The 138,089-nt window shown below is 40.3% G+C and overlaps 3 protein-coding genes and 1 long non-coding RNA gene across 20 annotated transcripts in view; 2 read left to right on the forward strand and 2 right to left on the reverse strand.

Annotated features, from left to right (window-relative positions):
• Nucleotides 1-36,047: 36,047 nt before the first annotated feature.
• Nucleotides 36,048-61,708, forward strand: NT5E (5'-nucleotidase ecto). The gene is made up of 9 exons (XM_075145430.1): nucleotides 36,048-36,399; nucleotides 41,004-41,226; nucleotides 46,537-46,725; nucleotides 51,219-51,416; nucleotides 52,931-53,082; nucleotides 56,439-56,547; nucleotides 57,275-57,424; nucleotides 58,981-59,181; nucleotides 60,887-61,708. Exons 1-9 carry the CDS (start codon nucleotides 36,067-36,069, stop codon nucleotides 61,042-61,044), a joined length of 1,713 nt encoding a protein of 570 aa, XP_075001531.1. The 5' UTR covers nucleotides 36,048-36,066; the 3' UTR covers nucleotides 61,045-61,708.
• Nucleotides 61,709-63,539: 1,831 nt separating this feature from the next.
• On the reverse strand, nucleotides 63,540-119,561 carry SNX14 (sorting nexin 14). Of its 11 annotated transcripts, none has more exons than XR_012672925.1 (30): nucleotides 119,353-119,561; nucleotides 119,083-119,203; nucleotides 118,163-118,239; nucleotides 117,972-118,050; nucleotides 111,169-111,212; nucleotides 105,795-105,882; nucleotides 101,784-101,868; nucleotides 99,372-99,528; nucleotides 99,001-99,076; nucleotides 98,150-98,194; nucleotides 97,978-98,058; nucleotides 97,718-97,832; nucleotides 95,075-95,230; nucleotides 94,662-94,786; nucleotides 93,509-93,567; nucleotides 89,985-90,011; nucleotides 86,071-86,203; nucleotides 81,240-81,441; nucleotides 80,187-80,270; nucleotides 79,950-80,050; nucleotides 79,546-79,657; nucleotides 77,713-77,753; nucleotides 77,425-77,544; nucleotides 70,065-70,188; nucleotides 69,389-69,553; nucleotides 68,253-68,348; nucleotides 67,464-67,555; nucleotides 67,255-67,311; nucleotides 64,190-64,987; nucleotides 63,540-63,757 (listed from the first exon to the last, which is right to left on the reverse strand). XR_012672925.1 is itself a non-coding variant. In XM_075145420.1 (29 exons), exons 1-29 carry the CDS (start codon nucleotides 119,490-119,492, stop codon nucleotides 63,719-63,721), a joined length of 2,841 nt encoding a protein of 946 aa, XP_075001521.1. In that variant the 5' UTR covers nucleotides 119,493-119,561; the 3' UTR covers nucleotides 63,540-63,718. The 11 variants fall into 11 exon arrangements, 3 of the variants coding, with proteins under 3 accessions (XP_075001521.1, XP_075001522.1, XP_075001524.1); XR_012672923.1 differs by having other exon boundaries at nucleotides 64,190-65,042; XR_012672924.1 differs by lacking the exon at nucleotides 89,985-90,011 and having other exon boundaries at nucleotides 64,190-65,042; nucleotides 119,353-119,540.
• A 2,781-nt stretch (nucleotides 119,562-122,342) lies between these two features.
• Nucleotides 122,343-130,515, forward strand: LOC142080283 (uncharacterized). The gene is made up of 2 exons (XR_012672935.1): nucleotides 122,343-126,279; nucleotides 126,986-130,515. It is a non-coding gene; the product is annotated as an uncharacterized LOC142080283 (long non-coding RNA).
• The window catches only part of SYNCRIP (synaptotagmin binding cytoplasmic RNA interacting protein), a 35,198-nt gene continuing 24,147 nt past the window's right edge, over nucleotides 127,039-138,089 (reverse strand). For 3 of the 7 annotated variants that reach the window (XM_075145425.1, XM_075145426.1, XM_075145424.1), the window contains exon 12: nucleotides 134,080-138,089. This exon is cut by the window's right edge. The gene's annotated coding sequence lies outside the window, so the exon portion shown is untranslated. Of the gene's footprint in view, nucleotides 127,237-128,458; nucleotides 128,585-129,870; nucleotides 130,005-134,079 lie in introns of those variants that run through there. The other 4 variants (XR_012672933.1, XR_012672931.1, XR_012672934.1 and 1 more) reach the window with 3 other exon arrangements.

The raw sequence follows: 138,089 nt of genomic DNA on the forward strand, positions 1-138,089 counted from the left end.
TTTGCTACTGTCAGCTTCAAAGCCTGACTACAGTTTCAAAGATGTCATCATCTCACTGCAAAAATTAAGGCTATTTTAAGAGGTTCCCCGGCTGTTTATGGGGATTCAGATCTCAGCACAGTCAATTCAAGAGGTGGGAGCACATGTCTGAGGACATCTTTGGTCTCCTCAGACGTGGGCTGGACTATCCTACAGTGCAAGTTCAGCATCATGTAGAGCCTGAGAGTTATCATGGAAATTAGGAATGACTTGAGCACAGAAATCCACAGTCACGCTAACCTAACTCTGCCATGATAATTGAAACATGAGGTTCTTTTTGTTTTTTTCCTATTCCTTGAAAAGGTCATGGCAAAATGACTGATTTACAGATAGATAATCTTTCTCCAGCTGTTGCTGAAGCCCTGTCTCCTCCTATGCTTGATATGGCCAGTTAAGCCAGCATCGTGGCTGTGAAGCATCAGTAGAGCCGCAAAGCCAGGGATCAAGGCCTTTCATAGATTATAAGGCCAGGTAGATTATCTGATTTCCTTTATAATAGAGTCAATAAAAGTCCTTAAATTTATATATCTTGCAGCCGAAGTAGGTTTATTAGTGTTATTTAACTCTTCCAGAAAATGCATTATTTCCTCTATTATTTTACTGGCTTGCTTTGCTGATCGCTGGAGTGTATGCACGTTACGAAGCTGGCCTTCCAGGCCATGGTCTCAATTCTGCTTTTTACTTTAATTCAATGATTTGGCATTGGATAAAACAACAGAGCCCGGGGAGCATGGTCTGGAATCCCAATTCTGCCCTTGGTCCAGGCACAGCCCACAGTGCAGGACTAGACTCAGGCTCCCTCCTGCCTCCTGCTCTCCACCTCCCACTTCCCAGGTGAGTGTTTTACCACTAGCCCATCATGCAAAAGGCAGATGACAGCATGTCAGATGATGACAGTTGCTTTCCTGACCAGATCCAGTACCAGATTGCCTAGAATTTGAATATCAGGACAGTGCTAAGAGGGAGGGCTCTTTCGAGTAAGTGAGAAATAGACTCAAGACTAGACATAAGTGGCTAAATGTAAACGTTCAGGCTGTCTGGGTTGGTGTCTAACAAATCTGCGTGCCTACAGGGTTGGCAGGCAAAAAGTAGGTAGGTTGGATCACTACTTGGCCTGTTCCAGAATATTTCTGCCTTTTATCACTCCACTGCAAGGGTTAATGTGATACTGTAATGAGCTGGCCAGCTCCTGACATGAACAGAATCTGATTGATTATATGCATAGTACACTAACTCTCTGCAGATGATAATGGCCATCCATGTATCATGCATTCAGCAATCACCAACATCTTTAATACAGATGTAAACCTTTGTATTGATGCCAGTTAAGCTACAATGAAGAGAGAAAGAATGTCAGAGAACATTCATTTTATTTCAAAGAGTCACTCCCAGCAGTACAGCATGCCATTTTGTGCTGCCGTTGTTTCTCAGAAACATAATTCCTGGGAATGTACTCTTCCCAGTTTCAGAAATAGGGACACAATTAAACTGAGAATTACTGCACACAGATAAAATCCATTGCAGCACAGCTCTCATCCTTTATGCAATAGCCCTTTGAGGACACCAAGGTGGAGATGGTGACCACCGTGCCCCACTGGACCAGCTGCAATGAGTTAGCCATAAAATGAGTTTCAGTAAGTTTTTCCCACCTTCACTTTACAAAATCCATTTTCAGGTATCTACTTAAAAACACCCCAGAGTTTTCAAATGTTCTGAATAACCTCAGATGCTCTTGGAATCGATGGGAGACACAGGCGGATATCACAAAAGGAATCTACAGAAGAATAACTCAAGGAGAAATTTCTGCAGTGAACGGAAGGGAGTTTTAAGATGTATGGGTGGAAAAGAGGATAATGTGCAAAGGCAACAAGAAATGTCCTACAGCAAGAGAAAGGAAAGAATGGTGAGATACCTGCATTTCCTAGTTCTCAGTATGGTGATATCACATAAAAACATGCACGACAGACTGGAAAGGCAGGGGAAAGGACAGCAGGGATACATGGGATGGGTCATAACACAGACATCTGAAATTGTCAGGATAAGTAGGTTGAGCTGAAAAGAGAGAGGGGAGCCAGATAATAGATTCAAAGGATATGTTTCTTTGCAACATAAGCTGAGATCAGTACTCCTAAGTGCAAGCTCTACATCATATTGATAAACCCTAACTTTGTGTTGAGCGCAGCCTACTGCTAGAGACGGCCTGCCCAGACCCTGCCCTTGTTCGGTGTCAACCTATTCTGCTCTATGTTCAGTTCTTTTCTCCCTTATGCCAACACAAGCATTCAGGCAGCAACGCACCAAAGAATTGACCTGGCTGGAAAGTAAGAAGAAAAACACAGCCATTCCTCACCTGCATCAGTTTCCTGATCTAATTCAGTAGGAGCCGCTGCAAATGGTTCTGTCAGCATAACACAGGAGTCAGTACAGAGACTGGCACGAAGAATGAGTGTTCATGGAACGGGGCATGGACACATGCAATGAATTACGCCCTTAACTTGACGTTTGCCGTTTCTGCTTCATATCTGAAAGAGGGCTTGAATGCCTGAAAGCTTGTCTGTGTTATTTTATCAGTTAGTCTAACAAAAGCCTGTACCAGAGAAGGCTCAGAATTAAGATTTGGAGCAAAATCAGCTCTATTTTGTAACTAAAATAGTTGCTTCCTTAAATAATTAGTTTCACAAAGTTACCTCTGCTTCGTCTGCGTGGTTTTATAGACTATAAGCCAAGTTTTGCAGCAGTTAGAATTAAATCACAGAAATGGGATTGGTCAGAAAACAAATGACAAAGTAGAATAGCTTAAAGGTCAAAGCCCCAAAGAGTTAAGTATTCTTTGATGAACATTTCCATCCCCTGATGTAGATGGGTGTAACTCTCAGACATGAAGTCATTGGTAGGAGTGGCTGATTGCATCAGGTGCATGAATATGGTCCCCGAGAGGCCCAAGTATCCCATGACATCAAATTAAACAAATGGGAGGCCTGCTTTCTCTTTCACTCTCTGCCTGGTACTTCTTGCTTACTTCCTCTCCCTCTCTAGCCTCCACCAAATGTGTAAGTCAGTCACTCACTTTTCATGTCAAAATGTCCAACGGGGCTGCTTATCCTTCCAAGACAAGCTCACACCATCTGATGTGCCATCTCAAATAACATGAAAGATATTTAGCAGATCCGCATTTGGCTACACTGTATTTAGGGACATGGTTTAGTGGGCATGGTAGTGTTGGGTTGACAGTTGGACTCGATGATCTTAGAGGTCTTTTCCAACCTGTATGATTCTATGATTCTAGCCAATATCTTTACAGGGCTCATTTAACACTGGGACAAGTGAGATGTTCTTAGGTGTTTGTATTATACGAAGGAGAGGAAACATATTTGGCACCATTATTTTTATACATATGTCATTCTGACAGATCTATGTATTCTGATAATTAACAGTCGTGTGTCCAGAAGACAAAGTGGCTACCAATTCAGTTTGTTCAGCAGTTCTCACTGTATTAAGACACTAAGAAAAAAGAGAAGCAAAAAAAACCTTTCATGTGCTGGAAAAGAACAGCCCAGGACTCCAGAAAGACAACGGAATTCAAGTTCACTTAACGTATCAGCAATTCACCTCAGTTTATATTAGGAATTAATCTCACTTCTTCCCATAAAGTAAAAAGGATGCAAGCAGAAAAGTATAACTGATGAACCTATCAAGAAATGTCAGACCTCCCACAGGTGCAAGTCAGGAGCTCAATTTAATTGGCAAAACACAATTAAGAAAGAAAACAGATTTAAAGACTTACTGGACTTCTCTATTTGTATAGCTAATTCCTGTGTCTGTAAACACCTTGCAAAAACTATTTGGTCTCAAAACTTCACATGTACAAATCAGTCAGAATTAAGTAGCCCTTCTGTCCTGAAGATGTTGTTTCAGGAGACTAAGCTTCAGCATTTCAACTGCTCCGGTAAAGCATTTAAAGTAAATTAATTTGTCTGACTTCTTCTAGAGCAGATTACTGAAAATAAGACCAGTTGCTCCCTTTTTTTTAAAAAAATCTACTATGGGAATTTCAGACCTCTGTGTTTCCTCCCCAGGAAAGTGTCCCATTCAAACCTGGAATTCTGGTACGACTTCAGTTGCCTGTAGCTCTGTCCAGACCCTCATCCCTTCCACTCAAGTCAAGACAGATAGAGCCTTCCTACAGCCACAAAGTTACCCAGAAATGAGCTGCACACAGTCATCAGGAACACATATAGCACTCCTATATATAAGAAAACAGTGTTGGTGAACAACTCTTTTTCTCCTGCTCCAGAATTAATCACACAGAAACTGATGACAATACTGGCCCTGATGATGATGACAGTTCAATATGGTTACCCAAACCCAGATTCATCTGGTCAGACATCTATATGGGAACTTGTTGTCCAAGATAGGTTTTCTAGACAACGGAGAAAAATGAGTATTTCTTGGGCAAAATCTATCTTGTAGGATAAACATCCGGAATAGGGAATGATTCATGTGACCTTAGTTGTCTACTTCTCTTGACCTTGAGTGACTAGTTGAGATGCAGAAATCTAGAACAACATAAAAATAAGATGCAGACACCTTCAGGGCTTGGGATCCCAGCCAGCGGCAGATTTCCTTGGAGCTCACACTGTTATTTTTCAGTGGCAATCCTGCCCTCCCCAAAACAGTGGGTGTAGAACCCACACTGAGGTCTCTAACATTGCAGTGGGGTGGAAGCTTGTTCCTCTGCTCTGCCATATCTCAGAGCATCCGTAGAGAGCTCCCTTGCCTACTCTCTACTGATGCCTCTGAGCATCAGTATGATATCCTACTGTAACAGCTGTCCACACCACCACAACTTTCTTGGCTAAACAGAAGGAAGAAATGCCCACAACCAAAAGAGACCTTAGGTAGAATTTAGACACTAACATCCAAAATTGCAGCCTCTTGTCAGCCCCAAATATGCTTACTTCTCCCCTGAAGCCACATGCCTAAAATCCACAGTTCCCTCTGCCCTTCAAACTTCATTTCTGGACAACCACTGCGAAACACCCCAGGATGAACTGCCTGAGCAGTTCAACACCTACCTGAGGCCTGAACGTTGTTCAGATCCACAAACCAAGCCCTCTCTGTCAATCTCTCCCGAGACACTCAATGCAGCAAACACTCAAAATGCAGCAGCAGCTGCCATCCTTTTTCAAAACAGCTCAGTTTAACCAACATCGTTTCCGCTCCCTCTCTTGCTGCCAGCTATGGAGACCTACCCTTCCCTTTCACCAGCTCTGGCATTCATTTGACCCCTTAGAAAGTGAATTTAGCTCACTAAACTGGCAGAAATCTAACCCAACAAAACAAAACAAAACAAATCAAGAAAAAGTGAATAGTTTTCACCACTTTAGTGAGCTAATGGATCAGACACATCCCAGAGATGACAGAAGGGAGACAAATGGAGCATGTGCCCAGGAACGGGCCTGCCCCTTTCACCAGCAGCAAGTTCGTGGGCTGACTCAGCTGAGACCTCACCCGCAGGAGAGGAGAGAGCCTGCTGGAGAGGCCAGATACGCTGAAGAGGACTAGGAGAGACAGAGTGAGCTCTCTCCAGTCCCGCCGCAGTGCTGGAGGGCCCAAGCCACTAGAAAAGCGGGGCTAGGTAAGACTAAGTCTTCTCAGAGGAGTGCTGTGACACCATCTGGCTTCCAGTTTGGTCACCCATCAGCTCAGAAATGGAAGGAAAGGCAAGGGAGGTTGTCAAAACCTATCAGTTCCTGGAGAAGGGGTACTGCTGGACTAGTCGTGCCTTTGAAAGGATAATGCTATGGTTGGCTGTGGGCACAAAAAATGATGTGTCCTATAATAAGAAAATTAAGGACCAATCACATCAAAGTTTACCACAGCAACTGAGGACATTGAGGACTGAGCCAAAAGAAAAGCCGATCTAATACAGTAAAACTGGACGACTTGCAACATTTTCTGGTCAGTATATACAATTGAGAAACATCAGAGAGTGAGAAGTCTGGGTTGACAAAGCTAGTAAATAATTTGTGAAAGAGAAGAACCTGCCCCGTGTTAAATCTATGTATGGATATAATTGACCACATTTCATCTTAGGAGAAAAGAAAAGTTGTGGCCAACTTCAAAGGAAACTGAACAAAAGTATCTCTAATGATTAATGAATTAGCATCGTTGAGTAAACGAGCTATTCTGAATGCTTGCCCAGAGGCAGTCATGGGAAAGTTTCCAGAACTATTGTCATTTTTCCTGGAACTCATTGACTTTAAGGACTCCACAGCTGCAAGAATTGTGTGAGCATTTCAAGACTGTCAATTTCACCACTGATTTTCTGAAAAATTCTTCCTGAACTGATTTTTATTGGTTTCAGCTGGGGAATCCATTGCACCCAGCCAGGAAATGCCACATGCCTCCTAAGCTACTGCTCTATTCTTCTTGCACTGATGCTATCAGAGACTCAAATTCACTGCAGGGAGAACACTGGGGGCCAAATTTGCCCTCTGATGTATGCACGCAGCTCCCATAGAGCTAATGCAGAATTTTTTCGCCTTTGATGCCTCTTATAAAATGCAGTTTAAAGAAGCCTGGAAGTATTGCATTAGAACAGGGAGTTCACACTATTGGTGGTCCCCATTGTCATTAACACAGTTAGTGGCATTCCAGCGAAAAACACAGAACAACTCTTTTGTTTGTTTGTTTTATAAGCAGATCTTTCAGGGTGGGATCCGGCTTGCTCAAATCCCGCCAAAGATGGAACTTCAGCATCTAAAACCCACGTACACCAACAGTGATCCACTCTGCCTGCTTTCCAGAACTGCCTAACCTTTTAGGCGCCTGAATTCATTAGGCACTTCCCTCCTCTGCCTGAAAACTCCCCAGGCAACTAATTTACAGTTACATGTTCAGCAGTGCCAACTGAGCGCACTCCCAAAAGGAGTTAGAGAGGGTGTCTCACTCCCCTTCCTCCTCTCTCACTCCCAGCCACGCAATGCCATCCCCTCTCTTGTGCTAGCTGTCATGCTCACGGGACCCTTGCTGTGGCAATTTAACTGACTACACAGCAGAAAATCATCCCCTTCTTTGCTGGGCTTGTTTTCTGCCACTTCAGTGAGTTGAATCAACTCCCAGCGGGATCTCAGACCCACAGCCAGCCCAAGGTAAGTGGCTGGAGCATGCAGGAGTGGGAGTGGGACCACTTCTCTGGTAGTGCTTTTGTCTCATGAAACCAGTTGCTCAACTGCCAGTCCGTGGTCAGAAGCTCCATTGCTGGGGAGAGAGGAGCTCACTCCAGCTGAGACATCTGCTGCAACCTGTAAGCAGGAAACTACCCAGGATCTACCTCTAGCCCCAGAAAAATCTGAAAAAATAAATAAGACCAAGGCTACAGCTAATGTTAGTCATTGACTCTTGGAAAACCTACATCAGGCAATGTAGTTCAGTTGGCTTAGCTTGTTCTTTGTATACAGTTTAGATTTTTTTCTATGAAGTCTAATGAAGAAAGACAAATTAAAGTAAATCATTAAAGTAAATTAAATACATATAAAAATAATTTCACAGTGAAGGAAACGTAAGCAAAGCCATGTAACTTGGAGCAGAACTGAAATCCACACCCGCTCGCTGTACTCAGCTCACCTCCGCCTTCCCCCACGAGCACACACCCTGGGTGTGCTACTCTGCAGAAGGGCCTTGGTCCTGTGTCCAGACTCCCATTTTCAGTAGAGCCAGGAAGCTTTGATCACAGCTCCTTCCTGAATGCATTCTTGTGTGCTGGAGCAGCCATGTGAGGGCCCTTGATGGGATTGAGTGCTGAGAGCAGCAACAGAAACTCATTTAGTTTGATGTGACAAAACTGCTCCTCAGACAAATGCTCCGTGGTGGTCCCATGGTAGGAACATGTGCAGAAGGCCTTGCTGAAGTAATAATACTGAAGTAATTTCATGCCTCCACCCACTTCCAGGCCTCTCGTTAATACAGACCCTGGAAATCTGTCATCCTCGACTGGTATAAATGGATGCAGCTTCTCTGACTTCAGTGAAGCCATGTTAATTTACCTTTCAAATTTGCTGAGGATCTGGTCTTCATGGTCTTACAGTAAACTAGCTTAAGGAGCTTTATTCTGAGTCCTATTTATAAATAAAAGCTTGTTCTTCAGAAGTTCAACCTTCCCCAAGTCACAAAAATGCTCGCTTTTTTCTAGTCTGTGATTAGAGAACAGACCTACGGACTAGCTGTATTTATAAATATCTACATATTTAAACTTTCTTGTTTCCCAAAATTAGGGACCAAGTTCTGTAGAAGGCATCCTATAAAAGTATTCTTTCCGAGATCTACAACAAGGCTTCAGGCTCGAATACTTACAAATCTGATATCCATAAATTACCGAGAAGCAACATTAACACCTAAAGCAAGGAAATCAATGTGTGAACTTTTACATTACCTTCTGAAGCGCTATTACTTTGCACACTTGAATTCAAGTTCTTAGGAGCTCATTTGTTAAACAAACAGCTCCATCACTTGCACAGCTGCCATCAGTAACTTCTTTTTCATTGCCACATATATACACCTCACTCTTGGCAGTCTACTAAACCACTGGCAGCATTTCTCAGCAGGTCCAGCAATTTTTCAAGCGCAGACAGGACCTAGATCCCCAGGGCTGCCACGGGTACAGAAGAAGAGAGGATACGGCAGACAATTCTGCTGTCAAAAGAGACCGGCAGCAAATCCACCAGGATTCTTGAGCAGAAGGACTCACAGATGAGTTTAGACCTGATTTGGGTGGTATGATGCATCATTTCTAAAAGGGCTCAGAATGCAACAGAAAGAGTTAGAAAGAGCTTGATGTGACATGTAGGCTGAGATCGCAAACAGCTTTGCCTCTTCGCAAGAAGGGGCCAATGTAGTCCCATGTCTTACTTGCAAATCCAGTATTTGACCAATGGCCTGAAATTCTGAAATTGATGCAGAACGTTAAACTTGTTAAGCTGTTTAAGTCTGATGGGATGCATTAGGTGGGGCCAGTTCTCTAGTAACTGGATATTAACTGAAATATATTGAAACACTCTTTAACAGCTATTTTATTTAATGAAGTACAATCACAACCAGGTTTGCCATTTTCTGAGGCCAATGGAAAAAATGAGAGCTTTAGGGAATTTCATTGCCTGCCTAGAACGCGACATTTCACACTGGAGCAGGATGGAAATCATGCAGATCACTGCCAAGCATGCGAGTTTGTTCTTATAAGATCTCTCAGACTCAAACTAATTTTAGAATGAAAAAAACCCCTGCTTCAAACTACTCTGCAGTACAAAATTTCCAGTGAGAAACTTCTACTCTCTTCTCTTATATTTCACACACACTTTCAAGTTCCTCACTACTACACTGTCAAGTTCTCTAACCATCAGCACACTGTGAAAGAGACTGGGAACAAACCACAAAAAAAAAAAAAAAAAAACAAACACCACCAACGCCCCCCCCAACCAAAAAAACAGTTTTACTAAAATAAAGCTCTTTTTTTTTTTCCTGTGAGCTGACTAACATTTTTAAAAACTAGCATTTTATTTTACGTTAGTGAAGAGGTTTGCCAGAACTGCAAAATTTTGGACAGAAACCTGATTTTTAATTTTTTCCTTCAAATTTCTGGTGAAAAATACTTTCAAAGTACAACAGTTTTAGGCTTGTGTTTTGACCTCTTCTGCACACTTTCTCCCCAGTGGCTTACCATCCCAATATCCTGCCTCACATCCTAAGCTTCCTAAGTAACAAAGAAGAATATCTTTGCACACTGGCTTGCTAACATAATGAGCGGAGTTTTAAACCAGAGCTGGTGAAGGCTGGAATTTGAAATTCTCAGGGAAGGGTTAAACAAAGGCAGCCTGCAGGAGGGGCTTAAAATCATAAAAGTTACACTAAGGTTATAGAAGGCCAAAGGAGGATGGTGGTCAATGAACCGTATCTTTTCCATGAACAAAGTAAGGGGAAAAAGAGTATTGAGCTCAAAGACTTATCCTAAGATCAGAATCATGACTTCATTGACATGGCAGAATTAGTTGGACAATATGTAAAATTGGCATATTTATAGGAGGTTACAGTGCATTCAAGCAGGAGGGACAGGGAAAGTCTTACATATACACTTTTTCCAAGGACCAAACAGAGAAAGACCTGCTGCTTTAAGGTCTTTGGACAATGTTAGAAGGAGTAGAGGACTATTGGGGCTGTCTTGGATTACAGCACAGCATAATATCACATTTGGAAATCCACATGGCAAAGCTTGTGATGAACATAATCAAAATGACCTCAACTGCATAATTTGGTGTTTGGTAAAATCTGTTAAGATTTTAATTTCCCAACCTTTAGTTGAAAAAGGAATATTGCAAGGTCTGCCTCATCCAAGCTGGTCAAATACTCAAATATTTTTATAGTCAATGAAGAGAGATAAATACTTGACATGAGTTATTAATCCTAGGCTGATACCGTAGAATGGAGTCAATCACTCCTGGATGTGCTCCTATGTATCCACTGACTGGAGAAACAGTCTGGACATCTGGCCTGGCTACTAGATGTCTACAATATGTGAGCCGACTCCTCCCCAGCAAGTTCTTGGAATGCGTCCATCCTGGGGCAAAAAGGAGAGAACTTGTCTGGACTCCACTCCAAGGAGCAGGGAGGATCGGGGTAAGGAAGGCGGGAGTGTAATTGTGACTGTGGATTCTTTAGAAGAGAAAGAGGCAAAGAGCAAAAAGGATGACGGACTGCAGGAAAACAGACATCAAGAAATGCTATTTTAACAGGTTAGAAGGAAAAAAAGAGTCCAGGAGAACTGGCAGTTCTTTAAAGAAGCAATGATGAGGGCACTGTCAAAAAGCAGTAATTCTTCCAGCCCATGTCTCATTGTCAGATGGTGGCACAGCACTTCACAAAAGACGTGAGCCTCCTGTGGGGAGTCTGGAGAAGATGTCTAGAAATATGAGGAAAATTAGGAATCACTGAAGGACCTTAAGCTATTTAAGTCTAGAAAAAAACAGACTGATTTGCAAAATGATGATAGTACTTTAAATATAAGGTACTGCAAAGTGAATGGGATTAACCAGTTAGCGTGAACATGGCTCATTTCAAATTGGCCAAGAATGCTCCGAACTTACAGCAAAAGAGGTTTAGTTTAGACATTAGAGACGACTTTCTCTGGCAAGACTAGTGAGGTGGTGCAGTGGAAATTCAACAGTCCCAATCTATTAACAAAGAGTTTTAAGAACAGCTTTCATCAATGCCTGCAATAAATGTTGTAGGTAATTGCCTTGGAGTAAGTGGTGGAGTAGATGAGCTCTCACAGTCATTTCCTATAGCATACTATTACTCCAGGACTCAGGAAGGCTAATTTTAGCCTAGAGATGCTAATTCCTCTTGCCTCTCTCCATAATCGGTAGAGGACAGCTCCTTTAGATGCAGATTCAGAACAGGACTATCCTCACTGGTCTAACTAACATGAACAGCCCCAATAGTTCCCCAAAGCTGAGTACACCCATCCTGGTCCCCTCCCTCCACTACTGCCACAAATAGCTTCGTGCTCCTTCCAATCCACTTATGATCTCCCCTTCCTGATCTCTTCAAATGCTAGACCTCAGCCTGTGAATCCCATACAGAGTCACATTCCTTCTCACTCTTACCCCTGCCCCTTATTTCCTACTTTTGAACAGCACAACTTACCAAGAATTTTTACAAAACATCTCAGACTGCCAGGGGTGTGTATGAGGAATGCCATGGTCTTAATTACAGCCAGGTCCATTATTCAGGAAGTGCAATTAACAGCATCACAAGTGTCCTTCATCTCCAATCTTTTTAATCAATGCTAACTGATTGGCAGATACTGGTGCTCTCCGTAATATTCCTTCAGGTTTGAAAAGTAGCCACAAGTCAGCAGTCATTCTTAAGTACTCACGCAAGAAAACATGCGGTCTCTTTGTCTTGCAAAAAAACCTCAGAGCCTCTTCTAAATTAACTATAGATTAGCAGGGCACCTTGCCCAATAGTAAAAACAAAACAAATCCCTGACAGACAGAGGTCAACAATAACAACAGGCCCACAGCCACTCTCAGGTTTCTGGCAGTGATAGGGTTCAGCTTTTCCCGTACGGGTTTCTTGCAGGTTCAGTGACCACAGAACATGCCCTTGAGCCACCCGCTTTCCTAAGAGTAGGCTGGCTGCAAAGTGTTTTGCCTCGTCCTATCGTGTGCAGATGCTTCAGTCTCTATTACATGCGCAGGACTAACTGACAAGTGACAGGGATCATTCAGGGTGAGACCACCGGCAGCGCATGAATCTCAGATGCATGCATGCAACCCCCATCACTTCTCCTAGAAACAAGGAAAAAATGCACTGTGGCCACCTCTCATTTCATAAATTGCTTTTACTTGTTAAGAAGCTCTTGGGACAGAGCTTGCTCAAACAACCCTCAGTTTAGAAATCAAGATTATACCTAAAGCCTCATGAGATAAAGCTAGTACAAGGTGATCCAAAGAAACATGCAGGTTTCAAAATTATTAGAAGAGTTAACATTTAAATGAAAAGTACTGCTCAGCCTTTTGTATCATAGTCTGCTAACTCCAATGTTATTCAGCTTAAGATCCTCTCTATCATTTGCTTCTGTCTTATAAACTACCATGCTGGGAGTGGCTACCCTGAGTGAGTGGCAGCAGATGAAGTGGTAAGACAAGGCCACAGACTCGTACCGACACAGACAGAATAGCCCCAGTACTGAATCCAGCTAATTTGCCATTACCTTCCCACTAGTCTGCTGGAGGAGAAGGGCTCTGAATATACTAGTGAGGCTGTAATGATTTGGAAGGAAGGAAAAAAGACGTTTGAATGATCAAAGAGGTCCACAGGTTGTGAGTTCTTTCCTGGGAGATACGAAGCAGTATCAAGTCAAGGGAGACCACTGGACTGAAGTGATGTTGGCAGGAGAGAATTGAGGCTTGGCAGACAGACTCAGTGATTCAAAAACTGTGGAGGGAGCACAGTAACTGAGCGGCTACAAACTCACCCACTTAAGAACATTAATTCTGAGTAAGATACCATGCAAAGTTAAAACAGCATACCTGCTCACTATCAGACAACCCTACTACGCCATGAGGAAAGGAAAAAAGAGCCTGAAAATGACAGAGAGAACACATGCATTGCTCTGTGTAAAGAGCAGAGTGAAAGACAGGAGTGATGGTTTGCTGAAAATAGTAAGACAGTGGCCAGAGAGAAGGAACTTGCTAAGACAGAAAAGTGGAGCAGCAGTTGGTGAGGAGAAGGTACAGCCAATGGCCATTTTTATAAATGCCAGAACTAAGGGTCAAATAAGGAAGAGAAGTCAAGATGCAAGAGATTAATGACATGGTCATTTTAATCTCCTAGCTGGAAATGGGAGACTGTTCAGAAACAAAGTAAGAGCAGCAAATAGGTACAAAACATACTAAGAAAAGTAAACAGACCAGCATATGTCATTCAACAGACACACCTAGTTTATTTTTCTGCTCATTGAATTGAACTCATTTAAACAAATTAAAATTATGATAAATACTAAGACCCATTCTGCCTAAGAAAACCAACAATGCATTAACATAAGCCATGCCAAAAGAATACTGAATGCTCCATAGGAATGCTATTGAATAAGAATGAATAAGAAATATTGAACGCTCAGAGATTATTATCTTGATGATGCCTCTATCATTCATGTCATGACCAGAGCTGAATATTTCTATAGAGTAGCCCTGCGTACCTCCCAGCAAACTTCTGTTTCTTTCCTATTGCAAATTGTGAAGTTTTGTCTCAGTGTTTTAAAAATGTTTATCCGTGAAGGACAGATGATATGTCTTGCTGAGGTATATGATCAGTCATTCACTCTTCTGTAAAATATTCATCATATTTATGTTTTTATAACAAAATTGTTTTGGAGCATTTTCAGGTGCTGGTCTACAGTTTTCCACACATAAATTTTGGACACAAATAGCAGCAGGATCAAACACTGTACTGGCGTGTCCAGTAGTCCATAGTCATCAAGCTGCCAACGCTACTGCACCAGCAACGCCACCTGTAATTTAAGATGTGGACATAAATAACCAAGGGTGTAAAAGTAGTCTGCCAGTTTGTTTCTGAATGTGAATGATACAGAGCAAACCACCGCAGTCCCTTTTCGGAGGTGATTTGGACTTGTAATGAACAAATTTCTCATGAGTTCTCAGAAAGTATGCAGACAATTGAATGTTAGCCAAAGCTCCAGCACAAAGGTAGGGTGAAGCACAGGAAGAGAAGTGTAATAGTAGCAATATATAATTTATTCCAATATCCCAGTTACACTTGTATCTGCTTTCATCTCTACCCAGATATTTTCCTGCACCTTATAAAGAAATGTCAAGCACATTCCTAATCTGGTGTTGAGTGTAATCCGACATTTGGAAAAGTTTGGTAACTAGAAGGTGAGGTCACATACACCCCTGAGAGAATCTGGATACTTCAAAGGATGGAGTTACCAAGCAAGCAGAAATTATTTTTGCAACTTGCACCACAATACCAGTATCACATCTTTCTCCATTGTTACTGGATGGAAGATAATCCTTATTCAAATACTGATCTTCAAAGACAGGCAGCCAGAGGTCCACAGCAGATAGCAGGGCCTTTTCATTTAGCACCCAAAAACATGAAAAAAAAATTAAAAAATACTATGTACATTTCTAAAAGAGGAGGAAGAGACGTTCTCCATACAATGCCCCAAATAATACGCTACACAGGAGGGGGAGAATGGTTGTTTATGATGGCAGAATAGCCCAACTCCTTCCAGTGGGACCACAAAAATTCCAGTAGATCCAAAATCTTCCCCTGGTTCTCCCTTCCCACAGCCAAGCCTGACAGCAATAGGGCTGTGGTCCTCACCTTTAACCCATCACCAGGTTCCTGCTTTCCCTTCCCTGAATACAGGCTCCTGCCTCCCTCCCTCAGCCCCCTGGCACGGGGGCTTCTCATACGTTCGTTTTCAGTCCGGCCAGCACCTTTCACACGCACCCCGTGCTCTTCCCTGGTAGCACCTCACAGCACCGTGGGCCTTCCTTAGCCCCTTTCCCACCAGAGGCCAGCTCTACACGGACTCCCTCAGCCTTTCTTACCCTTCCCTGTCTTCTGGCCCTTTGTGAAACATCCCTGTGCCACTTGATGAGAGTAAATCATTCAGTTCATCACCATTTCTAGCCTGTCCTTCAGCAGAGATCAGATCACCTCCCCCTACTCTTCCACAGCTTCATTTCCATTCCCATCTTCCCTGCTCACAATTTCTTTTGTACAGCAGGCAGCTTTGAAACCTCATTTTTACCCCCTGACAGACAAAACAGCATGCTTTAAAGCGTTTCCCTCCACCATATTTAATCCAAATCCTTTAGCCTTCTGGGGATGAGTTGGTTTTGTGGGTAATTTGAGTAACGAGAGCACAAACATAATTGTCAACTGAGCCAAGCTGTTCCTGAGCTTTCCTCAGTAAAATTCCTGTCCTAAATCACAGCTCCCTGTGTTTTAGGAGGTAATTGCCCCCTCAGCTCCCCCCACCTTACAGCCAGGATGGAGTCAGTGTCTTACACCTGCCAAATAGACAAGAGACCGCAAGAACCAGAGGGTTCAAAATTTGCTAACAAGAGGGGTTGCGAAGATGAGCAGTGCCAGCCTGCTATAGGAATTTTAGTAAATGAGATCAATCCAATTAATAATGGCCTTTATAATTTTTCTTTCAGATCTATCCCTTTAGTAGATGAAAAATTCTCTTCAGGAAAGATATTCCCAGCTTCTGGTTTGGAGTTGGACCCTTTAGTTAATATTTTTCTTTAAATTCCATGGCCTGTTTGCCTTCATTCCTGAGGACTTTTTTTTTTCAAAGCCCACGAAAGCTATTATTAAGCATTCATCCGAACACACACATTAGATCTTGTGCGCTGCCTTCTAGCAGAATGCTTTTAATTGAAAGGAAAACCCTGCCTCCTGCTAGGTTTGGGTGGGCTGCAATTAGTTCCATACTAGTTAGTTTTGCCAGAAAGTCATATAACTCTTCTACACAGGCATTCCCACTCTGGTCCAGCTGCAAACAATACGCTGAGTCAGCAAAAAAGGAGGCAAAAGGAATTTTTCATTGAATTAAGAATCTGGTCTGTCCTCAAATCTTATAAAATATGTGTTGGATTCCATCTGTCCTGGAGGATCCCCACTCCGATCGTGCCAGCTACCGGCACTTGCATGGGACCCGTGTGCCTGCGGCAGTACTGCAAACTGCCCCACCGCGAGGAGGCTTTGGACTCCATGGACCAGGGGCGACATCTTGCAAGCTAACGATGTGGGCCTGTGTGGGCAATAAAATACAAACGCCCCCTTATGCCTGAACCGCAATGCTCCTGTGAAGGAATGCTTCTTCTGTTCCTTACCTGCAAGGAGAACAAAATCCACTGCCCTACTAGTGAGACGCAGTGACTGAAGCCAAGAGCAAAGCGTGCAGAACATCTGAATTTTGGCAAATTCAGATGCAGACAAATGAAAGTTGGAGGAAACCTTTTTCTGGGTACTTCTGGTTTATTTGAAGCCAACAAAGCATGAAATGGTCTTAACAGTTTGTTATGTTTTTGTGTAACATGAGGATCTAGACTCTTTTGACAAGTAGAGTACGAGCTTGAGTTTCAGTTCACTGATTGGTGGTTTTCTGGATTCGTCCAAGAAATGTATTTAAACAGTATGTGCAGCGGAAACCATTTTTAGTCATGAATGTTCAATGGTAAGCATCTGAAAGTGGACATCAGATAATAAAAACAACAGTTAAGTAATTCTTTATAATTTCCAAAGACAATTGCTGGAGCTGGGAGATGTTTATCCTTGTACATGTGCCTAGGTATCTGCTAAGATTTTCCTATGTTCTAACAGAAATCCGTGAGCCGCAGGCACATTCAGGAGCTCTCATTTGCCTTTACTAAACCTAAGAAACACTTATCTTGAAACCCATGAATTTTGGGGGGTTTCACATCCACTACCTGGATCGGCGCAGTCGGTCTTCTAACATGATGACTACTGCATAAAAATTCAAAATAGTGAGCCTATATTGAGGGCATTCTTTCACAGGCTTCTCTTGGCAGTAATAAAAGACACCAGGTAAATTCTACATTGTTAACTAGGAGTAAATGGAAAACCTCTTTTTCATGTGGGAAATGTTTTACGGAAAAACATCTTTATTTGAACTTTTTCCTTTGAAATTGTCGGTTTTCATCATGGGAAATTTTTTACAATTTTAAACGAGTGTTTTAATTTCACTTTGACTTAAAATACCGTTATTTTTTCACAAAAAAACCCAACATGCTAAATTAAAATAATTTTAAAATTTTTCATTCTGATACATTGATTCAATATAAAAAATACTTTTGGATGTATTTGCTGCAGGGAAATTGAAAATTTCCAGTGGAAATAAAGTAACACTATAAAAATTCAGCTTAAAAAAAATAGTATTTTTGGTAAGAAAATTTTCTGCACTAAATACTGTGGCCAACAGTAATTACAACTTGTCCAAAAGTCTGGGAAAGCAATAATGGATTTTTGGAACCTTTTAAATATCTCACCTAACACAGTAATAATGTCACACAGTGGAACAGAGTGAAAGGATTACAGTGAAAGGTTTGTATCCCAACAGCACCTGAATATAAACAATATGTTTGTTTAACTGACAACAGCTTCTTCCATACACAATTTTAAATTTGCAGAAAACTATAAATAGATAGCACTTTCACTGAAAGCATTCAATTAGCCAACTGGGTACTCGACTTTGTAATGTGGAGCAATGTGGAGTGATAATGAACACCATGTGTGTGTGATAATGGGGGTTGTAGAAAATAGATCTGGCCAGCTGAGTGAAAAGGAAATGCTAAAGAAGAAAAAATCTGAAGTCCAAGCCAAAACAAGTGACCTAGAGAAGCAAGTAAAGGTTTGTATTTGGGGCAGGCTAGAGGCCTGAGAGAGATCAGCAATTCAGCAGGGTATTTTTAAGCATATGCTCAAGGCCCTCCTTATTCAGCAGGAAACTTAAGCATATGCTCAGAGGTTAAGCATCAGCTAAAGTCTCATTGATGTCAATGGGTCTTAAACACATGCCTAGAGATACATATGTGCTGAAGTGCTTTTACAAATAAGAATGGACTGAGGATCAGGGCCTCAGTCCCCAGGTATTTCATAGCAGGCTAACCCTACAACCTCCTGGCTTTCCAAATTCTTCGGAGTAGATCTCATTTATTATACACACAGGACCCGACTTAAGCATGTAAGAACTTGCATGACTGTACATAACTGCCATTGGCCCTTTGGTACTGAAATAAATAGGAAAGTACAGATACATTTATAAAACACCAGTAACTTCTACTGTAACTTGCCCAGAGAATTCTCTTAATGATAACAATGAAAGCATAAAATAAGGAGAAATGCAACTTTTGAGCAGGTCATTTAGCATTTCCATTACTGATGTAAGAAAACTTCCACAAGAATGAATTTAAAGATAAAACTGGAACCTGACTTAAAAGAACTTACTTTGAAAGAGCGCACGGTGCTCTTAATTTTTGTGCAACCAATGGATCTGTATTTCCTTGTGACCTTCTGTGCCTGAGTAGTCCATGTATCAACCGCATAGCTGACTGGGCATCACTGTAACAACAGAAAAGCCACTTTCTTTGCCAATCCAAAGAAAGGCATGTAGGCAAACTGCAAAGCGTTAATCTGCATTGATATAAATTTAGAAATCCACAACAATTATTCTCTGAATCTGAGATGGTAGGTTAACATTATGAAAAAATCTTCAAAATTTTTAGGTAAGTCAGATTCCAAGTATGACTTCTCCTTCCTTCTCCTTCTTTAAAACTCATGAAAATATACCATAAAGCAGCAAAGGGAATTATACGTCAGGTTACTGATGATATTAAATATTTTTTCCATGCAGTTAATACAGGATTCAAAATTATCAGTAAAAATCCTTCCTGTGCATTTCAGTGAACCTGAACAACCACTTGGTCTTTGCATTTCGTAATTCTCCGAGGATAAATACGCTGCGGAGGAAATGGTCATAAAGACGCGCTGCAGGGCCAGCTGAAAACTCCTTTAGGTGGAATCCGTAAATGATGGCTCATTTTAAAACACCCTTAATGTGACAGGAGCAAACTGGGGTGCATCTGAGCAGCAGGACATTGCCAGAGTACTGCCGTGTGCAACCACCACACTGCTCTTCTCCAGTGATGCCACAGTAGCAGTTACCACCCCACATAAATTATAGCAAAAAGCTGACTTCAACAAACAAAAAAAAGCTAATTTCTTCATTAAAATTTATCAAAGCAGGCAGAAAATAGATTGTAAAAGCCCAGTAATCAGCTTTACACGTGCGTTTATGTTTTAAACTGGAGAGCATTACTGTTTGGCATTTCCTGCAAATGCACTGAGGAAAAGCCACAGCAATATAGTATTTCTTCCATAGATGTTAACATTTAAAGACTCACAGAAGTGGCTAACGTTCAATTTCTGGTTAAAATTTGTTCACTTTCTTGCTTTGTTTTTTCAGATGAAGACAACCTGGTGAAAGCGTTCCCACATTCCTCTTTGCACTTTTGCCATGACAAAACTCAGCTGACGTAGGCAAATTCAAGTTCTAAAAACATATATCTTGGTCCAATTTTGTTTCAAGTTTCTGCCTCTTTATTAACTATGGAAGAGCACCTCTTCCTTCTTGCCCAAGCAAGCTGCTGGTTATCATTCCCATCCCTCCGGTCGGTCGAGTAACACATGACGCTGGCCTAGCATAAATACAAAACAGGTTCCTATGGAATCTGAAATACTGTTTGTACATCCTACCACTGACCACAGCGGAACAATGGCGTGCCAATGATACGGAAAAAAATAACTCTATTTGCTCGCTCTTTCTGTGCCTCTGTCTGAAATATACCTAGCTCCAAAGCTATTATTTATAGTTATGAGGTGACAACTGAGAGCTAGCAGTCTGCTGAGTGAAAAAATGTTTGCGTTTATCCTTTTTAGAGATATCCTATATATATATACACATACATGTGCAGCAGCTATTCATACTGGATAAGGAGATGTACCTAATCAACTACAGTGCTTACTCACTGGTAAGAAAAGAAAAGGAGTTCTTTATTTTGTGCAAATTAAGTGACAAAACTTCATTTTTAAAGATTGTTTGAAAAGAAAATAATTTTTAAGCAAAGCCTACAGCGGCACTAGCATTGTTTAAAACACTGAGAAGCGGTACTGTAAGTTTTCTGTGAACACTTTTGCCTATCGTTTTCAATAAAGAAATCACCTCTTCCAAGTTGCTTGCTAACAGTATGTTATTTTAAAGTCAAACTTGAGCAAAATCTTTACATTTTTCACAGAATCACAGAAATGTTGACGCTGAGGGGTCTTCTGGAGGTCACATAGTCCAACTGCCTGCCTGCAGGACTATCACCAGCACCAGACCAAGTCAGCCATGGTTTTGTTTAGTCAAGTCCTGAAAACTTTCAGGGATAGATATTCCACCTCCTCTCTGGGTACGCTGCTCCAATCCTGCACTACCCTCCAAAGAGGAAAGATTATTCCTAACTTCCATTCTAACCTCCAAAGGCACAATTTGATGCTGTGGCCCCTTTTTTTGCCACTTGAAACTATAAGGAAGGGTTTGGCTTCATGATCTCCATAGATTGCCTTCAGGCAGTTGCAGGCTATTGAACTGCCCCATAGCTGCCTCCTCACCAGGCTCTCCAAGCACAGCTCCCCTCACCTTTCCCTAAAAGGCATGTCCTCCAGGACTCTGACTGCCTTGGTAGCCCTTGACTGGGCCCTCTCCAGCATCTCTACACTCCCAATGTTTCAACCAACCTCAGGCATCACTTCTGTAGTACTGATGAACAGGATGATCTCAGCTTTACCAGGGTTGCTCAAGAGATTGTCACTGAACAACCCCTTTACTCTCCTTGGGCTCTATGGCTCAGCTCCACCAGGCCCAGCTGAGGCAGTCGAAGACACCAGCGCCCCATCGTGTGCCCTTCCCCAATCCCAGAGGTGACCACCCCTAGCGCTGAGACGGCAGAAACCGGTGTGCCCCAACACCTCTCTTGAGTTACCTCTGCTCTGGGGACAGCAGAGGGTAGCAGACCACAGGAGCTATAATGGCTGCCGTCACCACACCTAAATCCTTTGAAGTCCATTTTCAGATGGACTTTATCTCTGAATTTCAAAGAGTCTCGTTATTCCTGGACCATTTTTCCCCATGAATGGATCATTTCAAGGAAACATAAAAAACAGTCCTATGATCAGATGCAGTGTAAGTCCTATGACTGCTGCCCTTGATTTAAAAGGAGCAAAAATCCCTGCAGAACTCTTTCCAGCAGGCGGGCATTTAATAAATCTTGTGAAAGTGTGAGGAAAATATGAAAAAAAAAGGAGACACTGATAAGAGAAATACTTTCGAAACGGACAGTCAACACCAGACAGTTTAAAGTCATTTTCTAGCCAAGTAATCACAATTGCTCTCTGTCATACTTTCCCATGGGTAAAAAAAAAGTCAAAACCAAATACGTAGTAATCTGCAAGTCTGAACCACAGAAAACCTGTTGCACTGTCCTTCTAAGGGAAGGTTAGAATTGATGTCAAAACAGGAGGGCTGCGCTTTTCTAACCACACAAAGCTTAATGGTCCACATCAGTTCTTGGCCCCTGACCGCATGGATCTTGACACATGTTGGGTATTAACCCTCTCATGAGTAGCATGACTGGTTTAGCCTCTTCATCAACCGTTGAGCTGTGTACTTCCCTCCTTAAGGTGGGAGAGACAACCACTGAACAGAAGAACCACATTCTAATAGCCTTGATTCCACCCAAATCTCAGTTCTGCACATATAGGGACATTCAGTCCATGCTTCCTATTGACCAAAACCAACTCTCCTCCCCTGTTCCTTTAGGTATCTCCCTGCTCAGTGTCTTGTTTAGACTCTCTGGGTTGCTCTCCAGAAGCTGACAGAGCTGCCCATAGGCTAGGCAGAGGGGCTGAGATGGGATTTAGATATCTGACTGTGGCCTGAAGCAGAGAGTCCACGGATCTTGCCAACAGGTGACAATTGCTTGGCTCTGCTCACCCTAGCCATCATGCATCCTTGATCCAGACAAAAACTCACTCAGTCTAGGGGCTATCTGTGCCTACGAGCTTCCAGTAAACCTTTGGGAGCACAGCATACACACACACACACACTCCTCAGGCAGCTCTCCGTGAGTGTGCCAGGCCATGAAAAATGTTTCTTGTTCCCAGCTTGGAAACATTTGACCTGCTGAAGAGAAATCAATCTTTGGCATGTCCTCCCTTCAGTCCTCCCAACCCACACTTTGTTTTCATATTCTTTGCTATCAGTGAAGACATTTTAACAAGCCATGGAAAAGTTCTGGATGAATTTGCTTAGTTAAAAGCATTTCTGAATCTATACTGTAAACAGAGAGCTGACTAAACAGCAGTACTTCCTAAAACCCTGAGTACTCAACAGTAAGTTACATCCAGAAAACAAGACAGTTTTAGTTATAAAAAACAACTCTACTTGCATATTGGGTATTTCTGTCATCTATATGAGACAGGGTAATAAGTAATCAGACCTCTTTTATGCTATTTGCCCATTGCCTTAGCATGCAGACAAATTCTAGAGAAGTAAAATCTAATTTAAAAAGCCTATTATGACAACATGAAGGAGACAACTTTCCCTCCTGCACTCTAGGCAACTTAAAAAAATACCTCTGGAACTGCCTGCCTATGTTAGCTTTCCAACCATCAGCTGACACAGGATGGCAGTGGCAAAAGCCAGCAAATTCTCTCCAAAAGTCTTCTGGAGAACCATTGATTTGGGCTGGGATTTAGGATTTTGGGTCAAGTTAGATGTCAACACAGTTTGTACCGTTATGGCAGCATGGAGCAATTTCAACATTGTTGAAACCACATGGACATTGAAGCTCAAACAGCAGAGTACTGGAGCTAAACTGAATGGCACAACAGATCTCTGAATACACAGTCCAGAACTGTCTCCCCCAAAAAGATGCAACAGGATCTACCCATTAAAATGAAAATCTTTTGCTGGGTTCAAGCACCAGCATCAGTGTCAGATAAAGCACAGATGGGAACACTGGGACAAACACAGAGCCCAGACCAGAGACCAAACAAGAACCCTACCCCTGAGGTCTTGGATCTTACGTGTGAGCAGTGCCTGCTGTTCCCTCCGCTTGGATACGTTCCTATTTCCTACATGTCCCTCTATGCAGTCTTGACACCGTTACAAGGAGAGTGTGTATAACCAATTGCATGAAGTTGCCTATTCTCAAGGAATAAACATGCTCATATGCTGTGGGGCTGAGGCTGGGGGAAAAAAAAAGGTGTGACAGGTTCCCCCCACTTTCCATGCCTGTCTTAGAGTCAGGGGTGGCCATCAGGGCTTGTAAACAATATGCAAAGCTTCTTAAGGGGGAAAAAAAAAAAAAAAAGAAAAACGTTTTGGTAGTTGATTTGTTGGTTTTGTAAGCATTCTGTTGTAAACTCAGAAATTGAGCCGTTTTCAAGTTCTTGCTTTTGCAAGGAGAAAAAGTTGCTCCCTTTCAAACAGAAGATAGAAGTGCATTGAAAAAAAAAGAAATGCATACTTTACAAATGTTTCTCACAGGAAAAAAAAAGACACTCCTACAAAAGGACATATAAGGCAAAATTTGCAGGGGTGTAAGACCACATGAAATGAAATATTAAAGCTTACCACACTTCTCTGCTAAGCACACACCTAACCTATCTGACTGCCTCTCCTCTCACATACAGCCAAATAAGCTGCTCCTAGGTGAATGTTAGTAAGAACATACTATACTATACCAGACACAGCATCTTGACCCGGACTAACACTCTTATATGGATGCTAAGGACATTGCTAAAGAAACACAGACCCTATTGTTAATCATTTCTTTTAGCAAACTTCCTTCACAGCCTGAGCTAAGCACTATATTAAATTGTGAAGAAATCACTAGAACTACTATGCTGCAAGTGACTTTTAAATCAAGTGCATCAGTTATACGGTATTTAGCACTGTGCTGTAAAGGGTGGTAAATGGAGGTGTCATAAATATCTGACTTTATCATCTGTTGACTCATAATCCAGATGCCAATGGGATATAAATCATGTAAAGCATGTTTCCAGATTAGGAAAGTCTGACTGTTCACCATTGTTCTAGCAAACCATTTTATTTCTTTGTAGGATCAGGAGTGCCCTCTGATGGTTTGTATCTATTACTGGGAAGTAAAAGTTGACTGGAAAGTGGCACATCCTAAGTTGTCTATGCAATACAAAATGTTCTCACTTCCTGCACTATATGTTTACGGTCTTCTGTATGCTTCAATATTTCGATAACCAACCTTGTTTTGTTAGAAATAATTTTTTGCATATTTCTCTTTCCATTTCAGTTATTTATATTGATATTTAAGGGTGCATACATACACATATTAGGGATGCAGTCAGAGAACTGCTTATGCATACACCTAGTTTTAAAAGAAATAAGTTGAAAGAAATTTCAGACATAAATTAGAGGATTTCTATAGTAGGCTCTGAGAAAGGCCTTGAAAGATTCTGACAAATTCAGACACCTGGAAATTCAGATATTCAGCTGAATGTCAGAAAACAGGATATAACTGGAAAAAACAGGCAAGCTCTCTGAAGAAGTGCTTATGTGCCCAAGAGCTTGTATGTATTTTTCCAACTATATAAGCTAACCAAATAAAATATGTTAACTCTCTCTACAAACCTTGCCTCACATCCTAAGAATATCACATCTGCAACAGAACTGTGAGAAAACAGGAAATTCATTTTCTGCCCCTCACCTGTAACTCTATCTGTCCTTCAGGTATTCAGCATCCCAGGGTTACTTATAATTTTATCACATATAATATCAACTGTCCTTTCAAAACAGAGTTGGTAGCTGGAAGAGAGCCACAGACTTGGAGTTTTCTGTGAAGACAACCACTACGCCCACTACATAATAGATTCACGTCTCTCCCTTCAACTGAAGGAGTAGCAGGACTGGAGCTAACACCTTTGGTGAGACAAAATCCCCCCAAACTGGTATCAACTGCACACTTTCCCTATTATACACTGGAAAAGGAAATGCAAATTTGCAATATCCAAACCCTTGTAACATTCATAAACTGCATCTTAGGGTTAATACTAGTCTGACTACCTGAAGACCCTTAAAAACAGTCAGGCAAAATACTATTGCACATTGTTTAATAACTTACAAATGCAAATACCCACAAGTTTCAGTGCAAAAACCAATTCCTAAGACTCGCAAAGGAGGATGGATGCCATCAAGCTGGGGCGCAGAGGGCTGTGTGCATTTTCTTCACTTTTCTGTCGCCGCTGCTGATGTGCAAAGGCAGCAGCCATTTTGTTCCTAGGTCTGTTGCACTGTTAGCAAAGAAAGACACACAAGCTCTGCTCTCACGGCTACTTTATCTTGTTGTTATTTTTGTAATCTAAACCAAATGTCATTTTCAGATTTTCTCTCTGACGATGAAAGCAGAAAAGAAGATAACAGCTTCGGATGAAAGAGACCAGCAGCAAGCCTTTTCCGTGCCAGCTTTTACTCCAGTTTCACATCTACTGCAGAACCCTAAATATTCTGAAGTACGGCAATACTCGGGAATTATGACTGCAGTGTCCCTTTTCCACCTGGGCTGAGGTGGAGAGAGAGCTGAGACTCAGGCTGGGATTAGCCCGACCCTGACTCGGAGTATGAGGCATCTCCTCAGCAACATCCATTTCGAGAGATCTCTGGTCCTCCTGTGCGAAGCCCAGCAGCCTGGCTAGCCCCCACATGAGGGGGCATGCTGCCGGCAGCTGCCCCGGACCCGCGAGGGCTCTCCCTGCCCAGCCCCGCGCCCGAGGCAGGCTCAGCCGCCCCTCGGTCCTGCCGCGGCCCCAGAAGGGAAGCCTCCGCCGCCTCTCTCGCTCCTCACAGCGGCTCCCGTGCAGACATGGTTCCTATCGCTAGTTTTGCCTCCTTCTGAAGGAAAAACTACTCAAGCCTCTTGTCCCTGAGGGTTTCTCCACCCCGGGGTGCCGACGGAGGGCTCCGGGGTGAGGGCGGGAGGAGGCAGGGGCCCTGCTCGGGCCCTGCGGGAGCCGAGGCGGGCGAGGGGCTCTCTGACCTGCCTCGGGTCCGGCTCTGCACAGCGGCCGCTCCTGCCCCGGCACCAGCCCGGCAAGGGGGGAGCAGCAGTTCCCCCCGCTAGCGACGGGGAAGGGGAAACCTACTGCTGTTTCCTCTCCGCTGCCCACGTCCCCCAATTAGCCAAAGGCCGCTTAATGAAATTTCACGCTAACGCTCCCGCCTGTCATCCCGTCCCAAGGCTTCAGCCTCCGCCGCAGACGCTCTGTCACCCCGGGCTGCAGGAAGGAGGCAGCGGTGGGAAGACCGAGCCACGAGAAGAGCCGGAGCCCCCTCTCATGGAGGTCGGGGGAAAGGCGCCCCGAGGGGTAGGCTCTCCCTCCGCCACCGCTCGCCCGGGCGCCTTGCCGCGGCTCGAGGGCCGCGGTGCGCCGCGTTCCCCAGAGCGATCGCCTTTCCCAGTTACACGGCGCTCCGCCTCGCCGTTGCCAGCTGGGGCTCGGGGGGCTCAGCGCCGGGGGGGGGGGGGGTTAGCCGGCTGCTGCCCGCAGCGATCCACCCCGCGGGGGGCCCCACGCCCGTGACCGCTGTGGGACGCGGAGTGGCGGGGAGGCAGCGGGCGGGACGCAGGTGCGCAGGGGGTGGCGGGCCGGGTCGCGAAGTCAGGGTGGGCGCTTGCAGCGAGCCTTAGCAGCACCTTACAGACACTTAAGCGTGCCTCGAGGCGCGCAGGGCAATGCGTGCTGGAGCCGGGGCGCCCGCCATTGCCTGGCACTTTCTGTGCCCGCAGAACCGTTAGAAAAGGCGGGAAAACGGCCAGGGAGGGAACTGCCTCCGGTGCCGCCATTTTGAAGAAGCTGAGGTGCCGTGCCAAGCCTCGGGGCTTTTCTGTGTCCTTGACACCTCCTGGGACTTGATCCAAGCCGGTTTGAGTCCAGATCCTGCCTCGTGGCCTAAATGCTTCTCCACATTTATTTTGTGCTCTCTTGCGTTCGTCCCAAGCGGCGTTGTTGTCACCCACAGGCCTGCTGTCATCTGTGGGCCTCGTCGGTAATTTGCACGCACCCGCCCCTGGCGAGTGGCGTTGTAGCTGTGCACGAAGGGTTTATAGCACAAAACTGGAAGTCCTGTTCTAAAACCAGTCAAAAAGGCAACACTTTAAACATTTTTGTGAACCAATAATCTGAACAGAAAATAAACCAGGTCCACTGAAAAATCTAATGGATGATTTTATTTTGACCTTAACACTTTTACACCCATTTCAGCATAAATTAGGTAAAATTTCAAATGAATGTGCACTTTCAAATTAAAAAAGTTTCCATTTAAAATGTGAAACAGATTATGCTGGTAACTCTTACCATCTTTTTGACACACATTTCAGTCAGGAGATTAATGGGAACTGATCCTTTTAGCGTGGCATTTTATTCCAAAAGTCAGTGTTGTTGTCTAGTAGAATAATAATATGTCACCAACACTATTTGGCATTGCAAGTAGCAAGAGATCAGAGTTCTCTTCTGAAATCCCCGTGCCTCTAGTATCTACAGTTGATCAGTGGGCAATGCTTACTGTTTAGCTATGGTGGCAGCATCTCAACAGGCAGAATAAGCACATAGCTGCTTAATAAAAACAGTTTCTGAAATGTGAGATGGATGGTGAAAGGGATGAGCTAAGGGGAAATACTTGTAATTTTCTAAGAGGAGCCTCCTGGCAATCATGCTAAGCTCGAATAGCTTGAAATAGCAGCTGGTTTATGAGTATGCAAAATAATATGGCAAAGAGGTCTACTGGGTCCTTCCTGTGTGCATGGCCTTTGGGGATCCGGAAGTGCTTATCTTATGGACAACATCAGAAAGAAAGTACCAGAGCTGGAGCCAGGGAAAGAGAGTTACAGATTTTTCAGGTTGACCTATAGTGAAATCTTTATAGCTTGAAATTGTCCTGACCTTGTATAGAATAAAATACTGCCTTTTGTTGCTGCATAGCACTGGAGGAGCAAAATCAATGCCGTTTACACTTCTAGGGGACCTGGGTATTGCCAGCCAAGTAGTATGACACAATTCCCGTGTGAACGCATGGTTTAATTTTTTAATCCAAAGTTTGATTGGACTTGCTCTTCATAGGTGAGGCCTTGCAGATCCTGCATGCCTGCCTCTGCCATAAATAAGGAGTCAGAAGTGCAGCATTGTGCTTTTGTTTTGCTTGCCATTCCACTGATGGAATCCTCTCTTGCTTTGCTGACAATTCAGGTCAAACGGGAGGCAAACGCATTAGATGATATAAAAAATACAGAATTAAACACAACCCAGAAACAGAACTCCATGGACCAAAAGCTAGTAAAGTCCTTAGCCACTGGGATGGATGGACTTTAATTTGTCAATAATTCATCGGTGCTATGGAGGAGAAGTATCAATAATAAAACGGTACGAAAATACCAGTCTTGTTGCTTTATGGACAAATCGACCTAGCCAGTCCAACACCTTGAATCAGGGGAGACTGACATGCAAACCATGGTCTACACATCTTTACCCTTCAGGCATGCCGAGGTGATGGTAAGATCAAAGAGGCTTTTGAAATGCCAAGTTCTGAGAAAGGAAATTGGGAAATATAACTCCAGAGTTAGCTGGAGGGGGCAGGGATGAGGGTCATGTTAGAAGGTGTTAACCACTGTAGAGAGAAGAGAGACTCTTATCCCAGATGGTGCAGACATTTCATTGTTGAAATATAACTGCGACCAGCCCATGTTATAAGGTAATGAAATCTGTCACAACTTGAACATCAAAAGTGGTCACAGGCTATAAAGGAACGGTGTTTGTGGGAGCAGTGGGGACGAGAAATGTCGGACACTAGAGGCTGTGTCTCTGAGACGCTGTAGTCAAGAGGATCAGAAAGGAGAGGAAGGAAGAGATTGTCTTGCTGACAGCTGCCCGAGGATAGGAGCGGAGGACAAGTAAGATATTGCTTCCTTTGTAATGAATCCAAGATGTACCTCCCTGGCCTGACATTTGCTGAGTAAACTGAGTTAGTTACTCAGACAAGTCCTTTCGGTCCACTCCGGTTTTCCTGTACATTCTTAGTACATTCTGTTTTAATTAGACCAGTTGAGTCCTTGATTGTTTGCAAATTTCATACAGACTTTTCCTTAGCGGTGCTTCTAAGGAAGAGGAGCTACAGAAAGATGCCTGGAGCCTATCATAGTTGGGATGTTTGGTCAAAGGGGCATGGACTATGGAGACCTCTCTCACAAGAGATGGTACTTGCAGAACTGAGGTCTGGCAAACACAAAGGAAACACCTGGATGGTCGGATGTATTTCCACTCCTTCATCTTTTTTTCTTCCTCTAATTTTCTTATATCTTGGGATTTGAGTATAATGGAAGCCAAATCAGAAAGAGGGATGTCAGTCAGCTTTCAAGAAAACCAATGCTGCAAAGTAGAAATGATTTGTGCTAAAACTGTACTTGTACTGAAAAGCACTGAATACAAACTAATTGCAGGAAAATAGGGGAGGGGAGACTAAAAAATGCAAGCGACGGAACTAGCCTCATCCAGCAGAGTGCAGCATGAGCACGACGGCTGTGAACCATTTGCCTTCTGATTAAATAATAGGTGTCAGTTGCAAATAAGCAAATCTCCCAGAAAAAGAATGATACCTTTCCATTTATGCATTTTGAATAATACTTAGATGCTCTTAAGCGATTGACTGTATTTTTCAACATAAATGTTTTGGGGATGGAAAGTAGGAGAAAGAATCTGGGACTGGAATTGAAAGTGGAAGCCAGGAAGATCCAGGCCAGACACGTGGGGAGGAGTGGAAGGTTAGCTGAAGAAATAATGAGTTGACTGGTAGCTTGGTGGTAGGGCAGGACATTGAAATCAAATGAACTCACAGGACTAACAAAGCAGAGAATGAAATGAGAGGTAGTACAGGGAAAGAGAATGGGATTAGTACCTGGAGCCAGAGACAGGGAAAAAAAAAACCATGCTGGAAGAGATGAGGCAGGAGGGATCAAAGAGGGAAGGAACAAGCAGAAAGGGTATTCTGTTAACCAGTAAAACCCATCTCTACAGAGGCCTTGGGATGCATATGACACTATTCTGCTTCCTGCAAGTCTCTGTGAAACCCCATGTCTGACGTAGTACAATATTGCACCATCAAGGATGAAAACACACTATTGCTGTCTGTCATTTTGGCAGAAGTCAGCAGGAAGAGGTCTATACTGTGGATTTAGAGGTTCCAAACCAACTGTGGTACCATGGATATAATATGCTGTCACATGATAGAACTTCTGGGTTTGGTTTTGTTCTCATTTGCTTTTTTAAAAACCCTAGGACATTGCAGACAAAATTATTTTTAAAACCTTGCTAAGGTTGCAGAGTCAAATCTAGAAAAATCAGGCAATGCCAGCATTAAAATTGTTTTTACCCAGTCCCCTGTGAAAAGGCATTATGATGGGGTGTTGAAGTACACGGCCACCTGCTGTTTCTCCACTGGAATTCTGTTTTATTCTCTGTATGGAAAAAGCTTGTTTTGGGGGTGATCAGGTTGTACAGTGAAGGAACGTGCTTTCCCTCTGATCATACCTCATTTGTTGCAGAAGTACAAAGGACATAAGACATGAGACGGGGGTTTATAGAAGAAGGATGGTGTCATGGTTAGAGTCACTGGACAAACCCTGAAGAACAGCACTTTACTTCAGCACCTTTGCACCTTCGTAGGCTCGCCATGATATTTGGGAATTCACTTAGTGAAACTTTTTCTAGTCACTGCTCACTTTTGTTTTTTAAGTGGTGATCATGTCATCTGGTGCTTGACTTGAGGATCAGTGGTCTGCAGCGTGTAGGACTACCAAAGGCTACAACTGAAATTGTACCGTGCTTGAGAAAAGGACTACACCCACCTGAGCACTCTGAAAAGCCATGTCTTAGAAGACTGAGGCTGGGGAAAGTGACACTTCTAATCTTAATTTCTGTGCATCATAAATCCATGATTTGTAAAACGGTGATGAGATCACTACGTTACCCCAGAGGGGTGGTCTAGAAATTAAGTAACATTCTGGTAACAGTGAGGGGTTCCATAGTCCGTCCTGCGCAGTACATGAATCAGAAGTCCAATTGAAAAGCGTATTTTATGATCTTATAATTAAAACCTGATCATGAGACATATGCACCGTATAGTCAAATTAAGATTGTATGGCCAACAGTGGTTGTGAGATTTCCTGTCCTTTAAGATTGTCTTACATCTTCATCTTAATTTTATATACCACTATGATGCATGTTATGTGTGTATAAGATTGCATATGTATGTTGAAAGGTATGCTTACATCCTGTATGCACATGGGATTAGTCTGACCTAATTTCAGTGATCTAGACTTGCTCCAGTCAGTGGAGCCCATGAGAGTTAGGATGCCTGTCTCTCCACGTTGACTACTTGTTAGCTGTTTCTGCATAGGAAATGTATTTAAGAACTAGATATTTTGCATCATGGCTTAAAAAACACTATGATATTTCACATTGTTAATGACAACCAACATACTTTATTAACGGCAGGTGCAAAATCCAACTACCCAATGTAACAGGTCAGGCAAGAAAAGACCCAACTAGTCTGTGCATTTGATTTCCAAACTGTATTTTCTGACCAAACAATAAATGCATAAGTAAAATCCAACTTTGATCTCAAAACTTGTTTTATTTTAGATTTCTACATTATCTTTCCCAGATCCTTTTTTCCATCTGATACTTTTCCCTACCCAATTATTTGTTTAACAGCTTGCTCCATGTACTCTTAATCTGGACTGTAAACTCTGGCCTGAGGGCTCTTTTTTATATCCTGTCTCAGTAACACCTAAAATCTGAGACACTTCTTGGGTTGGAATCTAAGCACTTCTGTAGAACAGGCAATAAATACTCATAATACCAGTACCATAATGGTTTCCAGTCAACTAGAAATGAAGCGCTACATGCCAAAGATACATGGCTGAATCTAGGCACTGCATCCAGGAGGTCTAAACAATACTGGTGAAATGCACTTTGTCTACAGTGAACCATGGCGTGCAGGCGCCATGGGAATGGGAACAGAGACTGAGGAAGTTAAATCTGCTTTCAGCAGCAGCACGGGGTTCAAACAACCACATGTGGTTGCTGTTCCATTCTAAGGGAAGAAGTAATGACCATTCCTTACCAGCTGGAAGGGATGGTATTAGTCACTGGCCCCTTCCCGCTCCAGCTGTACTCTACTGTGGGAAGGAAGGAGCCTTTATTCTAGAGAGGGTTTTTGCACATTTCTGACTAGCCATACTTCTTAAGAAACCTGTGTACAGCCCCCCCCCAAATGTATAGGTGGTAGATAGCCACTCTCTCCTTTACCCTATCCCCTCAATCACATGCACAGAGTAGTTAGTGAATTATTCTCAGTAAAAGCAAAGTACTTCACCTTTTTATGTTATTAAAGTAAAATCACTATATCGGAGATAAAGCAGTAGATACTACTTCAGTTAATGCCACAAGTCTAACAACAATTAGTGATATCAAGAAAAGAAAGAAATATAGCTGCACCAAAAGGGACTGAGTCTGTTTGGACTAAGGATTACAATGAAAATTCATACTTGTAAGACACAGGAGGGAGAGATAAGGAGTGAGGATCTCCACTCCACCAGGACGGAAATGAGAATGATGTCCAAAGGATTTACTGAGGGAAGGAACAGCGTGGGGGATCGTTCTGGCTTCTAAGGCATACCTAGGAGCCCACTGCCACAATGGAGGGAGTGTACCCAAGGAGGAAGCGCATCTTGTTCGGCCCTGGAAAAGCAATGACAGCATGTCTCAGAGATTATGTGAGCTGGAGCAAAATGAAGCCATGCATGGAGGTGATGAGCTGTATGAGAAGCCAATGATTTTTTTAATGACACTGACAGTCTTCTGAAGTCCGCCGAGATAGTTCATTGTTTCTGGGTTCTCACTCTTGGGTAAGAAGTGGCTGACTTCAGTTTAGACTCTCTCAATCATACAGCTAGAAGAATAGCAGAGAAAGCCCCTTTCTATGTAAAGGCCGAAGAGGGAAGTCTGATTATTCCTGTAACACCACCAAGCAGAGAAATGCTGGGAACCACCGTTCCTAGCAGCTCAGTTGATTGCTGAGACAGACCATCCTGGAATGCTTGTGGTAGAGCATGAGAAATTCCACCCACGTGGCACGTTTACCCAGGTGGCTGCCGGAGTCTGTGACAGCTCTTAGTCATCTCAGAGCCAGCCCCTGAAGAGAGGGCTCCCTTGGCCTCAGTGTCCTGAGTTCCTCTGGAAGCCATCCAGTGCAGCTAAGTGGCCCATTCCAGAATATTTTGAAACCAAGTATGTTGCAACGCTTGATGTGAGCTGCTGGGCCCCGCGACAGAGATGCCAAGAAGAAATCCAGTGACAAAAGAAGCCTTTTACTAGAAGCTCTCTGCAGAAGCTCCAGAAATTACTTCTAGTAACATTTAACTCAAAAAGTCAAGACATATTCATTATCCTCTGTTCCATGCTGGCTTCCAGAGTAAGACCAAGAGCTCGTTGCCCATACAGCTCTGCTGAGTGACCTAGAGGAACAGTACAGAGCAACCCACTTCCTAGAGGGAAACCACAAGGAGGAGAGGTAGTACCCATGCTCTCTCAAGGTACTACTGGCTGTGGAATTCACCCTTGCCCAACCAAGGTTTGCAACATTTTAGCCCATGTCAGAACCAGTCCTGTGTGAGAGCTTTGGAAAGTATTAAAGAAACTCTGGAAGAGCTTTCCTGAGACATACGGCAGTGCTGAATACAAAGACTGATCTCCACTGTCACAGGCTGTGCCACAGACATCCTGGAGCATGACTTAATCGCTTCTTTCAGAGGAGCAGAAGGGAAGAAAGGAAGGAGTCAACTAACCGTTACACATGAAGCACTTTTTTCCTCTCTTTAGCCCTCTCTCTTTCTCATAGACTTGTTAGACATGCATCTTCTGGTGCTCTCTTGTCTTCTCTAGCTTCAGTTCCAGCAACCTCAGGTGTGTTTCTGTGCATTTTCACATGGCTGATATGACACAAGACCTACACAAGATCCTCCTTTCTGGAGGGAGACCTGGAGACCACCAAACAGCACCAGCACCTTTGTTTAAGTGATGAATCCCAGCCAGTCTGTTTACTTTAGGGTGACCGGATCACTTTCTAAGTGCCAGTGACTGTCCCGACAAGGTTTCCATTGGCCACAGTGAAAACCTAAACAAACTAGAGCACATGTAAGCATCTACTTGTAGACATCTAAGAGTGTCTTGGCTTTGAACTGAATCCCAGCCAGGCTGTCAGCACAGGCCAGCGTAACCAAAAGAGATGTGAAAAGGAGGAGAGGAAGCACAACTCCAGTTTTTGCTGGCCATTAGGGATTCCCCTGGGATGGGGTAGGCAGTGCACAGCGCAGTCATCCAAGGGAATGAGAAGATACCACACAGCTGTTTTAATTCAAGTCACGTATGGGAGCACGGGGACAGTGGAGCATAGCCGTCACGGAAGAAAATACAGGTTCATTCACTTTCCAGCCATCTGAAGAAACAAACAGACCAAATGAGTTCAAATTCCATCCTGCAGACTTCGGGTACCCAGGAAACCAGGGCATGACATCATCCAGCAGAAAGGAGACAGCAACTCTTACAGCTGTAAGAAACCATCACTTCTCTACGCAGTGGGGAAGCTTCTGTTTTCAAGAAAAAAAATTGACCAGTCAGTCACTGCTTACAATGTGCAATTGTCCAAAAGTTGCAAGAAAGTATACGGAAGTTACAGCACTTCAAAAGCTAACTTTGAAAAATTTTCTTTCTCCAGATAATTTCATCATTTAATAGTGGTAGAAGATGTGGACCCACACTGTGGATGCACAACTTAAGGAGCAGGCAGAGCCACCAGTCAGTTTGATTTACCAAAGTGGCAATCACCCCACGCCGTACCCCTAAAGAGCTGTTTATTTAAGGCATTGGCGGGTTTTCCCCTCAGCGTGCATATCCCAAACCGCAACTAAAAGCTTAGCATTTAACCACGGAAGGGAAGTCTTGAAAGCAATTCATGAATCTACACTAAAAACACTAGAGCTATAATTAAATCAACTCTTAAAGTAGTGTAACTCTTTTTAGGGCTGAAATAGCACTCTTTATTTTAAGCACCGTTGGAGAAAGAGGAGAGAGGTTGAGTGGAACCCTTAAAACAAACATTTTCATGTGAAGGTTTGGAAACTCCTTTCAGCGTACTAAACATTCACCAAGGCTTCCTGTATACACTGGGGTTTGTCCTTTCGCTGCTGGCTGAATTTTCATTGACCCCCAGCAGCCGGCTGAAAGCCCGTCTCCAGCCCGGCAGCAGCTGTGCCGTGGTGAAGGACATCGGTGGGGAGGACGGGACAGCGGGGGCTGGGATGTTCGCGGGCGCAGGACGGTGCCTGGTGCTCAGAGAGCCCGGAGGACCGGCGGGCAGCGGTGCCAGCCGCCCGGCGCCCTGAGGCGCGGCCAGGGAAGGGCCCGGCAGCCCCGAGCGGCCGCCCCAAGCCCTCGCACACGCCCAGCAGACGCGCAGCACCTGCGGCTTCCGCGCCCGACGGGCAGCGAGTGCCTTCGCTGCCGGCGGGTCACGGCCGCTCGCCCCGCGCAGCGGCAGCGCGGGCGCGCAGCCCACTCCAGAGGCTCCCCGGGGCGGCGCGCAGGCTGCGCGCGTTGCCCGGCGGCTCGCCCGCTCCCCGCCCCGCCGCGGCGCTCCCCGTCCCTCCTCCCTCCCGCAGCCACCCCCTCTCCCAGCCGCCGCTCCCCAGCGGTCCGGCGGAGCGGCGCGGAGCCCCCCGCGGCATGGCGGGGCGGGCGGGCGCGCTGTGGCTGTGCGCGGCGGCGGTGCTGGGCGCAGCGGCGGAGCTGCGGCTGACCCTGCTGCACACCAACGACGTGCACGGGCGGGTGGAGGCGCAGGGCGCAGGGACACGGAGCTGCGCGGGAGCGGAGGGGGCGGCGGGCTGCTTCGGCGGCGTGGCGCGGCGGGCGGCGCGGGTGGCGGCAGAGCGGGCCGCGCACCGCAACGTGCTGCTGCTGGACGCCGGGGACCAGTACCAGGGCACGGTGTGGTTCTCCCGCTTCAAGGGCCGGGAGGCGGTCCACTTCATGAACCTCCTGCGCTACGATGCCATGGTAAAGCGGGCCGGGGGGGCGGCGAGCGGCGCGGTGGGGAGCTTCCCCCCGCTTGGGTGCTGGGTCTATTCCTCCATTTCCTCCCCTGCTGCCGTTTTTTTTTGCATTGCCACCTCCTTGAGTGCGTAGCGTTGCATCAGAGAAGGATGTAGGTCACGCTAAAATCGTGGTCAAAGGCGGCCGGGAGGTAAGCAAGGAGAAGAGAAGCAATGTGCTGGGTGACGGGCACCCGGCCAAATGAAGTCGTGAGCTGGCAGCCCTACGGGCAGCCAGAAACCGGGATCCGATGCCAAGGCTACACAGAGGAAAAGACAGTGATGCAGTGGAAGAGCTCCCCTTGGGAGAGGCAGGGGCTTGGGGTGGGCGGGCGGCTGGACAGGCTCTGTTGCAGAGGGGTCAGCAGAGGCATGGAAGTGAGCCCAGCAAAAGCCGGGTGAGGAGCCTGGCCTGCGACGGAGGGGTTAACCCTGGCCGAGGCTCACAGCCTGCACTGATGGCTTCGGACCTGCGGAAAGGGACAGAGGGCACATGTTGGCAGTGCTGTTTCAAAGGGTGAGGATTTTTAGTTTTCATCAGTCCCACCCTGGTTGTCTGCAGTCCCACCAGAGCTGTGGTCGTGACGGGGTGTAAGGGGCTGTGTGCGAGTGGCCCAGGGATTGTAACAGCGCATCTATGAGGGAGCTCTCTGAGACGGTGCCAGTCCCACACCTTTACTCTGTTTCTTTTGGTCATCCGAGTGCTGAGAGGAAGGTAGAAGAATTTGAGACTGAGATTGGGGATGTTACTCCATGTCCTTAAATCTTTTGTCTCAGGGCAATAGCCTATTAACATATAGAGAATTATCGTGGCTTATTTTGCTTGTGTACAAGCCCAGAAAGGAGGAGAGAGTTTAAAGTTATGTTTGAGAGTGACTGCTGTTTGAGAGTGACTGTATTTATTTCATCCCAATTGTCAGCTTGAGGGGAAAATCTTCCGTGCATATTACATCCTCTGTCTTCATCTTTTTTGCTTTCTCTGGAAAGGACTGCACTTTCCTTTCCCAGGTAAAAATGGTGCACCTGTTTCTTCCCTCTGCCTTAGAACAGCTACGGAAAGGAAAGGGGTGCCCCAGTGCCCTCTCCTAGGCTAAACAGACTTCATACCAGACAGACAGGTCTGTGAAGGACGCTGCTCCCTGTTCGCATGGCCTAATGAACGGTTTCCTAATGGTAAAACTAACATTAGCAGGGTTTTTCCTCCTGATGGAGGAATGTGTGCATTCAGGACTCATCCTCACTAAGAGCTGGGGAGCACTTCGAGGTTCTGCAGTACAGAAATAGCCCACGCTGGTTTTTCCTACCTTTTCCTACCTTTTCCTGCTGCTGGCTGTCATTTCTCAGCCTTGTGTTTGCTGGTTTGACTGGTTCATGGGCAAGCTGGGAGTTTGTACAGTTCCTGATCATGTCACAAGAAGAAATTCTTTCAGGCGAAATCAGCAGTGTTGAACTCAGTTTTAGCAACACGTTATGTAGGAAGCATCTGCTGACTGTTTAGGAGATCCCATGAGCTTTTTCATCAGAATAAAATTAAAAAATAATTCCACACCATACTGGATAGCCAGAGGCTTGTACTGGATGCTAACGCCATAGGTGAAGTAGTCAACCACTTGCTCTCTGTAGAGGTGCTGCATGTTATAATTTGAATATTGTCAGTGGATAGAAGGGGACCGGATAGACTGAGAAGCTACAGAGACTTCAGCACCTTTCTCTGCTACCAAGGAGCCTGAGGACAGATGCCGAGTGTTGGGCAGCATCCTTTTCAATACTTCTGTCCGTGGACCATGGGGACCATGCAGTGGGGATGGTGGCCAGGGGGGCACAGGGAGCAAGGTAAGAGCCACACTGCAGAAGGGTGAGCTAGTGTTTCTTTAAGCAAAATTTGGGAAGTCACATCCCTAACAGACGGGGTGGGGATTACTGAAATAGTCAGAAGTGAGGTACAGGAGTAGGATTACAAACAGGATGAAGGAGGAAACATGAGTCATAGAAGTTGTTACAAGATGGGGCAGGAGCCATAGGAGGATTTAGGGCAGCCTGGCAGCGTTAGAAGTTCCACGATGGGACAAATTTCCTTTTTTAGGTTTGCCCTTTTCTCATTTGTGCCCATTATCACCTCAAGCCTATTTTCTCCTGTTTACCTAGGTATTGCCTTCCAAATTTTCTTGGCACTAGTCTTGCTTTTTGGTGTAACTAACACCAAAATCCAAATTAAGTACTGCAAAGGCAGTAATTGGAGGGGTCATAGAAGTCTTCTAGTTTTACTTTTAAGTTGCATCCTTCTGTTAATTTATATCCTGATTTTGAAATATTTTTATCCTGGTTTCTTGTGAAAAGGAAGATTATATGATCACATGCTGCATGCCTGAATATTTCTGTTTATTCCCCTTGTGACTTACACTTGTGTTGGCCAATGGATTCAGATTTGGTGAAGGGATATCGCACAGGTACCGAGTCCTAGAAGCTCTGGGCATAAGAGTAGTTAGGTAGAGTACAGGAACCCGAAACGGTCCACATCCTCCTCCCCAGAGGAGGAACTGTATTATTAGCCACCAGTGATTTCTCATGAACAAGAGACTTTATAACCACCCACACCATGGGAAAAGTTTTGATCAAAGCTTGTATCCTAATGGACATGAAATAATCTAAATGCAAGATACAAAGCCAAGAGAAACAAGGTTTCATAAGTGGTTGGTTGTCTTTTTTGGTTTTGGGTTTTTTTTTCACAACAAGCTAATGGCAGTTACATCCAATTCAAATTCTTATTTCATTCGCAACCTTCTTCTGGGGGTTTTCATAGCATATTTAGGAGGAGCAGAAGGCATAGGCATCAGCCAAAAGGAAATAGCTTGTTATCGTTCTGAGATGCTGTACCAGTCCGTGGATGTCTTTTCAGAACATCAGTCAGCATCAAAACGAGTTTCCTTAGAGTGTTATTCTTTTCTTTAATTATTTTTTATTTTTTACAGCAAATTAGATTGCAGTTAGAATATGGTTAGAAATGGAATGTAGTTGGAGTGCATTGTGTCTTCCTAAGTCAGGATTTTGTTAAAGATAGTTCTCAGTTCTTTTGGAAAAGTGCTGCAGCAGCGTGCAGACAATTTGTCTCCTTCCCTGGGGTGTGAGTAATGTTCTCACTAGCATCAGCGGGAGCAGTTGGTTGCCAATGCAAGTTACTGCCGGTATCCTGATTTTTCCACAGGGCCATTTTCTACCTGCCTGTGGGGATCAGAGGAGTCAGGAGTCTTAGTCTCCCCCAAAAGAAAGACACTGCCAATAATTGATTGAAATACTGAGCTTCCATGCCTATAGTGGCTTCAGGGTCCTGCTTGGGGTTAATATAATCTGTTTGGGCAATAAAAGTTGGAACAAACACATAGGGGTTGTTTATCTAAGTAGAGCAGAGAGGTATATAAGTCTTTTTAGATGATGAATGTGACTCTCCCCACTTAATCTTCAGAATGAAATTATGAGCACACTTTTGTCTGGAAGAGTTGGCCCGTTGGCTTTAGCACCTTTCATGCTCTGCTCCAGTTGCCACCTGAAAACTTACACCAAGTTACCATGTACCAAGTTACGCTATTACCACATTTCTATAGATACATCTTTTCTTTCACTAACACCTAAATACGTTGCAAGGTTCTTGCATATATTGTGCTTCTGCAAAGTTGCCCTCTGTGGAGGTTTTGCTGGCTATTGCGAAACTTGCAGGCACAGGCATGTGGCAACTTAGGCTGAGCATGAAAAAGGGGCGGGTAGGAGAAAGTTCCGTGATCTTTTAAGGTAAGTCCATTCTTTTCTGCTTAACCAACCTAGAACAACTAAACATTCTCATCTTGTCAATATTACCTTGCTAATAGATAAACTGGACTGCTCCTTTTGTGTGATAGTCTTAGGACTTCACAGTGTTACGCCCACACCTGCGTGTGTGCACGCACACCTACTACGGATTGTCTATGGAGATTCTCCCTAGCTGACAAACATTAGAGCTTCCACTAGGTAATGATATTGATGATGGCTAGAAAATGATATTTTCTTGTTACATGTTACAGCACACAAGAACTCTTACTAAATGTGAATTAAATATGTTTAAAAAACTGTAGTCCAAGCACAAGCTCTTAAAATGCATGTTTTATTTAAAGATAACAAATATTGTCACTGGCATTTAACATTTTCTTCAGTATTTTTTTAAACAATATATTTTCCGTACACAAAATACATGTTTTCCTTTGTGGTTATTGTTAACCCTCTTTCTTGCAGTTACAGGATGAAAAACCAGTGGATTTTAGTCTGGTATATGATTACAAACACTTATTTAGACAGGTTTTAGATTTCTACCTTCACATCTGTATTGATGTAAGAGAGTCTGAAAAGCAAAAACCTAAACCTAAGAAAAAATAACATTTCTGTGTTTGTGAGAAACAGGAATGTGCTGTTTTAGACAAGATAGGGTTTTCTTCCCTAGAACATAGACTTTGTTTTCTCAAACATACCTTGTATATCATTTATGAGAGTATTTAGACTGACTATTGGAGGTAGGGTCTTATATTTTCTTCTTGCTTTTCACAGGCTTTGGGGAACCATGAGTTTGATGATGGTGTGAGCGGATTATTGGATCCTCTCCTTAAAAATGCTAATTTTACAATCCTGAGTGCAAACATTAAGGGGAAAACCCCACTAGCGAACGAAATGATGAAATATGTTAATCCTTTTAAAATAGTACATTTTGACTCAGAATCGGTAGGAATTGTCGGCTACACCACAAAGGAAACGTCTTTTCTTTCACAGCCAGGTATGTTTTCTTTAGTCTATAAGTTTATATCTTTTCTTACTATTTTATTACTTTCCCACTTGTTTGAATCCAAAGATGAATGCTTTCAGCTGAAAAGTGAGAAGTTTGTTATTTTATCAGTATTAACTTGTATTATTCAACTTTGTAACTGCCTGATTTTTAAACTAGAGAAGGCTTGGTAACATTAAAAGCCATTTGCATACAGACCTGAATTATTTAGCATCACTAAATTATCTAGGAATATAAGAAGGTCAGTGAAATTGCAGGAGAGCTGGGGGGGCCTTTGGGGTTTTTCTTGTTGTTTGGTTTTTTAAATTTATATTCTTTTATATTTTATTGTTGTTTATCCATTTAAACAAATGTTAAAACATGAATACAGCTTGTCTCTAGAATGAAATGTGTTCAAACCAAGACATTTCTCTGTGTGTTGAAATTTTGCTCTTGGATGCCTCCATGCTCAAGCCCTAGTAAAAGCAAGGAGAGCTTCATATGTGTTTTTGAAACAGAAGTTGCCCAAGATGTTTTTTTAGCCTCTCAGATATTTCCAGAAATTAGACTACAGAAGGAACACCCATTCAGCTTTTACCACAATTGCTTCATTCATGAGTAAAATTAGAATTGATGAGGAAAAAGACTTCTCAATTTCTGACTATTTTTTCCAACAGTTAAGGGGTGTTGGTTTGTTGAGGTTTTTTTTTTTAGCAAAATAAAATGGTCAACTGGAATGAGAAACACATTTAAATCAGCTGTAGGAGATCTGAGTCACTGCCTGCTCAAAGCTCAGCCCCCCTCTGACAAAATCAGACTTTCCTCCCTAGTTTTTGCAGTAGGGATGCCCTAAGCCCTCTTGTAAAACATTTTCTACGTTAAAAAAGGACTTCATATTATTACTTCTCTTTCCATTGCTTAGTAATAAAGAAGTAATGCATAGCTTTCTTCAGAAAAGGAATATTCAATACTTTGAGGAAGTATTAGAATGTAAAACTGTTCCTTATATGCTGTATGTTTAAACTACCAGGAAGTGGACGTCTTAGGTCAGAATAGACTTCTGTATCTCACTTCTATTTTACAGTGATGTATTTTTGGAGTCCTTTCTTTTTTTCCCCCAATGAAAAACAAAATTGATCTGTATTTTGTGTAGGCAACAGAATTTCACCTGTGTTTGAGGGCATGAGGGTAGATATCATCTGACATCACGCTAAGTTTGAAAAATGGACAGACAGCCAATATTGTTCTTCATTAAGGATTAATAAAATAGATCTCAGCTGTTCTTCCAAACAACTGTATTGGTGCAGTGAGGTCATCAAATTAACTTTCTTGCAAATAAATATACTAGAGGAAAATCCAGATAGTGTTGGAATGATTCTCTGAAGCATTTAAATACATTTCCAATAACGTCTAGACATCATATTGAATGCCTCAGTACGCTGAGACATTATAATAGAGACCACAACTAGAAAAAACAATGTTAAAAGGAAGGCTTGTTAGGTCCATACATGGAGCTGAAACAGCCCTAAGCTAAGTATATCCCACAGTGTAATTGAGCAACCAGCAGGGCAAATTCTAACAGCAACATTTATAGCGATCAGAGTTTTTATCATTTTCCGCTTTGCCTTCTCATTGTGTGGAGGAACACTTGGAAGCTTTGAAAATGTGAATTCAGGATATGTTAATATAACTCAGTGACTATATATCACCCGTGACCTAGCAATCCTTCAGACTGATAAAATCATGGCAGAGGTGGGTCAGTGGCAAAATAATTATCAACCTAATTCCTTAATTCAATGAATAAGATACGTTGTGAATTTTAAATTCAGCACCTTGCTTATCTCTACACACTTCTTCCAGATAGTTCCATTTTCTCAGACTCTGCAGCAATTGCTTTGGCATGCTGTACACTCAGGGCATTCTCAAGGCAAGTAGGAAGCTTGAAAATGCTGAAACATGTGAATTGCTACATGACTACTTTCCGTGGAAATCTTTTGTGAGTGTGATTTCTTCTATTGTTAAATCTCAGTAACTTCCACACAGTTATGAAATTACAACTTGTACTTTTCATAGTCTGCTTCAAACAGCTATCAACATACTTGAACAGAGTATAAAGTCCTTAAATCTCAGTATTTCCATTGTGAAGGAACAATTAATCTCTGCTGAAGGTACTGTTAATGTTACTGTTTGGAAACCATAGGGATGGGGAACTCTTAGCACAATTTATACATTACAGCCAATTGGCAGTTTTTCTGAAGTTCTCCTCCGTTTCGCTGTATACAGCTAGCTCAGCTGAATGCCCAGCCAGCTTTTCCACGTCCTGCAAGAGTTGTTCATAACTTGGCACGTAGACAGAGTTGTCTGTGTATTTGCTTTGCACTGATAATCCCAAGACCATCTTTCTAGTGTTTGATGGTACCAGCTCACTTGCTTTAGTTCTGCAATGGTGTTGTACTGCCCACAAAATAGTTAATGTCTTTATCTGTCCTGACAGATGCTATATACGCATTCAGTGCTGTGAAATAATTTATCTCATTTTGTCCACTGTCTTTTTATATAAGGTGGAAACTCAAAGCTGCTTACTCTGTAACCCTACAGGCAGCAAAATATTTACTAAAACCATCAACTTGTCAGAGTTTTCTAAAATGGAATTTTAAATTCCTTTTATTCCACTTTATTCTGGCTAGCTTGCGTAATATTTTTAACATACAGCCAGTTCTTTTTCCTTTTTCGTTTATAGCACAGTGTGGATGTTTTATCTGAAACTCTACCCCATCTAAAAAGAGAAGAGGATGTCACATCAGTTTAATTCCTTGAAAGAGAAGTAAAATACTGACACGAGCAATAATTAACTCTCAAATAAGCACTTTATTTCAATTCAGATTGTTTTGAAAAATGCGCAGCTGAGTGCTAAGCAGTATATTACTTTTTGCCTGGGGTCGTAGAGAAACGAGTGCTGTGTAATTGCTCTTACAGTCCCCTGCTGTATAACTTTTGAAGCTGCTGGCCCATTTCAGCTCAATTAGATCAAGTGCTGAGATGACTAGGGTACGAAGCTGTGGGGGATGCCATGGCTAGGTCACAGAGAGGGGGTGCAAGAAGCCCTTGCAGCCCCCAAGCAGGGATCCCTTTCTGAGGGCGAGGTGGGCAGCAGGCAGTTGCTGGGCGGGTGGGTTGGCAGTGCCACTGCCCACCCCAGCGCTGGTGGGTGCCTGTGCCGTAACAGTCCCAGGAGAGAGATGGACTTAACGGCATGGGACAGGCCTTGTTTTTCCCCTCATTATGAACATAGGTTGGTTTGTTTTGTTATGGGTTGAAGATTAATAACAATACGTCTTCAGTGTATGGTGTGCGTTGTAGATTGCAGTGGCGTAGAGGGGTAACAGAGCTGGTGGGGAGAGCTTGGTTATCATGGGCCGCCTGCCTGCATGCCATGGGAGAAGTTAGCCTGTGGGCAACTGCGTCTTAGCACAGCTAGTCAGCAGCTCGCTCTTGCTTTTTGTTTAGAGAGCTCAGCTCTCATAACAGAACTGGTCCCTGCACCGTGGTGTGCCTGGCCGTTGTAGCTGGTCCATGGGTGGCAAAATGAGCACGTGAATGGCCTATGCTCAAGGAGCATTTCTCGGACTTCCCCTTTTGCCAGCAGATCTGCATCAGGCCCAGCTTCTGTCAAGCACAAGGATGTACAAAGAGGGGCTGAAGTTGGTGGCTTCCTTCAGCCTGGAAAAGGAAGGCTAAGGGGGAGCTAAGTGCAGTCTTCCACTGTCTTAAGGGGGTTTATAGAGAAGACAGGGACAGACTCTTCCCAGAGGGGCACAGAGAAAGGACAAGAAACAATGGGCTCAAGTAGTACCACAGGAAATTATGGTGGGACGTAAGGAAAAAATTTGTCACGGTAAGAGCGGTTAAGCCATGAAACAGGTTGCCCAGAGAGGTTGTGGAATTTCAGCTTGCTCGGACAAGACCCTGAGCATCCTCATCTGGCTTTGAGTTCCTCCTTTGAGCGGGTTTTGGACTAGATGGCCCCCGGAGGTCCCTTCCAACCTCAATTAACTTGTGACTCTTTGATTCTAAGAAGAGGTCCACAGGAAGAAAATGTGGGGATGCACTGCACAATTCACTCCGCAATGTGCAGTGCAGAGATTCCCTCTGGCAGTAACAGAACTATTCAATGGGTGTGGTGGTGAACCAATTTATGTAACCCTCTTTTATCTCTTCCATTGTAGCAGCTTCCTCTTCATTTCCTGAGACATTTTGCACTGGATTGTGAATTCGTCTCACTCCTCCCTTTGTTATGAAATAATGTAAATCTTTTTACTTTAAAGGCATATTTCAAAATGGTTTGATCAAAAAACTCTGCAGGAAGGAGAGGAATTAGGTAGAGGGGGAATGGGTAGAAATGTTATTCGGTTGTCTTCACCGGAAAGTTTAGGATTACAGCTTGTTGACTCTGTTCTTAAACTCTATTCTTAAAACTTTGTCAAACAAATTAGCCTCTTACATAGGAAGTCCTTTTGCACAACCGAAAACACTGTGCCTAAGATAAAAGCGCATGTTTGTCTAGTGCTTTTGTAACTGTTTGTCATGTCAGAATAAATTCAGCAGCCACAGAAACCTTGCAGAAACATTGTGAGTTTGCCAACGTGGTGGTCCGGAAAAGGTTTCTCCTTTCCAGACTTTCCGTTCTTTATGTTCTCGTTTCAGGATGGTAGCTCAGTTGTGTGCTGTGCTCTACTGGTACTGCGAGTGGTTCACGTTAGGTGAGATAATTTGTGTAAAAAGGCAATTCAGAGTTTAGGATTTTGAAGAAGCTGCTGCTTAAAGCCTTGGAGGAGTGGGGAAGAATGAGATGAGTGTGGAGTAAAAAGAGATTTAACTTGGGAGAAGATAGAAGATCTCAAAGAAATGTAATTTGGGAAGGAAAAAAGCTTTACAGTACAATACAAGGACAATACTCAAACACTTACTGACATATTTAGTTTCCTTTCTCTAGTTAAATAATAAAAGCCATTCAATTTTTGATCCCCCAATTGGTGTCACTGGAATTTTTTTATGGAGTTACAACTTGCTTAGTATAGGCAAGTACATACAGCTCAGTGCAGGAATGTCGTATTAGTCTAAGCACACAGGTGCTTCTGAGAGACTGCAGAACATCAGATCAGATCAGGACCTTGATCCAACTAAGGGCATTTGAAAGCCACTGACATTCAAAGTTCCATTAATTATACAAAATACTATCCGATATCAACTACTTTTTTTTTTTTTAAACTAGTAATTAAGGTACTTTGTAAATACATTCATGTTTGTTCTTTTTTTTTTAAGGGGATGATATAATCTTTGAAGATGAAATTGAAGCATTGCAAGTACAAGTGAATAAACTTACTGCTATGGGAGTGAACAAAATAATTGCACTAGGACATTCTGGTTTTACTGTGGACAAAAATATTGCCCAAAAAGTGAAAGGAGTGGATGTTGTAATTGGAGGACATACAAACACATTTCTCTATACAGGTATTTTACTTCTTACTAAAATGTTGCTTCTAAAGCAAAGCTGTTTCTCTTTAAACTCGGAGAACTTTCACAAATATAGTTTACTGCTGGGTGTACTGGGACAGATTCATAGCTGGTACATATCCATAACTTACGTGGAAGAAACTAATTTAAAACAGTCTGTGAGCAAGAAGTGCCCTAACTCACTGAAAGGTTCCCTAATGCTGTGGATGTTCAAGGTGACCTGTACAAGGCGGGACAGAGGAACAAAGGTAGTAATATTGGTAAATTACTGCCAAACATATTGTACCTGTTTCAAGCTCACAGATGTAAAGGAGTAAATATGTTTACATTTAAACTTGTATGTGACTTAACTAAAAAAATCAATCATCAAGGCTTCAAAAGTGATACCGATGTAGATTTTCCGTAGAATCTGATTCTGTATTCATAGGTCTCCATTAGCCCTGCCATTAAAAAACTTCTCCCAGGTTTCCTTTGTCTTTTTCAGTCCCTCTTTTAATCTCTGACTTTATTCTTTCTTTCCCTAGAGGTAGACATCGTTCCAGGGATAAACACTGTTGATCTGATTTCTTCCGCAGCAATGGTACTTTAGGCAAAACCGGCCATCAGCAGCTTCTCCAGCGCTGCTGCCTTCCCTGTGCCAGTGTGTAAGGACACAAGTAAAAGAGAGGCTGGGTTTTTTTAAACCATCAAAGATAGCTCATTAAATTTAGCAGAAACTTCATTAACTGGTTGAGACTATAACAGGAACTTTCTGTAATTTTCAGCGAAATTTCCCTTGTGCCCTAGTCACAGGGATGGCACCATGTACCCTAGGAGCTTAACCACTTAAAGGTTTTGCACTGTCCATTTCATCTTCTCCTCTCCCTACTCATCTCCTCTCACTTTCTCATGCCTTTTTTGTCTCATCTGGGCTCTCACCTTTTATTATCCCACTTGTTAAAGAGAAACAGTTGCATCCTACAGTTGTACATTAAACAGTTTGGAATATCTCTTGAATTTGGCCTCAGGGAATAACTTTGATCACTAAACTGGAGCCACAAAGCATTTACACACCTACCTACAAGTCAGAGGCTGCAAACACGTAGCGTAGGGGTGCAGCAGCGAAGTGGCCAAACTGGAACAGAGGACAGACCATCCACCCCAATCTTGTCTCCAAGAGTGACCGAGGGAGGATGGTGAGGGAGGAGTGGACAAGCCTGTCCCCTCTCCCACCAGCTTGCAGCTCAGGGATTTCCCAAGCCAGAAACGGCGTCTTGGTATTTGCTAGCTCCCACTGGAACTTCTCTTCCCTGAACTTGCCCCATCTCCTCTTGAGCCCCTTCAGCCTTCACAACAGCCGGCGGCAGGGCGTTCCACCGCTGACCTGCACCTCCTGCAGAGACCTTGGTCTTTTGTCTGTGTGCAGCCTGCTGCCCGCTACTGGCATTTTTCAGCAGTTTTATTGCATTATTTTTGAGATGGGAAAACCAAGAATGCACGCAGTGTTCAAAGTGTGCATTCATCGTGGGTTTACGCAGTGGAATCCAGATTCTTTTGCACAGGCTTGTTGGTCAATGCCTGTAGAGAGTTTGTGCCTCGAAATGGTAGCCATAGTAGTCAAACTTATTGGGTGTGGTCCAAAGAGGTGCCACTGTTCACAATTTGGAATTGTGATCTGAAGTGCTCCAGGAGTTGAAATATTTGAGTTCACATGCACATCTCTTGTCATCCCAGAGAGTACCCCACTGTCAGACTAGACTAGGTCAAACTGTTCCATCTCTCCCCATTTGAAGCTGTTCACGATTCACAAGCCCAGAGAGAGCACACGGGATGGAACTCTGCAGCCGTCGGGTTTAAGACCTCAGCTGGAAGTGGGTCTGGTCCCTTTTCCAAGGGCTGTACTGTTTTGATAAAACAAGTCTGCCTTACGTTTTTATTAACACTGGAGAGGTGAGAAAAATAAAGAATAAGAAGAAATATCTGGGGGATACCAAAAAATATATATCCACTTATTTAGTCAAAATACGTTTTTTGACAGAATGTGGCCTGAGTCCATAATTTTTATTCCAAGTGCTGAGGAGCACGTGCTAATCCGTCCAGGAGCACTATGAGTGCATTTGTGAACCATTCCCTTCTGAGTCAAAGCCGTCAGCCAACGTTCACAATGAAGTAGCCCCATCTGTGGAGGTGATTTGACTGCAGAGTAAAACATCTAATTATAAGAGTCTCTGTGTGTGTGTCTGTGTGTACATTAAGCCTGTAAGCTCTCGTTTAAACCAAGAGATGTAATCAATAACTGGCAGCAGAATTTGGGAGAATGTTTCAGCTCAGTCTAAGCAGAGATGTACCAGCTGGTCAGCTGCATCTCTGGCTGTCACGGAAGTTGAGAGACATACTGCCCATGCAGACACCTCCGTAGAGATATCTTAATATAAGGGCCTAATCTTGGACTAGTCCAACCTATCTGTCTCTTAGACGTTTGCAAATCTCCCGTTTATCCACAGATTATGTGGCAAATGCTGTCTTGGCTTGTTCAGGTGTGCTTTGGGTTTGTAGAACCGATTCAAACAGTAGTTTTAGGTTAGAGCATTTTAATTTCTGGTTTTCATCAGAAAGGATGTTCTGAGAACGTAGTGTGTTGGCTAAAACAAGGTAAGAAAATAGGAAAGTGTTACAGGTTCTTCAGTTGCCCAGTATGAATTTATGCCGTTGTAATGAAACAGCATCTCACACTTTGACTGAGATGTGTGCGTGAATTTTAGTGCTGTTTTCTTTGGGGATAAGATGCACTGAAAAGTCCTTTCATTCCAGAAGGAACACATCTAGCTTACAACGGGACAATGTAGTGATAATTAATCCTGCAAGAAAGTATCAGTATCAGAAAATATTTCTTCAGAAGGAAAGAGATGAATAAGGTTCTGGACAAGCACAGCTGATGTAAACTAAAATGATGACCAGAAAGCATAACTTTCTTTTGCTAATGCTCTGCTCATTTGAGGACTACACACGGGCAAGAGATCAAAACGGATTCCTTTTTCAGTTCCAAAAAACCTAAAACCACTTTTGCGTGCATAAATCCCGCAGGGTTCTCATTAGCTACAGGACTTTTTAAATTCTTCCCAAAATACATATTGAATAGTGAAGAGGCACCACCAAGAAACCAACTCTGTCGGCCAGGCTGAAAGTAGAAAAACTAGTTCTCTGGTAAATTCAGTTCAGCTTGTAGTTTGTTACAGCCATTCTCCCTGGAGAAGAGGAGGGATTAGAGATAGATATGAATCATACTGGAGTTCTAGGAGGAACATTTGTTGTGCTGCTTATCCCAGGATTTCGTATGACGTAAACAACTATAAATGGAAGGAAACCAGTTGTTTGTGAGCAGTGGCAGTGGAGAGCCTGCTTTCCTCCGGATCCACGTCCCTGGCCCGCTCCCCCATGCCCCCGCCCCGCCGGCACCCCAGCTCTCGCCGACACGTGGATGGGAAGTGCTGCCGGCTTCGGGAGGGGAGCGAGCAGGGGGCTTTGAGGGGGCTCTGCAGCGGTGCCTGCCAGCCGGCACGTGCTGCCTCTCAGAGCTGCCCGACCTTGGCCTTTGCTGACAGTGGGGTAGAAATACTGAGGGGAATAACAGGGAGGAGTGATAATACTCAGGTAATATTGTCAAGGGGACAGGGAGAAGGCTGGTACCCTTGAGGCAAGAGCTGCGCTGTGTAGTTTTCTTTGCCACTTTCCTCCCCTGCGTGGTTTCTAAATCCTGTGGTAGCCCATGCCGACTGGGCTGAGAGCTCTTTTCTCTGTGAAGGCCTTGCTTTGATCTATGTGTCCCAAGTCCTACATCTAATCACCCTTCAAGCTTTGAAGGTTGATAAGAGTTTTTAATCCATGACCACATAACTCTAATGCTAATTAAGTTTGCTTTTGCAGAGGGTTTGCAGCCTGTCTGAAGTTTTGGAGGCTAAATTTGGTATAGTAAAAAAAAAATGCAGCTGGGTGTATGCACAAATTCACGGAACTGCTTGTAGGTATTCTGACTACGTATTACCAATAAAATAGTTTAGACTTTTTCATATCAAGAAGTCCTATGTATGTTTTACTAACATTCTCGTTTTCTGTCTGATGCAGAATAATGTAGTGTGAAGGCTTAACAATAAACTTTTCAGCCAGAGGCTGGTATGTGTGCATTACTGAGAAGTTTAGATTGAAATGATTGCAATTAAAAGTTCCTTTCTTGCTATTGTGACATGATGTCATGGAGGAGTGTGCTGTCACAACTTAAAAACCACTGTGGCAGTTATTAGAGCTCATGTCCTGAAAACAACATTCTTTGTCTCTTGTGAAATAACATAACTGAACAATCAAATGTGGGCTTGTTGTCCAATACATTCATTGTTGCTTCTGCTTAATATCCTATTTGGGTTTTTTAAGGCCGAGAAACGTGCGAAACGACATTCTAGTAATTCCTGGAAGGTCACATGAGCTGAAGACTTGCTTTACGTGCTTGTTTTGTGCAGGCGCCCCACCCTCCACTGAACAGCCAGATGGCCCCTACCCGTTCATGGTTGACTCGGATGATGGGAGGAAGGTGCCCGTTGTACAAGCTTACGCTTATGGAAAATACCTCGGTTACTTAAATGTTACATTTGACAAGAAAGGAAATGTAGTTGAAGCCGTTGGAAACCCCATTCTGCTGGACAGCAGTGTTCCTGAAGGTGTGTGGACTAGACATTTGAATTTGCCTGCAGCACTCTACTACGATTCAAGTGTTACCTTATGCTAAATACACAGTACAATGTCGCAGAAGCGTTCAGCTTTCTTCCTGAGCTTGCAGTTCTCTTTGGTGTAGGGTTCAGGCTGTGTTACAGTTGTACCCATTTGCCTCTCTTTCTCTTTCTGAACGGTGGCCTTTGAATGTGCACATATTCAGTGTGTGTTTGTCTGTTTAAAATCACTGAAAGTCCTTTTGTAGGAACGCAGGTGATACATTACCTTACCATTTAGCAGAGCGCATTTTAGCTAGCCCTGCAATTATGATTTAAAAGATTATGAGGACTAATTTACACTGTTTGCCAGGGGCTGGGTTCTTCAGAACAGAGTTTAGGGCGATATAGGAAAGTGGAAATGTTCCAGAAAAAAATTGGAATACTCTGGCAATGTGCAAATATAATATACAAACCGTGCGGCTTCTTGTTTTCAATGCTGTGTTCAGTGTTTCAGCTCTGAAACACGTAAAGAACCAGGAGGAGGAGAGTCTCTCTGTTGCTTTCTGTTTATAGCTCTGTCCGAGCTCTGTTACCTGCTTTTTGTCAGCTCTGTCATTGCCCGGGGCTGGTTCTTGAGGCTTTGTTTCTTGTCCAGTGTTTGCTGTATGAAGCTCTGAGCTTTTATCAGACTTTCCAGGTTCTGCCAGAGTATTTACGAAATAAATCCTTTAAAAATGATGTGTTCATAGATATTCTTATTTACTATGTTATTCTCAGTGATCTATTAATGTAATGAGATGTAATGAGACTTTACATTCTCTCTCTGATGTCAGTAAAAGTAAAAATTCAGATACATAGGTGTTCTCATTTTATAAATGTTGCTGTTGCTGACAGTTACGTGGCAAATTGCTTAAAACTAATAGCTGATATAAAACAGTTGTGACATTATCTGTCTGTATATACAAGTATCTTTGTATCTGTTTTTTTTCTGAAAGAATTAGATTTGCACCTGGCAGACAGATGTTCATAGAGAATTAATTTCTATAAAGGGTTTATTCTTTGACATTGATATTTGAGCTAGTATTCCTTTTAGCATTACATTAAAGGGGAAGAAGCTATAATTAGAAAAAAAAAAGATATGATGTCAAATAAAGACCAAGCTCAGTTGTATATTAAAAATTCTTGTATAGAAGCTTTCATCTGTCAAGGTAGGTGCTAGAAATCCCATTGGTCAGAGGTTAGAACAGGACTGGGCAAAAATATTTTGAAGTGTTACAGAGGAGATAACCTTGCTGTGGCACAGGAATAGCTTGTTCACTTGATTGTCCTGTCCTGCCTGCTCCCTTTACAGGCTTTGTTTGAGGTGAGCGTAGATGTCGTGTTGCTTGAAGAGCCTTTAGGGAAAGTGTAACATTTTAGAATCATGAAGAGCAGGTTTTTTCCCCCAAGCTTTGTATTTACTGAAGTGTCATTAATACGAGATACATGCAATGCTTGTTTTACACTTTTATACTATTTTATAGATGAGCACATTAAAGAAGAAGTGGAAAAATGGAGGAAAAACCTGGGGAATTATTCTAAAGAGATTGGAAAAACTAGTGTTTACCTGAACGGTACAAGCCAAGCGTGCCGTTTCCAAGAATGTAACATGGGAAATTTGCTTTGTGATGCTGTGGTAAGACGTTGCCACCGCAGGTGGCAATCACATCTAAGTGTTACTCCAGATGAAATGCTCCCAGGCTCCGAACTATCAGCGCACGGACCCTGTGCTGCTTTCCAACACCGTAACATCTAGTGCGTCCCTAGAAAGATCTGGCAGAAGCAAGGCTATAATGAATCTTGCTGTATAGAGTAAGGAGTGGTTTATTCTTTGCATGTATAGACTTGTTCACAGCTGTTTCTGAAGCTGCAGTTTTAAAGGACACAGCCGTCTGATCTAAGAGCCCATTCCTCAAGCAAGGAGGAGAACTTGGCTCCCCTACCCCTCTCCCACCCTGCTACAGGTCCCCTGCTCATGGCACTTACCTTCTGCCCCGTCATTACTCACTGGGCTCTGCTGTCACCCTTTTTGAATGCACTAGCCCAGAAAAAAAAATTCTGGGTAGTTTTCTGCCGAATTACTGATATGAATTGTCCCCCCGAAGAGGCCAAAAGGTGCCAGCTGAAGCAAAGGAGGGGTAAAGGCCATACACACAGCCAGGCGCAGAAGAGGTAAAAGCCGCCAGCACCCCAGCCCAGAGGGAGCCACCAGCCCCTGCTGCATCCTGACAGGTATTGCTGGGCTTTAACAGTCACGTAACACCAGAAGGTCTCCTTACGAGAAGTCACTTCCAGTTTTTAAACTAGCTGGTCTTGATTGTTTTATTTTCCCACAGCAGCACCGTTTCCTTTGGGTGCTCCAGGGAAAAACGTTCACTAACGTGACTGTTACCAGAAACATAAATGTCCTACAGCATTGCCACAAAGTCAGGAGCCAATTAAGAATCATGAGTTTTCATTTAGGTATGTCCCCAAAGCTAGTTATCCAGCCCATGTGATTGCCTTTCTTGTAATCCTGAAAATAATTCTTAGTTCGTGGGCTAATTTCCAAATTAGATTAAGATTTGGGAATTCTGCGTGCAGTTCTACTAAAATTGCAGTGCCTTGCTTTTTCTTCCTACTGGACTTTTTTATATTTTTATTTGAAAAATGTGATCAAATGCTTTGGCACTCAAAGAAAGTAACTCTGTAATCTTTCAGAATTCTGTAGATTTTCTTGCTATACATTTTGTCTTGGGAGGTCAAATTCTACTTTAGTTATATCGATGAATCTAGGCAACCATCTGCAGTCATCAGTAGAATCATGGATTACACTTCATGTTCTTTGCCTTACCAGTTCTACACTTGCTTTCCTGTCTGCTGCCGTGCATTCAGGGGTATGAAGGTAAAAAACAGACCTACCTGTTCCATGGGCTTTAATATTTAGAGTTGTCCTGGGAAATGTAGAGATTGAGAAATGTGGAAGATTGATTGATTTGTACTGGGGCAAAACAGAGGTCCATTTAGTTCAGTGATGCTTCTCCAACAGTAGCCCAAAATCTCAGAATAAAAGGCTGACAGACCCAGATGGCATTTTACGAATGTGTTGAAGAAACAGAAATGTGAAATGGCTGTGAAATTGCTTACATCAGCGTGTGAGCTCTTGTTTTAAACTGCCTCTATGCTCAGGACTGGAGAGCAGCAAGTGTAGTACCACAATTTAAAAAAACTTCTGTGGGGAACCGAGGAATTACATATTTGTAATCCTGGTATCTGTTCCAGGCAAAGCACTAAATTAGGGGGTATAGTTCAGACTGAAATCAGCAAACAGAAAAAAATTCGTTCATCGATTGAGTATGAGTTACGAACTTAAGAGTATCTCATGGATCTGGCTATAGGGACTAACTTTGATCACTAAGCTGGAGCCACAAAGCATTTACACACCTACCTACAAGTCAGAGGCCGCAAACACGTAGCATAGGGGTGCAGCAGAGAAGTGGCCAAACTGGAACAGAGGACAGGACCGTCCATCCCAGCGTCTTGTCTCCAAGAGTGACCGAGGGAGAATGGTGAGGGAAGAGGGTACAAGCCTGTGGAGACTCTGTACCCAAATCTGTCCCCGTCTCCCACCAGCTTGCAGCTCAGAGACTTCCCAAGCCAGAAGTGGCATGTTGTATTTACTAGCCCCCACTGGAACTTCTCTTCCCTGAACTTGCCCCATCTCCTCTTGAGCCCCTTCAGCCTTCACAACAGCCGGCGGCAGGGCGTTCCACCGCTGACCTGCACCTCCTGCAGAGACCTTGGTCTTTTGTCTGTGTGCAGCCTGCTGCCCACTGGCTAGATGCCTGCTGGACGCCAAGGAGTAGTCCTTGCACCAGAACACTTGGTCCCTGTCCACCCTCTTCACACCACTCATGATTTTATAGGCTTCTCAAATATTTTCTTTCTGTTGTCTCTTTGCCAGGTCAGACAGTCCGAGCCTACATCATCTTTCTACGTTCAGAAGTTTTTCAGTGTCTTTGACCATCCTTGTCACCCCTCTCTGAATCTTTTAGGTTTTTATCATTCTTGAAATGAGAAAACACACGGATTCCTACCCAGCCTCCACATGCCCCTCGTGGTTTTATAGACTTCTGTTGTGTCCTTCCTGTATTTCTCTCTTTGTGAGACTGGAGAGTCATAACCATAGTCATTCCTGTATGGAAATCAGTCCATCCCTTCCATTACCCTTGTTTCTTTTCTCAGCCTTTTCCTGTTCTACTCAGTTATTTCTGAAGATTTGACACCGTAGGCTTATCATCCTTACGCAACTGAGTAAATCCCTGGTCTCCGTTTTCTTTACCACTCAGGATGTCTCAAGCAAATATCTTGTCCTTGCAACTTGCTATTGTCAGAGATTTGCTACTGTTGGAGACACGATGTTGTACAGAGTAGACTTTTGGGTCTCATCTGATATGCCTGTTTCCTGTTCCTCCACTCTTCTACACCTTTCTAGTTTGCCAAGACTATTCCAAATATTAAAAATCAATCTCAGAGAAGCTGAAAAATATGAATTCCCTAAAACGTACAGCAAGAGCTAGATTAATTTATACATTCCCCTACATGTTTTTAATGTACGGCTATATTTAAGGTCCTCTTCACTTCCCTGTTCTCCAAATATGCTCAAATCATTTGTCTTTATCACAGTGGTTGGAATAAAAAAATCATCCGTCCTTTGTTCAGCTGGCCTGGGCTGTCATGTCATATACACACAGACTATGGGAGAGTCCAAGAGTTCATTACAGAAAAAGGCAAATACTCTTGTTAAAAGTTTAAAAAAAGCAAAATACTTACTGTCATGTTTTTTGCCTTGTTCTGTAATAATTTAGTATTTTGCAGTGGGGCTGAAGGTAATGTCAAAGAAGACACAAAACCTTTCTGTCTCTTTTCAGTCTCAGATTGTATTGGGTGTAAATTTCCCGAGCCGAGACTAAATGAAGATTAAAAATCAGTTTAAACATTTTCCTTTGGTAGCTTTATGAGAATGTCGGACATCCGGATAGAAAGTCATGGAACCACGTCTCAATGTGCATCCTGAATGGAGGTGGGATACGGTCACCCATTGATGAACAGAGCACTAATGGTATGTAAAATTACAAGCTGAATGACAACTTTATCAAGAAGGAAGAATCAAGTTATTATCCAGGCCTGAACCCAGTGTTTGAAGTTGTTTTGATGGGATCTGCACAGTGTTTGGAAGCAATTTCAAACTTTCTCATGTGATTATTCATCATGAGAGCACAAGTGCACTCAGGCTGACATTAGTAGAAGTTACTAGCATTGTTTGTACACAGTGCTTTTTATCATTTCCCTCTCTCCTTGCTGCCTTGGAACAAAGAAAGACAGTGGATATTCTTCACCTCCTACTGTAGAGGGTCATATGGTATGGTTGCTGGGAGCCTTCTGTAGTCTGCTGTCGAGTAAGTGAATTCTAGGGTTTTCTGAATAGTAAGGTTTTACAGTTTTTATTTTCCTGATATCACATAAATGAAAACGGAAAACAAACACCTTTTTCAGTAAGAATATCTGTTTTTCTTCATCTTAGGTTGGTGGTTTGTAATCTCTTTCAGTAGAGCTATTTGAACAGCAATACACGCAGTTACATCAAACTCAGATTTATCGGTCTTGATACATGCTGGATGATAAAGATGCAGGTTCTTTGGTTTGGATGTGATCCTCACCTCTACTGGCCCTCATTTTCTCAAATTGTATTTGCCACGTTCCTTGTCAAAAATGTACTGTTAAACAGTCCTAAAATAATATTGTGGACTTAAAAAAAAATCAAGGTAAGCAAAGTCTCATTCCCCCAGGTAGCATTACTGTGGAAGATTTGCTGTCCGTTTTGCCATTTGGAGGTCGTTTCGATTTGGTAAGGGTGAAAGGCTCCACGCTGAAAGAAGCTTTTGAGCACAGTGTGCGCAGATACGGAAGAGGAAGCGGAGAGCTGCTGCAGGTGGGAGGTATGTTGTCTTCCTTCCTCTTCTCAGTTTTCCAAGCCAGCCGTCCCTTCTGTTGGCTTTGTTTGTATTACACCTGGAAGCCGCTTTAGGAATGGAAATCAAGTTGGCCATACATCCTAGCTCTCTGCCTCACACCTGCCAGCTGACTGACACTGTTTATCCTGCATGTGTTTAACTGAGCTGCTACAGCACACAGGCCATCGCTGTTCCCTTCAGCAGACACAGGATTCCCAGCTGGTTCAACGGCAGCAGTTTAACACTTCCATTAACTACAGGAAGGTATAATTGAGTGTAGCTGTAACACAGTAATCGCTACAACAAAATCCTGTTTTCAGTTCTTCACTAGCAGTCTACCTGAAACCCCGGAGTGGATGTCTCTGCCAGTTATTGCCAAAGTTCTGTTTATCAAAAACATTTTGTGCCATTGTCTAATGATTGCTGACAGTTTTAGAGTTAGTCCAAGCGGGCTATGGAATTGCTCCAGTGAATTTCTAAATATTTTAGGGATAAATAGTTAATATTAAAAACATATGCATTTCTTGAATTGCAGCTCCCCTTATGTTTATCCAGATGTGTACTAGGCTACAGTCGTGTTTATTCCTGGTCTCTGTTATGCAGTGCAGATTTTATTTATTTAGCAGAAAAGCTAAACTTCAAGGGCAGGGGCTGAGGGATTTTCCCCACGCCGTGCCTCTCCCCCCACGTAGCCTGGTGGTGGGGGCACTTCCCCACCATGCAGTCTGGAACCCCCACATGCCAAGGACACAACCCACGTCTCGCACACGAGGCAAGTGCTTTCACAAGTTACCACTAAGGTGAAGCAGCAGCAGCCCCTCTGCTTGCTGCCTTCTCACAGAAAAGGAAGATAACTAGTAGCTCTGGAAAGGGTTCAGAGAGAAGATCCAGAGCAGGACGACTGCCAGGGTTGGAAGACCCCCTGTGCTTTGGACTCGCTTTAAGTGGTTTCCTGATCAGCAAATTCTTGGCAATGCTGTTCTTGGCCTAACTCTCCCCAGGCTTTGGCTGAGGAAGGCTCGCAACTAGAAGCATTGCTTCTCCTACAGCGAGTAGAAACCGCAACGTCCAGCCCTGGCCTGGCTTTCTTTTTTCAGGACAGTACTTATCATCTAAAATAGCTGCTAAGTTAGGGTGGCTGGCTGGCTTTAAAAGAAGTCACGTCAGCCAACAAGACAGTGGAGTGAGAAAGCATATGACTGCAGAAATAAGGGAAGGTACTTTTATCTTGCAGTATCCTAATTCCAAGACTAGTAATTTCCTTCTGTGGAATAGTGACAAGAAGAGAACAGATGATCAGATAAGTAACTGAGGTGGGACAGTACTTCAGCAGCTCTCTGATCTCATGAATTTTCTTGGATAAAAGTTGATTATTGTGCAAAGAAAATAGGACATTAACTGGTATCACTCAGAACAATATAACCTCTCAGTCACAGAAGCTAACATAAAGAATCTGTTGAAAATGGTGGATGCTGCTGCTTCTAGCCCTATATGTTCAGTAGGAACTGCCTAAAGTGGCATTCAAACATGTATTGTCGTAGGCATCCACGTGGTCTATGATCTCTCCAGAGCCCCGGGAAGCAGAGTTGTTAGCTTAGAAGTGCTTTGCACAGCCTGCCGAGTCCCAGCCTACGTCCCACTCCAGATGGATGAAATATACAATGTGACTCTTCCAACCTATATGTTATTTGGAGGAGACGGATATCACATGCTGAGAGACAAAAATCTGGGATACAGTAAAGGTAAGTATGGGCACCAAGAGGGTAGCAAACAATTCCTAAAAGTTAAAAGATCTTTTTATAGTACAAGTCTCAGATTTTCTGCTTTTATTGGACAGGTTAAATTTGCTTCCAATCTGACCGCTCTGGATTGCTAGTTTTGGTTGTAGCCACCAACTGTATTCTTTTTCAGTTAAATCACAAAAGTTTCAAAGAGAAACTGAGCCTTATCAATTCAGCACTGCTTAGAGAGCAGTTCTGAGATCATGATAAACCAGAAAAAAAGCCAAAAACACGCTATAGAGTACACATTACACGTACTGCCTTGCACTCGTACTCATTACTAAACAATGCATGAAAAAGAAAGGTGCTATTTTATTTAGGCTTTAAATTTCCACTGTACAGAAGCATTTGCAAAGACGGAATCGTCACCTCTACTACTAAAGGACATGCAGCTCAGGCGAGCAACGCAGAGGGCGAGGGAAAAGATGCCAACTTGCTCTGCGGGAATTCACCTGCCTCTCCAAAAGCAGCGGGACTCTCACGAGTCCTGCAGGCAGCAGCACGCAGGGTGCCGACAGACCCCACGCTACAGAGGTGGAAAGGAAGTGTTTTACAATGCTGCCTTAAGATCCTTTAAAGTTGCGTGCAAACTGTTAGGAAGTCAGCATTCATACAATTGACATGTACATCTTTTAGGACAGAGGACAAACTTGAAAAAAATTCTGAGATTAAAATTCATTATTTCTGAAAACAGAAAAAGGATGTAGTGCTGTATTTTTTTAAAAAAAAAAAAGTATCTTCTAGGAGCATGTCTACATCTTGCAGAACTTTAATTTCATATGTTCTTCTGGATGGTAAAAGCATGCTTCTACCAAAAAAATTTCCCTTTTGGACCTTCATTACAGACCATTTTGTTTTTGTTCTACAGGGTGTTTCAATTTCAAATCGATTCTCACAGGTAGGATTGGTGTTTTGAATCAAATTCAGCCTCCAGGTTGTAAATTTAGTGGGGCTGTAGTTTTCCGTAAATATCTGTGTATGCAGAAATAAATTCAGAGAGAGAGAAATCATTAGGAATAATGAAAGGGAACAACTTGAAAGGTTCTGGTAAAGTCTCCCAGTATAGCAGAGGGGCAAAACTATAATTACTTTTAAGATGCACTTTAGGATTGCAAGAGTTTGGATCAGAAGGGGCTTGTGACATGGCTGGCAGCAGTGACTGAAGAGGGTCTTCCACTGAAGAAAATCCACATCATACTTTGTGTGCACGCAGCAGCACACAGACTAGAAATTCTTCATTAAAAAAAGTAAAGTTAAATTTGAAGAGGTGTAGGCGATAGCTTTGCCAGATCTAAAGCACTCTACCCCAAACAGGTGGGAGACTATCTCAATCTACCTAAATCTGACTGGAAGTTACCATTGTAACAGATGCAAAACAAACAAAAAAAAGCCAGATGATGCAAAAAGAATTCTTTTTTTAGTAAAATATGAGTTGCTACCAACAATTCTGGCTACAAACCACCACAGATGTTTTATCTGTGCACAAGAAGCAACTCTCTACACCCCTACGCTGTCCTGATGTGTACCGATTCAGAATGGCAAACTGTAGAAAACAGTTTGCTTTAAGACTTGAGCTAAAACTGCAATTTTAGACAGGTTCTTAAATTATAGTTCAGAGCTCGGCTGCTGCAGAGAACACCGTACCTTTGTTTGTTTGTTCGTTTAGGTGAACCTGATATTGAGGTTGTTTCCCGTTACCTCCAGAGAATGAAGAGAGTTTACCCAGCAGTTGAAGGTCGAATCAAGTTTTCTTCTGGAAGCCTTATTGAAGGAAGTCTTACCCTGATTTCTGTATTGTTCACTGTAACATTCTTGCATACTTGATTTTTGCTCACAATGTTTTTGTTTGGAGAGGAGAAGAGGCAAGAGGAGAGATGATGCTGACAAAGGGAAGAGAGAACTGTTCTCTCTTCTTACACCTGAAAATAAATGTTTAGGTTTCTGCATGTCATCGGTAAACAGCACAAGCAATTTTCTTTAATCTGGCAGAGTCATTGAAGCACACTGTGCAGAATGAGTGGGCAGAATTCATGACTTCTCTTAGTTTGAATCAGCAGGTACCCGCAATTCAGTTTGAGGTTTCAAGAAGCAAAGTTCCAATGAATACTAATGCTCCATCATGAAAAAACCACTCACCGAAATGGGGTATTTTTATTTTTTCAAATTCTTTTACCTGCTTTGGATAGTGAGTTGATTAAGAATCTGATTCCAGTAATGTAAACAAGCTTCTAGAAATAGATTTATTAAAGGTATATATACATTCCTTTGATGTACACTCAGGGTTAAAGCTTTCAATCTAGTAATTCTACTTTGCTTCCAGTCATATTTATCATACCTACACCAATGCCTGAAAGAGCTGGATTAAACTCAGTGTCATTGACAGCATGAGGGCCATTTACATGCAATGAAAAGAAGTTTTTCCACTTTACTTTTGAAGATGCAGCATCTCACTTATGTTTTCCATTAATAAAGGATGCAATGAAAGCTTGATTTGATTTTGATCAATTTTAACAAATTGAGTATATATACACTTCACTATTTAATATGACCAGTTTGGGGACTGTATCTAGCGTGAGAACACAATCTATGTTTCATACCAACATGCTCAATTTTGCACCTTTTTCCAAAGCCCAAAGCACAGGACTCCTGACCGTTGCTCTGTATCAGCAACGTTCAGAGACAATGTTGGATACGTGCACTGACTCCTGCAGCACTGTGGCAACCTTTGGAAGTTGCCCAGTAATGGAGCTTTTTACAGCATAACCTGGCTTTATCATAGTTGTGATCATAACTCAAAAGCTCATCTCCTCTAGCGGAAGTCTGTGTTTAAAAAAATATACAGTTGTAAGAGTATAAAATCAGGAATCAGCTTGAAGTCTACATTTCTGACACTTTATCAAGAAGTGATTGCTTATAAATGAGTGCAAATGATGATTATTTTTCTAAGATTGTTCACGTTTGGAATTTTGACATCAACATGTTTCCATGTTGTTTATTGCTGTATTAAATGGATTCGCAGTGTTTTGAATAAACCTGCTGTTTTTCTAGAAACCACACTATAATTTTTCAGACCCAAGCTACTCGCCTCAAATTCACTGCACCTGCAGATTGCAAGGAGAAGGTACGTTAAGATAAACATCGGTATGTTTAAATTTCAAGACCTCATTAGCTTCCACATAAATTCAAGGGTTGCGCATGAAAAGATCTGCACTACAGCTGCATTGGGTAAGCTGTGTTAGAACAGGGAGACAAACAGCAACTGACCTTGACACGCTACTAGTTATAACATGGCATTGATGACTTGTCAGTACCAGCCCCTGAAGTTATTAGTTTACAGAATGGTCTTCCCCAAATCAACACAAAACCAGTAACAGAGAGTGCACTTATGGACCGAGCTGTACGTGCACACCAGTTTTTAAAGAGTTACGATGACTCCTTCAGCGTACCCAGAGAGAAATAACACTTTTACCTTCTTTTGACAAACAGAAGGAAAAAGTATGCAAAAGTAATACAGATATAATGCAGATTGTATTGATAGAGAACACGAATACTGCATTAGATTGGTTTGCTCGTAAAAGGAGAAAGTGGGTGTTGTCTGAAAAGAAAACTTGAGGAATGCCTATTAAAATATCTCTGTATTGTTCTGTGAGTAAAACTTGTTAAAAACCCACACATGAAAGTCCTTTTCAAAGTCTCTTTTATAAAGGCTGGGCCAACAAATTAAGATTTACAGGAAAAATCTTCCACACATTTTTATACTAATAAATTTTTAGAAAATGCTATGAACAGACTCACATCCTCTTTTCTAAGCCTGCAAAGAGGGTGCCAGAAAAAAACCGACAAACCCAGATAAGAAATTGCATAAAAATAAAGGCTAAGGTAAAAGTCAAAACCACTTTTCACACCCATTATTAATTTAAGAGTGCTTTAGATTTGAAGGTCAGATATTAAATAAACTAAATTACACACATGATTTTCCATGGTCACAGAAAACATGAACGCCAAAGGTAGTTCTGAGATTATTTGTATGCAATAGATTCAATCATGTAATTTTGTTTTTGAAAAATTAGTAAGATTTGTTAAGACAGTTAAAAATAACTTCATGGGAGCATTCTACAACTTCTTCCAAACAATTTTTCTACATATCCTTTAAGGAAGACAACAGTAATTGCTCTTTTAGCAAAGCATACCTGGTTGGCTGGTCTCCCAGCTGTCTTATTTTATGTCATCCTGTAATTTCACACGCAGAGATTTTTGGGAAATTAATTTGACTTTTACTGCTAACAGCTAAAACAAATTTAAAATAAAAAGTACAGATATATTATTTACTTATAATTGGTATTAAATTTTAATGTCTTTATTGCATAAGGAGATTTTTTAGAACTTAAATTTTATGTTATTTACAAGAATATATACAATGCAAGGTTAAAATGTCACAGGTCCGTTACAACAGTGCACAGCGGGTGTTTCTGCTGGGTGTCCAGCAAGGTCCCTGCATTCACATCCAACATGACACAGAGCTAGCTTCCTTCGGACCCTGTCAAACAGTAACGGAGAAAAAAAATTACTTATTAAGTATGAAAATGCATATTTACATATAAATGACTGAACTGAGCTGCAATGATTAATGGTATTTGAAAACATCCACTTGAAACCAGAGTTAAGAGAAAGGAAGGCTACTGCTTTCAGGTATTTCTCAAAATAGGTATTTTCTTCTTTCTCTGGAAGTTCTCACCTCCCCCATTCGTAACCGCTAAATACAATTTCCTTAACACAGCAATTTTCTGCTCTGGCATGGTATTTTTTCAATTAGATTTCTTTCCTTCCTCTGCTGGGAATGCTGCTCCTCTCTCAGCTGTCCCTTCTCCTTGTATCCTGTCTGACAGATTCCAAGGGACTGGCTGTACGTTGTATCAAAGGCAAAACTCGGGTGTTTTTCAGCTCTTATTGTTAGAACTTGTTCACTTACGCATGCTGCCATTAAACACAGCGTATCTGAAGTGATCCAGTATATATCCGCATTGGTACATGTAGCAGGATACACCTTCAAGATATCAGATCTCAAGAGTGGGAAGCAGATTGACATCCCTGCTAACGAAAATCTTCCCATTTCTCCCACCGCTGATCCCCTTGCCGAAGGAGCAGTGCTCAAAGCAAAACTTCCAGGATGCTCAGTTTTCCCTTTAAATGCTGACCGACCCGAAATACTTTTCTGTTCTTCACTGTAACTACAAACACATTTTGGTATCAAGCACCTCAAAAAGGACCAGTCTCTGTTGAACAGAGAGAACAGTCCCGGAGTGATTCCCGCCCCCGCAATGTAACAGATAACTAAGTAAGAACCAGTCATTATTTTTATACTTGCCCATTACAATTGTTTGGAGGAAACAATTCTTTTCCCAAATGGCTTCACAGTCAGTTTGCAGTGATTTGGGGGAATTGGGTTTTTATTTTAGGGCTCCAAATGAAAACCACTGCCCTCCGCCCATACCCTCTCCACCTTGCATTTCCCTTCTCATAGTGATCCCTCCTCAGCTGCCTCACTCAGTCCATCACAGTCCTAATACACTCCCGACCAGGTCCCGCTGTCAAACATCACAGCAGCAGTACTTTGTTCTGTATTTCTCTTGGTACATCCAAAATAGGAAAATGGCTGAAGTTCCTGGTTGGAGTATTTTCTCTCCTTTCCTCTACCGAAATTGCTCTGCTCCCATCAGTTTCAGTCACAGGGGACAGGGGGAGCCCAGGCCTCAACTCTGCTGTTTCACTAGGACCAAAGGTAGCATTAGAAGTCCCTCCTCAGCAGGTGGTTTTCTGAAACACTGCAGAACATTCAGGCAGTGTCACAGTTACACAGAACAAAAGGACGGATTAAGAAGTTATACCAACCATAATCTTGATTTAGATTAAATAATCTTTTCTGGATTTGTTTTTGAAGAAAAAAATATTTCACCTCATTAAATATACACACTGTTATGGAATCATAGCATGGAAGGTACCTCTGGAGGTCATCTGGACCAAACCTCAAGCAGGGCCACCTAGAGCTGGTTGCCCAGGACCATGCCCAGATGGCTTCTCAGTATCTCCAAGGATGGAGACTCCACAGCCTCTCTGGGCAACCTGTGAGAGTGCTCGGTCACCCTCACAGTGAAAAAGTGTTTCCTGACGTTCAGAGGGAACCTCCCATGTTTCAGTTTGTGCCCATTGCCTCTGGTCCTGTCACTGGGCACCACTGAAAAGAGCCTGGCTCCGTCCTCTTTGCACGCTCTCTTCAGGTGTTTATATATGTTAATAAGATCCTCTGAGCTGTCTCTTCTAGGCTGAACACTCACAGGAGAGATGCTTCAGTCCCTTCATCATCTTCATGGCCTTTCACTGGACTCTCTCCAGTATGCCCACGTCTCTCTTGTACTGGGGAGCCCAGAACTGGACACAGCACTCCAGCTGTGGCCTCACCCGTGCTGAGTAGAGGGGCAGCATCACCTCCCTCCACCTGCTGGCAACACTCCTCCTGATGCAGCCCAGGGTACCGTTTGCCTTCTTTGCAGCAAGGGCACACCGCTGGCTCATGGTCAACTTGGTGTCCACCTGGATGCCCAGGTCCTTTTCTGCCAAGCTGCTTTCCAGCTGGGTGGGCCCCAGCATGTGCTGGTGTCTGGGGTTGTTTCTTGCCAGGTGCAGGACGCTGCGCTTCTCTTTATTGAACTTCATAAGGTTCCTGTCAGCCCATTTCTCCAGCCTGTCCGTGTCCCTCTGGATGGCAGCACAACTCTCTGCTGTATCAGCCACTTCTTCCAGTTCTGTGTCAGCAGCAGCCTTGCACTCTGCCCCATCATACAGATCATTAAACAGGACTGGATCCAGAACTGACCCCTGGGATACCTCCCTAGTTACTGGCCTCCAACTAGACTTCATGCCACTGATCACCACCCTCTGGGCCTGACCAGTGCTTTAAAGACTATTTAAATGCTTAACACACAAAGCCTTTAGTTTTTTTCAGCATCAACTGAAGAAAGACCGATGTTCCTATATATGGATTATTAGCTGCTGAGATACAAACAGTTCAGCCTAATAAAACAGCAGGGCTAAGTCAGGTCTTTTTTGCAGTACACAAGTCTCCAGGCTACTTCTTTATTCCCTTGGTTGGTTGGGTCTTCTTTTGTTTGTTTTTAACTATTTGAACACTGATGTGAGGAGGCCAGCTGCAGAGCTGATGCACAGAGTAGGTTAGACTTACTAAGCCGGTCTTATTTCAGTGGAAACAATGGAAGGTGGCTAGCTTGTTCTGACATCTATCATTTGTTTCTGTTTATCATGCAAAACAAATCACTGCTGGCACTCCACAGTTCTCAGACACAGGGCTCATGCAACAGAACATCTATTACAACTGAGGGGATTTTTTGTTGTTTTTCTTTTGTTAACTGGCTAATACCTTCTGCTTACCATGAAGACCAAACTGTAAAATTACTATGTAAAACTCTCTGAAGGTTTTATATACATAAGTACAAATATCAGATGGATCACAAGCCTAATGATATGCATTTATATAGCATTTTGTGTTGTGCGAATTCTTTCTCCTTCATCTGGATGGTTGGAGTTAACATTGCAGTGACCAAACTAGAGGTAAGAAACCCTCCTGCCAAGTATTCTCAAGAAAAATGCTGAAGCTCAACCTGAGCTCTGCAGGCAGAACTCACTTCCTAAATCAGGAAATGCATAAAATAAGAGTGGAGACAATCAATCAAAAAGAAAGGCACAGCGATCCTGACCATTGATTGCTCTGTCCAATTCTACTGAAAGGCAGCTCAGACTTGCTGTATGCTAGACAAATGGGCCTAAACTGATTTGGAAAGAGCTAATTAACAAAAAAGTAAATAATCCAGAGTTTGGTGATTTCAACACATTAGTAAAATACAGATTTTCCCCAAAATTTAAAATTAGTAATACAAGGGAACAACAGCAAAAATGCACCAACAACCAGACTCACTAGCAACTTGAAGAATTCTGCAGCTCTTGAACAGAGTTAGCACATACCTTACTCAGCTCTGGAAAGAGTTCTTGAATCCCAATGTCCAGCAGAACATAAGTTAACTAAAAGAAAAAGAAAATTAAGAACACTCCAAGGCAACACTACTGCTTTTTATTTTTAACTCTGAATTAGAGCGCACTCCTCTGCTATAGCCATACATTCTCTTCCAGAAATCCTGTGCCAAAAGGCAAGTTTCTCACGTGTTGCAAGTCACCTGTTTGTTGAGCACTGGCTGCTGCAGTCCATCAAACAGAAGCCTGATGCCTTCGTATTTAGCCTCTTCCCCAATGCACTTGCCTATTAAATCTAGACCAGATACCAACAACAAATACACAAGTCATTAGGAAGCACTGCAAACAGCTATATGATACAGTTATAGAACTCCAGTAATTAAAGAAAAAAAATTAAATTAAAGGAGTTCACATTTTATCTGTCTGAAGTGATAAATGGAAAAACAAACACTCCTTTGGTTCCTCCTTTTTTCCTCCCTTTCCTTCAAGGCTGCACACCTAAGTAATTATTACACTTTTTATAACATCAATGTATTGTCCTAATGCATTGTTTTAATAAGCCACGAGCTGAAAATTTTTAATTACTTTCTGAATAACCTAGCAAATGGGCCCCTCTTCCCTAGTTTATACAGTGTAAGCAGAGGTCAAATTTATCTTCTGGCTTCACGGTGTGCCTCTTTTAACCCAGTTTTCATCTGGATAAAATACAAACTATAGGAGCATTCTAAAGATAAAGAAATTATGGTATTAAGTACAGTCGTAAAGCTCTTTATTTCCATCATGTCTTTATTAACCACTATGCTACAACCTTAGTCAGCAACACTTAAGTGACGAAACTGAACTCCTGGGTTTTTACACCTAGTATTCTAGTCAACTCAAATCTCAGCAGCATAAGTTTTATTTGATTTGGAAAGCTAATGTGGCTGTATTTGGGTTGTATATCTGCTTGAACAATTAACCATACTCATATAGAGAGCCATGAAATACAGAACCTGGAATGTATCTCATCATTTCTTCAAAAGTCTGCTTTGCTCGCTTCTGTTTATCCTGGAGAGAGCGAGGTTCGGTATTCTCACAGAACACAGCATCTGCAGCAAAGACACATTGAAAAAAAAATCTTTAGGCAGCTATGCATCATTGACATATAAAACATGTTTTGGATAATGGCTTCAAAGTTCAGCTTCTTTTCTGTATGGTTGAAGGGAATTCTAGCCTTGCCAGATAATAGTCTTCTGCTTACATTAGCCTGATCGAATTCAGAATATCCCACCTGTGTGGAGGACAATCTTTGGCCAATTTGTTTCCATTCTTTTCAAATTTTTAAAGCATTATCTTCTAGGTTTGGATCAATTCTACTTTAGGTTAGTTATGATCTCCTTACTTACAATTTCCCTTATACTTTCAAAACTATAAGCAGTATTTATACCTTGTACTAAAACACTGTCTGGAACTGTCAAAAATTTCAGATTTACTGGTGCATGAAAAAACAAGAATTGCTGTTCATCAGAAATATTAGGCACTCAGTTTTGGTTTTAGGCTCTGAAAGATTTACTCCTTTCCTTTTTTGTCTTTCACAAGCTTTTTTTTTGGCTTGATAAGGGTAGAGCTGTCTTGATTCCAGAGTTTTGGCCAGATGCGTTGTTTAAATCAGAATGTAGTCAGGTACAGTTATGAGGTCATTTTTACACTTTTTTTTAACCTCTCTCCCCTTCCTTATTTGAATGTCAAGAACACTCAAGCCCTCTCAAAAGCCCACCACAACAAAGGGAACAAAAAAATTAACAATAAAGGACTGTGATGTAGCACACAAGTGAAAAGTAATTTAAAGATTGAATGAAATATTCGCGCTCTGATATACTAAACCGCCTTTATTCTGTTTTTCTTCTTCTTTGCACACATTAGCAAATTACTGTTCATCATACTTTTTTCTGTAATCATCATTGACAGACAACATGATTGACTCAGCACCTTTCTGCAATGAAATCTTTTTATAGGCCAACTTCATTTTTAAAACTCCATTAGCTTTAGTCAAGCATTGCAAAGTTTAGTACTTGGAAATTTAAAAGAAGGGATTTCAACTATCAAACTAAAGCAGTATTTTCACATCAGAGATGTAACTTTTACTAACCTCTCAGCAGTGTTATCAGAGAAACCAACCGGTGCTCCTGAAATAGCTGTTCTAACTTATAATGCAAGTAATAGTCAGTGTAGAGTTCCAATGTATTTTTGAAGAGAATTCTTCCTCCCATCAAGAGGTGATGCAGCCAGTCAGGAATGTGGAAAACTACCCTACCTGCAAAGTTACAGTAACACACATTTATAATGTTCTAATAATGATGATAAAGGAGTCACTTATTCAAAAGAAAAAAAAAGAAAGAAAAGATTGCAAACAAGCAAGTATTATTTTAGTTTTCTTAGTGCAATGCTGAAAAAATCACTGTTCTCCGGAATGCTTATCAAATACTTCCTTTAACTATTTTTATTAATTAGTTCCTAGACTGTATCAGCAGCCTAGGCACATCTGAGAAAAGGGAAGGGACCCAATCCCATAAGCTCATACTCTGAAACGCAGAAAGGAAGAGATATAACAAAACAACTGAGCAACAATGAATGATAAATTATGATATTTTAGCACAGCAATAAAGTCTTTTAAAGAATTACTGTGTTCCTAAGTTGTACACTGTTAAGCTTGCTAGTGCTGAATTATGTATGATTACTACAATAGAATTTTATTTCTTACCAAAGAACCAAAACTTCATATTTGGCATGAAGTATAAGAATAATTAAGAGAAATCACTTCTTACCAATATACATTAAGTAGTCATAGACTCCTTCTACAGTCATCATTTCCATGAAGTAGTTCTGATTTTGTCGTCTTTCTGTATTCTCAGACCGGTTTGCATTATTCTTGAATAAATCATTGAAAAGCTAAAAATAGAAACATAAGACTGAAAACACTGCATTCAAAGGCAAAAGGATAGCCATCAGTTCTTCGTTTGTTTTTTTTAATTAGAAGTAGCTTTTTTCCAGAGCTTTCAAAGATTTTTTTTTTTTTTTTTTTTAAAAAAACCTCTTCACTTTCCAAAGCAGGGAAACAAAATACAGAGCATGTCACATGTTGCCAAGATACCCGACAACCAAAATACCTGGATTCAGAACAAATCAGCAAGGTGACCAAGACATTAATTCGTGAGCCCTTTTGCTCCTTATATCTTCATGTATCTAGACTTTTATCACAGACTTTGATTCCTTTGATGAACGCTGTTCTGTCCATGAGGGGCATAAAGAATACGGAGCTTGTCAGCCTTCAATCACAGGGGAACCCTACGACATCCAAGTGTTCCTAAAATTTCCTGTTGGCTTCCATTTTGAAATAAATACAATGGTTTCTGGACAATATCCAACTTTTTACACAGAGAAATCCCTTTTTCCCCTGCCAGCTTGATTATTTATAGCAAAAACTTCATGAATCTTTGTAAGTTACTGAAGTTTGGGTTTCTTTCCATTTATCCCATTTCTCATTTTATTCCTTTATCCTTCTATTTTCCCATGTTCCCCACCCCCCCTCCCCGATCCCTGCATTTCCTTGCCTTTGGTTCTTCCCCAAAAGATATCATTATAATACTTGTAAAATCCCAAGAGGCTCTTCCCTGCATCCCATAAGGAGTCCCATACCACCTAGGCAGCACTCCTTCCCCCACCCCAAGTCTGTGGGCTCCAGCAGCTGGAAAGGAGGAGTTCTCCGAATCCTGAGGCTCTCCACATTTGACAATACCTAGCAATCACCATTGACAGTTTATTTTAAACTATCCCCAAAACTGTTGATCTAAAGATAAAAAAGAATTTATACAAAATACTCTGTATTATGAAAAGAAAGTTCAAAAGTTTATGCCAAGCTTCTAAAAAAAAAAAAAAATCCCAGAACTAGAAGCAAATGCAACGTAATTATAGTGCTGCCTAGATTGAGATGATTGCTACTGACACAGATTTTTCTGTATCACTCCCAAGTTAAAAATAGTTCCAAGGAATGGGAAGTAATTTGCTTATATGTGGTCCACGTTCTGTAGAGCAATTCTCCCTGAAATAAATAAGGCCATAAAACATCCAAATCACAACAGGCTCTGAATCATGCAAGTCTCTAAACGGAATGCTCTGCACTCTTAGGAAAAATTACATTGGGAAATCTGGCAAGACTCAGGTCTTGACTTGTACTTCTTTAGGCCCTCTCTTTTGTTAAGTGCTGAACTGCTGGCATTATCTTCACAAAATTCACTCAAATTAAACAACACCAAGTTATTACATAAATTACATCAAAGAGCAAATATGGTTAATGCACTGGTGGATGACTGGTGTCCAGGAAGGTAACAAAACTAAAAAACCCACATTATTACTCATGCCTACTGTACGAAAGCGTCCCTGGTATGTTGTTTAAAAAACCCTGTATAAACTGAAGTCTATATCCTCCTCAATACTGAAACTAGGACACTGGGAAAATCTTAGTTGTAGCTTAAACAAGAGCCTCATTTATTTTTTAGATACAGCCCACAACCTGACAAAGGCAATACACACTGAGCCAACTCAAAGCAGCCCATTGTGCAACGTAGACAGAGGTTCAGAGGAGTGTCTACAGGCCAAACTAAATCATTAACAGCAGTCCGGTAGGTGATCTATAAAAAAATCAAACGTGAAGGCCATCTTAGGGCAAAGCTTTTTGACCTCCAAAAGTTATTTCAACTTTCACCCCAAACCAGAAGCAGTATCTTTTGAATGTTGTACGTACCTCTGCACATGGATAATCTGTCTTGCACCTTAAATATAATGGTTCCTTGCTCACTCTCAAGCATTGAAAGCTTAGACTCTTGCACATGGCATTTCAGAAAGCAACAGCAGATCAATGCATGCCAACATTACTGAGCCAACGAGCAGTTTTTATAAAGTATATACTTCGCACTATTCCAGTGCAAGTGTGTATTCTACAGTCATTAGCAATGCACGTCTGAAGGATGCAGCAGCCATAATACAAAGTGGCATTACATCTCTACTTAGGTGGTCTTCTGCACTTCTTCTGCATGATTTTGGCTCAGTGGAAAGCCAAGTGAAAAACATACAATTGGATATCTAATACAAAAGTTGAGATTATATTCACAATTCAGATAAGCATGGGATTTTGCTTTTAAATGTTTCTGTGCATGTTAATATTTGAGACATGATATAATGCTCACTGTTGTAATTAGACTAAAAAAAGACCAGCAAGACAAACTCCAATGCTATCGTTATTCTTTAAGATTAAACAGTAACTGTGACTATAACCATGAAATATTTTTAAAAGGCTTTCAATGAGGAAATTCCACAGATTGGTACTGGATAATAATGGAAGCCAAGCTCTTGAAGCAAGTAAAAGATAAGAGGCCTGTATTAAGAAAAAGACCAAAGTAATCCCTTGTACAATAGGCTATCTATTGCACCTCGATGGGAAAACCAGCAAAATTAAGTATGACTGCTTACATAAAGTGCCTAACAGAAAAAAGAAAGTTACTCAACAGTTAGTGAGTGCATATGCAAATATACGCCCATACATTCCAGCATAGGTGTGAAGTTTATAGAACAATACCACGATTATGAATAATATCCACAGCCAGAGGCATTAACCTCTCCACTGTTTTCCCTGCTCATTTGCAAAGTACAGACGACTATACCAAAATGGTAAGAAGAAAGAATGTATGTAGTGTCTGAACCACATCAGTTAGTGTATTGAAAAGCAACTGTGTCTTCCTCCAAGTACCTGTGCCTAAACATTCACTATACTGTTGGTGTTGCAAAAGCAGTTTTTACTGCTGTTGGCAGGTTATCACAAGCCAGCAGAACAATGCCTTTGTAGGCATATTTTGCAAAGTCTGCATCAGCTGAGAAGTCCTGACCTATTCTAGCAAGTCTGACAAAAGTATGTTCAAAAGATGATTGAGCTGCTAACAGACCTTCAGAATAGAAACATAGCTGGGAAAGCCAGAAATCCTGTTGGTGCCCTTAGGAAGGGGGAGTAGGGGTTTTTGTTCGCTTGTGTGTTTTAACCAGGGAGGTTGGTAACTCTTTCGATCTAGTGGATCTGATACAGGATAAAATCCAGTTGCTACTGGCTGTACTAAGGTTGATTACCCACGTTCATTATGCATTTTTAACTAGAAGTCCTTTCACTGATATTTAAAACATACAAACATACACACGCACCAGGAATATTCAAAAGGAAGCAGAATGCAGAAAATCTTTCAGAAAGTAGGCACATTTCTGATTGAACTCAAGCGTTCACCTGCCCTGACAGACTTTCAGGCATTTCTTATTCAGCCTGTTGATGAAGAATTAGCCTGGGTGTACCCTATTCATGGCAATAGAGTTGGCAGCACAAGCACCGGGGAATGCGTATTGTACTCTCAGCCAATTCCAGCATGTTGATACTAGAACACACACCTCTGTGCCAGACGTATGGGAACACTGTGGCCATACAAGCAGCTGGAAATTGACTCTAGCATTTACCAAAAAATTCTGTGTTGCAGCACTTTCTTGCTATGAGATAACATGCTCTTCTCACAGATGGGCACTCAGAAAGTGCAACCTTCCATCTCTTCGGCTGCCTGCCAGATCTCCTCATTGACTCGATAGAGGTAGCTCACACAATCCTGGTACAGGCATTTAGCATTCATCTCCATCACCATCCTCTACTGGGTAAGGGTGCTGCACAGTGCTTATATCTTCATGAAGACGTCACGTGGCACAACAGAAGTGAAACTGCAGAACTGAACAATTGAAGTCTATGCCAGATGTATTTGGGGGGGTAGGAAGGGGTGTTACCTCAGTCTACCTTTGGTCTGGCCTTTGGACTGAACACCCCTTGGTACCTGCATTCCTAGACAGCGTTTCCCAGCTTAATTTCATCTGAAATAAATTCAGCTAATGAGTTCTACAACAGCTCCCTAGTACGAGAGATGATCAGGAGATTTGCTTCCAAAAAGCATCACTGATCTGAGCTAAAACGGTTTGGCAGATGAAACCAGTGTGGCTTACAAATCAAATCCAAGAAGTGACAAGATGTAAGTGGTACAGTGTCTTGGCACCTGGCACAAAGCTTTTCCCAAGCGTGGGCCGACTTGAGAAAGAGAAAACTGTCTTCCAAAGAAGGCACAAGCACCCCAACAAATCAGCAAGAGGGATGAATTTCACAGTGTGCATGGCAAGACTCAGCAGAGACCACAACCTGGGATATCAGATCTCTAATAATTACAGTTATTGTGTGAGTAAGCGTGTATGCTCTGGCTAAACTGATAGATAGGAAATTAGTGAGAAAGCAGTCAGTACATGAATTCGTTATGCATACATGCCTCTGCTGGTCAAAACTGGTTGTATAATTTGAGCACAAACAGATACTGAGTATCTGATCATAGAACTTGCAACATCCCCAAGGCAAAGTGTCTCAAGCACCCATCATTAAATAATAATCATAGCTCTGCAGGAGTTATACTGAAGTCTGAAACTTTCCATCCATTTACAGCAAATGGCTCCCCAAAACAAAACAGATTTCTTTTGGGAAAGAAAAAAGAAAATCTAAAAATATGTAGAACCAATTGCTTATTCATAAAACAGCTAACTAGAATAAAGTTGCTTAGAAAAACAGTGAACTCACTCTCACAATAGATAGTGAGAAGGAGTGAAGAGCTGGAGCTAGCCTCGTCTTTTTTGCTGTCTGCAAAGAAATTCGTATCTCATGACAAAAGCACCTCCTACAGGGTAATCAGCAGTACTAGCAACAACTTTGACTCGGACTCTACAAACTTGTGTCTCCAACGGAGCGCATACGTGGACACTTAGTCAACGACGATAAGATTTCCCCCACAATACCATTTCTGAAAATGACATTAGAAAACAGACGGCAGTAAAGATCTATGTTTGGTTTGAGAAAACTTCAGTATTCCAGAATGAAAGCCAAAATGCAGCCAGCTCTTTGCTTTCCTGGGATCACCACGGTTGGAAAGAATTGGGAAAACCTCTTTTCAGAGCCTGAATTTCTGTACACATGTTCTTTTACGAGAATAACATACTGACACTTCAGAGTTTGTATTTTAACTGAGCAATGCTATATAAATTTTTTTTTAACCTTTTACAATCCAAAATGGTTTTGAACACCACTTTAAAGAATTAATTTTGATCTTTTAATAACGTTTTTCAAGCAAACTACAGGAAGAACCTGTAGCATTCATAGGAATGCTTCAGAGTGCAAAGCTTGTTACTCAAATATTTTATTTAAGCACGTTAAATGTATTAAAACTACTAACTTCAGTAAAAAATTAACTGATTGTTCATACTATATAGTATGCTGTCAGCTGTTTTATAAAAAAAAACATTTGAATAGTTATGCATGTACAAGTCAAAAACTCTACATCTGGTTTTTAAAACTGCTGATACATTTATGCCCCTCTGAATAGAGAGCAACAGCAAAATACCTTATCCTTGGAAATAGTGTCCAAGGTAAGAAAGGACTTGAAATGAAGGCTACCAATTTTGTGTGTGTGCTCATGGAAGCGAACACTACAATATTGGCTGTAGTAGTTCAGACTTCAGGTTTAGAAGATGAAATCTAAACAAATTAATAGATTTAACTGCCATTGTACTTAATCAGTATAAAAGTTTTGTAGCTGCAAATTCTGTGAGTGTCATAACAGCACAAAAAAGTCCATAGCGAGGGAAATAAAAAGGTCCACTTCTTTAACAGCCCATCACCAACAAGAACCATAAATGGATCCCAGGCTTTTAGTTCTTGCAAGAAGAGAATGGGCATAGACAGTACTTTCCACCAACACTCTTCCAGCCTCCAATTGTTTTCAACTAAAAAAAAGTTCAAGAGCTGGGTGCAGTTTCTCTACAGGTTTCACTTGGAATATATTTCCTTTTTTGTGAATTTGTCCAGTCTCACCTTACAGTTGTTTAGGCTTCTGGTATTCACAACATCTTTTGGCAAGGAGTTCCACAAATCCACCAACCATTGCAAGAGCTACCACTTTTTGTTTTTAATCTGGCTCCTGCCACCTTTATTTAATACCTCTTAGTTTTTGCCCTAGAAGAGAGGGAAAAAACCCGAACCTTTATCCCCTGCCCTCTCACGCTATGCATTATTCTTTAGACTATCATAAATCTCCAATTTATCACTTTGCAAAATGAAATGTCCCAGCTTACATAGTCCAGTTTCAACTCCTCTTCCCACAGCTAACGAGATAGCAGAAAAGCATATAGTATTGTTTTCTTTTAGAACCTCTCGCATGGCAAAGTGAATGAATATTAAATATTTTGTCCCAAATCACATCAACTCTGTAACACTGAGCTTGGGTCTCTGAAATCCAGAAACAATATTCCTCTGTAAATTCCACAAATACATTAACACTTTAAAGCAATCTAACACAGAAATATAGAGACCAGCGTAGTTTTAAAGCCCCTGAAGCTAACGGAAGTCTTTCAAGTAAGTTTTACCAGTCTCTAGCCACAAATACAGGAAGATTAAGAAAGGAACTACCTTTTCCTATAGTCAAATAAAAGGTTAAAATTGCAAGTGTTGGGCTTTAGCTGTGGCAATGCTGAAGACAGAAACTGCAGTTAAGTTCTACAGTTAATATTACGTACATCAGATATCAATGAACTGTATATAACGCTTTAAAGGCAGATAAACAGGTATCAGCACCTTGAAAATTTTGGCTTGTAGCACTTTGACAAGCCACATGTTTGTCAAAACACTCAAGCTTGTCTCACTTCAAAAAGGAAACTGCCTTACGATATTTAAACATTCCCCATTTTACACCTTTGCTTTCCCTCCTCTTCTCTCTGTACTTTCCAGGCTCTCTACTCTGTATCCTCATCTTCAAATCCAGTAAGAATTTAAAAAAAAAAAACAACAAAAAAACTCAACCAACAACCAACCCTCAAAAGTCATTCAGACTAAGATATTTACAAGACAGAAGATGACAAATCTCTCCGCACTACTATTCTCCTTCTTGTGTGAAAAGACAACACAAAATAGGTAAAGCTGTTATATTTATGGTTTTTTTTTCTGCTTATTCTTTGCATTTTCAGAGTATGGTCAATTTTTCCCACTCCTGTAAAGTGGGGAAGGAAGATGACTTACTGTACCTTCTTGTTGTTTTCAGAAGTGGGACTCAAAATGGTAAGTTCAGGCCTACTTGGTTTAGGCTTGGGAGATTCACAGGAGTTGATAAAATTCATGATGAATGGCTCCAAATGCTGACCTTTCTGAAATAAGATATGAGTGACCTGTCATTTGCATAATTATAGAAAAACAAACAAACAAACAAACAAAAACCTGAGTTTCCAAACAAATTTTTGACTAGCCTGTAAGTTAGTAGCACATAAAATTAGTCATTGAAGTTAAAATGTTGGCAACCTGGAAGACTTACTCACCTCTTTCATCAGCTTTCCTGGAACAGATTTTATAATTTTACCTATAATTAGAAACAAACAAACAAAAACTTTGTTATCACTGCCTGATCTTAAAGACATTTTGCTCTGCTACATTTTATGTACTCATTGTCTAGTACTTAATTTAAAAATACAATAGTTTTTAAAATCTGTATTTTTTTTTTAATTTGGCACAAAAAGCTATGAAAATAAAGTCTCCCACATATCTAGCTTATAACTTAATGCTTAGTACTTTTCAAGAAAAGATACTTAAAATATGAAAAATATACAGATGATTATCTGAATATTTTTGGGGGGGGGGAAAAAGCAAAGTACTCTAGATCTGCCTTCGTAATTTTTCTAGAAATTCAAACATAAACAGCTATAGCACCATAACAGCAGTACTATATGACACCAGCATCGGCACAATTTTCTGTATCTAAGTTGTTCATTCTTCATAATTATTTATCACAACAGAAATCACAAAAACTGAGATTCTCCTCTTTCCCTGAAAAGATCAGCTAATCTGGGGAGGTTCTGGAAGAATCCAGTCTTGAAAATACTCATGAGTAAAGTTTTACAAATTGGACAGGTTACAGCTGTGGTCTTAAAAAACAGCTCTTCTGTCCTGTTAAGGCTATCAAGATACAGCATGGTAACTGAATGCTGAAAGTGTTTAGTTTTATTTTAAGCACTACATTTACAGTATTATTTTTCTTATCTACATGTCATTAAATTTGGAACTTACATTGGAAAGTATGTACAATGATCAAATGATAATAATAAAAATAGCCCATTCTCACAAAAAGCCCTACTGAAATGCCAAGACTTGTTAAAATTATGTTTAGGGAAGTGAAGCATAGTCTCAGACATGAGATGCATTACAGTAAACACCATAATTATAAGCTTTTTTTAACACCGTACAGTTGGATCTAGAGGGGAGGTCTGAAAGAAAACAAAACCCTTTGACTGGAGGATGACCACTGAAATCTCATTCAACAACTCAGTAAGCACCCTAAGAGAACAGCCACCCCAGCAGGTTCACACCATGACCGGGAGAAGCAGAAATGCAGTGGCACAGTTCAGACACAGCTTTTCTGGACCACGCTGGTGCCAGAACCACAAGTGCTACAATACACAAAGACAGAATGGCCATGATGTTGACCTTACCAGCTCAGGTCCACTATCCTGAGACAGCTATATTGCAGCCAAGCTGGAAAGTCACACTGCAGTCTACTTTTTGGATTTATTACCAACTGTTACATTAGACATCAAGAATTTCTCAACTTCTCAATTACCATTTGGTCTACCTATACTACACACACCACTGCCTCAAATTCTATTAAGTTGCTCATGTTAAGAGATCGTAATGCTAGCTAATACTAGAAATATTAAATATTGCAGTTTTCAGATTAAATAAACAGGTTTTAATCAACTAACACCCAAAGGTAGTTTATATTAAGAAATCGTTTATACCATCACACCTGTAAACAATGACTGACTTGAGCAGATTTGACTCATGACAATACTGTAAGTCTTCTTGAACTATGAAATTTGTTACAGCAATCTTATCACCTTGCTTGCTGACACAGAGATTCAAAAGCAACCACTTCAACACTTTTCTCCATAATCTCAAAATGTTCTTTTTCTTCAAGGAAAAAGTATCAGCATATCTTGCCTGCTGAGCTATAATTTTAAGGGCTGAGAAGAAGCAGAGCTCTTATTTCCCACCTGCATATCCTCACACAAGAGTTATCTATTCATTACTACTATCATTCAGTCACAGTGTCTACAGTATTACTATTTGTCAGCATAAACAGCTAGCATATTACGTACCAAGATTCACATCAGGCAACATTTTATCAAGAAACTGAGTCTCTCCTCCATTAGGGGACAGGAAGTCAGCTAAAAGCTGGCTGTTACTTAGTTCTGGATGCTGCAAAAGTTTCTTTGAGAGAGGAGGAAAGAAAGAAGTATAAGTACTTTAAAACTTATCTTTAAAAATCAGTTTCTCTATAGCAAAAAGAAATAGTCAAAGAGCATTATATTACCACAGATATTGTCATTTGCAAAAGATTTCTGTTTTCAGTCACGTGAAACTTTAACAAGCTTTATTTACCACTTCAATCCTTTCTATAACTCATTACTTGGAAACAAACAAAAAAAACCCCAGATATTCTTTTCTTAATTTTATATTATTAATTTTAGAATATTCTTTGCTCCAAAAGCTTGTTTGATACCTGCAGATATTCCTGAAACTCCTCTCTCTTGGATTTTAAGAACTCGTAGTTCTTGGGGCCAATGATTCTCTTTGAGGGAAGCTGAGCATCAGGAAATGTACCTAATAAAGATAACAAGGAGATTAAATTATTCTTGTAATGCAGCAAACATTGGTTTCATTATTTTAAATTTCAGCTCAGTACTGAATGATAATCATAGCAGTGGGAAAGTGGCTTTCCAGATGATGAAGAACATACCGTGAAATTCCGTTAGCTTTGACTCAAGCACATAAAATTCAAGATACCTCCTGTAGACAGACCAGTGTTCAGGTTCATGCCCAACTACAGGGAAAAAAAGCCAAACCAACATTAAAAATAAACCAGGTTTTATGCCACTTGAGAGATTAATTAAGCAACAGCAAATGTATGTTGGATTATTATAGGAAAACCTCAATGATATTATTACATATTGCCATAATATAAAAAAATCCCAGCCAGGTAATTTAAGTGTTAAATTAAAATGCACACCTGGTAGACAGACATAGTACTAGCACGGAAATTATCATCTCATTTAGGGGATCCCTAAAATCTAAACAATGGAGCACTGCATAACTTCAAAATTATCAGGGCTGACTATGCTAGATCTATTTTCAAACTTTTACCCAAATGATTTACAGAAATACTACTTGTCGAATACAGTCCTCTGCACCATCAGCTTGAATCCTGATCATTCTCCCTCCCGGAAGGTATCACTAAATAACTCTTAAAAACTTCCTGCTTATTGTGGAAGCACTAGTTTCACTAACAGACATCTATGCAGCCCCAGGATGATGCTATTTTCCCCACTCAATATGGAGGTATTCCCACCTAGATACTGATAAACTATCTGCAAGCCAGGATGATTCCTAATACGCAAAACATTTTCATTTCCTACGAACTATTTTTTAAGGCTTATATAAAAGTTATTTATTGTTCATTATTCCAAAGTTCAGAGCGGGTGAAAGAAAAATATGCCAAGTGTTTATTAATATGAATCGTAGGATCAATACCTTTGGGAAGAGAAAATCTCAAAAACTTTGGCATGAAGTCTAAATGGAACTGATCCATGCTAAGGAGTCAGTTCTCAACTTGCAAATGCTAAATGTGATCATTTAGCTCTCAAACACATTTCCTCAGAATTTTCAAGTCATTATTTCAAAATCAGAAGAACATGTATGCAAAATACACTGCAACAGCCATCAGAGTACAGCACACTAGAATATTTTGAGATCATTTTTAAACGACATCTTATTTATACACAACACTGCATACCTGCCCTTCTATCATTTCTCTCTACATCAATGCAGAACACAGGAATTCTCTCCTTTCTGTCTTTTCTTTCCAAGGAGGGATCGTCAAAAAAATCTACATATGGGATGCTAATTTTCCACGCGGCAAGGTTGCGGGGTGTATTTGGGGTACTAACAGCCTCCTCAGGAGAATCATCTTCCATCACCATAACGCCTTCTTCAATCTGTAAAGATTCAAACATCAAGATCTACAGTTCTATTTTAATTGGTTCAGTCTACCTTTGCAAAACTTATATATGGTAATGCAACATAAATAGAGTCTTTAAGTATGTGTTACTAAGTAATAAAAGAACAAAAAATCCATTTTATTAACAGAGTTTTCATGTAGATGAATTTTTATTTTTAGATCCAAATTAATTTGAAGTTAGCAACTTTTAGTAAGAACTGAAAGTTTTTATAGCACTATCAAATTCCATATCTGACAGTTCAGGGGTAGGGAAGGTGGTGGGGTGGAGAGAGAGAGATAATAGAAGTACTACAGGAGACAGCTGGAAGAATGCCTTACACACAGACTGAATGCTATAGGAACCTGCTTGGGTCTAGCAGATTGAGCTGCACTGCATTTTCCAGCGTACTAGGACCCAAATTGAAGACTTGAGCTTACTAGGTCAGGCCACGAAGCTATCTAAACACAACAAGAGACAGAAGCCAACAGCGCAGGTCTCCCACAGCCAAGTGCAACGGAGTACGTTGTGGACACATGAACCTGACTTGCTCTGCAAGGTGCAACACAGCCACAATTGGGACTGAATTATTCCTGCAGCCCAGAGCAATTTGTATTTTCACACACGTAGGCAAGCAGGTGAAAAAGAGAGTAGTCCCATTTCCTTACGAAACTTGAAATTGTTTGAACCTCATTTAGCCTGCTGCCAGGCTGCAAGGGCTTCTAAAACGTTGCAACCCTGTGAGGAGGCAGGCGTTGCCTGATGAGGAGCAACACCCAAGCCCATCATCCTGCCTCCAGCCTGCGGCAGTCAGCACCTTGCTCTTCCCACCACAATTTACAGAGCTATTAACTATGTCAAGATAGGTTAGAGTTAAGCGACAATGCAAAAGTATGTTATTTTAGTAAGTCTCACGGAGACTGGAGAGCACTGTCACTTGTTAAAGCTAAAATAGGAGATTTTAACATACGAATTTACAACATGTGAAACTACGGCCAAGTGGAAAGCATGAATCCCACTTTCAAGTCCTTTTCCCTTAGCTTCATAATTTAAAGCCAAATTTCCCTCAGAGGCCAAGCCTAGGTGGCTTAACAAGTTTTGCCTGTATCGGGACAATCTAATTAAAGCTTTAAGGCGATACAGCATCCCTGAAATAACTTTGGCTGTATCTGCACTACAATATTCACGTGATCATGACTCAACTGCAGCTGAAGCATAAATGGTTCAACACACGAGCAATCTTTGTTCAGTTTTGTTTTGCCTTTGCATAGTATCAAAACAATCCTTAAACTGGTTACAGTGTGGACCGTTGTCTTCCAAAACAGATCTCTGTAGATCCACTAACTGAACCTCTTCTTCTCAAAACACATTTTTGCTTCCACTTACCTGATTTATTTGATAAAAAGAGAAACTGTGACAGGTGAAGAGCAGTCTCAGTTGCCGCTGCACAGAGACCACTCTCGGCTAAGGTGGTTCACAATTTGAGAGCTGAATCACAGGCTGTGCTCTTTCACAAAGCAAACAAAAATAACCCCAGCCTGGAATGAACACTTAGGGCTCACAAACTGCAGGACGAACTCACACCAAAGAATGGAATAAATAGGACAGATGCTCTCTGAACTACAGCAAAGGGGTTGTCAGGTAACTTTACAGCTACAAAGTCTTCTGTATGAGGTCTTACCCTCATTTTCCCCCTTCCCCAGGCTTTATGTGGTTGTCACCACTGGACAGAAAGAGCAGAACAACATTTCAGGATAGCAACTCCAAGTCAACAACAGTGGAGTTTCTGCAGCTGGGGCAGCATGAACTGGGTGCAATTTGTACTCCCCCCTCACGCTGTGAGGGCTGAGCTATCAGCTGCCAAAATTAACACTTTATAATCTATCCTGACTAAATGTGTATATTTGCATTAGCACTAAAACAATCTCCACAGGGACCTCCTTGCAAAAATGCAAGGCCATTCTAGAAACACTCAGGCTTACCTCATTCTGTAGTTTTTGACTAAACTAAATGCTTAGGCAACGGACTTGATCAAAACTCAACTCTTGCCTACATCTCCTGATTCCTTCTCTTTAATTTACCACTACTTGCAACTCTCATCTCCTACCATTTATCCTCTCGGTTGATACAGTAATTACACTCCCAGCACTGCGCAAAATTAGCATAAGGGCTTAGACCAGGTAGGGGTCAGTCATTTTTTAACTGATCGTGAAGGGGCCATAAACTCCCTATCTGCCTTCTTCACTCAGCCCTTCCAAGGTTGTATTGAATCATCAGCAAAGTTTCACACGCTCATAACCTCTTTTCACCAGACCCCTCACCTGACTTCTACCCTGGCTTTGGTAATAATCCTATATAAATTTGCAGACTTTTCCACTATGACAACCACAGCACCTACATTAACTGTAAGCCAGGAAGCATGAATTTCTGGGATTTTTAAGCCTCTTTCTAAACAGATTACCAACCTGTAATAGTTACAGGTTGCCTCAGCCTCTTTCCATTTGTTTTATCCAACAAAGCCACAAACTCAAGTCTAGAGGTCTTCTGGCTGCCTTGGGAACAATACCTGTGCTTTAATATGCAGAATATCTTTTGCTATATTTAAAATTTAGCTGACAAAGATTGAGTGTGGTCTCATGGAATTACTATTATCATGTTAGCAGCTTACAAAGCTGCTGCCCAGAGCCTCAAAAAGCTGCTATCACATATTTCTATTCCTATGTGATTTCCTTAGACTAAATGGATGTTTCCTATAGGCCTTAACCGCAACCAACATGACTTTGTCAAAAAAAAAAAAAAAAGCAAAAAGCAAAGACATTGTTCGGTTTCTGTCACAATGCACAGAACTCCATTTCACTGCCATTCTTTACCTTGTATTTACCTTGAATCCACCAACGATTACATTAACACCAATTACATACCTAATCAGGATCTGTGTAGGAGGAAATAACACCCATATCCTCTGTATATAATCTAATCAAAAAGTTGCTAAGTCTGTATACTGCACTGCCACCATCTTATGATTATACTGTCATTTCCCAGATCACATTTTTCTTGTCCCAAAGAGCTCTTTCTCTGACCCTGTGATGCCTGCTAGGAAACTACACCTCAGCATTTACTGTGGCATTATTAGTGTTGAACTCTATGTTCAGTATTCACTCATGAATTGAAGTCACGGCTCTGTCCAGCTGTTCAGACGCACAGTAACCTTACAAGTTTAGTGTTTTCTTTTCCCATTTCTTCTTCCCATCCACACTTACCAAGCGAAGGGACTTAGGTATTTCTCAAACTTTGTCTAAGGTGGTTTTAGCAAAAATGTAGTATCCTCCCTTTATTTAGTGAAGGGATTTGAGACAATGCTGCACTTAAAACTTTCTGTTCTTGAAAAACATTCTGTCCATTTGAAAACCTTCCTCAGTAAGGATTAGACTCTATGTCTGTCTCTCTCGCTGAATTCAGCAACTTCTCACAAGTAACTTCTTGTGCTCTGGCACAAAAACATGTTCCTTCTCTGAGCTCCACTGCTTCCATTATACTTCTACTAGTTCCTCTACTATAGGGGAATTATACTTCCATGCCCTTTGGCTAGCAGAATCTATGACAGCAATGCTGCAAAATCAACCCATTTTCATTAGAATCTCACCTCAAAAAGAGAGAAATTACAACAACAAGAATTTAACTGTCCAAGAAATTAATTGCAACAGTTCTGCCCCCTTAAAGACGTGACTTACATGAAGTTTTAGCCTCTACAGAAAATTGCCTTTTTTTCCTCCTCTTAAAGAAAAAAAATAACAAATCACAACCAACAACCTATCTAGACTTCTAAGTTGCTTCCCACCCTCTTCTGAAAGCAATTCTGAACAAGGTGAATAACAAACTCATATTTACACTTTTATCTTCAGGCTGTGGAAAATGAGCTAGCAGTTTATCAAGGTGATAATGCTTAAATGTTTTGTTTGTTAGGAACAGGTACAAAAGGTTGAATTGGCAATCACACTGTAAAAAATCCATGACTACCAATAGCTTCTGACCCTTTTTAAAATTTTCCATTTGTCCCCCAACTGTGCTTCAGATACCAATGTCCCATGCAATTAATTCTACCATTGGCTCTATTAACAGCATGAAAGAAAAACATTAGTTGAGGGAGACACCCAAGACAAATGAGAAAGGTCTATTGCCTCATGATCTTTAGAGAAAATGCTGCATCACAGACCAATTGCTTGACAGCAATTTCTCCACTACTTTTTTCTATGGTTTTAAGGTCTTATGGCAAGCTTCAGATGAAAAGCCATGCATGCAGTCCTATGCATACCTTATTATCCAGAATTATAAAATGGCATGGTAAGTTTTTAGAGAAAAATTCATTGCTGACACAAATACCTGACACCGCTACTTTTAGTACTTCTCTGTACTAAAGCAATAAGCTCAGAGGCACACTAGCTGGGGATGTAGCCTTGGCTTGTGAATGAATACAGGGAAAACAAAGCAAGTTAAATCAGAAGGCAGCACATGGAAACCCTGCATTGAAGTAAGACAGCAGAAAAGGCAGAAACTTACCATTTTCATATAAGGAAAGAAAAAACCCAACAACAACAAAGACTTAAAGACAAATTTAAAGCTTTTACTCACAAAGTCATCTTCTCCTTCATTTAAGTTATAGTTAGGCAACATAGCTCCTTCCATTGCAGAACTCTTGAATACACCTTTTATTTTGTTGCCTATTCTGCTGATTCCAAATGATTCTCCTCTCTTCTGTGTGGTCCTAGGATTACAGAAACCAGAGTTCACAACACAAGGCATATTATTACACAGCAGCTCAGCAGGCCATTGCACATCATTTGCAGATAAGAGAAACAACTCTATAAACAAGTAGCCAATATATTTACAATTCCACTTAAACTGAAATTCATTTATGGCAAATTTGTTCTCTGATTGACCAGCAAAATTTCTTGATTACACTTTTAAAAGATAGGAGATTCCCATATGCTTAACCATGAGCAAACATTAACACTCTCATAACAGTATCCCAGTAATGCAGGACATAGAATAAACAATTAACTATGCAAAACAATTTTGGTTTGACAGCAGAAACAGTTGTATTGCTACAGGCATGCACACCAAGAAGGTCACTAACTCTGTCCTTTTCCATGTACTCATACTCAAATATTTATCCACTCTTGCCAAGTACTGTAAATGGTGTAGTTAGATGCATTTTTTTTACATAAACATCCCAGAATTTTACAACCATGTATGATTCAAGATAGATCTCTACTTTTAAGCATTAGGGACAGACAAAAGGAATGTGCAAGGAGCAAGACTGAGCATGAGAGAAAACAGATGCAACTGAAGAATCTTGGCTTGAAGAGCCAGTCTGACTGAAAGATGAAGACTTTTTAAAGTCTTGCCACTTACGACAAAGCATCCAAAAAGCAACAAGGTATGGAAAAAGAAAGATAATTGGGCAGAAAGCGCACTCCTTACTGAGAGAACAGATTTTATAGCATTCTAATGCTCTTACACAAGACCTGACACCAAAGATTATATCTTACATAGAAATGTTAGTAATTCTGTAAAGAAAAATGTTTCTGTTGAATATGGAATCAGTCTAAGGCTACTTATGGTGATTCAATAAATACAGTTTATTAAAAATCAATACAGTGAACTGCAGAATCAAAGACTCAAAAGAACTTTATAGATTACTGAGATTGAAAGCACAATCAGTACTTTAGAGGACCAAAAAATATCCAAACACCAAAAAAGTGTTTCTTTTTCCTTTAAAACAAAAAGTTATTAACTACTCAACAGTAGTACCAATAGAACAGCAGGTAAAGCATCTTCATTGCCTGTAAAACCATGTTGACAACATCAACTGCTGACTCAAAATGTGCATGTGTTACTAACAATCTTCCTGTTTATAATTTTACCCAGACTGTGTACGTGACTAAAATTGTGTAAATAATCCACTGTTTTTCAAATCTTTTGCTTTTTCTATCTCATATTATTATCAGCTCCAAAGCAGACAGGCACCATCTATCTTACTTATCTCTGCTAAGCAAAGATAAGGTCACTTGGCTGTTTGTAGTATAAATCCATGTTTGAACAATTTTACTCGATTTTTAAACAACTTATTCTACATGTTATTCTACATGCTGAACTTTTTCACATTGGGGACCTAACTGAATCTTCTTCAAGAGCTTAATCACTGGGCTAGCAAAATACAAACCTTATTCAGACAAAACTAGACAGCTTTTCTAGAAGGGTAATATTTCAGACTTCTGGCTTGACTCTTGAAGAAGTTTTCATCATTCCTGTGATAACTTGTACAGTTCTCAAGATTTCAACCAAAAACATTAATCCACACAGAGATCTGATAAGAGGACTCCAGGCTCAGATCAGTTCTTTCGCACACTGATCATGCTCCAGCTGAGGGCAGGATACAGCTTTGCCTGTAACTGCAGTACAGAGCTGTATGGAGCCAGGACTCAACCTGATAGCTAGGAACCACCCCTTCCTGCCCCAATGCTGAGCCCAAAGATCATGCCTAACCAATACAGAGCAATCACTAAACTGGAACAGGTATAAAGTGATAAACTAGGATGGGATCTCTTTGCAGGAAGAGACACAAATTCAGAACAATCACCGGTGAATAAGAGGGTACACAGAGACATGGCAGACAACGCATGGAGAGAACATAGGACTGGTTTGGCAAAAATCCTTGAGCAACCATGCAGAGCACAAACCAGATTAGATGAGCATGGAGAAAATCTGGGGATGTTAGCAGAGGCAGACAGACAACAGGACGATCAATCTTTTGAGGACACTGAGCAAGGGGGGAAAAAAAAAAACCAAACCAAAACCAGGTATCAGGATCAAAATCTAATAGATTCACTGGTTAAGTAGAAATAGGAGAAAGAACTTGAGGCTAAGTGGAAGGGAAGAGATGGGACTAGGATATGATCAGGTTCAAAGCATGAGGGAAGAAAGAGGAGAGGAGGTGGCCAGTTTAGAATAGAGACCAAGTTTTTCAAGATCTGTCAACTCTGCTACTGTCAACAAATATATATACAGAACTCACTGGGAAAAGTATCCCACTCCTTCTAGTGCTGATCCACGTAACAGCGCTATTAGACTGTCATTCTATAGTTGCTTTCTTGGCAGGGCCCTGAGCGGATAGTGTACAGGTTCCAACATTTCTGATGAATGATGTGACAACAAGAGGGTTTTTTTAAAGCTCCGTAAGTCACACATAATATTAAAAAATTGCAATTGTTGTTCACTCTATAGCTGGGAATTGCATACCAAAGATTGCATTAGTGCCACTGTACACTGTGGCATTCTTTATTCGTCGATGGTTGCAAAATAATTTTCCCATAGGATCCCTGCCTCGTTCAGCACACTGAACAGATCTTCGCAAGTGATCAGCCAGGGGTATGCAGCTGAAGAATGCTAGTGTGAACTCTGCCGGTCAAGAAGTACCAGACAGGTCGTATGTATCAGACAAGCTAGATATTTACATGCACGTGAAGTCAGAGTACCATTTTCTTTTGGCTGACTAAAACCCCTACACCCAATGAGGAGAAATCCTGAGCTCATAGAGCTGCACTTAAAAAAAAAAAAAAAAAAAAAAAAAAATCAATGAACTGCACTTATAGCTCAAGTACCTCTTATTGCTCAACACTCTAGCACTTATAACTCAATACACTGACCTGGCACATAAAAGATAAAAAGTGTCTACATACCTTCATTCCTAACCTGTAAAATAACGTTGATAATGTTCCCTCAAGACTCAAGAATAGTATGAATAATATATGAAATACTGATGCTCTGACAAATTCTAAGGAAAAGCCCATAACAAAAAAATTGTTTTCTGAGTTTGGATAGCATGTATTTAGAGAGGCACGAATAATGAGAAAACAAACCACTGAACAGCTATTAAGGCATTAATGAGTGACCACAGACTAGCTAGAGCAAATTATAAAAAATAGCATATGTTGTAATCAAACCTGTAACAGTCACAAGAAAAGCTGCAGAGAGAACTAATTTGGGGAACTGCTGGTTTTGAATGTTTGATAATATTCATAAAATGGTTATATTTGCATGCAATGTTAGGCAATGATCATCCTGGACAAAACTGTGCAAGATAAAACAAGCAGTTAAGTGGATAAAACCTCAAACAGGATCTGGAAATGTGACATGGAGTAAAGGAGATTTTGGAGCAGTAAGCAGTCACAGGCCAAAAAAAAAAAGCTTCAAGCTATGCAAATACATTTCAAAACTAATAACAACAGACAAATCGTTAACAACAAACAATATTGAAAACTTGTGAAATTAGTAATTAAGCAATTTCTAAACACTTGTGAACACGACACAGAGTAAAGCTTATTGTGGAGAGAAATGCAGTTTAGTCCAGAGAAGACATTCACATTTTTACAAATAAAATGGGCAGTTAATTGCTGTTATAATATACAATTGCTGTGTGATGCAGTCATGATAGATGCAGCGTAACTAACACACAATATTTATCGAGTGTTAGATAGACTTACCGGAAGTCATCCAAACTCAGGCTACTTCTGCAACAACAGGCACATAAATTACCTCAGAGCCCAGGAGAAAATAATGTTAAAAGAAAAATAAAACCTCAAATTTGAAAGACCTATCCCAAAAAAACTGAATAGGCTGTGACCATCACGACAGATTAATAAAAAACATAGTACAATTAGGAGTTCCTGACCTAAAATCCTAAGAAAGTGAAATGTGACCCGTACCTGCACATTTCATCATCACAATCTTGGCCTTTGAATTTAAAACCTCAGTTACTGAAACTTTCAAGTCTTCACTGACATTCAGCACAAGTGGCTACCAATTTCTAGAGAACGACTTTCATTCTTAAAGTTACCTGTAGTGCCAAACAGGCAGCTAACTTTTTCTGTAACCTATGTTCAGAAGTCATGTAGGAATCTAGCTCATTTGGCCAATACAAAGAACTTATTTTATGTAATAACACCACCCCCTGACCCCGGTATTAGATATACTAAAAACCACTATTAAAATATCTTTTTTATTATTATTATTTCACAGATTTTAAGAATTGTCATGTATTTTTGACATGCTATATAACATGGTACATGGAACCAATCCCTCAGCCATGAACTCAGTAATTCCAACAGAGATGTTTAAATGGATCAACCATAAACACAGTTATTGCACACATGATTTTAATTCACTGGAGCTACTGAATTCTGGACAAACTGATATGGCATTAAAATATTTAAATTTTAGATTTTGTTTTACTGATTCTAAGGCATCTTACACTGTCTTTAGTCATGTTAACTGTGAAACTGGAAACATAACCTACCAAGTTGGAACTGATGGTGACAAACAATTACATTGCACACAACTGTTTACAGACCGTTATTTTTCTGTGGGTTTTACTCCTAACCACTCCCCAAAATTGTTAATATCTTTTCTACTTGGTCCTTTACTTGAGAAATGTTTTAATTTTATTGCTATCCCAATGATGAGAAATCAGGATTTCTACACGTGGTCATGGTGTGTAGAAAATCAAGGCAGATAACAGCTATTCAGAAATCTGGGAGTTTATATCACATAATGGCTTTTCTTTTTTTGTTAGACTTCCAATACAGAATACCTTTAAGTAACATAGTAATGTATTATAAACACACAAATATGAGAGAGAGAGAGGGAATTCTTGTCCTCTCTTCCACCCGAAATTAAATCACCAGAATTGGAACTTAAAACATCGGTTTTCTTTGGCCACACACATTAAACATTAGGTGGAAAATACCAGTTATGGAGTTAAGCTGTTGACAACCACAGCTAGTTATCAAGTTGTAAGAATATCCTCAGTAGGACTTCTTTACACTCCAGAAATACTTGGGACTTCTCATCTACTACCTTAGCAGTTTTCATAGCACATTATTTGTCCTATCTGTACCCAAAAAGCTATGATTATTTTGTACAGTTCAAAGAAGTGATTCAAACCAGAACTTACACACTGATAGTCATTTCTTCCTGCTTTCCCACTTGTATTTTCTAGAAACTGCTCTATAATTTTCTTGTCTTACAATAACTGAAATCTTTCAACACATTACCCACACGTATATTCCACTGGGATTTCACTTCTACTACTTGATCTGACTTTTTAACCAGCAGTATCTACGCAATACACACACGGTACCCCTAGAAAAGCATCAAAGATATGGAAAACAACTCATCTCTCTGCATGTAATTTCTCTCAACTGGAATTTATGCTAGAATAGGGAAGAGAAGACAGGATGAGGTATGTGCATATGGATAACATCTGGAATAATTCCATAAGTAAACTTTTTAAATTTTTTTTTCCTTGGCAGTAATTGTCTGTACCAGATTCTGCAGAGGGAAACTCCAAAGCAACAGGCAAACTACTTGCAGACAGGACCTCAGACAGGACCTCTGTTTCATGGAAATAACCACTGAGGCACCACTTCAGGAAGCTACAGTATATCGTATCATAAACCAACATATATACTCAGGGCATTCAAATTGGTCTAAAATGTAAACCAGATACATTTTCAGTAACGCTATGGATCCCAGAGCAATACGTTCTAACAGTCCCCAAACAAAATTTGCTTATTTTGTAGCCAGAGATGTATTTCAAAAACTCCAGGTAATTTCACCCTTTCTGTTTTGGAAAGCAAAGCACCAAGGAGGCGACCTAAATGTTTTCATACTTTAACTAAATTTAAGAAGTGTATGACAGGATACTTTCAACCCTCGACATGAATAATTTTGGGAAAGAAAGAAGGCAGATTTAAAGGTCTGGATGAAACCCTGTAGCCACCTTTGACAGAAGCTGGAGTGTGTTTTAAGGCCACTATTCCTAGTGGAGTATCACACAGGGGAGAAATGCAGTTTGGTCTAGCTGCCTTCCAGGCCTCTTTGCTAAGAAACAGAAGCTTGTCAGCACTGATCTGAGAAAGCACTACACCAAAGCTTGAGCCCTGGATTTACAAGAACTATAAAGACTACATAATAGATGTCACCAATGGAGATATATTAAAGAGAACTATCATGTAGTTTTTGAAGAACGTTAGCAGGGGCAAAAGGGATCTCACAATAGTACACCTCGCAGCAGGCTGCAAATCAAGAGGTGCTGCTAGGTGTATCTCTAATGAAAGCAGAAAAAGTTAATAAGTTGTTGCTACTCCTCTAGAAGAGTAATCTAAGATGATAAACACCAGCATTTTCTACAGTACCATGGATCTTATTTCATACCAAGAAAGAAAGCCTATCCAAATTAAAGACTGTCTCACTGAGGTTTTACTTCTTTTAGCTAGACTGTAAGAGCAATTCAGTTGGGCTAGTCTATAACTGAGCCAGCCAGCATAAAATGAAAGACAAGAAATGATGAGGTCTCAAGCTTACTCAACCCATCCCCACAGTGGAAGATCACCCATCCATACCACAGAAGATGCTCCTCTTCTCCTCAGGCCCTAAGGAACCTGAAGGTGGTCTGTAAGTATACAGCTCAAACCCAGAAACAAGGCTTCTGACACTACATTTCTGCAATGAATGGGGAGAGCCGGGGGAAACACATTTGATCTAGGAGAAATGGCAAATCCTCCTTCTCACAACAAGAGGAGATTCCTATTGCATGACCAGGTTGGTTAGATGCAGGTCACACTGTACCTATCCCTGTAAGACCTGGAATCCAAGACGACGCAGCTCTGCACCAACAAACTGGTATTCATATATACAGTCAATTAAATCAGCACTTTATTTCCATGTTATCTTATTCTCTCTGTACATTTATTTTTCCCTTCCCCCTTCTCAAATGTTGAGGTCTAAATCACATTTTAAATTCTTTAATGTAAAACACTTCAAAGTGAAGAGACATCTTGAATAATATCGCTTGCTCCTTCAGTATGTAATTTGTCTATTAAAAAAAAGTAGAGCTAAAAATTTAGTCAAATCAGTATCAGGCAGTAGCAAAATTCCTGTGGTTTAGTATTTTGACACTTTTAACTAAAAACCAAAGAAAAACACTTAAAGATTCTACCATACCTACCTGTTAAACTTTGAATTGCGTGTTGGTGACTCTGCTCCTCTTAAAAGGTGCCTGAAGTACTACAACAGACAAATAAGGTATCAAAGAAAACACTGGGTTAACTGAGGTAAGGGATACTATGCAACGACATTGCAGAATTCAGGAAACAAGAACAGAAGTAAAAGGCAAGCTGCCCATAATCTAGTAGTTAGCATATTCATCTGGCAAAGGACAGACCAAATTTCAATACATGCTCCCAGGACTACTCATTTTACTTTACATAGTCTTCAGATTAAAAAACAAAAACCAAAACAGAAATAAAAGTAAAATCAAGCACCAAAATCCATGTCTCCTCGTTAAAAATCAAGCATCTGAAGCATTATGCTATTATGAGAAAGATGACCATCAATACCATTTTTGAGAAACACACTTTATTAAGAATAACACCAAGTAAGGTAAGCACCCTTTCCCAGGACAAGTCAATATATTCTGCCTCAAATAAATGCAAGAAGCTTAACATGCAACTTGATCTACACACACAAATTCTAAAACGGACAAGAATTCAGACTCACCCCTGTGTTTAAAGTGTTTCCTATTAGAAGGCTTTAGGCAACTGTTGGCCTTTTTTTTTTTTTTAAAAAAAAAAAAACCTTGCATTCAGAACCCAATCATAGAAGAATCTCAAATGCCTAGTAAATTGCTTTGAATGACCCTCCTGAAAACAGACACCTGACTTCTAGCTGCTAGAATGCATAACGCTGAAGGTACCCAAATACAACCTTTGTTTCTTTCTTTAAGTACCATTATATTTTTAAAAGTAAATAAAGAGATTCTTAAAAGTGTTCTATGTCTATCACGCAGATTACTTTTGCACCAAATTTGCAATCATAAAAGACAGAGTAGAGAGGATTTTGTAATAGCAGTGATATACACAAATTGTTACATCAAAAAATGAAGAGGTTTTTTTTTTATTCTGTTGATGATGTGTTGAACTAGAATAAACTCAATTCTCTTTCTGATATTGGTCCCAGCTCTGGCATGCCAACTAAAGTGGAAAATAGAGACATATTTTTCAGTTCCACATGCACATGACTGTTGTAAATAGGGTATCCTAAAAAAAAAAAAAAACCCACTATCTTGCTTTAAGACTACTCTTCAAATCTTTCACACTTACCTCATCACTGTGACAGAACATAGGAGTAAACACATTCTCAAGTAGAGAAAGTACATGCTCATAAGCTTCAAAAAGACACCTCATAGTTTGAAGTTTTACAACATCCGTATAGGGACCTTCAGCAACTATAAAAAAAAATTGTAAATATAAGTAGATATATATATGTGGCATATAAAGTTTGTTTTTTTTCTGGTCTGAGTTTATGACGGCTTTGCAAGCTGCTGTAAGTCTGACATAAAAAATAGAAATAAACTGACAAAAAAAGGTTTAAGCACAATATAGCAAGGGGGTAACAATTTTTAAAAGTATGACAAAAGTAAAGATTGATCATATTTAGATGAATTAGTCTTCATTGTATTACAGTATGCTGTTTAAATTCCAGTGTCAATTATTCCTTCTAAATTCAAACTTACTTCTTTGAATCTCTTCCACAATAAAAGGGTCAAATCTAATTTTGTCAATACTTTCATCCAAACAATAAGTTTTGTAAATTTTCTGTACTTCCTCATGAAGAGACATCTTTTCAGTATCTGATAGTTCTGGTCGCAAAATTCGGTCATTGAACTCCTCTGAGAAGTAAAGGAAAGAAAATGCATTTGTTGATCCACTTGGCTAACAAACAGCATCTTGAAGCAGCATATAACATCAACTCATTTTCCAGCAGATATAGTAATTTGTAAAATTTTAAAATTAATAGAAACGGAAGACATCTCAAAATCTCAGGTAATAAGGTAGCTGACTTTTTATTAACTATAATTCAGATTTGTTCATAAAATTATTACTAAAAATATATTGCAATTAAAACTAATTATTCCTTATCACAGTAAGGATAAATCCATGAAGTTGTTCCTGGCAGAAGAATGAATCAGGAGAATGAATTTTTTCTTCCTGAATTACCAAATTGTAAATTGTAGTCATCTTGTAGCATGATTTCCACACAGAGCCCCAACAGCCCGTTAGTACCAGTCATCTGCCTATTCTGCTGCTATTTCATTCCTAAGAACCAACCCATAATATTATCAATAATATCTTTAATATCAGACTAACCTGAGAATGAACTTCCCTTGACAAAATAAAAATTCTATTCAGCACATGTGCAATTCTACTTGATTTATTGGCCCATCTCGTAAATAGCATGACTACTGGCCAGAAGGAAAGGAAAATATGGTAGGTTTTTTTTGATTGATTAATTTTGCAATTATTAGACAAAAACAAACTTCTTCAGAGAAAGTCTACCAAGACCCTTCTGGGTTTTTTGGGGGTTTATTTTCCTCATTAAGTGCTTCTTATCCAAAATATTTCTATCAAGTGAAGAACCGCCTACAGTAGACAGTTTGGGATAGCATAACTTGAGAGACTTAAATCTCATTCTTTGTTTTATAGCTGGTTTTAGCTGGGATAGAGTTAATTTGCTTCCTAGTAGTTGGTATAGTGCTGTGTTTTGGATTTAATATGAGAATAATGTTGATAACACACTGATGTTTTAGTTCTTGCTAAGTAGTGTTTACATAGTCAAGGACTTTTCAGCTTCCCATGCTCTGCCAGGTGCACAAGAAGCTGGGAGGGAGCATAGTCAGGACAGCTGACCCAACGGGGTATTCCATACTGTATGATGTCATGCTCAGTATATAAAGCTGGGGGAAGAAGAAGGAAGGGGGGGATGTTCGGAGTTATGGCATTCGTCTTCCCAAGTAACCGTTACGCATGATGGAGCCGTGCTTCCTTGGAGAAGGCTGAACACCTGCCTGCCGATGGGAAGTAGTGAATGAATTCCTTGTTTTGCTTTGCTTGTGTGCGCGGCTTTTGCTTTACTTATTAAGCTGTCTTTATCTCAACGCACAAGTTTTCTCGCTTTTACTCTTCCCATTCTCTCCCCCATCCCACCAGGGGGGAGTGAGTGAGCGGCTCTGTGGGGCTTAGTTGCCGGCTTGGGTTAAACCACGACAAGCTAATATACAGACTTGCCACCTATGACAATGCAAGAGAAGTTTAGAAGGAAGAAAATACTGAGGTTTACCCAGAAAAAAGATTGATCATGGGCAATAGCCACAGTTTGAGTAATCTTCCTGCTCTGGAAGCAGCTCTAGAGAGCTCTAGAAAGGTCAGTTTAGAACCCCCTGCAGGTACCACCAGCACTGAAAAGGTAATTGCTTTGTTGTTTTTTGGTGAGGAGAGGAGATTTTCCTGACAAAAAGCCAACACATTTGGAAGGATTACGAGCACATAAGAAGCTGCACGCACAGAGATTCTTTATATTTCTCTTACATAATGATTAATGATTTCTGCAGTATTTTATGAGATAAAGTCTGTCTAATTTAATTTCACATCTTCCTGATGTTATGTATGGGCTTGGAATATGAAGACACACCCGTTACTTCCTACGCAACATGGAAATACTTGTTTACTAAAAACAAAACCCAAAAAACCCCATTATTTTGGTAAGCCAGTAATTAACTACTACTTGACCAAAAAACTTGAAATAAACCACTCTAATTTACAGAAACTTCACAGAAAACCTTATCATTGGAAAACAGAAGGCTTTTCAAACAACACTTGTGTAATGGCAAAACCAAAGGCATGCCTCATAAGCAAGGTACAGGTTACTGAATAGAAGGTTTCAACACCTTTAATGTTCCTGTTATGTTTCTGTTCTTTACAGAAATCAGAATTTTAAAGCTAAAAGAACATGAGAAGCTTTTCACGATGAACAGCTCATTTTAGTAATACTTTAGTAACCGCATATTAAAAAAAAGCAGCTGTACTTTGTATCAGTGGACAGAACTTTTTTCTTACAAGAATATTCTATTTTAAAATGTCCAACCTTTATCAATAAGCTGAAATACAACTAAGACCTACAGTCCACACCAACATCAACATTGCCAAAATTAGCATTCAAGAATGAGGACATATTAAAGTAAGTGAACACAGATCCTGAAAGGTAACCTCTTGCTTAACAATGCTGCCTAGTTCTGAGACTGAATATTCACTTCAACATGCAAATGTTTAAAGGTTTTAAAGATCATCAAATATACCTCAGCACACGTATGCAATCTTACCCACAGTCAGGCAGAACTGCAGCACATGGACTGCTCCTTCCTGTTTCAGGAAGTTCATAAACCGAAATAAAAGGTCTTGCTGATCTCTAATCTCCTTTAGCTCCAGTTTCAGGACCTTAAGTAGGTTAAAAATGCAGTCAGCCAATTTTCAAACTTTCAGTGAGTACATAAATAATGCAAGGAGTTGTAGAACAAAAACAACAGCTAAAGTAAAACACTTATTCAAAACAGGAAAGGAAATAAATGTTGCTTTTGCTTACAGATGGTTTTTTATTTCTTGGCTCTGCAAATTTATGAAGGAATGGAACCAATGAAGAAGTAGGTTCAGTTGCTTTCTCAGGCTGTAGAAAAAAATGACAAGAGACAATTGGGTAAGAAAGCTTCCTTAATGGGTGAATAAATTACTACTGTTTTAACTTTGTCAGTACTCACTGGACTATCATCAATGAAGATCAGCAGCAAATGGTTGACAGTGTCCTGCAGGAAAACACAATACAAAATTACTGTTAAAGAAACTCAACAAATTAGATGAAAATCATTTCACTACTATGTTATGCCCAAGTTTAAACCTGTGAATATATTAATACTTAAAAAGCCTGGAAACACATGTTTGAGAATTAACCTTCAACAGTGTCTTCAAGTATTTACAAGCCAGGGAATTTCTGAAGAGACCTGCACAGAAACATTCTTTACCCAGTAGAGGAAAGCTCTACAAAGTATTTTTACTGTTAGTGCAGATCTAACGAACTACTAATACTTCCACAGCTACAGTGCAATTTTGCCTATTAAAATATATGCATAAATTAAATCAAAGATGGCAGTATTCCATCTTTAGAAATAAATGCCCTCTTATTTGCAGAATTAAGGACAAAAGAATTTATTTCAATACAGCTGCAAAAAGGCTGGTTTACTTACACTGCTATAAAGATACATACAGCTAGAGTTCAAGTAATTGAGCCCTTGTTTAAATGTAGTTATAGCAATTTGAAAGTGCTTATACTAGCACAGCATTCTCCCATTTGACAGGAATTGTAGTCCTTCATTAAAAATACATTCTTAAGAGATCATGCCAATACTGTATTTTAGTCAGTTCAGTCAGTTAAGCACTCAAACCATTTATAACGAACAAACAAAAACATTGGCCACAAGATTTCTTTTTCTTTTACCCAGTCAAAATGCACAGCAAGTCAGTCATTGTGCATCATTTGCTTTACCACAACATACTTTGTAGGAGAACAGTAATATGAATAAATTAAGACTATTCCTGTACTCCAAAGTCTTACAGGATCAGCTAAGAAATCCATTGAGGGAAGGAAAACAGAACCAGGCAGAATCTCTCGTATCAGGAGAGCCAGGGATCTAAAAAGGGGAAAAAAAAAAAGAAAGAAAAAAAATCAGAACCAATACTAGATTACACAATTTTCTAAGTGAAGTTTCCAATGCCATTATATTTTACTGGGAAATATTTTAATATTTAATAATTCCTTAAGCGTGCTAGAATATTTTTAAGACCAATCAAAAAATTCATACGCAAAGGGATAAGAAGGAGGGATGAGGAGGATGACTTTGGAGTTCATTCTTTCACTCCCCAAAATTATTGTACTACACAGTATGCAGATACTTTGAAGAATACAATGCTAAAAAATTTCTATACCTGCACTCTGTTGACTTGGGGGGCAAAATATAAGGAAAAAGAAGTTCAGTAAGTTTTCTTAAATAGTGAAGTTCATCTCTTCGGCTTCTCAAAGCCACATGGAGTTCTGGCCCATATTCTTCTAAAGCAGCTTGCTGCAAAAATTCTGAGTTTTTTACTGCAAGTAAAAAACAATATTACGAGTTGTTTCAGCTTTTTCTTATTGTGAAATAAGAGACGATTGCTTTTCATTTGAGCTAAAAAGTTAATACTTTTAGTACATGTACAACTGCCAAAGAGATACAATGTTGAAACTTTACAAAAGAACCTTGGCTTAGACTTTGAAGCCTGGCTATGTAAAAATAAAAGCTCACATTGAAATAAGAATTCCTTCACCAAACGATTGCAGTTTGCATGGTTTCCAGAATGTTTTCTCATTTATAATTATTAAGAACTCAACATCTTGATTCTTCTAAAAAACTGCATTGCCTGAAGCCTGCCTCTACTTGCTTTTTTCCTGATCTCCTTCACGGTCTCCCACTTATTGGGCTTCTACCTACTGACTTGCCTACGACACAATTTGAAATCAACATAAACTTTTATTCAATCCTGTTATATCTGTTTCCTGCTTAGAACATTTAGAAACAAATGTGAAGGAACATACATTTTAAACACAACGTAAATCAAACCAAAACCAGCATGGGGATCTGCACGATTGCTGCCTCTTATAAGTAGCTGCATGGAGTTGAAAGAATACCTGCGCTATCAGTTAAAAACTATGCATATTAATTAGAAGCAACAATGTTATATTCCTTCAAATCACTTCAAAGGCAAGAACTGAGCTGCAGTAAATCACACCTAGCTGCACTAGCAATCCGGGACAGCTTCATGCCAAGAACCACACCAGGCACAGGTCAGGTACTAACACATACCTGTTATCTAGAAGGTTAAGGTTTGTTTCCAGCATATTGAATTTAGTACAGAAGTCTGCTAGCTTGTCCTTCACAACCAAGAACTATGAGTGGTATCAGCTGATATGGGGGGTGCAGGAATATATACTGCCTGATAAATCTGCCTGGTTGGTGTCAGTAAAAGCAGAGGGGAGGCATGCACTTCCTGGCAAGGAGTGAATGAATCATGGAGGTGTCTGTGCAAATAGTGAGGAATTACTAAGAGACGTAAGGGTGCGAAGAGTAGGAAAAAAGGAAATGCCCCCTAAAGCAACAATTTGAAAAAGGATTTAGAAAATAAACAAACAGAAAAGGCTAGGCTCAACGAGCAACCAAAGCAAGGCCTGGAAGCTGCCTCTGAATCATGTATTACAGTGGCTGGTTTAGCAACGTTTACTAGAGGGCACTTCTAAAAGTAATTTTCAGCTGCTACTTCACATATCTGCCATCAGGGAACGAGTCTTTTCCTTTAAAACACTGAAGAAAATGGCTATCTTTTCAATGCCGTACATTTAAAATACCGTTCTTGGCTGCTAGAGAAAAGTGTTTTCAACTCCTTAGTAGAAATCAAAGGAAATATGAAATTTGGCAAGATAACCGCAAGATAATCTAGTATCTTGAAATTGTTGTTGTGCCATGAAAAACATCTAACGTGATCACGCTATGCCTCGTTATTCATGTTATTCATTATGCACTACTCACAGGACCAATGGCATATATTTATGGATATTAAGCAGACGTTTTGAGGGAAGGGAGGAAAGTTCATGACTCCAGAGAAAGTAAACATCTATGCTTAAAAGTTGAATGAAACCACATTTAGTAGATACAGCATTGTGGAACACAGCCAGTGAAAAAAACAGAGATAACTATTTTCCAACAGCAAGTGTTCTATTTTCCAAATATTCCTTTAATGTGCAGTTTTAATGTATTTTTTACATTAGGCTTGTGAAGACATTTTTATTTGGATAATAATTAAATATGTTACTGCTCAAAGTCTCTCCATGGCTTATAAACGTAAACCTAACTTTTCGACATATTGAACAACTCCACTAACTACTCATGTTAGTGTGCAGATGTGAAATCATTCTACCTGTAAGAGTTACAGTTACAGTACACGGACATGCAAATCCTTTCATTTATAATTGCTCATCTGGAATATAGACAAAAAACTTGAAGAAGCATTGCTAAATTATACTGATTGCTCTGAATAGACAAAAAACACATTCCTGTTTACCATACAGAGAAAGAAATCTAGTATTTTCAACATGGGGAAATGAAAATCAAAACTGAGAGATTATTTGTACTGTAACTTTTTCCCTATTTGTCTTTGCAATCTCCAGAAGAAAAATGCAAAAGGATCACTTTTTTTTTTTTTTAAAGAGAAGGCAGTGAGGATGAAAAGATTTAGCAATTATAATAACAAACATGGAAGAAGAAACATTTATACTTGCCCTTTGAAACTGACAACGTATTAAGTCTTTACCTTTCTGCCTGGCCTTGGCTATCACTTCGATGTGTTTCATTGCTGCCTTGAGCATTTTCTTTGTTACAACAGTTGGAATATCCACCTAAAGAATAGTTTTAAAATAAAAACAGAATTGTTCTAGTTTTTTTCCCCGAAATTTATTACAGACAACAACTACCAAACATATTAATTTGCTTATATGTCCCCATTCTAACCATAAAATGAACCCTTAAGAAACAACCCATGAATTCCCTGGGTGAACTGACAGTATGCTCATTCTTCTGGGCAAAGCATACAACATCATGTAGAACTAAATGCCATACCATTTATCGTCAACTTGTCCCCATTATGATTCTTCCATTGCAATAATTATAGTAATACAGCTTGATTTCCAAGTCACAGTATATGACACCTAGTTCTACATGAAGATTTGACCACCAACAAAAGTTAACTACACTCTTCTTTTAGTAATTGTGTACCTTAACCCTTAACAATCACGTCCACAAGGACTAAAAGCAAAGCGAAACCGTACTCTCTATGTATATGCAGAAAAAACGTCCCAGCTCAGGTGATGGCAGAATTTGAGTTACTGAGTCAAGACGTCCGTTAGTGCTAACAATAATATCACATGATCCTGCTCACAGGTCAAATGCTCCAGCCCCAACGATCTTGGTTGGCCCCTTCGTCGAACTTGCTCCATTCTATCAATGTCTCTTTTGTAACTGTGAGCCCAAAACTGGATGCAGTATCCTAGATGCCATCTAAAGAGCACCAAGTAAAGCCAGACAATCACTTTCCTTGATTGATTGGCTCTGCTCCTGTTAATATAGCCCAGGATACTGTTGGCCGCCTTTGCTGCCAGTACACATTGCTGGCTCATACTCAGCTTACTGTCTACCAAGGGGCCAGGTCCTTTGCAGCAGAGCTTCTCTCCTCAGCCAGTCAGTCCCCAGCCTGTACAGTTTCAATGGATTCTTCTTTATCAGCTGCAGTAGTTTCCACAGAAAATTATCTAGAAACTGATTTACATTTTGCATGCCCTTTATTTTAAGTAAGAGCAAAAGACGTCTTAGAGAAGCAGAAACATGCAGTTGCAAATGTTCAAAATTTAAGACTTCTGAACATGTTTTTGTTCCTAATGGAGTTTGCCCCTCCTCAATACTAAGTCAAATAAAGACCTTAAGTAATGAAACAGAAGCATGAAAGTTTGTCTTGCCAGACAAGGAAAGAGACAGTGTAATTGCAATGGCCAGAGCTAAGAGAAAAGGTTTTTTTTATTCATTCGTACAAGCAGAATAGCATGTATCCCTGCACACCCTGTAATACCTGAGGTGCACAGCTATGACCTGACCTGGCCAGCCCAGACAAGCTAGTACAATTGACTAGAACTGCCTAAAAGTAACTAACTAAATTAAGGTCAACTCCTACTTACAAGCAAGAAAGTAGGAGCTTCTGCTCACCAATGGAAAACCCTGTCCTTTGGGACTCACATTTCAACAGTAATTTCAATAAATCAAGAGTTTCCTATGGAACATAGGGATAAGGGAGTGTATTCCTGCAGAGGTAAGTCAAAGAGCACAGCAAGCAAATTATTATTGACACTATAGTAGACACTATCAACTTTTGACAAAAATTTCAACCAGATGCAGGGCTATCTACACCACACTGTACAATGGGAAACTCTTCACTTTCCCTCCAAAGCCCATAACGAACCCAGAAATGGCCACAACAAGGAAAATCCAGATTTAAAAAAAAAAGAGAGAGAGAGAGAGAAAAATATTTCAGCATATACTTAAGAGCTGATTGGCCTGAAGTGCTTGTTACTTTGTTCAACAACCACGCCTCAAAAAATCCATACAGGCAGCCTTAAACAGAAAACAAAGGATTTCTTTTCACTGAAGCAATTCGTAATTTTAAGTCTTAATTCAAAAGTAGAAGATTCTTTGGCAAAAAAGTATACAGATATAACCTAAAAAAGGGAAAAAAAACAGTCTGTTTTTTCTTACCCATAGTAGTTCCTGAATTTAAAAATTTTATCTCTATTAGCTAGAACTATTGCTTTCAAGCCTTTAATAATAAATTCAAATCAAAGTACAGCTGTTTGGCAAAGGTATAAGACTATTTTATTTTGCAATCAGTGATGAATTTCTCCTCAAATGAGGTTATAAAGGACACTGTATCAGAGCTGAAAGGCTATAAAACATTCTGTCAAAACCCTTTTCAGCTAACTACTGAAGCTTTAAACTAGGATTCCTAAAATGACAAAAAGTTGGTATTTTATTTGCAACTTGCATATCAACTCTGATTTCTACGCACATTTTCAGTAGTATATGCATCACAGCTATTAGTTCAGCTGTCTGAATCTGTAGGTTTGTGTGCACACAGAAACACTTGTTCAGCAGAAAAAAAAGTATGAGTTGAAAAAAATAGCGTAGCATAAGACACCATGCTCTCCTGCATGACTGAGCATGCCAAGTTTCAATTTTGTTCCAAAACACAAAGTTATTATGAATATCTTTTTGCTTGAGATATCAGTGCCACTTCACATAAAGAGACAAAATAAATTCTATTATTCTGTAGGATGGATACAAATAAACCTAAACATTTGTGAAGAGAAATGCATTTCTGTGATGGCCTTTATTTTGTAGTTCCCCTGACAGTGCTTAATACTTGTATACATCTTGAGTTTTTGTTGCACATATTGTCTACCCAGATACATAGAACTGAATATATTACATTTACTTCATTACTGTCAAAGGCAGATATGGTAAATTAATACTCTACTTGAAGATGCTAGAGCTGATCTGAGACAACACAATTAATACCTTACTACATGACCAATAGAGGAGACATCATCATTTTCTGAATCAACAATGGATCTACAAACAGTGCAACTAACACCTGCATGTACTACAACTCCAAATTAAATTTTAAGACCTTGCTCTAGATTTTCACTTTGAAAGATTTACTCCACTTTCACACCTCCATATAATGTCTGCACTACACAGACATTTCCTAATCTTTCCCCATGTTCACTTTAAAAAGCAACATGTTTGAGTTAGAGTAAATAAGAAAGTCATCTGGATTCGATATATAACAAGGACAGAATCAGGCTGTTAATCAGTCACGACAGAGTACACATACAACTTGTAGCTCAGGAAATATTGCTGTTACTAAGGAGGGGAAAAAAGACACACATTTATGGTAGTCGCTCCAACAGAGGGGCCAGCACTGAGTAAGCCTGGAAACTGAGTTAGCAACTCTTCCCGCTTAGAATACCCAGAAATTTAGAAGCAGTTCTTGTAAAACAGTCTTGAAGCACTCTACCAGAAAACAGAGTATAAACGCAGCAAAAAAAAAACTGAATCTTTAGTCTTCAGAATGTTTCTTAAGAACTACATTAATATAAGAACCATACCTGGTTTAATTCTTACAGTAAGCTATTCACTTAACGACAGTCTATTCTTTATAGACAATGTAAGGACCTTGTCTGCATTTGAAGTCAAGCAAGCAGAAGCTGAGAGACAGGCACACTGCTAACCATTTTCCAATAGTTCTTTTTCAATAATTCTCAAAATTGTTTCCACTTGGATTGAGTCACTAAAAGACAGCTAAAAGATCATCCTAAGGTTTTAATAATACCTTGCACTGGTATAAAAAAAAAATCCATTTGCAAGAATTGTAGAATCATAGAATGGTTTGCAAGGGACCTTCAAAGATCATCTAGTCCAACTCCCTGCCATGGGCAAGGGACATCTTTCACTAGATCAGGTTGCTCAAAGCCATGTCCAGCCTGACATTGAACACTTCCAATGATGAATCTTCAAAGATGGTTTATAACCAGGAATGGGGTAAGCTCCAGAAGGAGGGAGCAGATAATGCAAAGAAGAAACTTAGATGGAAACTGCCTATACTCTCTGTAAGACTGACTTTGGAATTGCCATTTTAAAAAAATTAAAGAACTCACTACAGATGGATATCAGTTATTTCTGATAGAAAAACAATGTTAATACCTTTATATCACCTTACCTTGTGAATTCTCCGAACTAATACAGATGCAAAAAAACGCAGCGTGCCTCTCAGTTCATCCACTGAGGATTCATCATCAGTAATATTTCTGCAGTGTTGTAAAGCATGTCATGTAAGAAAACAGAATAAAATACATTTATATTAATCCAACCACAATACATATGGCACTACTAAAAGCTGGAATAAGAACATTCAACGATGACACTTCAACTGGTATTAATTGAAATGAAAGCTACCAAGTGTGGGCAGATTAAGCAGTCTCCTATTCGAGTAAAATACAGAGCATTCCCAGTATGTTCGTGCACACAACAATGGCTTAAGAAATATGTCAGTAAATTGGAATTATATACCAATTCCTGCTCTAACATACTGTCTGTATGATTTTGACCAAGTGAAATCTTAGTTTCCACATATGTGAATGCTTCCTAGTTCAGTGGCATGAAGTGAAAACGAATTAATATCGGCAAAGACTTTGGAATAAGAGTATTGCAAGCACACACCCCAGTTAAGATAGTCAAAATCCGATTTTCCATATTGCATACTATAAGACCTTCTATACTCCAAGATTTCAAATAATTTTCTTCTGGTTTAGTACAAATCTGGCTCTGTTAACCTCTTTTGTTTAAGTTTTATTATAAAATTGGTAATTCTCATGTAGCTTGTAATGAAATGGGTACATCCCTTGTATTTCAGCTCAGCCTCTTCCAATAGAAAACTTTCATTGGTACTTTTTCAACAAGTTCTAAAACTTAGATGCCATTTAATACAATAATATTCTCTTTTTTAAACATCAAACTGGGCCTACTTCTGGTCTAAACAGAGACTTCCATTTCCTAGAAAGAAAAAGAAAGCATAGCACAGGAAACCAACAATGACAGAACTTATTTTTTGAAAAGTTGATCTACTTTTGATGTAGCATGAAACATGAAACTATCAATTACAAAGAAAACAAAACAAGAACCTCAACCTATAGCCACTTGGAACAGAATTTAAATTATTTAGCGTGGGTTCTGCTTGGAAACAAAGAAATAAAGAAGAATTTAGAGATTCTCAAATCACTATGTCAAAATATCATCTAAACTTATTATCTGGCTTGCCAGTTTCCATCTGCTGCAATAAAGGATGTTCAGTGAAAAATCATGGTAAAAATAGTTAAAGTTGATTCAGGAAGAAAAATACCTAATTCCATGTCTTTTTTGTGAAACTGAATGAAAATGGGAAATACACTAAGTCTTAGACGCAGAAACTGCAACTAAACTAAGTGGAAAAAGAGACCATAATAACAGCATTCCACCAAATGCAACAGAAAGAATAAAAATCTACCAGCATTTAAGCATATATGGACATTAGAGTATGACTAAAGATAATGGTAAAACTGCATTATAACAGCTGAGTAATGAAACAACAGAGAAAATTACACCCTGCTTTAGTTAATGACCATATGTAAAAGCCATCATAGTTTTTGGTAATAAATGAGTTTGCATATGTAGTAAATGCAAACATTATTTGCATTAAAAAAAAAATCACTATAAACAACAACATTACATTTGAAAAATAAAAATTTTATGCCTATAACATCATCTTACATTACTCAGCATCCGATTTTTTAAGCAATGTTAGCCTGGGTTATCTAGCATTCAGAGGCATGTTGAAGATGAATTGCTAGGTACAGATGCTGGTGACCTGACAGTCAAAGTATGCAATTAATTGCATGAAAAAGCGCCTCAAAGAAAGCAGCCTGGCATAAGGAATACAACCATCCTACAACAGCTAATCATACGCAGATAAGAATACTTAAGGGGAAGGTTTGGTTTGTTTTAAGATCAGCAGCTGACATTTTGGAAGCAATATGTTTAGCAAATACCCACACTGTCAAAGGAAGCCAAGGGATTAGCAAACAAATTGTATGACTGTATTACTAGTATTTGACAACAAGACATGAAGACAACAAGATACATGAAGTAATTTGGACCAAGAAGTTGTTATTTTATTGACACTTGGATAACCAGTGTCTTGGCTAATTCTACTTGAACATGACTTTATGCCACGTACTTTCACAACGCGCCATAGGTTTGCAGAGACATTCTTTTAATCACCAGCAGACTGAAGACTGGTGAAAAAAACATCAAGAACCTGTAAAATCTCAACTCCCTAGTGACACGGTGGAAGGTCCAAATAACTCGCTTGGAAACATTTAAAAAATTGGCTGCATTTTCCCAGAATTTGAGGAAAAACTTAAAAACACAACTGTCAGTATAACAGAGAGATTTGCTAAAAGCAAAAGGCTCAGTCTGTTAATTGTAAACAGTTACTGAGTCCAATGTCTCAGAAATCTCAAAGAGATACACCCAGCTGCTATTGCATGCAAAGTCTTATGGGATCTACTGATAAATGAAAACCATACAAATACCAAAGTGATTTTTTTTCCCTGTGTGTCAATTATTCTTACGAAATTTGGCCAACTCCTATCAAAAAGATGAAGAAAATAAGTTGCAAGCTGGTAAAACGGTAAAGCTATGGTTTGTAACTCAACAAAAATCCTGAATTTTTCTTGCATTACTTGCATTTAAAATAGAAGCAACTCCATATGTGAAAACACTGCTTTTAGACACTATCGAAGAAAAATGTTTTCATAGTAACGTATTACAAAAACGTGGTAATTACTGGATTCTAATCTAATCTGAGAGAACTGGAGTTGCAGCAGCATCAATGACCAAAAAATTTCAGTAAGCATAGTGACTCATTCAAACTTTAAACTCTCCTATTTATGAGGTTGGTATAAACAAGAGATATAGTTTTATTGTACAGCATACAGCATAAGCAATAGACTCAGACCAGTGTTTTGTAGCTCTGCAAACTTGGATTACTTACAACTATGCTCTATTCTTCTCATATAATTGGAAAAATTCTTAAAACACAAATATTTAAATATAACCAGCATAAATACTTCGAAAAATATCAAACAAAAATTGCACATAGGTGTAACTACCTACTTCAGTAGAGTTCACTGGATTTTAAGTACTGATCTTCATCCCCTTAAATTAATCCAAGTTTAGGGGTGTTTGTCTCTAAATTTTAACCTGCTAATAAAATATTACAAATTCTTACACAGTTTATTAATGAAACAAACATAAAATACAGCTTTTCCCTGCTTATAGGACTTTATTTCCTGAGCAATAAATCTATGATTTTATCTTGCAACATACATTTCTGGTAAGTGTTACGCTGCTTAGGCTTCTGAGTCAGATACATCATGTTATCTCTCTAATGTCCAGAGTATGCAAGGTGCTGCAAGGCAGCATCAGCTGGCAGGGCACAAAAAGATAAAATAAAATAAAGAAAAAGAAAAAAAAAAAAAAAACAAGAGGTAGCTTCTGCACAAATTCCATTCACTTGAAAGGGGGGCAGCTAGGATAAGGAATTATGCCCAGACTTTTCTGCAAGGGAAAGCAGCAAACTGTTTCACCAACCTAGTCTGGCAAGTCTGAATTGCCTGCTGGTGGTTACCCACGCTGCTAAATAAGGATAGTCTGGATGCAAAGGCTTCTGATTTGGCTCTGTGAAGAATTATCCAGAGTCAGTGAGGTTTGTCAGCTCAGAAAAAACGTTTCATGAATGCAAGAGTCCTTTCTCCAGGGTGAGCTGAGCTATGCAAACAGTGTAGGTACACCTAAGTAGGAAAGTCAGAACTAACATGCTCTACAAGACAGACCTCAAACAGCTGCACACAGACACAGCTCAGGCCTCCCTGCACGACTGTTGCTGGAAATACAGGAAACCTGAATGTTTAGAGGGAATGAGACCAGATCTGACAGTACTACTGTTAAGCTGAAACCAGTAAGCCTTTCAGGAACAAGTTGTTTACTGCAGAATTACTCAGATACCGCTGCACTATAGCTCGCTGAACTCCCAGTACTTCAGGTTCATGGAAAGCTTTTTAAGTCTGATCAGCATGGTATGAATTTATGGAGCTAATTCAAAATCCGGAGATGCAGCCATGTAAAACTAAAGACAGTGCAGGAACATCTATACAGCTCACCAGAGGACAAGATGTTGCAGAATCTAGGTTGGCTGGCTCCATACCAAGTATATTTTGCACTGCACTTCTAACTATGCATAATACTATCCCTACCATACAATGTATTCCAGACTTCTGCCGTCTTGGGTTCAGAGATGTAACTAATATGTGGAATCCAACTTTACTTGTCAGTCCAAAACAAAGACACTGAAGACACCTTCCACCAGCCAAAAAATCCTATCTAATTTCAAATTATGAAATACAGAAGACAGTTCCCTTACATTTGTTACTTTATCAAACAGCTCAATGGAACGTGCTCTAGTTTTCTGTATTTGAAAGTCAAAAACCTTGAGTTTTCCAACTTGATCATTCACAACACACGGTGCTAAAGCTCCCTCTGCTGTTTGCATAAGCAGTGAAGTTTTATACTTCAATGTATTCATCACACAAAGATAGATGCGAGATTGCAGATACTGGCCACAATTAAAAACCAATCGGGCAAAGAAGTCTAGCCAGAAAATTTTAGATCCCAGAGAGACAGAAAAAAAACAGTGTAGAGTAAAAGAAAAAAAGTATAAATTTCTTTTAGCACAAAACTGAACCTTTCCATCCAATAAAAAAGTCAAATTCAGTATTAAGGCAAAACGTTGTTTTAACACATTGATGCCAGCATGATCAATTAAATGTATGTTTAGCATCTTCTTACAAAGTACTCTGAAGCACTAATTAATATATAAAGGTACAAGGCAAAAAAAAAAAAAGAATTAGCCATAGTCTTTTCTTTATACACTATTTTCAGGTTATTTACACAGGACTAGTCTATTCAGCTCAGCATAACCACTCACAGTCTCAAAACTCAGCAAATCACCAGATGTTCTGCAAGAAGGTGGCCACAACATGTATTCAAAATACCTTTTCTATATTAATTAAAACTGGAATTTGTGTTTTTAAAAAACTGTAAAGTGATTTTTTTTTTTAAAGCAATATGAAAGATCAGTATGCTTCTAATCTGGAAATAAATTTCTGGGGGTTTTTGAGTTTTTACACAGGTTTTAATCAAGCCATATGTACTTCCAAGTAAGAGTTATTAGAAAATTAACATATAGAAGTGAATAATCTAAAAGTGGTTTTAGGATGAAATACAAATTTCACAACCACCTCTATCATGCCTAAATTATTAAAAGATCTATTCTACTCTGCTAAAAGACAATAAAATGATGCAACTGTAGCACTTAAAAGTATGCTTTATATTTTACTAAAGAAACAGAAATGTTTATTTTCAGGTGACTATTTCTTAAACAGTTTGACAGATATTTATGATATTCAAAAATAGTAACTTCTAGGTAAAGCTCATACCTGTACCACGGATAAATAAAGTTTTCCAGCACCAACTCAAGCACCTGTGCAGAACAAAGACAACCACGTTACAAAATAAACAGTTTACCATAAATCCTTGTTAGAAGAGTTAAAAACACAAACACCTTCCAAAACTCATAGAACGTAATTCATACATCATAAAACTTTAATGTACAAATGTGTACATTGCGATCCTATTGCGAGATCAATCATTTCACATAATAATCAATACTTTGGGCCAATAGCAACAAAGTGATGGTTTCATCAGATATCAACGTGAAATGGCTGCCACTAGTACTATCGACGTGAAGCAAGGTGCTGTGGCCACTCTGTTAGGCAAATGCTGTGAAAAATGTAATCTTACCTCAGACAGCCCTTCCCCGATTTTTCAGATCAGTCCCTGTTCTTTTCTGATGTAGTGTGGAGTCTCCCACAGGCACAGCTACCCTTCTGACACTTACACACACTTCCATACCTTTTCATCCAAACCTCCACCCTTTCCAACTGTCCCTCACTCTCCAAGTGGTACAGTTGATCCTGTACGCTCACCACTCACAAAGAAAGCAAAAGAATCCTAAAAAGCAATTTCTAGGAAAGCCATTCTGCTTTCTCCACATCCTGCACCACAGCTTTCAAGAAAGCCTGCCTTAAGTCCAGCCATCTCCTGAAGCCCCAACCAGAGCACTTCCCAAAGTCCTTGTCCTACATGTATCCTCATGGCCTTCTCTCTCCTGTTCCTAGCCCCTTATATCCCACCTACATGGATCTCTGTAGGAGAATCTTTTCCACCCTTTCCATCAGATCTGTTCCTCACAGGCCAAGCCCATGGTTGCCTTTTCCATCCCAGAAAACCTGGGTTAATCAGGAAGAACCAGTTGCAGCCATGTCACAGGCACGCCCTGGTTCAGCTTGGCTTTCCATGTCACAGCAGGAAGGGAGGCAGGGGAGGTGACAGTCCCTGTTCAATCAATGGGCTGCCACCACCATACACACAAGGTGTACTGCTAGCCGGACTGCAGCCCTGGCACCTCTTCTTACAGCTACACAAAAGTTTCAAGTAACTGTTACGGTCCTTGCAACATGATTAGCAAAAAGAAAACTTCTGAAGGGAAGGGGAAAAGTCAGACAGTGCCAAGAAAAAGAAACAAGAAGGAGAAGGAAGGATGACATTTTCTTGAGACTTTTCCTCCTTCACTATAACCCCAAGATACATTCCACACTACCTTCTCCTGTTGCAGCCTTTCCCTCAGTTGGAATCACTGCTTTAGAGATCAGTTTGTGCTCAGCAGCATCAATGCTGATCAGGGTAGTAAGAGAGAATACATGCGTTGCTACGTGAGGCTGCTGTGCCACAGCCTTTTTAATTCCTCTCAATTCTTCAGACTTGAGTAGTTGATGAATACTATTTTTCTGTCTTCACTACTAAGAATATCGCCTACTCAAATTTTATAAGATACTCTCCCTTTTGCAATTTTTCCATTTCAGTAATTTTCCTCCCTTTGTTTTTAAGGGTGAAGGAGAAATTCTGTTCCTTCACCCTCTCTCTGAAGGGATGTTTTCCAGTTTGGGACAACTTTAGATGTCTGTGTTGTGGACCATACAAAGTCATCAATGTCTTTTCTCCTACCCTATGTGCTATAGCAGTAATAGATCTTGAAACTGTAATATGATCATGTGTTGATGATGGATGGGTAAGCTAAATGTCACCTCCCCCTCCTCCACCCCCAAACCTCATATTTCCATTAAAAGCGGGGTGGAAGGGTGAGGGGAGATGACAACAGATGCTTTATTTTCCAGGTCAGAAGAAATCAAGAAATCCCAGAGAATCTTCTTTGGAAGTTAACCTTCAGACAACAGGAGGGAGATCACGTCCAGCTCCAGTCAGCAAACACAGTCCATTGGCCATAAGAACAATAGATCAGACTACTCAAAATGATTTCCCTGATGCCTTCCATAGCACTGCCAGTATATAAACCACCAATTTGCTCCACAGAAATCTCAGTCTCGTAGGTATTGCAACATTATTTTTGTTCATGCAGAGTTTCTAACAAAATAAACCTCTTTCAGAGCTCAAACCACAGACTCTTTCAAAAAAGTGCCTTTCAAAAGCAAACGCCTGCAGAAAAATCCATACTGTGCATCCATCTGTTAAAGGATCCCTTTTCTTTCGTCCTCCAACTTTTGCTATGCGCCTCCCCATCACGAGCAACAACAGCAGACCATCTTCCGCTTGGAGTGGAAAGTGCACTTGGGTAGCCTTCAAACACAAGCCAGTGTACTCAAAGGGAGTACAATGCACTCCTCTTGAAAGAGCTTTCTTCATCCATGACTACTACTTCGGAACTGAAAGTGTGTCCATCAGGCATGTGTCACTGCAATTTCAGTTCATCAGATGCTAACATAATTCGGTGGCACTTTCTTCGCCTACAGTCCCAAGGCTTCTAAAGCTCCTAGAAGAATTGTTTCCAACAGTGACAGGTCTCATTCTTACTGCTAGCTAAGCCAAACATGCATGGTTCTGAGAATCACCTTCCAGTGGTTATTAAAACAGCAAGGAAAGAAGGAAAGATGCAAGACCTGATGACCCATCCCACTCTGGATAACGTCTCCTTGAGATTCATCCCATGTTTGTAGTAAATGACTTCCACTTGAACAATTTCACAGACTGGCCAGTGTTTCTCTTGTTATGTCTTGCTTCCACAGCCACACTGTAAGGGTGGGCTTCATGGTAATGCTTCCACAAGACAATGCCATGCAGATAATCCCGCTAGCCAAAGATCTAGAGGCAGTGTGCACAGAGACAGACAACTAACTCAAAATACACTTGAAGTCATCATATCCCTGGTCCTGATATTGGAGGTCAAGACACATTCTACTAGAACGCAAGTTCTCTATATGGCCTTAATAAAAAATGCCTTGATCCTGGACACACAGAAAGCAGTCCCTATTTGCACATTTACTAAATGCATGGCATGGCAGAGGCAGTTATGTATGATGCTCCACTGCACCAAGGCACTGTACTGAAGCTAAGAGAGAGCTACAGTGTGAAATCATGCATACTGCAAAATACAAGCACTCAAGGAGTTGACTGCCAGTAACTGGAGTTCAAGGCATACAGTCCATACAGTTTTCCCATGAACCCTATGAGCCCTCCAGACTATACCAGTGTGATTCTGTAAGTCAGAAAAAAGCCTGTCATATCATCCACTGCACTTTTGTAAAGCACCAGGAAAGCAGGGCACGTGTACCCACTTCCATTCTAGCAATACCAACAATATTATTCAAGCTCAATTGCTCACACTACGCACACATGCCAACAGAGTAGACAGGACATCTCAAAGAATGGCAGCTAATGATAAGCAATTTCCTTTTCTGTAAAGTATTATTCTCTGGTTTTAAATACAAATGACGAGTCATTTCATTTAAAGCCTACCTACTTTTCAAGCATTTTACAAAATGACTGGTTCTACTATGTGTGAGTAGTTTTGAATTGGAAAGAGATTACACGTGTAAAACCAAATGCAGCAGGTAGCAATATGAGCAGCAGCTGGAGAAAAAACAACGAGAAATTATTTTCTAGCATGCACTGCAACCCTGCAAGCTAGTCAGTCTATTGCTGCCAAGACAAGCTTTCTGTGGACTGCCATAGAACAGATCCCAATTGTCAGGGGGAGGAACTGTAAAGCTGAGTGATGAAGGATTAAGTAGCAGGGCAGAACTACCAGGCTGAATTAGATTAGAAAGGAGCAAGAATTTGATAAGTAAACCACAAGGACAATTTGAAAAGCCTTAAAAGACTGTACAACTAGATAGCTGAGACCACTTCCTGAGAGTAGAATAAGCGATTCCCAGTAAAAAAGCATAGAGGCCACTGTGTTGCTACAAGAGTTCAGGACTGCCAAGGAGCACGTTCAGACAATAACTGATTTCTTGTCATGCATTTGTCCATTTCTTACTTTTAGAAAACGAAAAAAAAAAAAGAACATACAGGATTCCGGTCCCATAATCAAGTCAGGAACCTAAGAACTTAAGAATTAGAGAAAAATTTGTGAGATCAACTGACAGCACCTTGATCCACTAAGGCATTTCTTTCATGATGCTGATCAAGAGTAGCTGAGCAGCCTTCCGCACATTTGACTTGCAACCCTCAAATAGCAAAAATGAGATTGTAGGGAAAGAGCCGAGTTCATTAACTGAATAAAGAATTAAATTCTCCTTTACACAATCTGTAACACCTGAAATTACATACAACATAAAATTGACCAACAGATATCACAACCTAATTGAAAAAGAAAGAAAACATTGGGGAAACTAACATAAAGCACAATGGATTAGAAACTGGAAACAAAATTATACTTACGTCTGCACTATTTTTGCACAGGATACTATCAAATATTGATAGATGCATGGTTGAGGCAGTTTAGAGTTCAACTATAATAATAAACATAAATGAAGGAGGGAGGAAAGTCCAAGCACAGGTTTTTCTTATTGTTCTAAACCATGTACAGCAGCTAGATAACCAAAAAAAGGCTGCAAAAGATTAAGAGTTTGCGAAGTGAGACAAACTGTCATCGCAATCCAAGCAAGAAAAATCCATACTTGTGAGAAAAACTTGGATTTCTACTGATTCAAGTGTATATTAAACTATTCTGTAAGCACTTGAAAACACAAGCTTAAAGACTATACAACTGATTAAAATTACAAACATTTGGAAATGAGAACGTTGCCAAAATTCTTCAACCTGCAAAGGAAGAACTAGAAAAAGTAACACAGAATATAAAAATCCCCAAAAATCCCAAAATTATTCCAAGTATTTGAAGAATCTGCTTTTCAGAAGCAGGCTGCACTCCGCACTCCTTTGGAATCTCATTAATCTTAACTCAGTTCTCACTGTATCAGCTTCCCTCTAATGTATCACCAACCCACAAAAGAAAATAAGAGCAGTCTCTCCTTCCAACCCTATGCAGGCTATCCAATTCCAGCCATGCATTACATGCTGCATCCCCAGAGCAGATGATCAAGAGGAATACGGTGTGGGCAGAACTCCTGCTATCCTTTTAACCAGTATAGAAGAGTTGCAATGGGGAACAATGCAATGAGACTTCTCATTCCAAATAGTATCCTACACAAGTGAAAATGGTGGCTCAAATAAGACTGCCTGTTTGGGTCCATCAAAGATGACCCTGGCTCACTGCCCCAGGAAGGTACAGAACTTGGGTCTGGCACTTCCCTCTAGTTCAGCACCAAAAGAAAACAAAGGAATGAGAAACACGGCATAGATACACAAAAGCCATGTCTACGCTGCTAAATAAAGCAGGGTCAGGGACATGCCACTGAAGTAAAAAGAAACAGCAAAGAAAAGCCCACACCACTTTGGTAAAAGCAGAACAACAGCAATCAAACACAAAATGCTACTGTGTATCAACACATTTTAAAGATCAGTCTTAGAAGATAACTATGGTATCTACTTGTATCTCTTATGAATAACATACTACAAAGAACTTTTTTAGCATTAAATTCCCATTTAAGCTAAACAGGAAAATTTCCAGTCCTTCAGCATTTACCACATCCTTTGGTAAACTGTCACAGCTACTTGCTAACCAAAAGTCTAAAAATATTACATGCATAGAAGCATTTATTTTACATTCTATTATTAAAACAAGAGCTTTAAAAAAATAAGCCTATTGAAATGATATTCAGCCATATTGTTATTTTAATACACTTGAGCCCAAACTTATTAAAAAAAAATTTAATAGATTAAGTAATTTTAAAACAATTAATGTTTGCTTCTGAAATTGAACAGGAAAGTCACTACATTAAACCAAGGGAAGTCAACAAGTTGTTATCTGTGTTTTTTTAAAAGCATTCCGCAACTGTCTATCCCTCCCTTCCCTTAAGGTTTTCATTCTTTTGCTATTCTTGCTGTGGGCCATGCCCAGGACACCATCACGCACAGCTGAACTAAAGTGTTAGCTTATACCACAAACGCACGTAGCTTTGACTTCATACACCATGTCGTTAATTGCGAGAGCTGACATGCAAGAATCTTCTCACTTCTGACATGCCAACTGTCCATCCTCCTACCATAGGACTCCAAAGTTGGAATACCAAATAAATGGAGACTAAGCTACATATGTGCTTGTATATATATAAGGACACAAGATTATCTACGTAGCTGCCAATATATTTCATCAATTACCAATCAAGGAAAAAAAAAACAAACCCAAAGAAAAATTGCTCTTCAGATAGCTCTTTTTAAAGAGGAAAAAAACCAAAAAACCAAAACAAAATTCCTGATTTACAGTCTTATTAAAAAACAGGTATTTATGCTATTCTTCTTTGAGTAAATCCGCTAATTTCTTTTTCAGACAGATTTTGTTACAGCTTTGTCTGATGATTTTAAATAGCTACCATCACATTACCATCTTCATTACAGAAATTTTGTAGCTGGAGCAAATCATCTCTTAACCTCCACTTCAACAAACTAAGCAGGCTGAAATCCTTAACTTTTTGAGAATCGGACGTGTTTAATTATACCTGTTCTTTCCTATACACTTCTCAATTTACATAGATGTTTCTTCTATGTCCTAGGCGCAGGAACAGTCACATCTGTGTTAACAAGTAGGCCATCTCGCCTCTCTGCTCCCAGCATGTATTCTTTAGATTTGACTCTTAGAGGAACAAGTTAACATACATGGGAAGTACATCTGAACTATCCACTGAACCAGAAATAATAGATCTAAGAGATATGTAATAAAAACTCACTGAATTTCAAGGTACTAAAGAAATGAAGCAGCAATTACCTCCGAGAGTGATGCATCAACCTTGGAAGGCACTTTCAGATCCAGCCACGGCTGATAGTTTTCCAGAAGCAAAGTAGGTCTGCAGGAGAGCATGGAAAAGTTGGTGTAACAGTATTTAATTGAAAGTTTCCTACTGCTATGTGCAAAATGTAAGAAATACTAAGCTTACCCGTGCCACGTATTTAATTTACCTGTGCCTCTTGCATTTGACCTTGCCACATACAGCACAACTGTGACCGTGGGGAAATAGCTCCGGCAATTCTAATTGCTAAGAGAAGATATTTGGACAAGTTTACATTCTTCAAAATGATGCCCCTCTTAATATACTGATACATTCATGAATTTCCTTTTAGAGTAAACAATTACAGAGAACTAAACAGCTTAAACAGAACAAAGTTCTCCCAGCAGGAAAACAAGATAACAAGGCAGGGTATGAGAAACAGCTGAACCAAACAGAAAAATCGCTTCCGCTAAAACCAAATAACCAAATTTGAGGAAGCAGACACCCTTTCACATCTCCAGTCATCTCCCTGTACATCAGTTGGTCTAATAACAGACCAGCTGGTTTCTCTACAAAACTTGCCTTATTCGGAGCCTTGAACTATTTTAACTACAACATTTTTAGTCCTATGAAATACTACATTAAACCATTTTAACAGCAATTTCCTTTGGGAATGTTCTTTTTTTTTCTTTGAAATGCTGTACCACTTAAAAAGTTTGACTACAATCAGCAAAGATGACTTAGCACTGGCTTGACAAAGGAAGAGCATCTTTAGAAAAGAACAAGCCTCATTAAGAGAATACAACTACATAATTTCCCAACTAAATGCCAAAAGTGAAAAATGAGTAAAGCAGAAAATAACATCCATGAACACGCCAACAACTGGCTTTACAGCCATACGTAGATTTGATGGGACTACGCAGAAATGTATGAAGAATCCAAAGTCTTAATCATTGTGTATTTGCTACAAAACATCTATCAGTTGGTGGATATGAGCTGTACTGATGTGTAGTATTTCTGAAAGCAGCTAGAATAACACAAGAATTGCTACCCAATATAAATTCTTACCAATTTTAAAGAAAGCACAAGAATGTTAACAGACGTATTTACCTTGGGTTTATATTTTACTGTAAAAAGAATATTGGGCAAGAGGGAATCCGGTCCCAATGAACAGTAGAAGGTGACGACACCAGCCACAAATGACCAGAAGATCATTAAAACGTGAAGATACCTTATAAATAAACAGGAAGGACGTATTACTGCATGACAAGGTATCAGTGCTACACGGGGCCGGGGCCGGGGCCGGGGCCGGGCCCGGCCCGGCCCGGCCCGGCCCGGCTCCCCCGCCCCGTCCCAGCCCTCCCGGCCGGGCCGGGTTACCGGTTGAGGAGGAGGGTGGCGGCACCCAGCCCCAGGAGGAGGCAGCAGAAGAGCGGGTACTGCCGGCAGGTCTCCCGCAGCACCTCGGCGCCCCGCGCCCGCTGCCGCAGCCGCTGTCCGGCCGCCCGCACCCAGCCCATGGCGGCCGCTGCCCCCCGCGGGGCCGGCACAGCAGCCGGGGCAGAGGGAGGCCGAGCCGCGCCGCTTCCGGTCCCGGCGGCACGTGACGGCGGGCACGTGACGGCGGCGCCGGCGTCACGCCGGCCGGCGGCTGCGGCGGCGCGGGCGCCATGTTGTTGGAGGGGGGCAGCCCGACGTGGCGGCGGCGGTGGGAGGTGGGTGAGGCGCCCCGGCCCCGCGGGCCAAGAGCGCGGTGCGGCTGCCGAGCCGGGCGCTCCCGCCCCTCCTTCCTCGCCCCCGGCGCCGCAACTCGGGGGAGGCGGGCATCGCGCTCCGCCCGCGCGCGGCGGCGCTGAGGCGGCCGGGCCGGAGCGGGGCGGGGGTGGGCGGCCTTGGGCTGAAGCTGGAGCGTCCCGCGGCCTGCGGGAGCCTCAGCCTTGCTGCGGGGGCGGGGGGCGGGCCGGGCGGCTGCTGGCCGCACCGCAGCGTCCCGGGGCATGGCGATCGCTGGCAGGGAGAGCGGCGGCAAGGCCGGCCGCGGTTCGCGCTTCTCCGAGGGGAGAGGGGGAGCGGAAGAGGACCGCCGTCCCAAGCCAGGTGGAGCTTGTTCGGATCTGGGGCATCCGCCGTCTCCCGGAGAGATCCTCCCAGCAGCCCTCCGGTGAGGCGCTCTGGTGGCATTTCGAGCTCTGCTGTGTAACATACTGTACTAAGCCCTGTAAATAGATGATCTCTGGTGACAGACAGCTTACCTAGTTATAAATACTTCGGTTCTGGACAACCGGGGCTCCCAGTGCCGAGCAGCCAGAAACTGCTACATCTGATTAAATGCTCTATATTTAGATGATGACTGAACTAAATCATTTAGTGACTGGGACACTAAAACCGTATAAATGCCTCTCAAAACTTCGTAATTGCTTGTAAAGAAAAGTAACAGGGTAGGAAATGTAACATACCCCACCTTAACATCAGTAAGTATACAAGGTTAAGACATTGAAAATATACTAATTCTGAAATGTAGTTTATTGCTTGTAAGAACAATTTAAAACCAACTTCACAAAAGTAACTGCCTTCTGGTACAACGTAAGTCACAGGCTTTCAAACTGCTTGAATGCTTTCAGCAACTCTATTCCGTCTTACGAAGTTCAGTTATGTTAGTATATCACTGTTGGTTATGGGAAGATTAGTTAAATGGACAAAATAAAAGTGCTTAAACAACAACTGGGAAATCTTACTGATAGGGGGGGCTTCCGAATTGCAAACATGAAAAAGACCTGCTCAAGGAGAAGTGCCTGCTTTTATTTTTGAGTTGTTTTAAGAAGTTGCTGTTGCTGTTTATATTCATTTGCACTAGCCCCACACAGGCATATTTGGGCAAAGGATGAAATACTTCTGTTCAGAAGAGTCATGTTTACAAAAGTGAAAACTCTGCAACTACGCAGTATTTGGAAGGTGAGTCAATATCTAGAAATCAAAAGCTGAAGAGAGTTTTCAGACTCTTCTCTCAGATGTTTGTCATTTTATGCAACACTTCCCTTGACCTCTAGAGCAGATGAAATGCTGCAGTTTGACTTCAGTATGTTGACCTTTCTCAGAGAGCTTGGCAAAAGCCCAGGGTCAGATAGAATTTCTTTAAGTGTCTGCACAGTATTATTTGATGTCAGTCCACGTGTTTTCTATTAGGAAAAAACCCCTGACAAATAAGGTGCATACACATAGCAAATCTCCATACAGTCTATTAAGAGGAAATTAATTTTCCTCAGATGCATTTTCTTACTACCTGCTTACTTTATCCTCAGCTTTACTACTTGTGATTTTTAGTCATTTATTTTGCAACGTTTTTAATGAGGAGTAACTTTAAAAATCTGTAATTCTTAAAATACTTCATAAAGATATCACAGCATCGCATATCTGTAACATAGGAAGTGACTTGCACAGCAGGAACAGAAGTCAAACTTCTGCTTCCGTTTCTGTTCTCTACTCCGTGTAAAGTTTCTTTAATTAGTAGCTTCGTTGTTCAGGGTTTCGTTTATGTAGTGTAAAATTGCCACATTCACATTTGGCACTAATTGTACCTTATCATCCGAGAAGCTGTGCGATTTGTGCGATTTCCTTCAAGTTACAGACTTAGGTCTGCTGGGCAGACACTACAGCCATCTGCTTTATCCCATTCTGCTTGCTCTGCCAGAGACAGCAGTGTTAGCCTTGCACATCACCCTCTGTAACCCTTGCCCCTATTTCTACTCAGATTGTTCTGCTACACTGAAAGACATAGCTGAGGTTTGTTTTCCAGTAAAATAAAGTATGGAAGAACAAAAGTGAAATACTGACAAATTTTTCAAAATTCTGTTGATTTTATGTGAGAAATAAGAACTTGATCCATTCCCCAGCAATAGCAAGTCTTTCTCTCTTCACATAAGTTCTTAGGAAGATTCTCTGGTTAACTAGAGAACTGAAGGGGAAAACGTGCATCTGGAGATGGGCTCTGAAGCAACGTGGCCAGGACTGGGTTATTCTGGAAAGCTAGATTTTATTTTAATATTTAAAATGTATAAAGATCTTTCACTGATCAACTCTACTTATGGAGTCCGTTCTCCTTTTTTTTTTTTTTTTAACAGCAACAGAAGATTGCATATTCTAGCATTCAAAAACATTAGTGTAGATTTTTCAACATAACTTAAAATATAAAACTACATTTGTTGGCTGAATAATATCAGTTATAAGACTGAGATTCTATTTACCAAAGTGCCTTTTTTTTAGCTTAAAAAAAAAACTTGCTTGTTTTAATAAACCAGGCAGTGAACCATAATACACCGCTTCTCACCAGCTGATTGCATCTAATTTACTCTGCAAGTCTTTTGCTCTCCAGTATCTAAAAAAAAAAAGTCCGTCTATAATAACTCATTTTCAAAACATTACATATTTCTCAAGGATGCAGTTGTCCAGGCTACCTTACATAATGTAATCCTTCATATTTACCCAACGAGGAATTAATTTTCCTTTATAAATTATTCCCCACAAGTCCCTGATCATTTTTGTGGGCCCTTTCCTGAAATTGAAGGCTTCACATTAACCTTTAAATTCAGCCATTTAGCAGAAAACTTTAAAGTTCATTTTAAATATTTAGCAAATAGCTAAGCTTAAATAAAAAAGTGAAGCTGAAACTGGTCACTCAGATCCCAAGAAAATTAAGCATTAGTAGGCACTTTAGACTTGACTTTTAGGTTCAAAACTTAAAGGGCATCCATCGAGATACTGGTTTCAGTCTGTGAGTTCAGATAATTCAGCTGTATGCAAAAAACATAAAATGAAAATTGACATTTAGTAGTGTTTCTTGGCCTTTCTCTATTAAAGGAACACTCAAACGTTAGGGGAGAGTAGAGGGTGACCATTTGATATACGTTTGGTTTGGGTATTATAATTATTAGCACTTAGGTAAAATTACTGTTACAAATACAGTCACATTCATTTGTCTGTTAATGAGTTAATAACTGCTCATAGTCAGATTTATGGCATTTGGGAGTCTGCTCACTGCCCATCGACACAGACCTGTGCTTGCCGGCTGTATGGGAATGTGTGCTGCCAGTGGTTGGTGTAGGTTCTTAAATTTGTTTTCCAGACCACCGCACCACGGACCATACGCTGACCCTCAGTATTTTAAGATTAAAGCAAACTGGATGAGGAAATGATAACCTGCTGGATACAGCGACAGGGGCTTTGGAGTCCCAGATAACATCTCACACAAGTTGTCTTCTAGAAGAATGAGGGAGCTCCAGATAAGTAAGGAACAAAATGGCAGGTGGGAGAAATTGTTTAAAAAAAAAAGATGGGTGACGTAGTTCTCAAAAGGTGGATTAGATTGGATATTAGGAAAAATTTATTCACTGAAAAGGTTATCAAGCACTGGAACAGGCTGCCCAGGGAAGTGGTTGAGTCACCACCCCTGGAGGTATTTAAAAGACGTGTAGCTGTGGTGCTTAGGGACATTGGTGTAGAGGTGGATTTGGCAGTGCTAGGTTTACAGTTGGACTCTGTGATCTTAAAGGTCTTTTCCAACCTAAATGATTCTATGATTCGAAGATTCTAAAAGATCACTGGTCTCCACAATTGCGGGATATTACACAGATTGAAAAACTTTTTTGTTTGTTTAGAAACAGATTCAGCAAGCAATTAAAGTTGAAGGGCTAATGGGTTTCAATTGTAACAGGCCACTCAAAATTCATCTTTTTTTTTTTTAAGAAAAAGAAACTGTAAAATACAATTCAATTAGAAGACCTGAAAATACCTACCAGGCCATGAAGTCACTGACTGGCACCAGGCAGAATAAAGACTTGCAGGGAAAAAAAGGAAGGGAGACTGTTCTGGTAAGGAAATTCAAGTAAAAGAACCCACTTCAAGTGAGACAGTTTCCAGAGAGTCAGTTTAATGTGCCTGACAGGAATGATGCTGGACAAACGAAAGAGGTGCTGAGGAGCGCTGAACGTGTTAGAATTTCACTGGAACAAGGAAGGTCCAGTTGGGAAAATGTACCATTGGGAAGAAGGAAAAAAAAAAAAACACACTTGGCAATGTGCTAGAGGCAGTTTCTTCTTGAGGAACTTGTAACTCTCAAGGAGAAAGTAAAAAGGGTCAGAGCAACACTAGTATATATACAGAGCTTTTCTTCAGATGGTTTACATGAAAAGGATTTTTCTGAATACATTCTTTCACAGACTAGATACTGGAGAGTATTTAGATATTAGAGATGAAAATAATTCGGTTTGTCCTGTCATAAACTATAGTTTATGGGACATTATAAGAGAAGCATATAGAGCAAAAAGTTGCAAGGTGGGTGTAGATGACTACAGACAATAAGACAGAGGCCTGCAAAATTAAAAAAAAAAAAACAAAACAAAACAAAAACAAAACCCACACAAAAACCAACAGCAAAAAACACCATTAAAGAATATGCATAGAGGCACTAGACCTATACAGGAGACATTGGAAAAATGCTTAAAGAAATGAATATTAGGTTTGTGGCAACATTTGGCAAAGGTATAGTCTATGGAAATTTTATATTAGTTCACCTGAGCAAAAGATAAGCTCTCTGGATATGCACCTTAATCTAGTATTAAGTGAGGTAGCTGAATTGGTTGGTATGTGCAGGGGGAAGATCTGGAAAACATAATTCCTTCCAAAAACCTAGGCTGATCAGAGAGGAACAGCGGGGGGGATGGTAGCTGGATGCTAAGAATTTGTAAGAAAAAGTTTGTGAAATAAGGACCTGTACCAATGCAAATAGTTAAAACAATGTCATAGCACATACTTAAGAGCTCAATCTAAATAAAAATTAAGCTGTTTACTTACTATGGGGATAAAGAAAACCCTGCCCTGGATACACACTTTGTGAAAATAGCTATGTCAGGTCTTGAAGGGAATTTCCACTGACCAACTCTGAGGTCAATTGGGGAAAATTTTCAAGTACGGAGTTTCAGGAGGAACTTGAGCCATGTTCCCTTGTTTCAGCTGAATTAAAAAGTGTCAGGAAAATCCTTGTAAGATGACATGTATTTCTGTTAAGTCATTGCGAAGTGTTGCAGCACCTATGCCTCATAACTATAATGAGACCTGGAGAATTTAAAGCTATTTTAAGTTTTTCATCACAAATACTTGATGGATTCGTAGAACAGCTGTATTGGATCAGCAAAGGTTCAGCTAGGTGAGCATCCTGTTTTTGGTGATGGCCATCAGGGGATACATACCTGGGAAAAAGTTATAAAAGCATAGCAAGAATATAATAATACTTTCCCAGAACATTCTTTTACTCTGATTCGCAGTCTTGGGGATATCCTGAGAATTTTTTTTCATAAGTTTCAAGTTGCTTTTTGAACAGCCATGAACTTTAACATCCACAAAAATCATGCAGCAAGGAGTTCCACCACTTATTTATGCTTGTGTGAGTGAAGATACAGCTCTCCAAACAGTCATGTGTTTCATTTAGTATTTTTTAACAGATGGTGAAAAATTGTTCCCTACTCAGCACAATTGCTGCTTATCATTTTATCAAAATACTTGGCCACCTGAGCAAACTGTCGTTTCCAAAATGAAGATTCCTGCTCCAGTGAGTTTTTCTTCACATGAGAGCACTTTTGTACCTTTTATCGTCTTTGTTGTTCTCCCTATCCTTTTCCAATTTTATTATCTCCTGTTTTGTAGTGCTGGAGTAGGGACAGGCTGCAACAGGCGGAACAAAAACTGTTCAACAAAATAGCATTCAAAATAATTTTTATTAGTAGAATTAGTGCCTTCGTAAATTGTTCCTTAACTATTTTTTGCCCCACCTCAGTGTATTTTAGCATTTTAGCTGATGAAGGTTTATGATCCTTTTTTCCTCATTTGGACAGAACTCTAGTTTTTGACGGATTCATTTTTTCCACCTTAGAAGAAAAATAGTGAAAAAAAACCCAACCTAAAGTCTTCACAAAGGAAGTTCTAATCAACAGACTCATCAACACGCACAACTTGTCAAAAGTGGGAAAAAGACTAACTGTAACTAGAGGCTGCTGTTGTAAGCCAGCTTCTATCAGAGATACTGATACCAAAATGTCCATTGTACGTGCTGATAAAGACCATGTAATGCCAGCCGTAGTGATGAGATCCTGTGAGGTTTTTTCTGGTGACTGGTGAGCTGGTACCCTGAAGCCCACTGCTTTAGCTGCTGTGGATACAGCAGTAAATGCCTTGAGTGTTTTTGTCAAGTGAGAGATATTTTTAGTTCGAGCAACCAGTTTCTCCGACAACACATCAAGCATGTAAAAGCAGTATAAGGTAAGAGTTAACAACATTAACTATCACCCTCAAAAAGTTATTTGTGCTTCAGCTAAGTCCTTCATCAAACACTTTACAGGAATTGTTACAGAACCAGTTGTATAACCAGGATATTGTTTTGTTTACTATTTGTTGGCTGAGGATGTATGGAATCAATTTGACATTTTCCTCTGTTTAAATGATGTACAGCAGAAACTGAAGCATTTTCAGAATGGTTAAAGAGAAAATAAAAAGCATTAGGACATAAATGTTATTTCCCTGGCAAGAATATAGAATATATGACAAAAGCAAAAAAATTCTGATTTAAGCTAACGTGCAGAATGCACAAGATGATACTATGAGAGGGCCTGAACAGAAGGCTATTCCTCCTCGTATGTAAAGATGAGTTTTGAGGCTTTTTGAAAACAACTTTTTGAAGCACATGGGCAGCTTGCACTTATTTTGTGATATAACTTGAGCATATATGTTCATGGTAAAGCTCCACTGCAAGAGGAATATGGTAGTTTTAATGAGAGAATTTAAGAAGTGGGACTCAGTACCAAGCTCTGCAAGGCCAGGCTTCCTTACAGCTCATAGCTATCAATGCTATCTTTATCAGACAGCTGCCCAAGTTCCTGAAGGTATGCCAAACCTTTTTTTCCCCCGCAAAAAATGCTGGCATATTTAACAGAAAAGTGATGTATACTATATACCACTTCACTTCTAGCGCTGGCATCAATGGTGCGTCTGTAGAAGCAGACGATCCTCTGTGGCCCTATCAGCAGACATACCTTGGCAGGACAGAAAGCCTCAATCTCTCTTCCGGAGCAGTGAAGAACAGTTACTTGCGATTCCTCCAGATGTTCTGCAAATGCAGTTCCTGGTTATGGTGCACACTTGCCACTTGCACGGTGGTTTTCCCTAAAGTATCCTTTGGGGAGGGAGAGTGCATGCTTAGGCAGGTAAGAGGACTTTGAGCTGTTTGGAAAAGGGACAAATTGTGAAATCAAGAAACAAGGACTATTTGGAAGACTTAGCTAATTTCTGCAAAACTCCATTAAAGTTTTGCTTTGCTTTTTATTTTCTGTTTAAGTAGCTAGTATTCTAGCCAGGAAAGGCATTGGAGCTAGTAAGGTCTGATATTGTACGGGGGACTATTATTAACACTCAATATTTTACTAAAACTTCCTATATCAATTTCTGATTTGTGACTGAATGACTTGCTACTATATAAGCTACCTGGCTTATCTTTGTCATTCTACAGAAGTACAAAAGAAACAGTTTAAAATGCTAGGCATGAAGTTTTTCCTCTTTCACAGATACACACATTAAGTATATATTAATAAAATTTTAATATGAAAATCAGCTTACCATCTTTCATATCAAACTGTAAGGAATAAAATTTTCTTCCCCTTAAGAAGCTGTGAGTCCTCCAGTCTAATCTTGAGTTTGGGGTATTCTCTGCAGGTCCAGTTTGTAGTATTCCCTCACCCTCCCCCAGTTACAAGTGAAGATTGAGGTCTTTGGGATTTCAACAGATGCACGTAATATAGCTCTAACACCACACACAGAACTGGGAGGCCTTAGATAGACCTCAAGTTGGGGTCTGCAGTTCAGATGCAAGAGGGAAGAAATTTTTTTTCCTTGAGAGAGTATATTTCGCTTCAGAAGATATCAAAACGGAGAAAGGATTCTCTAATATCGTCCGCATTCCTAGCAGCCCATGTACGAATCTCATAACCATTCTTTATCTAGGACAAGTATTAAGTTCTCTACTGATCACCATTCAGCTTGGATATGGTAAACTGTAGATCAAGTACTAACCTATCGGTGTACTGTCTACATCCAGTGTGTTTCTCGTCATTATGGTCAGGCAACTTGGAATACCAGTCAGTCTCAATTCTGAAAAGCCCATGTATCTGGTGTTCTCCTGGACCACAGTGGGAGGTGGGCCAATGCCTAGCTGTGCTCCCCTCTCCATTTTCCCCTTCAGTTATTTGTTAGGTCTGGAGGAGAAGCCAAGCTACCTATACAGTAATGACTCTTTCTTCTTCCCTGAAGCCCAAGGGCAATAGTTAAAAGCCAGCAAAAGAAAGGAACAAAATTGAAATTACAGATTATCTGGAGGAGCAGTTTTGGCAGTGCGGAGACATGGTGTTAGCGTGTTTAGTCCAAGGTGTCTTACTTCAAAGCTGCTCACCTGAGTTTCACCAAGAACTTAGAACATGCACCGATCTCCATTGGATGCTCACTTCGCATTACTTCTACAGTCAGGGATGTTCCCATCTCCCACTGAGTCTTCAGAGATGCTGCTCATCATCCTCACCTGCAGAGAAAATGACAACTTTTCCCCACTGAAAGCTGTCTATGAAAACAAATGCTTCTGTATATCCTGAGTGCTCATGAACAAGATACGAAGCCTTACCTATACTTGATCCTCTTTTAACTCAGTAAGGAGAGACCGTCCTGGCAAACTAAAATTTAGCAAGTGTATTCTACATTACCACATTCCTTCTCCAGCCTTCTCCTACGTTATCATCTGGTACAGGCTTTTGCATGACAGCCTTAGAATAAAACTCGTTTTGTTCATTAAGAAAGTCTATTTTCTTGTATTAAGACATGTAAGCTTTAGCCTAGACTTGAGGAAACTGAACATCTTCAGACAAAGTTCAGCAACCTTCATACTCGCTCTTAACTTTCTTATCTTGAAGTCCCAGATGTCTGTTTCCAAGCACATACTGTTCATTTGAAGTACCTTCATTTCTGAGCACACGAAGACCACCTCCAGTGTAGAATACACCTATTTGGGCTACCTGCACCACCACCACGTCTTTAATGAAGAGAAGTCCTGGCCTGGTGCCAAGAAACAATCATCCACTTCTCTCTCTCAGAACATTGGGCTCGTATTGCACGCTTTTTCAGAAAAAATGCGACTCTGTACAAGAAGCTGCTGTACTTGGGAGCTCTTTGGGCCCACCCTGAATTTGAAATCTGCAAAGGGGCTGCTGAGTTGGCATTGATTCACCTCAGCTTTACAAGCAGAACGCCTATTCTCACTTTGTCACCTGCATTAAGTGACATTCAAATCAAGACTTTACATGCAAGCTTTGCTATGAATGTGCATTCCCTCAAGCATCACTCAATTAGGAGGCACCATCAGGCCCTATTAAAACCAGTTTTTCTCAATTACCCTACTTTTGTCCACCCTTTAAGGGATTATTAAGGGCAGTGAGTGCCACACCTTACACCAGTAAAAAAAAGATGGAAGAACTCCTCACCTATACTGAAAAAAAGGTCCATCTTTGGAACTGTATATCAGATACTCAAGACTGGCTCCTGCTTCCCTGGGGCTGACTATTAGTTCATTATTTCAAAACTGCAGATTTACAAACAGCAGCTCTAGGATATCACTCACCTCTCAGAACAGGAGATTTGAAACAGCAGCATTAGGCACAAGTAACAGGTGGTGGTTTTTTCCCCCACCATTTTTATATTTTGCTGTGTTTGAAACCTCCTCCCTTACAAGGATACTTCCAGACAATTTTCTTTTGAGATTTCTACCAAGATAAAGTGGCTCTGATGATTACGACAGCCTGGACAGGATCTTCTTACCTTTTGACATGTAATCCAAGGACCCTGTGTCTGCTTTCGACCTGATGTTTGAATCTGGGCAAGATCCATCACCTGACATTCCCTTCACATCGCGCTGTGGCTGCTAGATGATGCCTGGCTTAGAGTGTGCCTACCTTTCACAGGAAAAGGATAGACTGATTAATAGCAGGAAAGATCCTACAAAGCTGTAACACAGCTAAATGAAATTTTCTACGTTGTGGTTTGCCAGGTTGTTTCCCTGGCTATTTTGTTTTAACCCTAGACTACAAGCTTGCCAGTAGTGTAGTTCAGGCATATTTAATGGCTGTCTTGTGCCCACAGGTAGACAATTTCTTTTCCCATCCCTTCCATTTTCTCAGGGAGCAAACAAGAATATGCTTTGTTAAGAGCTTTCCCAAGTGGGGAGTGTTTGCGAATCTATCGCTCCTAGGTCAACCTTTTAAATACAAGATAAATATAATCCTTTGTATTCCGAGGAGGAGGAACTTCCCTGGTTGTCATCACTGCTTTAGAAAAAAACAAAGGTATTTACAGAAGACCCTGTAAGTTCTCCTTTTTGCAGGGACACTTTTTGCCCTTCAAGATATCCGAGTCAAGACATGTCTGTTATTTTTTAAACTGAACATTAAACACAATTTTAGTTTATTTGTGAAACCTGAGATCTCTCTACATCATTTTTAGCATGTGATTGAGAGGCAGAAGTTCCAAGATTATCACATTCATTTCACTTGCCCCATATCTAAGAATTCAACACCTACCACCTATTTAACCTGCATACCCTGAGAAAGTGCTGCATATTCAAGTCCTCTCCTAAACACCTTTTGGAACTGGGGGAAGGGGGGTTGTGTTGGGTCTTCCCCCCCCCAACATATGCATTTTTGCTAGATACAGGGATTCTAAGAGAGACTGAATATCTGTTTAATAGCAGGGCCCTTCTTCAGATTCGAAAAATTACCACAATTCTAGAATACATGCCTTGATTACTGGGCTCTAACTACACCCAGCCATCTGATTTTAAAACCAGAATGGCTATGTTAATGTGTCCTTCTATCTTTAAACTGCATACAGAATTTGAACCTTACATGTTTTCATCTTCGTGTATTAAAGCAGAAAAAGGCGCTTCAAAAGGACTTAGAAATTTAAGAGACACTTAAAACACATTATGCATGACTGTCTCTTGTTCTTCCAGAGACTACAAAAATTAGAGTGGATCATCATCTACCTGCAGCTGTACCGGAGTTACTATCCTAGTTGTTCTTTACTAACTCCACAGTAAAACTACAGAAGCATTTTAGCATATTTCAGTACCAAATAATCAGCTTTAGCACAGGCCATTACTGAAGGTAGTTTGACCTAACCTTGCTGAGATGTGACCACTACCTGATTTACCTCAATGCCACTTGTAGCCGTGTGGCGAGTACACCTTAGTGCCCCTCAAAGCACATTACAAACTGGGAGGCTTCACTTTTCAAAAGCTTAGTCAGCAATGCTTTTTCACCATTAATCTATATACTCCTCCTTGCTCATTACTCAATGAAAGCAGTACTCTTTAGAAATGTTACACTCAAGACAAACTGTGAAAGTTTAGATACTGCTATTAACAAAACAAAACTCTGTACTTCCTATTAGAAATCTGTGCTGGTTTCAACACTTAACCTAAGAAAAGGCCGACTACCTCAAAGAAGCAACTATTGGATCTGAGATTTACTGATCACTTCATGCCATACAAATATTAAGATCGTTTTTTTGGATAGAAACATGACCATCTGAATGGCTCAGAACATCAACAAACCGAACTGTGTATTTCAGATTATTATACCATTAAAAAAAAAAATGCAGTGCCATTTATTCCACCATTCCCATTGTAAGATCACTTCTAGGCAAAACCAAATTGCAAACAACACACACAAGGAAGTTACGTTAAATCCAATGGATTTAAGATCTTCCAGATCCTTCTCAATTTTAACTGGAAGACTGATCTTACTGGAGATAATCCCAGAATGGGATTTTTTTAAAAGAATTTCCTGAGAGGTGGTGTTAGCATTATGAAAACCTAGTGGAGCAAGGCAGCAGAGATTACTCAACTACATGAATCCAGCTTCCACCGTACTCAGTGCTAAAGCTTAAAGCCACCTAAAGCTTGTGGTACCTTCACAACTTCCAGCGAGAGAAGTTTCGACTTCCCCCCTTCCTCCTTTATATTCAAGTCTAGTTTCCATTAGCATGAACCTGCAGTGTATTTCTTCATTTGCAAATTTTGACATGACAACGTACATGCTGTGGTTTTCTTCAAAGTAGCTTTTAAGCATCCCACTAATTCAAAAGCAAGTGTAAACTAACATACTTCCGTAAGAGTGTAGGTAATATGAATAAAGGACAGTTTCACTAGACTAGTTTAAGTCAAAGTTACACATTGGTCACTTCTTGGTGAAAATACTACTCACATATACACCAGTGATTGTCACTGGAGGTTTGTCTTCTGCTAAAAATATCAATATAAGCACATATACAAAACTCAAAAATTCTGTTGAAAACTGTGCCTTGGAAACAGATTAGCTTGTTAGAACAACTGTTTGCACTGGAAAAAAGGTTTCATTGCACTATCCGATGGAAGCCTTTGGCCACAATCTGAAACAGGAACAGTCCTTTAACAGCCACTTCAGCTTTTCCAGATGCAGGGAGTAGGTATTTTTATCTGTCATCTCAAATGCTGTAATATTGAAGATTAAAATCACCTTCCAATTGTGATACATCTGCATTATGAAATTATTAATTATGACTTATTTTAGACTAGCTCTCACCAGTGTTTCCCAATATAGAGCTTCACTCTTAAGTATGCTGAAATTGAAGAAAAACCCTAAGAAAAACCCCAATTTACTAATGGGATATCTATAAAATTGCCTTTGTTGAATTCTCACAGAGGAAGCTTTTAAATCCCGAATTAGCTACATTTAGTAATCTAGTTTTTAAATAAGCAGTACCAGTGACAGAATTAGGTGCATTCTTCATTCCACTAAAGAGGAAAAAAAAAAATCTGAGAAGTGTTACTTTAGATAGCAGAACAATACTGGAAATGCTACACTTGGAACCAGGAACCCAGTACCTGATATATTCAGTTCCTGGCTTTCAATGACTGACTATGTTCATGGAAAATCCCTTAACTACTATGACTGCTAACCCAGCAGTTTAAAAATATACACTGAATGATCTATGAAGCATTTCAGAGATTTTTAGATTTTAAGTATTTAACATTAAACAGTATCAGATTACACTCAACAGATTTACACTCAACATTCACTTAGCACTGAAGTGGACACACTAAAATTGAAGAGTTAAAACCCACAACCTCCCTAATAACTGCAGATAAGGAGTCAATTAAACAGTCTGCTAAACTTGGATTTTAGGTACTGCAAGTCATTTAAGTACTAGAATGTCCGTTTTTACTTACCATTATCTTCTGTGCAGTCAAATGGCATAGGCTATTTTACTGGCTGCGTAGCAGAACTAAGAATGCATTTCATAACTTCCTTAGCGCAAAAAAAATAAGTGGTAAGATTCAATGTCTTTTCTACACATTAGTGACCAAAACAAGTAAAATTGTATTGTCACACTAACTGTGCAAACAGAGAGAGTGAACTGTCACCATTTATCAGCCCAATATATCATACTCGGACTGGAGGGAATCCAGATTTCTGACACTGCAAGTTTTACCTAAATCACTGTCAGAAAGCAAGTGTTGGCTTTGGAGTAGATACTAAGTTTCATGAACATTCAGGAATGAAACAACTCCTGGAACTGAAATGTATCTTGTGATTCAAACTTTCAAGCTGTATTTAATTACCTATTACTTACGTACTATGACCGTGATTTCTATACTGTCACAGATGCCTTTTTTTTTTTTTAAAAAAAAAAAGGTTTTACCATGTACCTGGAAGTCTGATCATCTAAAGCAGCTTTCCTGAAGATAGCTTTAAATAACCAATGTAACCCAGTGTTTCCAGATGAGCTCAGCTTTGCAACATCCACTCAAGAGCTGGGCATTTAAAAATATGTATGTTTATGGAAAAAAACTAGTAACCAGTTGGCAAGAAAAATTACATGAGACGATCACCCCTCTCTCCAAATTCCAAGTAAACAAGCTAGTCCTAGTGGCACTTTTCAACCTATCTGTTGTAACAATCAAGGCAAAGGAGCACCAAAGAAAAGTCACTCTTTCATCCTATGGATTTTATAAGACAAGTGAGTATAATTAAACACTCAAAGTGTTGACTAAATGACTGTGTGAAAGTCAGTCTCCCAGAAAAAAAGTTTAACATCAGAACTTCTAGGAAGCTTTGTTTGCAATAGATGGCTGTAAAGTAACAATTAATAATTTATTCCTTCTCCCACCACTACCCGTATTAAGGATCAAGGAATCTTCAGCTCGACTTCCTCTCCTGTTGCCACATACAATTTTTATGTGACAGAGCAAATGACAAAGTACAATCTGGTGTTTCCTCTGCCCAACTAATGCAACCAGCTAGCCCCAGCCAAGAGATGTCATGTGCTGGTGCTGGAATTAATTCAGCAAGACACTCGGTGAAGACAGACTTTTAAGTCCATCATAGCCAGTCATAAAGTTGGGACTCATAAGCTTCAGGCTATGAACACAAACTCAAGCTCCAACTTCACTGATTTCAATTCTCAGAACACTACGTTGTAAAGTTTATTGCCTTATTGCCTACTTCCAAAACTTGCTATTCCATTTTAAACAATTAACATTTCCCACTAAGTTTTCACTAATACAAGTGAGGGAGTAACAGTCTTAATTTTGTGGAACGTATCAATTTGAACACACTCTTTTCAGAAAACATTACATGAGTTTATGTCCATGTTGCCTTTCAGTTTTATTTCTTAAAAAAAAGTCTCCCCTCACTGATGTGTGGAAGCATCGAAATAACTAACTAGGCTGAACAGAAAAGTTAAGCCTCTGAAGAATTATCAAAGGCACAAAGGAAAAAAAGTTACAGCCATATATAACATTTCTCTCCTGAAATACTAAGTTGGGAATCCTACCTTCAGAGGAGGCTAAGTTTATTTTAGACTATATCATACCCCTCACCCCAGACAAGAACAGAATTAGTATTCCTTATTTTAGATTTTAAGACAGTATTTAGGTAAGAGTTGTACAATGCAGAAATTCAGAAACTGGTCTTAGTATCTGTAATAACAGCCCTCCTCCAAACACTAAAAACACAAACTTAAGTTATGCGTCATAACAAACCTCCTCTTTAAAAAAAAAAATACAGTTGTATGTCCTATATGAAACCCTTTAAACAAAAATGAATATTAAAACAAGAGTATACTTTAAAAAGCTGTGTATTGGAGTGTTTATAAACCAGAAGTGTTAAGCAGCAGCAGCAGTTTCCGATTCCTTATTAAATTCAACTAGACTTCAAATTTAGGAACACATTACAAACCAATGTGGAACTATGCTAGCTTATACTCAAACCTTTGCAGGTGTTTTAGTAAAGAAAGCCTCCTATGAGAATAAACAGAGGCAGTATAATACATTAAGTCAACACTTGCCTTCAACACGCCAAAAAGAACTCTGTGTTATATGTCCATTTGTCACCAAAGCACCCCGAATGAGATGCATTATTGCTGTAGAACATTTCAAGTTTACCAACACCCAAGTGCAACCAAACTGATGTTGTATATATGCACTTGCCCATTCTCACCAGTATTTCCACTTAATAATGAACGTTTTTTCTTTACACAATCAAATTTAAAGCTTTGAAAATAACATCTTTTTGATTTTAGTTTTTTTCCCCACAATATTAATCACCACATGCAATTTAGCTTTCTGATCATTTTGCTAAAAAACTGCACCAATATCAGAACAGTGCAAATCATATTTAATTTTAAAAGTTATAATGGCTTGAGTTCATAATTAGAGGGAACACTGTCAAGATCTTGATATTTTGCTCACTCACCATTGCTTGCATTCCATTAAAAACACTTTCCTGTCAATTTTACCTCTTTTTTTTTTTTTTTTACATTTTTAATAATAGCCCCCCCATGCTTTTATCAGAGTTGAAATTATGGGTATGATCCGCAATTTCAACACATGTAGTGCCTTAATAGCAATGTTTTTATGCACTTCCCTCAACTGTTATAATTCCATAAACATATTATTCTCCCCTGACATATTTCCAGACTAAGAACTAGTCACTAGCACTTGTGATCCCACAAGTGTTTTAAGTTTTTCAGCAATGGAGAGATTTCAAGATTAAGAAATCTGAGGACTTCCCCTCTCCTACAGCATTTTCATTTTATAGCAAGTTCAAAATTGGTTTCCACATCTTGACAGTGTTCCTTATAAAACCATATGACAGTAAAAGTGCCAGTAGGCATGGCAACCTCTTTGAAGGGAGCATTTAAACTCCTTGGCACTGGGAATGCCAGCACCAAGGATTACATTGAAATTCAAAATTATACTTAAGGCTACAATTAGCAAACCCACTTTCCATAAGCCTAATATTCTATCACTAGATTTGAAAATTCAGAAGCTAATGCAACTGTATACTTTTATGCTCAAATCTGAGGAAAAAGTTACTTTTCTTTAGCAAGGGCAGTATATGAAACTGTGGTAGCAAATGTCTCTTACGCATTGACTACTCATTTCACCATCATTCACTTACTTTGTCTTAAAGTTCAAAACTGGCAAGGCACATTTACATATTCCAATGAATACTTGACAATTTTAAATTACACTTCATGTCCCAGCTATCCCAGTAATTGACATACAACATACTAAAATGGTTTATTAAGGTAACAAAAAAAAAATCAATTAATGTGAAACATACAGGCTATTGGCAACCACTATTCTAAAAATTATGTAAATACAAGTAAACATACTGAAATGTGTGCGATTCTAAGTTTTTAACCAGAAGATCTCTGTACTAACACACATTTATATTAATGACACATAAAAAAAATAAAAACTTTATTACAAAAATAAGTTACACTCGCCTCCAGCTTACAGTATAAAACAATTTTATTTGCAGGAATGCAAAATGATTGTTTGCCATGAGCATTTTCAACATATGACATGTCTAATTTTGTTAAAATTTGCATTTACTGGGGGAACTGGTGTGTATAAAACCTTAATTAGGTATAAGCTTCAATTTTCATTGTGGTGCCTATGGGTATGTAGTATAACTGCAGTATCCCTTTGGGCAGGGGGTTAAGGGAAGCTCTTTATGCCAAGTCCAAAGTAAGTCATAGTTTTATCTATCTTTTACCTATATGAAGTTGGACTTGGCAAGGTTCTTTTGTTTTTGTTTTATCTTTTTTAAGGGTGGTTCAACAGAGGATGCTTCACCACTGAACACTCACTGTCATCAAGGTGCTTTAGAAAATTAAAAACATAGCACAAATGATTGTACTCTACTCTACTCTACAGGTTATCATGATCTGCGTAAGAGAAATGGAAAGCTGATCCACACGTTTTTACAGTGATCAGCAGTAAGAAATGCACTAATGAAAACATACCTTTTACCTAAAAAGCTAAACTACAGCCATATACTATTCTATGATTTATGAAAAACTTCAAAATATCCAAATGTCAGGCTTCACTGTACAGTTGTCAGTTTTAGTCTGACCTTTTATAAAGGGACACTGCAGTATTTAGTACAAGTTGCTGATGCACTTTTTTTGAACATCTGATGTCTTACAAAAGTAACATCTTGCTAAACTATTATACATCCAAATAACTACAATATCTGAAGAAGCAAGGCTGCTTTTTCAGCCACAAAATACGACAAAAGCAAGGCCTGTTATGATGGTCATGAGGAAGTCTTACAAAGCCTCTGGAACTAAAGGCAACTAAGAATGTTACATTTGGTATATTATAATCTTACCCTCATATCATATTAAACAAGCCTTGCTTTTATCTACAAAGATTTTCTATGTACAGTACAGACAGGGTATAGTTCAATCCTCTGCTACTGAGGTAGTTAACCAACCCTTTAAAAAAGGTTCTGAAAAGAACCACTATCTGGAATGCCTGACTAACCAGCTCTGATGATTACACCTGAAACTGCTGTATCTGAACACAATTCATAAGTGATTACTATATAGACAATCATGATTAACCTTCATGAGCAGAAATAAAATTTAAGGATACCAATGATGGTATTCATCTATACCACTGCAATAAAAATTTAAATGCAAGA

The sequence above is a fragment of the Calonectris borealis genome, chromosome 3 (genome assembly GCF_964195595.1).
Source record: "Calonectris borealis chromosome 3, bCalBor7.hap1.2, whole genome shotgun sequence".
Classification (NCBI taxonomy): Eukaryota; Metazoa; Chordata; class Aves; order Procellariiformes; family Procellariidae; genus Calonectris; species Calonectris borealis.

Excerpts from the sequence above, each read along its gene's own strand:
- NT5E (XM_075145430.1), top strand. The coding sequence starts at position 36,067 with ATGGCGGGGCGGGCGGGCGCGCTGTGGCTGTGCGCGGCGGCGGTGCTG. Across the intron at positions 36,400-41,003 it reads TCCTGCGCTACGATGCCATG|GCTTTGGGGAACCATGAGTT; the intron begins GTAAAGCGGGCC and ends TGCTTTTCACAG. Across the intron at positions 53,083-56,438 it reads ATTTGCTTTGTGATGCTGTG|CTTTATGAGAATGTCGGACA; the intron begins GTAAGACGTTGC and ends TTCCTTTGGTAG.
- SNX14 (XM_075145420.1), bottom strand. The coding sequence starts at position 119,492 with ATGGGCTGGGTGCGGGCGGCCGGACAGCGGCTGCGGCAGCGGGCGCGG. Across the intron at positions 99,529-101,783 it reads AGCCAAGGCCAGGCAGAAAG|TAAAAAACTCAGAATTTTTG; the intron begins GTAAAGACTTAA and ends TTTTACTTGCAG. Across the intron at positions 93,568-94,661 it reads TGTTCTGTCACAGTGATGAG|TACTTCAGGCACCTTTTAAG; the intron begins GTAAGTGTGAAA and ends TGTCTGTTGTAG.